The following is a 117,943-nucleotide window of genomic DNA, read 5'->3' as shown; positions in this document are numbered from 1 at the left end:
CGTCTGTATGTAAATATTCATAACTCTTGAACGGATAAACCGATTTTGATCGTTGAGGTGTCATTCGACGCGGCTTGTTAATGTCTTAAAGCCGTAAAAATTTGAACTTAATCGTTCGGGTGCGTTCAGAGATATTTCAAAAATAAAATTTTTTCGAAAATGTTTTATTTAGATAACTTTTAATTTGCTCGATGAATTGATTCCAAAATCTAATCAGCTCTAAAACTCTATAAGCTGCGTCGAATGCCACCTCAACCATCAAAATCGGTTCATTCGTTCAAGAGAAACCGTTGACGAAAGAATTCAAAAAAATTTTTTCCTTGGTTTTTTTTAAATTTCTCAAAAACGGCTAAATAAATCAATTTCAAAATTTGATCAGCTTCAGAACTTGATAAAACGCGTCGATTGCCACCTGAAACATCAAAATCGGTTAATTCGTTCGCGAGATATCGTGGGAGAAGGAAATGCTAAAAAATGGTTGTTTACAAAACAATGGCATATAAAAGTATTTGCGAGCTCGAAGAGCTCGAGAATGTAATCACAATAATGTTTTCGAGCTCAGCGAGCTCGAAAACAGCGGGAAGTTTTGGGGCTGGCCCGCAGGGTCAACTGACAGACCGATTTTTTTTTTTAACTCCGAGTGCTGGGTCTATATTTTCTATGGGATTTCTATGGGATTTCGCTGGAATTTCTAGAGAATTTAACTTGCGATAATTCTATTTTTTTTTTTAAACTCTGAGTGCTGGGTCTATATTTTCTATGGGATTTCTATGGGATTTCTCTGGAATTTCTAGAGAATTTAACTTGCGATAATTCTATTTTTTTTTTTTAAACTCCGAGTGCTGGGTCTATATTTTCTATGGGATGTCTATGGGATTTCTCTGGAATATGTAGAGAGTTTAACTTGCGATAATTCTATTTTTTTTTTCAACTCCGAGTGCTGGGTCTATATTTTCTATGGGATTTCTATGGGATTTCTCTGGAATTTCTAGAGAATTTAACTTGCGATAATTCTATTTTTTTTTTTAAACTCTGAGTGCTGGGTCTATATTTTCTATGGGATTTCTATGGGATTTCTCTGGAATTTCTAGAGAATTTACCTTGCGATAATTCTATTTTTTTTCTTAAACTCCGAGTGCTGAGTCTATATTTTCTATGGGATTTCTATGGGATTTCTCTGGAATATGTAGAGAGTTTAACTTGCGATAATTCTATTTTTTTTTTCAACTCCGAGTGCTGGGTCTATATTTTCTATGGGATTTCTATGGGATTTCTCTGGAATTTCTAGAGAATTTAACTTGCGATGATTCTATTTTTTTTCTTAAACTCCGAGTGCTGGGTCTATATTTTCTATGGGATTTCTATGGGATTTCTCTGGAATTTCTAGAGAATTTAACTTGCGATGATTCTATTTTTTTTCTTAAACTCCGAGTGCTGGGTCTATATTTTCTATCGGATTTCTATGGGATTTCTCTGGAATTTCTAGAGAATTTAACTTGCGATAATTCTATTTTTTTTTTCAACTCCGAGTGCTGGGTCTATATTTTCTATGGGATGTCTATGGGATTTCTCTGGAATTTCTAGAGAATTTAACTTGCGATGATTCTATTTTTTTTCTTAAACTCCGAGTGCTGGGTCTATATTTTCTATGGGATTTCTATGGGATTTCTCTGGAATTTCTAGAGAATTTAACTTGCGATGATTCTATTTTTTTTCTTAAACTCCGAGTGCTGGGTCTATATTTTCTATCGGATTTCTATGGGATTTCTCTGGAATTTCTAGAGAATTTAACTTGCGATAATTCTATTTTTTTTTTCAACTCCGAGTGCTGGGTCTATATTTTCTATGGGATGTCTATGGGATTTCTCTGGAATTTCTAGAGAATTTAACTTGCGATAATTCTTTCTTTTTTTTCAACTCCGAGTGCTGGGTCTATATTTTCTATGGGATGTCTATGGGATTTCTCTGGAATTTCTAGAGAATTTAACTTGCGATAATTCTTTTTTTTTTTTCAACTCCGAGTGCTGGGTCTATATTTTCTATGGGATGTCTATGGGATTTCTCTGGAATTTCCAGAGAATTTAACTTGCGATAATTCCATTTTTTTTTTCAACTCCGAGTGCTAGGTCTATATTTTCTATCGGATTTCTATGGGATTTCTCTGGAATTTCTAGAGAATTTAACTTGCGATAATTCTATTTTTTTTTTTAAACTCCGAGTGCTGGGTCTATATTTTCTATGGGATGTCTATGGGATTTCTCTGGAATTTCTAGAGAATTTAACTTGCGATAATTCTTTTTTTTTTTTCAACTCCGAGTGCTGGGTCTATATTTTCTATGGGATGTCTATGGGATTTCTCTGGAATTTCTAGAGAATTTAACTTGCGATAATTCTTTTTTTTTTTTCAACTCCGAGTGCTGGGTCTATATTTTCTATGGGATTTCTATGGGATTTCTCTGGAATATGTAGAGAATTTAACTTGCGATAATTCTATTTTTTTTTTTAAACTCCGAGTGCTGGGTCTATATTTTCTATGGGATGTCTATGGGATTTCTCTGGAATTTCTAGAGAATTTAACTTGCGATAATTCTTTCTTTTTTTTCAACTCCGAGTGCTGGGTCTATATTTTCTATGGGATTTCTATGGGATTTCTCTGGAATTTCTAGAGAATTTAACTTGCGATAATTCTTTTTTTTTTTTCAACTCCGAGTGCTGGGTCTATATTTTCTATGGGATGTCTATGGGATTTCTCTGGAATTTCCAGAGAATTTAACTTGCGATAATTCCATTTTTTTTTTCAACTCCGAGTGCTGGGTCTATATTTTCTATCGGATTTCTATGGGATTTCTCTGGAATTTCTAGAGAATTTAACTTGCGATAATTCTATTTTTTTTTTTAAACTCCGAGTGCTGGGTCTATATTTTCTATGGGATGTCTATGGGATTTCTCTGGAATTTCTAGAGAATTTAACTTGCGATAATTCTTTTTGTTTTTTCAACTCCGAGTGCTGGGTCTATATTTTCTATGGGATTTCTATGGGATTTCTCTGGAATTTCTAGAGAATTTAACTTGCGATAATTCTTTTTTTTTTTTCAACTCCGAGTGCTGGGTCTATATTTTCTATGGGATGTCTATGGGATTTCTCTGGAATTTCCAGAGAATTTAACTTGCGATAATTCCATTTTTTTTTTCAACTCCGAGTGCTGGGTCTATATTTTCTATCGGATTTCTATGGGATTTCTCTGGAATTTCTAGAGAATTTAACTTGCGATAATTCTATTTTTTTTTTTAAACTCCGAGTGCTGGGTCTATATTTTCTATGGGATGTCTATGGGATTTCTCTGGAATTTCTAGAGAATTTAACTTGCGATAATTCTATTTTTTTTTTTAAACTCTGAGTGCTGGGTCTATATTTTCTATGGGATTTCTATGGGATTTCTCTGGAATTTCTAGAGAATTTAACTTGCGATAATTCTATTTTTTTTTTTTAAACTCCGAGTGCTGGGTCTATATTTTCTATGGGATGTCTATGGGATTTCTCTGGAATATGTAGAGAGTTTAACTTGCGATAATTCTATTTTTTTTTTCAACTCCGAGTGCTGGGTCTATATTTTCTATGGGATTTCTATGGGATTTCTCTGGAATTTCTAGAGAATTTAACTTGCGATAATTCTATTTTTTTTTTTAAACTCTGAGTGCTGGGTCTATATTTTCTATGGGATTTCTATGGGATTTCTCTGGAATTTCTAGAGAATTTACCTTGCGATAATTCTATTTTTTTTCTTAAACTCCGAGTACTGGGTCTATATTTTCTATGGGATGTCTATGGGATTTCTCTGGAATTTCTAGAGAATTTAACTTGCGATAATTCTTTTTGTTTTTTCAACTCCGAGTGCTGGGTCTATATTTTTTATGGGATGTCTATGGGATTTCTCTGGAATTTCTAGAGAATTTAACTTGCGATAATTCTTTCTTTTTTTTCAACTCCGAGTGCTGGGTCTATATTTTCTATGGGATTTCTATGGGATTTCTCTGGAATATGTAGAGAATTTAACTTGCGATAATTCTATTTTTTTTTTCAACTCCGAGTACTGGGTCTATATTTTCTATGGGATGTCTATGGGATTTCTCTGGAATTTCTAGAGAATTTAACTTGCGATAATTCTTTTTGTTTTTTCAACTCCGAGTGCTGGGTCTATATTTTCTATGGGATTTCTATGGGATTTCTCTGGAATTTCTAGAGAATTTAACTTGCGATAATTCTTTTTTTTTTTTCAACTCCGAGTGCTGGGTCTATATTTTCTATGGGATGTCTATGGGATTTCTCTGGAATTTCCAGAGAATTTAACTTGCGATAATTCCATTTTTTTTTTTTCAACTCCGAGTGCTGGGTCTATATTTTCTATCGGATTTCTATGGGATTTCTCTGGAATTTCTAGAGAATTTAACTTGCGATAATTCTATTTTTTTTTTTAAACTCCGAGTGCTGGGTCTATATTTTCTATGGGATGTCTATGGGATTTCTCTGGAATTTCTAGAGAATTTAACTTGCGATAATTCTATTTTTTTTTTAAACTCTGAGTGCTGGGTCTATATTTTCTATGGGATTTCTATGGGATTTCTCTGGAATTTCTAGAGAATTTAACTTGCGATAATTCTATTTTTTTTTTTTAAACTCCGAGTGCTGGGTCTATATTTTCTATGGGATGTCTATGGGATTTCTCTGGAATATGTAGAGAGTTTAACTTGCGATAATTCTATTTTTTTTTTCAACTCCGAGTGCTGGGTCTATATTTTCTATGGGATTTCTATGGGATTTCTCTGGAATTTCTAGAGAATTTAACTTGCGATAATTCTATTTTTTTTTTTAAACTCTGAGTGCTGGGTCTATATTTTCTATGGGATTTCTATGGGATTTCTCTGGAATTTCTAGAGAATTTACCTTGCGATAATTCTATTTTTTTTCTTAAACTCCGAGTGCTGAGTCTATATTTTCTATGGGATTTCTATGGGATTTCTCTGGAATTTCTAGAGAATTTAACTTGCGATAATTCTTTTTGTTTTTTCAACTCCGAGTGCTGGGTCTATATTTTCTATGGGATTTCTATGGGATTTCTCTGGAATTTCTAGAGAATTTAACTTGCGATAATTCTTTTTTTTTTTTCAACTCCGAGTGCTGGGTCTATATTTTCTATGGGATGTCTATGGGATTTCTCTGGAATTTCCAGAGAATTTAACTTGCGATAATTCCATTTTTTTTTTCAACTCCGAGTGCTGGGTCTATATTTTCTATGGGATTTCTATGGGATTTCTCTGGAATTTCTAGAGAATTTACCTTGCGATAATTCTATTTTTTTTCTTAAACTCCGAGTGCTGAGTCTATATTTTCTATGGGATTTCTATGGGATTTCTCTGGAATTTCTAGAGAATTTAACTTGCGATAATTCTTTTTTTTTTTTCAACTCCGAGTGCTGGGTCTATATTTTCTATGGGATGTCTATGGGATTTCTCTGGAATTTCTAGAGAATTTAACTTGCGATAATTCTTTTTTTTTTTTCAACTCCGAGTGCTGGGTCTATATTTTCTATGGGATTTCTATGGAATTTCTAGAGAATTTACCTTGCGATAATTCTATTTTTTTTCTTAAACTTCGAGTGCTGAGTCTATATTTTCTATGGGATTTCTATGGGATTTCTCTGGAATATGTAGAGAATTTAACTTGCGATAATTCTATTTTTTTTTTCAACTCCGAGTGCTGGGTCTACATTTTCTATGGGATTTCTATGGGATTTCTCTGGAATATGTAGAGAATTTAACTTGCGATAATTCTATTTTTTTTTTCAACTCCGAGTGCTGGGTCTATATTTTCTATGGGATTTCTATAGGATTTCTCTGGAATTTCCAGAGAATTTAACTTGCGATAATTCTATTTTTTTTTTCAACTCCGAGTACTGGGTCTATATTTTCTATGGAATTTCTATGGGATTTCTCTGGAATTTCTAGAGAATTTACCTTGCGATAATTCTATTTTTTTTCTTAAACTCCGAGTGCTGAGTCTATATTTTCTATGGGATTTCTATGGGATTTCTCTGGAATATGTAGAGAGTTTAACTTGCGATAATTCTATTTTTTTTTTCAACTCCGAGTGCTGGGTCTATATTTTCTATGGGATTTCTATGGGATTTCTCTGGAATTTCTAGAGAATTTAACTTGCGATGATTCTATTTTTTTTCTTAAACTCCGAGTGCTGGGTCTATATTTTCTATGGGATTTCTATGGGATTTCTCTGGAATTTCTAGAGAATTTAACTTGCGATAATTCTATTTTTTTTTTTTAAACTCCGAGTGCTGGGTCTATATTTTCCATGGGATTTCTCTGGAATTTCCAGAGAATTTAACTTGCGATAATTCTATTTTTTTTTTTAAACTCCGAGTGCTGGGTCTATATTTTCTATGGGATTTCCAGAGAATTTGACTATGGGATTTCTATGGGATTTCCAAGGAACTTAACTGGTGATTTCTGAGACTCTTTCAATCGAAAGTAACAGATAATACCGGAGGAAAAAAAATTTTAGAGTCCTAGATTGAGCAATCTTTATCGAAAAAAAAATTTCTCACCAAATATGAGCTCTTAATTTTAATGCTAAGTACTTGCTATTAGATTTCAAAGATTTCCCATTTAAAATACACGTAAATTAAATTACTTTTTCTTTAACTTTCTAATACTCAGCTGCGTTTCTTGATATCAAGGCGGTTTTGGTCGCAAATTGTAGGGTATTTGGTGTTCTTCAAAAGTGCCCATAGTTACTTAGCTGTAATTCCAGCTGTTTCACTTGTGTCCGTTGCGGAACTTATTTTTCCTATGCAATTGACCTTTATTGGCTTGCAGAACACAAACCAATGAAAGTACATCAAAAATGTTGATAGAATTTTTATAGGAAATTTTATTCCCTTCGAAAAAAGTCCTACAAGTCAAGTCGCTAAAGTCCGAGTTATAATCATTTCAATAATTTGAAAAATATAATATAAAAAAAAAATTATAATTGATATTTTTATTAATTAATTTTTATTTAAAATAACAATTCGAGTATTTTTGATCGTTTAAAAAAAATACTCGTTTAGAAAATAGAAAACTCTACACGAGTATTTTTTCGAAATTTCAAAATTTTTGTTTTCTTTTAAATTACAAGACGTTTTATTCGAAAACGGTTAATTTCCAGATTGAAAAATTGGAAAAGTGAAAAATAAAAAAAATACTCGTCTAGATTTCGAAAAATTATATATAAAAATCAAAAAGTAATAAGGTTTGTAAAAAACCTTTTGAATACAAAATAAGTAATCTTAAAATTTAATTTCAAATTGTACCTCGAGTATTTATTTTTTGATCTTTTTATGAAAATACTCGTCTAGAAAATTGAACATTCTACACGAGCATTTTTTTTAAATTTGAAATTTTTTTTTTTTTTCTAAAGTCATAAGCTTTTTCATTTTTAAAATGGCGGGTGTCGGCTAACTTTACGGTCATGCATATTTTTAGTTTTTTTTTTTTTCGTGATTGATTTGGTGAAAAAAAATCAGGAAATTACTAATTGTCTGCTAACTTCAGGATCAAATCATAATGAAGTAAGTGGAGATTTTTCTGGAAATGGAGATTCTGGGAATTTTTAGCTGCTACTTAATGAAGACCTCTAGTTATTAGTTGTCGCGTATCATCTGCTAAGGTAATTTAATTACTAATTACATTTAATATTGATGTCTGACGTAATATATAGCAAATGTAAATTATTGTTACGAGTAATAAAATTGATGAATAATTTTTTTTTTGTTACAGAAAATATTAATTAAGTGTTCGGAACCCTTTTAAACATTTCTTAGCAGGGGTGAGTCAACAATTGCATGTTTCTATTTTTTAAATTATTAATTTATTTATATCACGTAATATTTTACACAAAAAATAATAAATTTTTACACCAATTTCTTGGCGGCAAGCGCGGCCATTTTGTCTTTGACGCTGCAAGTAAATTCCGTAATGCGACCGAGTAAAATTGTTTGGTCATCGCGACTTATTTTACACATTTTTTTATTTTTAACGACAAACAGTCGTGTCAATAAAAATAAATCTAAGATTTTATCACGTGTTCATATTATACGATACGAATTGTGCAATTTAAAACAAAATCAACACATGATTAGTATTTGTTACAAATAACAATTAACACTGAGAATTTATAATAATGAAGAGAATAAATAATATGGAAATAAATGATTCGTATAATGCACCAAGTAAAGGTATGTATGTAGTGATAATTACTTGTTTAAATTAATTAATATAAATAATATGTATTTTCAAATTTACATAATAATGATTTATAATTTTTAATCACATCAGTGATGCTCGTAGAATCTTCAAATTCAGGAATGAAACTAGTTAATAGATATGCAGCGACTAAGTCATCGACACAGGATTTAATTGCATTAGCAATGGAAATTGAAAAAGTAAAGTTTTTAATAATTAATTATTATTATTAGTAATTACTTGCTTAGGAAATATGATTAAGTAGTAAATTGTGCAATGATCCTGAAATTAGATGATCCTGAAGTTGGCAGACAATTGAAAATTTTTTTATTTTTTTTTGAACAATTAAATTTGAAGAAAAAAAAAAACTAAAAATATGCACATGTAGAAAATTTAAAAGACCACAAGTGCAATTTTTTAAAATATTTTTTTTTTTCATAATTTATCGGCTTAAAAAAAATTCAAAAACTATGAGACGTCGGCTAGTTATGGCACTGAAGTTAGCAGACGTCTAATAATTTTTGGATTTTATTTTAGACAGTAAATTATAAAAAAAAAAATTTTTGACAAAACTGCACCTGTAGTTTTTTAAATTCTCTACATGAGCATATTTTTATTTTTGTTTTTTTTTTCTGATTGATTTGCTGAAAGACATCCAAAAATTTTTTATTATCTGCTAACTTAAGGATCATGGCTAATTTCAGTATCATGAAATTAGCAGACAATTAATAATTTTCGGATTTTTTTGTCAACATATCAATTATAAAAAAAACGTAAACTAAAAATATGCACATGTAGGAAATTAAAAAAGCTATAAGTGCAATTTCCTGAAATATTTTTTTTTTATAATTTATAACTTCTAAAAAAATTATTAGACGTCGACTGCAGGATCATAATTTTAAACCCTTTTTAAATTATTGATTAATAAATTTAGGCAGATAATTTTGTAAAAGCTAATGCGAGAAATAAATTGCATATTATTGCTGAGCAAATGAGATTTCTTAAAGATCAAGCTCAGAAAGTATTAATCGAAGCTAAAGAAAACGATATGTTGCATCACGCCGCCTGTAATTTTGTAAAACACCCAGGGAATGTTTATCACTTGTACGAAAAATCATCTGGGCAATTTTATTTTTCAATGCTGAGTCCTGAGGTACATTAATATATATATATTTTATTTATTTAATATATTTACATTATTACAGTACTGATTTTATTTTAGGAATGGGGCGATAATGCACCACTACAACTCTACAAAGGTTCGTACAGATTAGAACATGACCAATCTTGGACACCAGTATCACAAATAAAGTCCAAAGACGCTGAATTAAATATATTTGATAAATTTTTGTGCAAAAATCAAGCACTGAATCCTCTGGAAGTTATGAGTATCGACTATTAAAATAATTATATTATTAATTAATTACTAATCACTGTAAATATTTCACTTGTATAACATTTTAATATGCTTGGTATAAATTAAAAAAAAAAAACAAACGTTTAATTGTTTACATATACGACAAATATTTATATTTTATATATTTACGCCTATATATTTAATATACACCAATTATTAAAATGAACTATCATTTTATTCAGACATGAAAAATATAACTCGTGTTTTTGACCCTCGTAAGTGCGAGTGAATATTGTAAATTAATTTTTTTACAATTATTTAAACATCATATATTTTTGTGAATCTATATTAATATAAGAGCAATGGAAGTTTAACCGGAACACTTTTAAAAATTGCTACTGCAAATTGTTTATTAGTTTTATTTCTATACAATCTATCAGTACACTAACATTATATATTTTTTTTTCATCACAAAAAAAATACAATGCCTCATATAAATGAAAAACTTGATAAAAATGAATCAATACAAAGAAAAAATTAAGCCCGTAATTTTTAAATTTGACTGAGATAACAAAAAATATAATTATTAACTTTATGGTCATAATCAATATATTGGATTTGGCTGAACACGAACTCGATTATGATTAAAATAAAACAAGGAAATAAATTGAGCATGCAAAATTATCCCGTTTGCTTTACTCTTGAAGTTCGCTTTTTTCGTCAAGTAGTATTCACCCGATGTGCTAAAAATAAATAATAAATTAATTGATAATGTATTTTTATTTATTAATTAATTCATTAATTAATTAATGGGATATTGTGTGACAAGGGATGAAACAAATCGATTTCAGACCAGGCTGACATCACCCGGAGTCTGAAATTGTGTTTCATCTTGAGTTACACAGAATATTTTTCATGATTACCTGCATTGGAATTTAAAATTTCATTGTCAGCAGCCAGTCAGAAACAAGTTAATTTAAGACCAACTATAAGCGTAAGCACAAATTGTCATTTGCAATTTATAATTAAGCATATTCACACTAATTTTTATAAAACGATCACAGTCAGAACTTTCATTTACGTAAATAAAATTAGGGCATACAGAAATACACTCTGGAGATGAAAAATTACTTATCCTGGTGATTAATACCTTTGTAATGCCGAATCGTTAACTCTGGTTTGACCAGAGGATATATTTCTGAACGTAGGAGTTGAATATTTCTCTTCCAGAGTCTATTGACGAACACGCCCTTAATGCTCTGAAATTACTATTAAACAAATGACAAGTATCAGAGTTTAAATTACGAAAGCCTTCAGTCACTGGCAGAAACATTAATTGTTTTTTCCCAAGGGACGAAACGCAAATTTTTCTGCCCGCTAACTGACGGCATTCACAATTTACGCGTTTGCTAATATTCATTAGACTGAAATTATCTAATTTCGACTGGCTGTAGAGACACTGAAACTTTGAGTTTCGATGCTGGTATCAATAATATAATACTTACATTGTAAAGGTATTCTCAGAGGTTCATTGTCTTTGACAAGACACTCGTGAGTTTGTTTATGAAATAAATATTGTAATAGTAATTGTTTATCTTCCCCAAAACATGGATCGTAAAATCCCGGTAGTTCACTCTAAAAATTAATTAATTAATTAAATAAATAAATAAAAAATTTGAGTATCAATTAAAAAGGAAAAAGAAAAAAAACCTTGGAAGCGTCGTGAAGAACCAGGCGGGAATTGACAACTAAACATTGTAAGGGAATAGTAACATCGATTACATCATCCCTCGAGTCATCGGGAATCTCTTGTTGTTGATTCCGTCTATCTGGATAAACAAACCTCCCATAAAGCGCTTTAGTGATGACTAAACCATGCTTAGCTTCCTCTTCGGCTCTGATTCTGCTGAATGTTGCCATCATAAGTTCAACGGCAGCTTTGGCTTCTCTCTGTTTCTGCAGCGTCCAAACGCGATTCAACTCCTTCTGCTTTTCTTTCTCCCGGTCTTTCTGCTCTTTCATCATCGGCTCGACAATTATTTTTTTAACGATCGTCCACGTGATAAGTGGAGCCACAGTGGCATAGAATATCGGCGAGGGTATTACTTCCTCGCACAGATGAATCGGGAATAAATAAGTTTGAGTCGCCCGGATTAATTTTATTCTCAGTGTTACTCCACTGGGCACCCCAACGCGAACTGATGCTGACAGAGCGCTGTGTTTAGATACTTTTTTTTCCGCCCCATATTCAACGTAAGCACCAAGAGTACCAGCTCTAAACAGTAAATCGTAAATAGTGATGATAATTTGTACATAAATATTTATTGATAAAAATAATTAGTCTATAATTACTGTACGTACTTAAGTGTCCCACGTAATTTCATTTTTTTTTCTTCCATTTTGTAAGTGTAACTAAAACTAGCGAAGGTATTTATATACCCAAATTGTAAAGTAAAAGAGGTGAAAGATTCAGGTGTTTCACGGACAATCATTGTAGACATTGAATTTTGAATTCCGCCTTTAAATGTCAAATATCCTACGCTTTGTTTATCTAATTGTAATCCTAAAGCTTTAAATAAAAATAAAAAATTCATTTATTTATTTGTTTATTAATTAAAATTTTAAGGGTATTTTCAGACAGTACCCCCAGTTTTTACAAATATGCAATGACTTTCAACTGCAATAACCGTATTAAAATTTTACTAATTAATTTAAAAAAAACAATGCAGAAGTAATTTTGTTGAGATATAGAATTTAAGAAAAATTACTTACAGTTGTCATCAGTTAGGAGTCAAACGAAATTTTGAAAATAAATTTTAGCCCGCGAAATTTAAAAATTCAAATTATAAAATTGACATGAAAATTTTACTGAAATTTATTTTCCAAATTTCGTTTAACTCCAATTGATATCAACTGTAAGTCATCTTTTTAAAAATATATATCAGCGAAATTTAAACGACGTTATCTTTTTTTCAATTAATGCTTTAATTTTTTTAAATTAATTGATAAAATTTGGATACGCTTGACAATTGAAAATTTTTAAAAAACTAGGAGGCACTGTCTGAGAATGGCCTTAGTGAGTAATTAAATAAAAACATACATCCAACTAATCCTGGCCTGATTTCATGAGCCTTAAATTGCATCATAAGTGCACCGGTGCAAAATAATCTTCGCGCAAGTGAACGATAAACTTTTAGTGTCGTAACAGGGCCGTTGCCAGCTCCAATGTCCAACTCCATCCAGCTCTTAGATGACAAAGTCCTTCTGGCAGACACATTTATCGATCCTACACCGGTGCCATTCTGAGCATCGACTTGCCCATACAGTGTCAATGTGTCTTTTAAAGTCAAGGGGGCTTCGATTGACTGTTGGAATGACATCCCACTGACTTCGATACCTCCCAGTATTCCCTCGCTAAAAAAATATAATTTCAATATTATATATTTATGAATACGGACGATAAACCACTGACATGATACTTACTTGACTTCATAGTCTTCGTCATATTTATTAAAAATGTCTGTCGCGTTTATAAATACAGTGACATTACCCTTTGGATTTGTCCGCTGCTGCAATCGTCTTTCTTCGCGTTCTTTAGCAATACGCTCATACTCTTCTCTTATTTCTTGTGGGGTTTTTGTACGTTGGACTATTTCCCAGCCCTGTGTTTCTAATCCACGTACACCCAGTGAATCATATATTGCTCTCCGATGCGGATCATTTAGAACTAAAATAAAATTCATTGATTAGCAGTAAATTTTTAAATTTTAAACTCAGTGTTCAAAGATATATTACTAGATAAAAATGCGTATTATTGGGCGAAAGAGAAATGAAGTAGCAGCTACACAGCCTACACAGCTACTCAAAACGTCAAGATCTGATGAAAACTCAATTTTTGAAAATCGGACCGAAACCAATAACTTCCTTTTTTTTTTAATTTGAAATTTTCGTAGCGGGAAGTTTAAAATAAAAGTGCAAAGCAGTAAAACTGATAGAGTAGAAATATTATGTTAGAGTATGGAAAATAATCTATGAGAATAATTATTTAGGCAGTGTTACAATTCTACTCACAACATCTCTACTCAAAGGAAGTAGCTACAACTCTACTCATTTACTTTTTTACTCAGCCTCAATTTTACTCACAGATTTTTTTATTCGGGTTTAACTCTACTCAGCTTCAACTAGACTCAGCTACAACTCTACTCACTCACAATTTTACTCAGCTACAAATCTACTCACAAAGAATTGCTATTTTATCGATAGGCTAAAATACGTGAGTAGAGTTGTAGCTTAGTAAAATTTAAGCTGATTCTAATTGAGGCTGAGTAAAGATATTACTGAATAGAGTTAAACCTGAGTAAAAAAAAATGTGAGTAAAGTTGTAGCTGAGTAAAAAAAACTGAGTAGAGTTGAGGCTGAGCAAAGTTCTCACTGAGTCTAGATGAAGCTGAGTAGAGTTAAACCGGAGGAAAAAAACTGTGAATATAGTTGAGGCTGAGTAAAAATATAACAGAGTAGAATTAACCCTTAGTAAAAAAAAACTGAGTAGAGTTAAGGCTGAATAAAAAAAACTGTGAGTAAAGTTGTAGCTGAGTAGAGTTAACTCTTAGTAAAAAAACTGAGTAGAGTTGAGGCTGAGTAAAATTGTGAGTGAATAGATTTGTAGCTACTTCCTCGAGTAGAGATGTTGTGAGTAATTGTAACACTGCCAAATTTAAACTTAAAATTTTTAAAAATTGTGTTTATTATTTAAATATAAATATTTAAACGTAAAAAAAATATTTAGTATTGAATTGTAGAATTACCTTCATATGCTTTATTGGTACGACTAAATAAAATCTCAGCTTTCTTTTTTAAAACTGGATCCACGTGTTTATCTGGATGATAAAGTCTACTCTGACGTCTGTACGCTTGTTGAATTTCTTCAGCTGTTGCCTAACAAACAAAAACAATTATAAATAAAATTAAAACCATAATTATTTTTATATCTGTGTTCAAGGTCAACTATTTGCACATTCTGGCGAAATTATCATGTTCATTATCGCAACATAAATTAATATATAAATTAAATTAAAAAAATCTTAGGCGATAAATGAGTAAAATAAATTATTGATTACGTCAGCTGCAACAAAAAAGTCACGTGGAGTTATAAAATATTTATTATGGGGTTTAGTTATAAATTAATATAATAATTTATGTCAGCTTACGTTTCTAGGTAAATTTAAAAATGTATAATAATCCACTTCATTGACATTTTCTTTTTCGTTGTCATTATCCATTTTGTTTGTTTATTTATTATTTAATTGACAATTATTTATAAGACTAGTTTTTATTTTCTCTATTCTCTACTCTGTTTAAATCAGATACAGACACAGACACTGGGCAACTTAAATTTTTTTACGATGTAGGTTACGGATAATTTATTTTTTTTTTTATTTTCACAAACCGGCATGCGCGTAATTTGTGTATCATTACACTAGATGGAACTATTTGTAATAAACTAATTTTAATTTTTTTACTTTAACGACTATCGATTACTTATCGAGAAAATAGTTTGAGCGCGAAAATAAATAATTTGAAATTTGAAATAGACTTTCATGACCATCTCGTACTCAGTGAAAAAATTTTGACATTTGCATGTAAGGGCATTCTATCAGTGCCCCCGCCCCTTCGCGCCACGACACTTTTTAAAAATATTGGAATTAATTTCCACTGTCATGACCATGTTGAAATTTTAAATTAAAAAAAAAAAAGATTGAAATGATCCTGAAGTTAGCAGACAATTAACAATTTTCGAATTTTTTTTCCAACAATTAAATTACAAAAAAAAAAAAAAACTAAAAAAATGCACAGGTAGAAAATTTGAAAAACCAGGTGCAATTTTTTCAAATATTTTTTTTTTCATAATTTGTCATTTTTATAAAAATCCAAAAATTATTAGACGTCCACTAATTTCAGTATCATAAGATTGAAGTATTAATTGAAAAAAGGACAACGTACTTACAATTTCGCCGATGAAGATTTTTGAATAAAATTGCTTACAATTGTTATCAATTAGGAGTTAAACGAAATTTGGCAAGTAATTTTAGCACACAAAATTTGAAAATTCTAATTATATATGATATTGCCATGAAAATTTTACTAATATTTATTTAACAGATGCGTTCAACTCCTAATTGATATCAACTGTAAGTACTTTTTAGTTTAATTTACATCTCGGCGACAATTGTAACTACCTAAGGCTAAAATTCAACTCAGAGGGCCACTTTTGTGTTGTGAGCTGCTGTGAGATGCTGTAGTGAATCTGAGGCTTCCTAAAAATTTTTTTTCACCGCGAATTGATTATATTTTACTTATTTCCGTGCCCATGGATGATCAAGAATTGATTTCAAGTCAATTGATCCCCGAAAAAAAAATTCGCTGCTAAGTCGACTCCTCAGAGGGCCACTTTTGTGTTGTGAGCTGCTATAAGACATATTGGGTCGCCTTAAAATTATTTTTGACCATTTATTGTGTTTATTTTATTTAGGTCCTCGACCAAAGTCCTAGCAATTATTGAAATAGGTTCAAAAGTAATTAACAAATATATTAATATTTTTAAAAAATTAATACACTGAAATTTATTAAAAATTATTCTATACTCTCAGTTACATCACGTCAGGCTTAAAAATATTAAAGAAAAAAGATCAAATAAAAAAAAGTTTTTTAAAACACCGAATCGTCAAATCGAATTGTGATTGATGATTATTTATAATTACAATTCGTGGTAATTAACAATTTATTTAAGCAATTAAATATACTTTGAATAAATTATTTCCAGAGATTAATTGCACATGCGGTAAATTCTTATAGAAAAACTTTAAGAAAAATTTTACTGTTATAATTTATCAAGTTAATTGTATATCAATATATCGGTATAAGTATATTATAAATAGTATCCAATTAAATTGAGCAGTTATTGAATACTGATAAAATAAAATAATAACTAAAATTCAACTAAATATGATTTTCTCTGCTTCGTATAAATTTCGAAGGAGTCGAGCTAATCATTGACTTTATGTTACCGTGCCAATCAGATAGTCTTATTTCACTGATAGGAGACATTCCTATATGACGTTCGTCCCAATTAAAGCCTTTTTTGACAGGTGTCAAGCTATGATTATTACTTGTAATATTAGTAGTATTGTTCATACTGTAAGTCTGGTAACCAGTGTCTTGAGCAGATGTACAGGCACTGGTGCTCTGGTCGTCAGAGTACCCAGCAGACGTGAAGTTTCTGCGTACTCTGTAGCTGTCATTATTGACACTTTTGTACCAATCCACCGCGGATTTTAATTTATCTAATTTGTTACTATCTTTGTTAAATTCTTTTAGTGGCGTTGTCTCTTGAATCAAAGAAACCATTTCCACTGTATCGTTTTCATTGTACTCGTCATCTTCGTTTACTCCATCTGCCATAGTATCATCTAGAGATTCTGTATCAAGACATAAGATTTAATAATTAATTAATTAATAAATAAATTAAATTTATTCTGCCCTCCGGCCGGAAAGTGGAAACTTTCGGCCGCTGCCTTGAACGAAGTTGCAACTTTCCGGCTCCGTCGAGCAGAAAAATAGTAAACGCACCTTGGCCAGTAAAATACAGCCTCAGACCACATGTTTGTCAGCCTCGGCTAACAATTACATGCGATCTGAGACTTTTATTATTTTACTGGCCTAGATATGTAGTATACTATTTAATTATAAAAGTATAAGTAATAATTGAATAAATTTACTTTGATTATTAATAAATTGAGATTTATCATTCTCTTTATCTTCCAAGTAAGAATTGTCGACACTCATGTGTGCAGAGAAATCAAGTCGCGTCGCTGATTTACGTGATCGTAAACTATTACAAGATATATTATTTGATTGGTCACATATAGGCGACATGTCTGGGGGTATAATTAAATTATCTTTTCTAAATGATGTGTCATAAGTTCTCTGCATATTATTCAAGCCCTCCTGTAATTTATATAAATATTTTAAAATTAATAACAGACCCGCAATTAAATTTTAACATTGAGCCAAAATTGCTCAGTCTTAAATATTCAAATAACCTTTAGATTTTTAAATAATTTTTAATTCAAGTGTAGAAATTAATTAATTTATAGAAAAAAAAATGATTTAAACTGATAATTTACCCCGATCAGTGTTCCATGAGCCAGCATTCCGCTGCGAGGAGGACTGGAAGTTATTTTAGATGGAGACAATATTACTGAACACTCGGAATCGTCTTCAATAGAATCTTCATGATTGAAAAATAATTTTCTCCTCAATGAACTATTATTTGAGCTATTGGCATCGTCATTATCAACTTGTTGTTCTTGTGTGAAAGTGAAATACGGTTTCAAAGCTTCTTCGACATGTTGAGGTAGTTTTGGTGGAAGGGACAATTCTGTTTGCGCCCAACCTACAGAAATACCAGTCATTTTAATAATCGCAGTCTTAAAAATATATTTAAACAGACAAGTGATAATGTCTTACAGTCTCTAGTAGTTTTTTCAGTCTCTTCAGCATTGAATCCTTCCAATGAGCTAGTCGGAGTAACGATCAGCTGTTTTATAGGCTCTCGTCGCTCGTTCCAAGGACTCGGATGTATTTCCTTAGCACTAAAAAATTTGTTAATAGCTTCTTGGGCTCTCATCTCGATTTCCGGATCTGAGCAGTGGGACTGCTGGAGAGAAAATTCTTCAATAGCAACGGGTTTCAGCATTGCCAGCTCATCGATTGTCCATGAAAAAGGAGAATCGTGTGATTTTGTTGTTACCTACATCAAAAAAATTTATTATTTATTTCATAACTTCAGTGATATAATTAATTGACAATAAAAATAATTATTAAATAAAAGAACAAAACTCTAGTCAGGACAAAGACCAGGAAACAAGGGGACAGAAGGGAAAAGAGTAGGGAGATAAACTAGTCAACTTGAGACGCAGATCAAAAGTCAAGAGGAGTAATTTATTAATTATATCTAGTATGAGGTACACGATTTAGTACTCGATCACTCCATGTATTTGTATATTTATATTTGGTAAATATATAAAAAAATACATGAGTAATCGGGTACTGGATCTCTCACTTTATACTTATACCCGAGTAAAATATGATACTGAAATCAGCCGACGTCTAACAATTTTTGGATTTTTTTAAAATGATGAATTATAAAAAAAAAAAAGTTTGAAAAAATTGCACCTATAGCTTTTTTAATTTTCTACATGTGCATATTTTTAGTTTTTTTTTTTCTTCAAATTTTATTGTTTAAAAAAGAACCAAAAAATTTTTAATTGTCTGCTAACTTCAGAATCGTAGTAAAATAGGGAAGAGAATTATTTAAGTCTAGGTGTAATAAATTTACAGTGGAAATGTAAATAAATGTATGAGTGTAAATGTAGCAGACATGAGACGGTTTATAAATTTGAAATAAATAAATTAAAATAATGAAATTTAAAAATATGCGCGTACAGATTTAGCATTTATCTAAACATGCATTTTTTATTTTTACTCCACTTATATTTTGAAGGGAAATATTAATTATAAAATAATAAATATGTTATTTAAATTATATTACCTTACTAAATATAGTGGGACTGATCACTGACATATGAAGTCGACTAGTAAGTTCAGCATCAAAAGGATTTCTAGCAATGAATTTCGTCAAACCTGATGGTGGTGTCCGATGATTAGAAATTGCCGGAAAACCTCTAGCTTTATCATTGCTATTATTATAATTTTTACGTGCTTCAAATTGTTTCAATGGTGTCTTATAAATAACTGGACTCATTGGAGATGATGGTTCACGTTTCAATGAATTTTTAATTGGTGTCAAAACAATTTCTTCCATTATTGTTTATTATTTTTAAAAAAATCGTCTTGTCAACTAACAGCCACTTTAATTAATTTCAAACTTTTTAAATCACAAGTTATTTTAATTTTTATTGTACAGTATTACAGTAATAGCCTGTCTAAAAAGACTTTGTCAGTCTTGTGATTTATTATCATTGATAATTAGTGTCAGAAATAAATAAATAATTAAATTAAAAGACAGTGGACAGGATGCCTCGGTCAGTCTCGTTCCCTTCTGACTGCCAACGACCCAACCGTTTTCTGAATATTTTGAATTGACGGTTGGTTTCACTGTTAATTATTTGTAAGGTTGGTAATTGTGAGGTGCTGCCCTCTTTATGTTTATCTGGGTTACTAAATATATTATAATTTGACTGTGACGTCATTTCCTTTAAATTTTCAGTCATAAAGAATCAAGAGAACCTGAGCCCGAGCGAACAAAACGATGCTCGGCCATTTACTTCTCAGCTTCAACAGTAAACGGACGTCTTTGATTTGCAAAGGAGTTTAATTTTTTTAAAACATGCTTTTGCAAAGAGATATTTATTTTAAAATAACTATTTTCTGGAAACTTGATGATCCTTCCTGACAAAAGTAAGTTATTAATCATTTTTTTGTTTATTTCATTTTATTTTCTATGGATTTTTAAATTTGAAACTGCGCGTTAGTGACCACGTGTTGGAAAATTTTTTCGATTTGCTTGAGTAATTGCTCAGTATTTTTTAATAAATTTCAAAAGTTAATTTAAATATTTTGACGAAAAAGAAGTAGATAATTTTTTAATTTCAAATGAATAATGCACATGATGATACATTTTTTCAGACTAGAGTTTCTGAATCTTCTAAAACTACCATGATTTTAATACAATATCTGATTAATTTAAAATAATTATGCTTATTAAAATTAATTTTATTGAAAATCTTCTAATATTAGTTCGATTTTGTTTCTAGAAACCACGTGGCCCGGATGGACCAGAAAATGGAACCCAAGTTTTAAATGGTAAGTTGATTGTTAAAGTATTTAAAATAAATATGTAAGTTTTATTAAATGATGACAAATTTAGGTATTGAAAAGTCTTAAAGATTAAGAACTTAATGTTGCCCAGCCAAAAGGATACTGATTTTACTATTAATTTAATAAGAAATGAATTTCTCCATGATGCTAAGGGTTAACTAACTGAATTTTATTTTTTTCAGAGCGATGAAGCTCCAAGATGACTATCCTAGAAGCCAATGCTCCAGATATGAAACCCACCATCTGCTTGGTAATTATTTTTTTTTTTATTCGTATTTATCAAAGACTGAAAATGAAATGATGACTCATTTAGTTATTGAAAAGCCTTAAAGATTAAGAGCTTGCTGTTGCTTAGCCAAAAGGATGCTGACATTTGGTTGAACAAATTAGTTCTTTAATAGAAATGTATTTAAATATAAATACTTATGACTAATTTTCATTTACAGATGAATAAAATCTACTGAATGATGGCAAAGCAGTACCTATTTGATGGTTTAACGGTTTAGTTTACGGTGAGTTCATTTTGATGTTGGTTAACTACACAGAATAAAAGGATTTCTTGGTGTAAAAAAGATTTTGAATTGTAAATTAAAGACAAATTTTCTTAGGACTGGAAAAAATTTCTTAGTAAAAGAATTTTTTGTGCACCAAGAAAATGTTTGTTTTTAATTGATGCGAAAAATTTTTTGCACTGAAAAATCTTTTTTTTTGTATGCAAGCACGTTTCTTAGATCCATCTCTGTTGATCTTAAGAGATGCTTGAGTCATTGACGTGCGAGAATACGCAATACCTACTTGTTGGTCGTTTCATTTACTGCCCCTCATTTTTGGTTGAATGATTTGTAAGAAAATGAATTGTATGCATTAAATACACTGACGAGTGGACATTTTTTCAATTATAATCACTCTATATGAATTAAATTTCCTGAGCATTAACTAATTAAATTTAATTTTTTTAATTTGCAGACTGCTGAATTACATCATCACGTCATATATTTTTTAAATATATAATCATCTCATGTAAAATTTTAAAATATATTTTTTATTTATAAATAAATATTGAATTTTATTTTATTTTTCATTCCTAATTCTTTTATATTTATTTATATCATCCATAAACTCCCATAGCGATAATTAAGTGAGTAATTATTAATTATATCATACATTAGATTAATTTGCTAGAAATAAATAATTCGTTCAATGAGAAAATTTGCTTGGGAAAATTAAGATTTGCTTATAATCAAAAACGGAAGTTTTATAACAAGTAGACTACAATAAAATGATGAGGATTTTTTTTGTTTTCCAGAATTGCTCAAAAAAATTAATTTTTGATATATTTATTATTTTTAACAAATTATCAATTTATTGCATTAAAAATACAGATACAGTTATTTTTTACGAGCATGAATATGTAACAGTTCTTATAAATTAAGGGGACTAGTGATAAATAATTATCTCATTAAAAAGTACTCTGTGTAACTGAAGAGTAAATATTTAATGTGCAATCATTTTATTAAACTAAAAAATCGGGAGTGAGTTCGTAATGATTACGGATTTTATTCAAATCTGCATTTACTCCGATTCGAAGTTTAAATATTTAAATAAACCCGCCTTCGGAGTGAATTTTACTCTAAGGGCATTAAATAAATACAGTCATCAGCTCCGCATTCTCTCCGCAAATTTTTTACAATTTATTCATATGAATTTTAAGTTGATGTATAATTGAACTTAAATTTAAATTAATCATAAAAATAAACGAGTGTAAATGTAGCAGACATCAGTCAAATTTAAAATTATAAATAATTAATCAAATTAAATTTTTTAAAAAATGCGCATTTAAAAAATTTTCAAATTAATAAGTGCATTTTTTATTTATAATTTTAAATTTGTCTGATGTCTGGTCCATTCACACTCATCATAATAAATTCAGACGATTAATAAAATAAAATTCTAAGATTCAGATAATAAATTTTTTTTTTATTCTTTCAAAGATAAAATTTTTGAAACATCGTTCTCATTCTTTTGTAATTAACTTATTAATAAAAAAATTTATTTCTACTTTCCAAAGAGAAATAAAAATTATTCCCTGCCCTAGAAAACTGAAAACAATAAAAAATTTTTATTGACAGTAAAGTGGCACTTGTTAAGTTTCATTTAATTTACATACATCTAATAGAGGCTATTATTTAAAAATTCAATAAATAATATAAAACTTTTTTTATTTATTTTCCTGCCGGTAAGTAATGGCGCATGCGCACGTAATACTAAAGATTTAAAATTAAATGGTTCTCATTCATCGGTCAGTTTAAACGGTGGTGGTCGTGATTTGAACAGCTGATATATAACATCATCCAGCGGAAAATGTCTGATGAAAATAAATCTAATCAACAGTCAGCAGATCCCGAGTTGGATGATCTCCTAAACAGTAAGTACTGATTAACTTCAACCATGTCATTGACAATCAACACTTTCATCGCTTAAATTTATTGTTCTCATTTTTAACCTGAAAAGTAATTTTTTTTTTGCATTTATTAGATAACCGAATAATTTTTAACTAATAATAATAAATTATTATGTAATTAACATTTCTCATTGATTGATATAAAAAATGAGACCACAGAATAAGAAAAAGTTTATCAGCAATTCCGTTTTTTTTGCAGGTGCTCTAGAAGACTTTGATCGAGTATCCGTAACAAATTCACAAAAACAAGATGAAACAACGGGTTCGACATCAAAAGAAGTATCAAAAGAACCGGAAAAATCCGCGGAAGCGCTAGCTGATGACACATGGTCACAGGAATTTATAAAACAAACAGCCTCACAGTTTGAAAAAAATTTACAGAAAATTATGCAAAATGGTAATCACTGCTGTTATAAATTAATAATTAATTAATAATTCATCATTATGATGATAATTAATCATAATCCTGAAGTTAACACGAGTGTAAATGTAGCAAACATCAGGCAAATTTTAAATTATAAATAAATAGAGTGAATAATTTAAAAAATAATATTTATAAAAAATGCACTTATAAATTTTTTTATTTTTTAAATGCGCATTTTTTAAAAATTTTATTTTACTAATTATTTACTCTATTTATTAATAATTTTAAATTTGATTTCTGCTACATTCACACTCATGAAGTTAACAGACAATCAGTAATTTTCGGATTTTTTTTCCAACAATTTAATTTACAAAAAAAAAAACAAACTAAAAATATGCACATGTAGAAAATTCAAAAAAATATGGGTGTGGTTTTTTTTTACTATAATTTGTCGTATTTAAAAAAATCTAAAAATTATTAAACGTCGGCTAATTTCAGTATCATTATTCTGTAGTTAGCAGACAATTAACAATTTTTGAATTTTTTTCGAACGATGGAATTAAAAAAAAAAAAAACTAAAAATATGCATATGTAGAAAATTCAAAAAACTAGGGGTGCAATTTTTAAAAATATTTTTTTTTTTGCTACAATCCGTCGTTTTTAACAAAATCTAAAAATTATTAGACCTCGGCTAATTTCAGTATTATGATTATGAAACTGAAGTTAGCCGACATCTAATAATTTTTGGATTTTTTTTAAGCAAGAAATTATAAAAAAATAAATATTTCAAAAAATTGCACTTGTGGGGCATGTTCAGAAACACACTCTGGAAGAGAAATATTCAACTCCTGCGTTCAGAAATATCCTCTAGTCGAACCATAGATGCGATTTAACATTACAAAGGTACTAATCACACCTGGATGGGTAATTTTTCATCTCCAGAGTGTATTTCTGAACACGCCCATGGTCTTTTAAATTTTCTACGTGTGCATATTTTTAGTTTTTTTTTTTCTTGAAATTTAACTGTTAAAAAAAAATCAAAAAATTTTTAATTGTCGGCTAATTTCAGTATCATTATTCTGTAGTTAGCAGACGATTAACAATTTTCGAATTTTTTTCCAACGATTGAATTAAAAAAAAAAAAAAAAACTAAAAATATGCACATGCAGAAAGTTTAAAAAACTATAAGTGCCATTTTTTTGAAATCCAAAAATTATTAGACGTCAGCTAATTTCAGTATCGTTATTTACCTGCTAGGAGGTGATGGAGATTTTAATGATTCACTGGCAAAAATGGCTCAGACAGTGGCTGATTCCTTAGCAACTACTTCAAGAGCCGAAGATGAATCTACTGACGGCGATGACAGTTTAGACTTTCAAGCAGCCATAGCGCAAGCTTTCAAGGACATATCCAACACAACTGAGCAAATGAAGGTTTTAAATGATTTCTGATCAATAAATAAAATAGTATCAGTTAATTCGCAAGTATATTTTTATGTTACAAGGCTTCTGGGTCTGGTTTGAATGAAACAGAGCTGCTGTCAATGTTTGGACAGCCGTCAGACGAATCCGGCGGTGATCTATTTCCATTTATGCAAGGAATGATGCAATCATTGTTATCTAAAGATGTCTTGTATCCTCCTTTAAAGGATTTAGTTGATAAATATCCTGATTGGTTGGATGAAAATAAAAGTAGCCTTGCTTCTGTTGATTTTGAAAGATATACCCGGCAATTTATTCTCATGCAAAAGGTATAAATAATTTATCAGCCAATCTTATTTATTTATTTGTCTATTGATTTGTTCCATTTTTTCTCCAGGTGTGCAAAGAACTGGAGGCTGAAAAAAGTGAAGATTCGGATGACGTAAAAAGGGGACGATTTGATAAAGTCCTGGACCTTATGCATGAAATGCAAACTTGCGGACAGCCACCAGATGATTTGATTGGCGAGCAATCGGGTCTGTTTCAGTTGGATGCTGAGGGTAATCCTGTGTTGCCACCGGGTGTTGATCCCTCGAACTGTAGTATTATGTAATTTTTTAAAACTTTTATACGTAATCATGTGCAAGTGATATTTAATCAGCCATCAACTGTACATAAATTAAAATTCAAATTATTTATGATAAATCTATAACTAGTAATTCGCGTTAAGCAAAAAAACAAACAAAAGTTGATCAGGTTTTACGGTTACAATAATTATTATAAGATAACTAAAATTTTTCATTAATTTTTAAGCCTTCAATAATTAAAATTAAAAAAAAATAAAATTTTTTATATCGATTAGTAATTGTGTAGCTGTGTATTGATGTAAACTTTGTTATTATATAGTCTTTCTCTCCGCGACGTTGGGATAATAGAATAAAACACAATACTTTGTTATTAACTTGTCTTTTTATTCTGACACTGAACATTTTATTTTATTTGTCAATATATTTTATTACTGATACTCTTTATTTAAATCTCATTTATACTTTTAAATACTCAGTACATTTTTAACGACAGTATTTTGCTTTACAATAATTTATTTGGTAATTATTTGTAACTCTATTTATTTTATTTGGTATAAAGTTTAGGCTGGAGAGAGTGCGTCGACTCCCGGAAGAACTTTACCCTCCAACAGTTCCAAGCTCGCACCGCCACCAGTGCTTACGTGACTTACTTTGTCTTCAGTTTTCCATTTAGCAGCACAAGTTGACGTATCACCACCACCGATAATTGTGATCGCTCCGCGAGTTGTTGCCTCAACTACATTGTCCATTAAACTTTTTGTTCCTTTGCTAAAGTTATCGAACTCAAAGACACCAGCTGGCCCGTTCCAAACTATCACTTTAGCTCTTTTTATTGGCTCTATTATTAAACATTAAATAATAATAATTAATAATGAATTGAAACAGCAATTAATTGATAATTACCAGCAAATAATTCACGAGATTTAGGACCAACATCAAGTCCCATCCAACCATCGGGAATTCCTGACTCGACATCAGCAGCTCCTACAGCAGCATCTTCAGCAAATTTTTCTGCAGTAACAAAATCAACGGGAAGATGAACCTGGACATTATTTTTTTTAGCTTTTTCCAGAAGATCATTAACTATTTTTGCACCTTCTTCATCAAACAATGAATTTCCAATCTGAAAATAAAATCCATCATCAAAAGTTAGTCAGTAGATACTTTCTAATTATTACTTATTGAAATAATAATCGCAAAATCATCACTTACTTTCATTCCTTTAGATATTTTGAGGAAAGTGTAAGCCATGCCACCTCCGATAATCATTTCGTTGACCTTATCCAGCAAGTTGTTGATCAACTGTATTTTATCAGCGACCTTAGCACCACCAAGAATTGCCAGGAATGGTTTCTCAGGGTTGTCAAGAGCTTTGGCGAAGTACTCGAGCTCTTTCTTCAACAAAAATCCACTGGCGCGAATGTCAAAACCATCGCCCATCATCGAGCTGTGGGCGCGGTGGGCAGTTCCAAAGGCATCGTTGATGTAAACATCGCCAAGTTTTCTCAACGATGCGCGGAATTCCGTAACTTTAGCTTTGTCAGCTTTGATCTTTTAAAAAAAATAAAAAACAAATCAGTCATCAAGACAACAAGACAATCAAAATAATACATGATCCTGAAGTTAGCAGACAATAAAAAATTTTATGATTTTATTTTGAACAAATAAATTTGAACAAAAAAAGAAAGTGAAAAAATGCACATGTAGAAAATTAAAAAGACTATAAGTGAAATTTTTTTAAATATTTTTTTTTTATAATTTATCGTCTTTTAAAAAATCCAAAAATCATTAAACGTCGGCTAACTTCAGTGTCATAAATGATACTGACTTCAACCGATGCCTAATAATTTTTGGATTTTTATCTAAACGATAAATTATAAGAAAAAAATATTTTTAAAAATTGCACCCATAGTTTTTTAAATTTTCTACATGTGCATTTTTTTCTTTTTTTTTTTCTTTAATTGATTTCTTAAAAAAAAATCCGAAAATTATTAATTGTCTGTTAACTTCAGGATCGTCAATCAAAACGTTTTATGGAAAAAATTTTGAGTAAAATTATTTTACGAGGGCAGTTAGAAGAAGTGTTACCTTGCTGCCATCAGGTCCAACACCTTTTCCTTCTTCTTCAACATGGAATCTCAAGTTTTCCAGCAAAATAATTGTTCCCGGTGCAGGGTCAGCGCACGCTTTCTCAACATCCGGACCAACGCAGTCATCAAGGAACAAGATATCTTTTCCAAGAAGCGTTTTCAATTCATCAGCAATTGGCTTAAGAGTGTACTTGGTATTACGTGAGCCATCAGGACGTCCTAGATGTGACATAAGCACAATAGACTTGGCCTTCTTTTCCAACGCATACTTGACAGTATCCAGAGCAGCAACGATTCGCTGATTGTTGGTGATCTTGCCCTCCTTCAACGGCACATTGAAGTCGACTCTACAATGACAAGTAAAAAAAATCAATTTTAATTATCAGTTTACACAAATCCAATTACAATAAAAATTACTCTAACAGGACAAGTGGTTGTCATTTTGACAGCTGACAGTTATTGAACGTAATTGAAAAATTTAAAAAACTGAGTTACTTGTCTTGAATCTGTACCTTATCAAAACCCTTTTGCCGGTGAGGTCTACTTTGTCGATACTGAGTTTGTTCAACGCCATTACGTTTCTCCCAAGACAATAATTACTCCGGTTAATAAAATAACTCGCTGCTGGATAATCACCTGAAGTTATTAGATATCTCTGTTTCTGGTAATTAAATGGATTTACGTGACGTATAATTGAGTTTACCAGTGATGATGATGACAATTTCGAGGTTTGGTATGAAATTTTATGAATGTCAAATAAAGGGCGTCGGAGGTAGCGCCCTCGCATCAGTTTTTCTAACGCGCGCATATGTCACTCTTTTGATAGATACAATTTAAATATAACTATATATTATATTGTTATCCTAAATCGTAAATTTTTAACGTCAATGCAATAATTTAAATATTCACTCAGTAATTAATTATTTAAATTTTCTAACTAACAATCTCTCGATGTATTATTGTGTTATTTTTAAAGATAAACTTATGGTTATCATGCGGCCTTGTCCAAAGTGCTGTCTGGATAATGGACTCAGAAATTAAATTTGTTTTATTAATGATAATGATTATAAATAAAATGCAAATATTATTTATTAAAATGAAAAAAAAACAGATTTCCCATGAGCTGCATGCATGATAATTAATAAAATAGCGCCTGCGCTTCTGAAAACGCGCTAACAATTTTTAAATTTAATCCACGTGTACGCAATTTAAATTATTTAATTATTAAATAATTGATGTGTAAACTAAATTTACTTTTATTAAAAAAAAATTTTTAAAGAAAAGAAGAAAATTTTTTTTTTAGTTTGAAAATAGAAAAAATTGTGTGAATGTAGCAGACATCAGACAAATTTTAAATTTTAAAAAATTGCACTTATTAATTTTTAAATTTTTTAAATGCGCATTTTTAAAAAATTTAATTTTATTAATTATTTATAATTTTAAATTTGTCTGATGTCTGGTACATTCACACTCGTAATAAATTATAGGCCAGATATGCGAAAAAAAAATTTTCGTAGTTGCATTTAATTTTTATCGAGTTTTTAAATATTTAAGTGGATGCTTAAAGTTGTTAGTTTATGCGATATATAGATATATATTTGCTGAGAGAAAACTATTAGATGTTATTTTGGCACAAAATCAACTAATTGCTGCATGTATGGAAGTAAATTAAGTTTTTAAATATTCAAATATAAGAAATTAAATTTAAATTAACATTTTAATTTTTAAATTTTTGTAGTAAAATTATTTTTTTATTTGAAACTGGAAAAAAAAAATGGTAATTATTTTTTTAATCCAAGAGCTTAATTATTAAAAAAAAATTTTTTTTTTTTTGAGTAATTTTTTCCTCAACGAGGATATTTTGAGAGCTAGTCGAGAGTTTAACTGGGACACAGACAGGTTTAAAATAGGGAAAGTTTAAACTAGGGAAACGTATACTGTGCATGCGGTGTAATTTAAGTTAAAGGTTTATGGTGATTACTCGTTTGTCAGTTGTAATTTGCATTTATTATTATTAGCTGTTTCTTCAGTTATAGAGGAACATATCATAAAGAAATAAAGATAGACCCACGCTTTCAAAATATTAAGTCTACTCTATAATAAACAATAAATATTCTCCGAAAGCATACAAAGAAAAAATTAAAGAAACCAAAAAAATGACATCCGTTGTCGGATTCCCGTGTTCGTTAAATCTAATCTTTGGGCTCTGCTCCAAGCATATTTGACCTCACGTTACCCTACAGAGTTTCTTTATTCCAATCAACAGCAATCCCGCTAACAATTATTTTTATTAACTCCCACAATATATTTATATCTCCGTTCTCTGTTCTCTCCGCAAAAGTTTTCATAAAATAAAAACCTTCCAAGTACAAATTATCGAGCATGTTAAATTAGTGTACAAAGAACGATATATCGATGCTGGTGAAACCTGTTGATCAAATGCCAACGAGTGTCAATGGACTGACTTATAATCCGGTAACTATTTCCGTACAATAATAGTGCTTTTGATAAATGGCCTTTATACAATATTCGATGCCAAACTAAAAACCCGTCCGATGTCAAACTGTCTAATCACTTATCCCATTTCTCTTTGACTCTCTTTATTATATATATACTTATAATACTTGTTAACATAATATAAGATGTTGGGATCATTCAACAATGCTAAAATAGCCCAACGATCGTTTAACGCGGGGGCGGACTACGATACGCCTGGCCACTTTTGAATATCGTTCTACCCGGAAAGTCCACATACTTATATGTATATACATATATATCTTCTTATTCTTCATCCTCGCTTATTCGTCTTCATCTCATCTCGCGTACTCTTGCCGTTAATTTATATCCACTACACGTATGCGTATTTTAAGTAAAATACTTTTGTCTTGTTGGCTAGCGTTTTAAATTTCCCCGAGTATCGCCGGTAATACGTGTACTGTTTGTAAAAATACGTCTGTCTTTGTACTGCTAAAAAATAATAATTATTATAAATTTTACTCATGAGTTTAAATACAAGTGAGAGTTAAATACAACCGGTAGCTCAGATTTTTAAATTTCAAATTATTTTTTAAAAATACATATAAATATAATTACATTTTATATTTATCAGTTAAACGTGCCGAGATTTTTTTAAACGTCGAAATGAAAATTAATCAACACGAAGAAAGCCGTTGGTCAAACACGTGGTTGTGTTGGGTCGCGTGCAAAATTAGAGGCTTAGAATAACTAGCACGACATACAACTATAACATAAATATATATATGTATATATGTATACCTGTATATATTATAATTAAATGTATGAGAATGGCTGGTATGGATAGATGTGGAAATGTATGCGTTCACCGTTTAGTTGGAATTGTATTTATTATTATTTTCAAAAAGTTATTTAAATTTAGGCTGTTTTGTAAAGTGCATTGACCGTAAACATAAAGAACAAGTCATTAACAAATATATTTTTAATTTACGTGTGACAGCAATTAATTTATCGGCTCAAACGTGCCCGCGTATGATAAGCGTAACATTTTTTTTCTTTTATTTTGATAGTATTTAAGTGTCATGTAGATTGACTCGTGTGTAAATTGATTGGTTTTTAAATGACAGTCCTTGAATTGTGTCCGTACAGACCGGATGTAGCTTTCAGTGTGTATTATATACAAGTGAGAAAGATAAAAAAATAATTGTTGTTAGTGATGCGATAGGTGGCCGGCCCAATGCCAGTGAATCTGTGTCTGATGATCATGATCACACATGTACTTTAATCTCGTCGCGGGCGTCTCTGAGCTCTTTGGCTCAACTCGGGACCACCAGCTTCACATTTTGCTCTCAATCGGTCCTTCGACCGGACCAGAGACCAGTTCAGTCTTCAGTTTTTACTCAACCCACTGACTTTAATATTTTATCACTACTCTACCCCATTTATTTATTTTTTTTTCTACTCCCATGTGTAGTATTTAATTTAAATTTTGATAATTACTTTTAAATTAAGTGTTTTCTACTGGATAAAGTTTTTTAAAAGTATTTAAAATGAAGTGGTAGGTGACCTTTGTGCTTGTTCGTGTGACTATTAATTAATTTACAAAACTTTTTTTAAATACAAGAGTAATTATTTTGTTACTAACACGTGTTTTTATGTAATTTTAATGGATTAATAAATAATAACAATAATAGAAATAGTACAGTCTAAATATATTTTAAGATAAAGTACATAAAATTTTATTAATACACGGTGTAGTTAAAAGCCGCCAATTACTTTCATTATAAATTTGTACCCAAGTACTCGTAAAAGTTGAAAAAAAATTAATTAACAATTTTTAAAAAACTCAATTAACTTTTAATCATTGGAGTAAATAAATACGAAGGGAAATTTATGTGTTGACGTTAATAAAAATATTTTTTAATAGTTCCCGAAAGACTGATATCATATTTATCCGGTAAAAAGCTCGTAAACTTTTCCTCCGACAGGCTTCTGGGTATCGATTGAGGGTCAAACTGATCGACACGTGCTTTTAACTCACTGCTACTCTGTTTGCTTATGGACTTTATTTACATTTCTTCTATCCAGAGTTTTATAAATTTTAGGAAATTCATTTCCATTAAAAGTAATTGATAGCACGAGTATGTAATAAAAAAATACATTAAATATTATATGATATAATAATGCACACGTCAATTCAGTAGATATTTCTGTCGGAATTTCGAGAAAAGTATCAGCAGACTTGGCAATCTATTCCCAGAAGTTTTTTTTATTTATTCATTTGTAAACTGAGCCTATGATATTTTTTATTTATTTTTCTTGGTTATTTCCAATTATTTTAGACTTAATAATAATGTCAGATATTTCATACAAATATATACTAGATATAGTCGTTAGATGTCTATTGAGTTGTGATGATGAGTGTACTTATGGTAAATCTATCACTGGTACTTAGGAACTAAAAATAAATCTCAATCGTATTGAAGATCGATACAAATATTGATATAGAAAATTTTAAAGTGGTGCCTCACAACACGAAGAGTTTGACCTTCTTGTGAAGTATATAAACATGTAATATATGTACATTATCTCATGTGAGGCATCAACTCGTACTAGTTGGCAATAAAAAATACATCCTGGCTTTCGTATTGCACTAGTTGGCTATTGTAAAATTGTCTCTTCTTTCATTCCGCTGTGATCTTGTATAGGAATGCATGATTGCACATTATATCTTTATTTATTCTTCGTCATACATTATACTTACCTATAAATACGTATACAAAATTAATTACTACTGATTACAGTACATGAGTATAAATAATCGACATGCAAGTTTTGAATTAACGAACCTCTAATTTATTTTTCGACTGCACGATACTTATATAAATTTAATTAATTACTATTGTTTATGCGCAAGATAAAAATAAACATTTTACGAGAATTTGCTAAAGAAAAGTATTTAAATAATTTGATATTTAAACCAGCGGTTATTGTTTTAAGTTTGGAATTTTTTAAATACTTTAGTTACCTTATTTTTTTTTTATTGAGGAATAAACATTCAGCTCAGAGCGCTTACATTTATTATTGCAATAAAATAATTGCGATATAAAATGAGTTTGTAAGTCACTGAGTAAGTAAAAATTCATTTATGCAAATACCAAAGTGTCTCTGACCTCGGACATTAACAGAGTAATGTTTACGATTTGAGTATTTAACTTGCTCTTGAACCGAAAATATTCGAACTGTTAAAAACATAAACCAAAGAGTTATTCGAGTCGATTTTTACCGTAAATTTAAACACATATTTATATTGGAAAATTTAAATATTACTGTAAAAAATTTTCGGAGTGAACGCGGATTAAATCCGGGGTAAATGCGGAGCAGATGACTGTGTATTTATTTATTTCCCTTGAAGTAAAATTTAACCCGCAAGCGGGTTTATTTAAATATTTAAACTCCGGTTCGGAGTCAAATTAACTCCTAGAGGGAGTTTACTTTGAGATTAAAACTCCGGCTTGGAGTGAACGCGGATTGAATCTGAAGTGAATTTGACATGAATAAGGAGCAGATGGCTGTGTATTTATTTAATTTCTTTGGAGTAAAATTCAACCCGAAGACGGGTTTATTTAAATATTTAAACTCCGGTTCGGAGTAAATACGGATTCAAATAAAATCCAGATCACTCCGAAATCATTCACCTGAAAAAAAACTCCTTTACTCCGAATGTGGAGTCATTTTTTTCTAAAACTCCGGAACTTCGAGAGAGGAAAATCTGATTTAAATAAAATCTGTAATCACTCCGAATTTGCTCCCGATTTTTTTTAGTGTATAAAAAATCAATTGTTTATTATTTAATTTATTAATGACATGTAACATTTAATTAAAATCATCATCATTGTAAAGAACCAATATCTAATTTTACTTCTCTACTCCCAACTCCCAATTAATCAGCTATTATCGAAGAATTAAATTGACCGCGTACTAGACTTAACGTCTCGCTGAATCACTTGCAATCTTCTTCAGTAAAAATTTAAATCTGAATAAAAAAAGAAATTATATAAATATATATATACATATATAAATAATGGATAAATATAAAAATTATGAATATACATTTTTAAAAACCACTCGCAACAGATTTACAATATTCTTAACATCAATATAAATAAAAAAAAATCTAAATTTATAAGCACACACACATATATTTATTTTCCCGCCAGCCAATGCTTAATCATCTACACACCATCACGCGTTAAAATCGATTGCTATAAAAATATAACAAAAAAAAAAAATTTATATATAAAATCGGGTCATTTGTTTATTGATATTTTTTTCGTTTATTTTGTACGCAGGTTCCGCCTTTTTTTATTATAAATGTTATGATGTTAAATAAGCGGGAAATAATCAAGATAATGTCCAACGAAAATAAAGAAAATATATATCTAGTCCAGTAAAAAACCTCCTCTCTATTTGTTAACTTCTACAGAGGTGACACGCAGTTATAAAATTATTTTTATTATCTCTACAAAAATTTAATTTAATAAGAAGCAGCAAAATTTTTTTTTTAATTTTGGCGGTACGAATAAATTTTTTATTTTTCCGAGATTCAAATTTTTAATGATCCTAAAGTTAATAGGCAATTAAAAATTTTCGGATTTTTTTTTCAAAAAGTCATTTACAAAAAAACTAAAGAAATGCATGTGTAGAAAATTTAAAAAACTATAAGTGCATTTTTTTGAAATATTTTTTTTTAAATTTCATTTAAAAAAAAATCAAAAAATTATTAGACGTCAACTAACTTCTGTGACGAGTGTGAATGTAGCAGACATCGGACAAATTTAAAATTATAAATAATTAATAAAATAAAGTTTAAAAAATTTTGAAATTAATAAGTGCATTTTTTATAAATATTTTTTTTTTTAATTATTTATAATTTTAAATTTGTCTGATGTCTGCTACATTCAAACTCATAACTAACTCAGTGTCATAATTTTTAATGATACTGAAGTTAGCAGACGTCTAACAATTTTTGGATTTTTTTTTAGACGATAAACCATAAAAAAAAAATATTTGAAAAAATTGCACATGTAGTTTTTAAAATTTTCTACACGTGCATATTTTTATTTTATTTTTTTGCAATTGATACGAAAAACAAAAATTCAAAAATTTTTAAATCTCTGCTGACTTCAGGATCATTAATTTTTAACCAAAGTTCAAATTTGAATCTTCGATTGCCAAAAAAAGTCAACAATTTTCATAAAAATACAAACTCCAAAGATTTTCAACCGAGTACGTTCTCATATATATACATATATAATAATAATAATCCGCGCGCTTTTGAAAGTTTGTATTTGAACAGTAGCTTTTTTAAAAGAACAAGTAAGAGGAGGGTTAGTCTCAAGGTTTAACACCTTTTTTACGTCGTCATCGTGTCTCTTTGCTGTTTAACTCTGCTCTTGTATGTCGATATATATCTAGCAATAGTGAGTATATATCTCTCATCATATATATCTATATTAATCTACACTAGTAGATATTTATATACATAGACAGGCAAGATTCGTAGTGTTCGTACCTTACAGGAGTAATAGTGAATTTGAATTTCTCAGTTGCATCGATCGCTATCCCGCGTGGGTGCCGCCATCGTACGACGATCCAACCAATCGCGTGTCCTCTTGAAGATGGCTGCCGCATCGGCGTTAGAGTTCGACGACGACGACGACGGGGTTTCGTGCGGTGCTCGCGCGAGCACCAAGTCCAAGTCCTAAACTCGCTTCGGATATATTATAGATCGATTTTTCCACTTAAACATTAAGTATATAACAAATCCACCTTGTCTACTCTAGAGACCTCCTCAGACTTGCCAGTGAGTGGACACTTAAATAATTAAATAAATAAACCAACTATTTAATTACAATAAATAATTATCGATTTGACAGTGATGTGTGCTATTGGTGTTTAGTTCATCTGAAAGTAAGAATTTATTTTTATCTACTTCTTTACTGCCTTTATTTTATTATTTTTATTTAATCGTTTGCGCTAATGAAAAAAATAAATACGTTTGATATTACGATAGCTTAGGAGGGTGGTGGTAAGATCGTCTATATCGTCTAGAAGACGACATTGTTAGTAAAAATAAAATGTCATATATTTGGATCGTGGTGGTATTGGCCAATGCGTGGGGATCCGATGAAAGTAGACACGGAGATATGTCTTCAATGCCGGGATACGATCCGGGAAGAAGTCACTCAACATTTTTAAAATATATGTCCATATCAAGGGTGATATTATTCATGATAAATCTTCATATCACTGACGTTAATTATCTTGTCGTTGAACCTGTTTCCAATCACGATACTAATGGAGCAAAAGAAAATTATCTATTCCTACTTTAGTTACCTCACATGAATGTGCTAAAAAAAAAAGCCATTGGGTAGATATCTATATATATACATACCTAAATATATATATATATATATATATATATATATATATATATATATATATATATATATATATATATATATATATATATATATATATATATATATATATTAATTATCTACAGTGGGACTCGCTGCAGGCAGGCAGGCAGGCGACAAGAAGGGTGTTTTAAGGTGGTGTACTTGGGGGGTGGTGATGGTGGCAGTGTCGGCGGCAGTGGCGACGTTGTGGTGGTGGTCTTTTGCTGGTGGAGCTTTTAGTTCTCTCACAATCAGCAAAACCAACCCCTGTAACTAGCTGCACCCTCTTCTACCCACTTGCCAGCCGTACCAGCAGCAGTAGTTGTAGTAAAAGTGATGGCTGCCTGAAATGGACCGCGTTTATTGACCAATTTTATTGTTAACTTATTAACACTTTATCCTTGTGATAATACACTGATTACAATAATATTTTTCTAGGTTAAAATGATTTCTAGTGATTTTCAGGGCGTGCCGTGTAATTACCATTAAAAATTTATATTAAGAAATTTCATTTGTAGTTACGTTATTCTGTCTGATTGTTAACTGATGGAGCTTTATAGCGCCATTGTATTTTATAATTTATTTTAAATTATTGTGTGATGAAAAAAATAGGCGGGGTAATTAAAAGTTACTTAAATATTTCCAGGCATCCAAATCATCCGGGTAAATTGGTGTTGAGGCATGTAGGCGACGAGAGTACGGATCAGAACAATAACATCACAATGACGAGCGAGGATTTGTTACAGCCAGGCCATGTGGTCAAAGAACGTTGGAAAGTTGTGAGTTAATTAACATTATAATTACTTTTAGTAATAATAAACACCACAGGTCGTATGATTAACATCCCCAGTCTTCCATTGACTAGGCCGTTATTTTATAGATTTTTTTTTAATCATTAATTTAAAAGATCACTCGTGTCACGCATAAATTACTTTACACTATTGAAGCTCTAATTAAATCTGTAACGTAGTATTTATATTTTAACGAGAGTTAATACCTATTAGAGCAATTGATTGGGTAATTTATCGCGTTGGAAAGAGAGTTACACGATCGACAACAGACAAATTTGGAGTAGGAGTCCTTATAAGAACTTTAAACTGTAGATCATCTCTTGGTACAGATTACAAAAACTAAAATGATGCAATTGACCTAATAGTAATTTTTTTTTTCTGATGCACAGATGAGGAAAATTGGCGGCGGTGGCTTTGGTGAAATTTATGAAGGCCTTGATTTACTGACCAAAGAGCAAGTCGCTCTGAAGGTTGAATCTGCGCGGCAACCGAAGCAAGTTCTTAAAATGGAAGTTGCCGTCTTAAAAAAGCTCCAGGGTAAATATTGACACTGGCTGTCATTGTGTAATTTTTTTATTATCATTAATGATAATTAACTTAATTTATTTATTTTTTTAGGCAAAGATCACGTGTGTCGCTTTATAGGCTGCGGTCGTAATGACAGATTCAATTACGTCGTGATGCAGCTGCAAGGTAAAAATTTAGCGGAATTAAGACGTGCGCAGCCTCGTGGTGCCTTTTCTCTGTCAACAACTTTAAGACTCGGATTGCAAATTTTAAAAGCAATTGAAAGTATTCACCAAGTGGGCTTCCTCCACCGGGACATTAAGCCGGTAAGTTTTTTATTTTTTTTCTTCACTTACTTCAGTCATTATCAGTCATTGCCATCGCAGTCATTGTAAATATTATCGCTATAAAAATTGATGTACTCGTCGTGATTTATTGCAAAGATGCAATCGCGACGGTACGACTTGTTATCGAAAATGAATATAGTAGAGGTGGTCGCGAAGCAACTGTGTATAAATCGATTAAATAAAAAAACTTTTATCGAAGGTGAAATGTTAAAACTTAATAATATTTGTTTTAAATTATAGTCAAACTTTTCTATTGGCCGTCATCCGTACAATAGCCGAGTTGTCTATATGTTGGATTTCGGACTTGCTCGGCAGTTCACCACTGGGACTGGTGAAGTTAGACCTGCACGTGCTGCGGCTGGTTTCCGCGGCACAGTAAGATACGCTTCAGTAAATGCTCATCGAAATAAAGAGATGGGAAGACATGATGATTTGTGGTCATTATTTTATATGCTTGTGGAATTTGTCAACGGACAATTGCCTTGGCGAAAGATTAAAGACAAAGAACAGGTGAGGATTATAATATTGTAAATCCTTAATTAATATTTTATTCTGTACAAATAATTATCTAGTTCTCATATTACTAATTATTTATTTACATTTAATTCAGGTGGGGATTTTAAAAGAAAAGTACGACCATCGTTTGTTACTCAAACACCTTCCATCAGATCTCCGGCTCTTCCTGGAACACATTCAGGTATTTAGCAGAATATATATATAAATAAAAAAAAAAAAGCACTTATCCGCCTTCAAACTATTTATGATTGAGGCGCGTGAAGAATATACAGGCATTAGTAAATGCAGGGCTACTTGGCTGATGTTCAAATTGTCATATATAAGTGATAACAATGAGGCCAAGGTCTTCCGTGGACCAAATCTTTGGCGTATAGCGTATAGTTTTTCCGGGTGTACTTTATCGTATACATATATAGTATAATTTAAAATGTATATATATTTGACGTAATTTAATGTAAAATAAATTTGTCCAACAGAGTTTACAGTATGCGGATAAACCTGATTACGCTATGCTGGCTGGTCTGTTTGAAAGATGTATGAAACGTCGAGGTGTAAAACTTAACGATCCTTACGATTGGGAAAGACCATTAATAGCTAATGAAGGTTTGCCAACTACGAGGTCACTGCCTACAGTAACGGCACCGCCTGCCCTTACGACAGCGACGACTATTAACCAGCCACCGACTACTCCTAATGTAGACACAAATAACCAAGAAAATGTTGAGCCAGACAATCGAAAGGAAGTGAGTAATGAATATCCATTGGCTTGTCATTTAATTAATTACTGAAAATATGCGCATACATAATTACAATATTAATAAACTTTTGTTATCAACCAGGCAAAAATGGACATTGAAAGCTTGTGCAGGCTGCTATTGGGCCATGACGGATCACCAGTTCCATTTACATCGGCAATAAGTAATAACCACGGACGGGATAAAAATTGCAATGCAACGATACAGATTACGGACAATACACATCAGCAGGCTGGACAACAAGTTGCCTCTACTCCACCGGTTCAGGGGTCACCCAAGAAACGACGCGCCGTGTCGATGGCTGTCGAGCCGCAGTCACCAGTTCCGCCGGTTGAAAAACCCGTTGATAATGAGGGCGACGCTCTGATGGCATCAGCTCGGTCAGCGTCGGAAGTGCCGCGTTCAAAGCCTGTTGCCAATGCCGCTGCGCCGTTGAGGAAATCCGCGAGCGGCGCAACCTTCGCAAGACTTCGTGTCGTCGCTCTCCCGGAGACCAACGCCACCGGGGAACCACCGAGTCCAAGGATACAAACTGACGTTGACGCTTCCTACTGCTCTTACGATGTTACCAATACCAAGCAAGCAGGAAATCAAAGCCCAGTTACGGAACAGCGTGAGCCATTACGAAGAGAGCCCCGCAGACGCGCGAGAACAGGACGCTCGGCTATGCGAGACTGTTCAATAACACAATTTGCACAAATTGATGATGACAACGTATCTGCATTACAGCAAGTGACACGAGGCGGCGGGGGTCTCACTCTAGCGTCCCAGTGGAAGTCGCAGTTTGACGATTCCGAGGAGACTGACAATGAATGGAAGGGAGAAAATTTACAGAGTCCGGAGCATAAAGGCGTCGCGCCGTCTATTGTTCCTCAGGTAAAAGGAATTTTTTATTCCTTTATTTTATTGTTTACTCCTCACAAAAGGTCAGACGCGAATAGAAATAGTTGTAGTACCAAAAACTTTATCCAAAGTTTATAATTGATCCTTTATTTCTAATAAACCACTTCCTTCTCGCAGTACTTTTATTATTTTTATTTTGCTGTGCTAAGTCTGAGTGTCACAAGTTGTAACGAAATCAGGTATCACGGCAAATAAAAAATTTTATTCATGCATTTTGACATCTTGAATAGGAGATGTAGGCTGCATATAATTTTCTAAGCTTTCAACATTCACATCATCGTTTCATCAAAAATCAACATATTATTAATTCATAGATTTTTTTTATTGACGAAAATTTGTATTTGATATTCTAGCAACGTCTGGCCTGTATCTACACTCCTGCTTGACATTCTTCTCTTCCAACGATGCACTGCGATGCTAAGCTCCACCAACGCTTTTTTTTCTTTTGCTTAATAACTTTTTTATTTTATTTTTTTTTTGTTTTCTATTTAATTCTGTTACCTGCCAAAGCTTCATCAGCTTTTTCTATTAATTATTATCTCAGTTATTTAGTTATTTAGTTTATACCATTATCACTAAGTGATAGTAAAAAAAATTTATTTGGTTAAGTATATTATTATTATTATTGTTACTAAGATTACAATTGCTATTGTAATAACATTTTCTAATTTAAACAGCAGAGCTGTTTAAAAAAAAACCAAGTTTTGGCTTTAATCGATCATGAAATACAATAACTTTTTTTTTCATTGCTGTGCTTTTTTTTTTAACCTTTCATCTCTTTCGTATTAATTGGAGTGCTTTTGCCGTAAAAAAAAAAAGTTAACAGAAATAAAACTTTGAGTATGTAGTCCACAGTTGATAGCGAAGCAGCAGCAACAGCAACTCCGGTAGCTGGGGGATGTCAAGAGCCAAAGAGCCCGCAAGCTCAGGCTTCAACTGTGACACCCAGTGCGTCTCTGCAACAAGCAGCACTTGCTGTCCAGACGGTGCTCTCGCGAATAAGCGAGGACTCCCCTCGGCCTGGACCCCACCACAGATGTCTAAATATCACGGGAATAGAAAATTATCCAGAGCTTCAAGGAGCTTTGCCAAGAGCATGGAGCGTGCCGGCGCTGGCGTCACACGTTCGTGCTCATCTAGAAGCACCTTTGGTTCGTATTTTTTATTGTGAGATAAAAAAATTCAGTTGATTGTCCGATTAGTTGTTAATTGAATGAATATTTAATTGATGAAGGTCCAGCAAGCTGCATTTGATGATTTGTTGTATGAAGTCGACGTAATGTGGAATGTCGCAATGCGATACGATGAACCCAAAGAAAGCCCGACACACAGACGTTCAAGTGTTCCAGCTATTGAATTTGCGTCACCAGTACTTCCAGGTACTCCAGCTGGTGATGAAGAAGAGCAGGCTGTTGCCGGAAGATTAGAGATTAGGGTCGTTGATTCCACTGGAGGAGCCACCGTTGTACAGACAACTGCAGATAAAGAGCCACTACAAAGTAATGTTTAAAAATAATAGGATTACTCTGTTAAAATAAGAGGATTATTAAATAATCTCGCTGTTGTTGTTACTATTGTAGAAAAATTAACGAACGGCACAGCGGGTAGCCCAGCTAGTCCAAACCCCGGGCCCGATGAGCCTTCGATATACTACGACGCTACAGAGAGCCGTGTGAACACAAGTAATACATCGGCAAATAAACCAGTAACAGCACCGACAGGACCCAATTCAAATTCGGTGACACCACGTGAACCCAAAGACAATAAAGACCGCGATACTTCAAGGCCACACAGCGCTTACAGTAAAATACCCGTGCCCGTTAAAAGTCCACGCTGCTCTCTGTCGGAATCGACACCCGATGCAAATACTCCCAATACTAAAACTGGTACGGGCAGTGAACTCGATAAATCACCCACCACATCAACTCAATTGAAGGATAAAGATGTCGGTTAGTTTATTTCATATATTTTTATATTTATAAACCAATACTTTTTTTTTATTTATTTACACGTTAATTTTAAAAAATTCAAGTAGTCTAAGTGTTTTGTCTTCGAGCTAATGTTAGCAGTCAAATTAATGACAGCACACATATTATTATTATATATCAATATTATTATTGCATAATAATGCTTGAAGTTAGAATGTTCTTTTGCAAGAGGCTTTATTTATCATTCATGTACACACTGTCGGTCAGAGCAGATTAAGTTCACTGAACCTGTTTTATTTTATTTATTTATTTCAAATTTATAGTTTTGAAATATAAAAATAGTTAAGTTTATTAGTGTTGTTATTATTACTATTATTATTATTATTATTGTTATTATTATTATTACTATAGTTATTTCGCAATAAATTTTATTTTGAGCTTCTTAGCAGTACTAACACCAATAACTTTTAGCAACCAAAGGCAAACTGATCACAGTACATGCAACGGAGACACCTCAGCTACGAAGATGCGCGACATTACCGGATGCCCGACCAAGTCCAGTTCCACCTTTGACGTCTACCAGCTCAACGGAGGACGAAAATTTAACAGGATGTACGCCGGCGTTGAGACGACGTCGACAAAGTGAAAAATATGTAACCCATGCCAGTCAACTTAATCTGCGATTTCAAAGACCGCAGCGACGGAGACCCAGTTCCGAGGTCTTGTCGAAATTCTATCCCCGGGGTGTACCCTCGTACCTACTCGAAGCAGGTAAAAGAAACGAGGAGAGCAGTGACAATGATTCTGACAGCAGTGGCCCTCCAAATACACAACCACCACCTCCGCCTTCATCGCTGCCGCCTCATGTGGCTGAAAATAATGCTAGGTATGGCCGTTATCATCAAAAAATTTTCAATAGCACGGACTTCTACTATTGGTTAGCCATACAAATTTTATGGACATTTTCTATGACTATCATGGTCCTCCCCCCCCTGCCCTACTCTGACATTTTATTTTCTGTCTTGTATTATTTTGTAACTTCCCAAACGTCACTGCCACGACAGCTTTGCAGACTGACGTTTATTTTATTTATAAATAATGCGTGCTATAGATTTTTTTATTTGAAAGCATAAGCATCCTGCTGTTAGGCGTTGAAAAGAAAAAGTTTGACCACTTTGAGTGTTGTTTCAAATAAAACTCACTCTTAGAACTCAGCTGTTAATTATCCTAATTTAATATTATTTTGTTGGCCATCAAATGCTATATTTTGCATATGTTTATTTTATCTGTTAACGCACCTCATACATTTTTAATACATGCTATGTGCTGGTAGAATTTTTGCTGCATGAGTTTGTTGCTACTTATTATTATTATTTTTTTTTGTTATGTTTAATTTATGTTCATATTCATTTATATATGTAAGGTATAAGGTACATATGAGGGTAAAAAGTAATTTATGATTATAAATTTAATATATTTATGAAATGGTAAATTCGTAGGCAGGTGGATGGTAAACTAAAATTTATAATTTAATTTTGTCCATAAATTAGACGTTTTGTCTCTTTATGCTGTAAATAATTTGCGGAGTTGACGCGGATTAAATCCGGAACGGATGCTGTATTTACTCAATTTTCTTGGAGTAAAATTCACTCCGAAGGATTTTATCTTAAACTGAAACTCCGAATCAGAGTGAATGCGGATTTCAAATAAAATCTAGATCACTCCGTTGGAAAAATAAACTTCTTATTTACTCCGTATGCAGAGTAATTTTTTCTAAAATTCCCGAACTTCGAGTGGTGGAGTGAATTCTGATTTAAATGAAATTTGTAATCACTACAAATTCACTCCCGATTTTTCCCATGTATTGGGACTTCTTCAGTAACTAAAAGTCATCATTATAAACATTTAAAATTTTACAAATTAAATATTTCACATTAGAATCTCATGGTAAAATACAACGAATACATAAAATATAAACTAATACCTTGATCATTTAAATTCTGTCATAAATTTTTATAAGAAGTCCCAATAATGGGACAAAATTTATGGTCAAAATTAAAATAAAAATTTCTTTTCAATTTCCTGCCCACCTCACTACGAATTCATCACTTTTATTAAGTTTTCTGTACATGATTTAAAATAAAATATATTTAATATATTTATGTTCCAGATGTCGAAGATTCAGACCAGTCCCAGACACAGCGGTAGTTAGCAGAGAATCGTGAGGGGTGGCGATCTGAATCTGCATTGGTCTTGATTCACATAAAAAAATATTAATAATAATAATAATATTGAATACAAACACAATAATAACAAAGTTCTACCACAGCCAACTAGGAATGTGATACCTTTTTGGATCAAATAAGTATAATAGAGCTTTTTTTAGTAACTGTTTTACAGTAATAATTAATTCATTACTTTATTTAAATAACTATTAATAACAATAATAAATAAATAAATAAATAATAATAATCTTAATTGGCTGGCGGGAAATCGAAATCTTCCCTGCGGTCACATCAGGAGATTGAATGTGAATGTCACTGTACTTATTAATAATGTATGTGGATTAATGCAGTGTGATTTGTTGTAATTATTATTATTATTATTAATTGTAACAGTTATCGAAACGAGATTGTGACGATTGTTTCCAATGTGGTGATGCGTTTTTGATTATTTATTTAAAGAGAGCAAGAAAGCAAATGTTCTGACGAAGCGCACGATCTCCATTATGATAAATTTCAAATTTAAATCACCAGTAAATATTTCATTAATTTAATTAACGTAAATAATTACTGGATTGTAAAAAATGGAGTTGTCTTTTAGTGTTCTCTTAGTTTATTTGCTGATCGGCCGCCGGTCGTTGTAGCTGATTGATGGATCTCCAAGTGATAAACTAAAAAAAATAATAAATATGTGAAATGTACAAAAAAAAAAAAATACCAGACATCTAGAAAAATTTCACGGATCCTCATTTTTAAATGCTTTAATAGTTGAATGGCTCTTGTGTGAAAAAAAAATTTATGGAACGATGACACGATAAAAAAAAAATCTATATATATAAATATATAAATAAATATATTATTATATCTGGCCTTGTCTATGCACTGAAAGCCAATATAATCTGCGGGAAATTATACTACGGGAGTCTTGTTTTTAAATAAAATTGAAAATTAGTTTTATTTTAAAATTAAATAATTAAAAAAAAAAACAAATAGATAATTTAAAGGAAGAGCAAATGAAAATTATAAGTTTTAAGACTCTTGTCATTTATTTACTGCAGTTCGATATTATATATGAAGTGAAGGGGGCGGTATCTTTTTAGATTAATTAAATAAATAGGTGTAGCCTTGAGATCGGGGCGAGTGTGCTAGTCTTTATAAAGCCACCATAAATATTTCAACAGAATGCAACAATTTTTTATTGATTTAAAAAACAAACAATATTTCAATTGTTATTATTAATATTTTTTAGTTTATTGTAATTTTAATTACACTGAATAATTAATTAAAATCACAAATTATTCCTTGCACTGGAATAAATATTTCTTTTAATTATTGTCTAGATACTTGTGATTTTATTTATAAGTATCGATTATCGAAGGAAAGAGTTGATATTTCATAGGTATTTAAGAGACGTCAATCATTGAACTTTTTTTTCTTTTTTAAATTGTATTTGATATTAACTACGACTAGTAGTGACTAATTACCAATTAAACTAGTCACATAAGAGCAATGCGGTTACGTAAAAAGCGACAAAAAAATAATTACTCCATTTATTTATTAGTAAAAAATTAAATGGAATTAATATATATTATTATAGTGTATGATTTATATATATATAATATACCAAACGCAATTGTCTGTAATTAATGTTGACAAAAAAATGTGTCGCTTTAAAATTATTTAAAAAAAAGGTGGATTATAAAAAAAAATTGTATACCAAAAAGACAAAATGCAATATTAATGTTTATAAAATATAAATGTTTATAATCTATACTGATAATAATAATGAATTAATAGCTCTTTGTTTATTGATGTCTGGTGATGAGTAATAGACGGACTAGTGATAATTTGCGATAAATATTATTTAATTGTCATTATAATAATTAATTAATTTATTAATATCGCAATTTTAGATAATCGAAATCTAGTCACTGAGCTGATTTAACCGCGTAATTAACCAAGCAATCAACTTCTCAATTACTTATTAAGTTAGCTATATATAATACCAATCAAATTTATAAAACAAGGCTTTAAGTGTTAGCCTTATTAATAATTAAATTAAATTAACAGAAAGTAAAATTATAATCAATTGTTTGTGCCATGATTAATTATTTTTTAAATTATATCTTTTAATTGTTTTCATTATTATTATTATTTTTTTTCAAATTGACACGTAAAATAAAATATGTAATAAATTTAGACATGTGAGTCTTTTGAGCGCGAAAATTTTTTTGAAGACTAGATTTTTTAAAATCTAAAATAATTATTGATCAATTAATTCAACTTAACTAATGAACCCTGATTAAAAATTCCGATTTAAATTTTTTAATCAAATTCTATGGGAAAATAATAAATTTTTTGTCTGATTTCCTGTGAACTTTAAATCGGATTTATTCAAATCTCTGGGGAAATCCGATTGTAATTTTTTAATTGGAGTTTTTTAATCAGGGAAATTTGAATAAACTTTCATCAGTATTATGATGATAATTTTATCTTTTTATTTTGTTTTAAACTAGTGCAATATAAATTTATTTATAAATAAAACAAAAATAATAATAATAAATTGGACAGCTATCAGATGCATTGAAGGCCAAATTAATCATATATATTATTTGTATAACAATTATTAATTATTATCAGGGTACGGAAGTTTGTGCTCAACAATAAGAATAAAAGAAAAAAATTTACGCAAATTTCTAAAAGATATAGGGTAGAGGTACCATTTGTGGCCACTGCTCAATTTTTGGAAATTTGGTACTTTATTTTAATTAATGAAAAAGTATCAAATGAAATTTCCAGTTTAATAGCAGGTCAAAAGTATCTGAATACATTTTAAAAATTAATTATGTAATTGCGTCTTTAAAAAATTATTTTATTTAAATTTTTCAAGTGTCCAAAACTGGGTCCCAAAGTGGCCAAAAACGGTACCTATACCCTATTCAAATGTCGAGTGTCATTAAAGCCGTTGAAATTAAGGTTGCAAAAAAAATGTCAATAAGACAATCAGCAAGATAATTAGCAAGACCATCAGCAAGACAATTGTCTTGTTCGTTGTCTTACTGGTGGTCTTGCTGATTGTCTTATTGATAAATTTTTTCACAACCTCCATTTCAAAATTCTTTTATGGCGTTCAATATTTGAATAAATCTTTTAATTTAATTTACGAAATTTGCTCGCGATCGTAATTTTGATATAGAGAAATTTGGGTGAATTCTTTTCTTTTATTCTTATTGTCAAGCACAAATTTCTGTACCCTGATTATTATAAATAATTAGCGACTGAGCAGTATTTATATATAAACAATTAACTAATTTAATAAATTAAATTTATTACTATTAATTTGCTTCCATATTTATATTTAAAACACAATGTGCAATTTAATTCGCAGTTGAATATTATATTATTTATTTGTATGAAACGCTTTTTATTTTAATTTAAAAATAATATTGCACAGAAAATAAAAAAAAATGTCTATTGTTTAATAAAATAAAAATAATAAACTTGTATTCAAAAAATGAATAATTATAAATATTAATTAAATTAATAGATTAAAGTCAAAAAAATGTTGCATTCCGTTGACTAAACCGCCCAGCATCATTTAGGTTCTTGTACATATTATAATAATACTGTACCGTAATTGACTCAATATTTAAATAATTATCACTGAAAAATAAAAATAAATTAAATTAAAATGGAAAATAATTAATTAACTGATTAATTAACTCCGTAACTATTTATTAATAATTGTATCTTTTCTCCGCTTTGTGATCTACACAATTATAAATAAGATTTTAAAAACCAATTATCAGTAAATGTGAATTATAACCGATTTTGAATTCTCTTGATCCGCAAAAAATTTATAAAGGAGAAGGATAAGAAATAAAAACAGATTAATAATTAATATAAATTGTAATTAAGTCGTCCGCAAAAAAAAAAAAAAAAGAAATAGTAAACAGATGTCTATGAATAGCCGTTAGTTTATTATAAAATCATCATTAAATCATTTTAATTAATTGGAGAGTAATGAGAAGATGAAACAGATATAAGTAAAGAAGATAAATAAATAAATAAAATAAAAATGAATAGTGCTTGTAGCTTGATACGTCAATAAATAAAGGAGAGTATGTGGTTATTGTTTTCATAGATTTTGGATAAATAACGAGATTACTTACAGTAGTTTTTATTTTATTGAGCGCAATCTTTGACGGTGTCATTTTTTTTTCTTTTTAATCATCAAGTGTCAAATGATGCTGAAAGTACCCGACATCTGACAGTTTTGTTGGTTTAAATTACCTAGTAAAATTGTCAACAGATAATTTTTTTAAAAAATATCCACAATAAAATTATTGAATATTGCTCTCTAAAAATGAATTAGTGAAATTCACTACTAATTAGTGGATAGTCACTATTTTTCCAGCTGCAAGTATACCACTAATTTAAACAGTGATATATTTGTAGCTGGTTTCCAGTGCATATTTACTAATTGCAGTGGATTTCACTAATACATTTTTAGAAAGTGGCTTCATGATTTCTAGAAGATATCAGTTTTGAAGCCGTTTCTTGACATGTTAATTTGGCACAAAAATGTTGACAGAGATCAGATATTTGTCACCGAAAAAATGTCTAATGACTTTACACAAGTGAGGACAAAAAATTACTAACAACTAAGTCATCTACACCATTTTTTAAATGAAATGACTTTTTTAAGACGGAAAAAAGAATACAAATTTCCCATGACTCCTAGGACTAACATTTGATGTCTTATTTCCATAAAAAAATTTGTCTTGTCCCTTTAAGGGTTGGCCGTACCTAATGAAATCTCGAATTTAAGAATTCTAATTACTTTTTGAATATTTATGGGACTCGGATGATGAAAATCTTCCGAGGAAGTTCGTTTTCTGCTTTTAGTCGGAAGCTAAGAAAATTAATGTTATGATAATTGTTTAATAAATAATTAGAATTCTTAAATTCGAGATTTCGTTAGATTGACATCTTAAGGGTCGGCAGTACTAAACGAATTTTCGAATTTTACTTTTCTAATTACGTTTTGAATAATTACGTCACTCGAATGATGAAAACCTTCCGAAAAAGTTTGTCTTTGACATTTTTTCGGAAACTATAAAAATTTCTGTAATAACAATTGATTAATAAATTAAAAGAAAAGTAAAATTCAAAAATTCCTTTAGTACGGCCCAGCCTTAAATCTGTTCTGCGCTACTCAGGTCAGTTTGCTCATTGAAAAAAAATTTTTTTAACGACTGCTACTTAGTGTCAACCTGTCAGCATTGTCTAAGATTGCCTTCAATAAATATAAAACAATTGTTATGTAACACGTTTGAAAAAAGATAAAAAATAGAAGAAAACTTGTGAGTGCGAATGTAGCAGAAATGAGACAATTTATAAATTTGAAATAAATGAATAAATTAAAATAATGAAATTTAAAAAAATGCGCGTACTGATTTTTCATCGACTTACAGTTTATTTGTTTATTCAAAAATTTAAAAATTGACAATTCTCAGCTACACTCACTCATGAAAACTTGACTCGTGTTTCTCAAAACCTTTTTGAAAATTTTCCCGCCTTGAGACTGATAAAAAGCATGATAAGAAGAGTGACGTAGCATTTGATTTGTTGAGGTTGGTAACATTGGAGTAGAATCTAACCAATCGTGTTATTGTTTATTATATCATTTGTTTACAGGCTGAGTATTACTTTAAAAATAAAACAATTAAAAATAAATACGCATAATTGGTATAATCCATGTAATTAATAAAATTTTAAATTTTGAGCAACGAATAAAATCATTTCAAAGCAATCATTTAATTATCGACAATTTATATATTTATTTGTAAGTATTTAAATTCAATTCCTTTGTTATTTTATTTTATAGACTTACTTTCATATTTTAAACTTCTAACCTCAACTTTTGTATATCAAAATTATTAATCAAAATTATTGAGTAATTTTATGAAATAAAAAATAACAGACGTCTAATAATTTGCGGTTTTTTTTTCAGCATATAAATGACAAAAAAAAAAAAAACTAAAAAGATGCACGTGTAGAAAATTAGAAAAACTGCAGGTGCAATTTTTAAAAATATTTTTTTTTTTCAATTTATCGTTCAAAAAAAAGTCCAAAAATTATTAGACGTCGAATAACTTCAGTATAAAAAGTCAGAAGACAATTAAAAATTTTTGGATTTTTTATTTTCATCATATCACGACAGAAAAAAAAACTAAAAATATGCACGTGTAGAAAATTAGAAAAACTACAGGTGCAATTTTTAAAAATATTTTTTTTTTTTCAATTGATCGTTTAAAAAAAAATCCAAAAATTTTTTGACGTCGAATAACTTCAGTATAAAAAGTCAGAAGACAATTAAAAATTTTTGGATTTTTTTTTTTTCATCATATTAATGACAGAAAAAAAAATAAAAATATGCACGTGTAGAAAATTAGAAAAATTATTGGCGCGATTTTTTAAAATATTTTTTTATTATAATTTGTCATTTCTAAAAAAATTCAAAAATTATCAAACGTCAGCCAACTTCAGCATCAAAAAAAAAAATATTTGAAAAATTGCACCTCGTTTTAAATGTCTACATGTACATAAATTTATGTCCAGTTTTTTTTTCTCCAAATTGAATTGTTGAAAAAAAATCCATCAATTGTCTGCTCACTTCAGCATCAACACGATGAATTTTTAATGATAAATAATTTATTATTTTTCAATCTAGTAAAAAATGTGGGCAGGAGTATTGATGAATGTTTTGAAGAGATATATACCAATAGTGACCCTGCCAATTGCTGGAATAATCGGATTCATTGGCTATAATTTAGAAGGATGTATATCGGATCGTTATACACCAGCCACAGATCCCGTGATAATGCAACGGGAAGACAGACTACTGAAAAGCATCGATTCTATTGGTCAATCATCAATAAAAGTAAAGCACAGTCCACTTGATGTCAATCTCTCCCCATCCTTATCAACATAGTCGTTAACATTTAGCCCTATAGTTGTAATAATAATCAATCAATGATAATTACTAATTATTGTAATTGTAATACTGTACAGATACTGTTGATACGTCAGATTGTAAGTGTGATTCTTATATTATTATTATATTGTAATTATGAAAAGACTATGATTTAAATATTAGACAATTGTTTTTCAAATGAAGACTGATTAGATTTATTATTTATAAGTGAGTCTTAAATAATTAAACAATTAAATGCTATGAAAGTTTATAACTTTATTTTATCAGTAATACTAATAATTGATTTATAAACTCATTTATTTATCAACGGTAAATTTGTAGACGACAACGTGATTGTAGATGTCACCAGGTCTGAGAATACTGTCAGGAAAGTTTTCATGATTGACAGCATCAGGATAATTCTGGGTCTCAAGACAGAAAGCCGCATGTTTGAAGTAACTTTTGCCTTCCTTGCCAACAATACCACTGGTATTTTTATCCGGAATAAAATTACTGGTGTACAGTTGAACCCCGGGTTGATTGGAGTAAGTTTCCAAAATTCTGCCCGACTCTGGATGCACGACTTTGGCAACCAAACGTTCTTTGCTCTTTGAATTTTTATCCTCAGTAAGACAGAAGTTGTAATCGTACCCACCCCCTGGTACTTTATTAATGACATCACCGAGCACTGTAGGTGATCTTAGATCCATTATACTGCTTTCTACGGGTCTTATTTCACCCGTTGGAATGCTGTCGGCGTCTGTTACTGTCCACCGATCTGCATTCATCATTATCGAATGTTTATAAAGTTCTGCTGAGTTTGTATCCTGGGTAAATAAACAAGATAAAAAATTGTATAGAAATTTAAGTGAAAACTCAGCGTAAAAAAAATACTAACATGGCCAGCTAAATTAAAATAACTGTGATTAGTTAAATTAATTGGCGTGGCTTTGGTAGCGCAGGCATTCATTTCGATCCTCAATGAACCGTCATCTGAGAATTTGAATATCGTCGTTGCTATGACGTCTCCCGGAAAACCTTCATCGTTATCTTTGCTCAGTAAACTCATAACCAGTGAGTCATTTCTGATAACCGACTCCCAGATCATGGAATTCCATCCTTTGAATCCACCGTGTAAAGTATTCGCGCCGATATTTTTTGATACGGAAAATTCAACACCGTCTATTTTAAATTTGCCTTTTCCAATGCGATTGGCAACGCGTCCTACCGTGGCTCCAAAGTACGGATTATCTTTTCCGAGATATCCTGTATGGTAGTAAATAAAATAATTAGTAAATATTTAAAAAGATAATACGGGTAATTAAATAAAATAATGTTTTATAATCAGTACCATTAATATCATCGAAACCTAAAACAACGTCACTGATACGCCCACTTTTATCGGGTGTCCTCACAGCTCTTATCGTAGCTCCGTAATTTAAAACATCAACTTCCTGTCCATTATTATTTTTCAATGTGAATAATTTTACTTCTTTTCCAGCAAAATTACCCCAAGGTTTCACTTCTATCGTACCGGCCATTGCGGGTCTGAAAAATAAAATATTTATTTAATAAATAAATATATAATTTAATATCGTAGAGATGTAGGCGTAAACTGTACTCAAAATACGTGTGTAATTTCTGATAACGCGAGTTATTACGTAATATATTTTATTTAACATGGAATTTAATCTTTTTAAATTTCTTATATCGCACGTAAATTTATAAACAATAAACACCTTACAATATATATTTAATATTCAAGAAATATAAAGAAAAAATAAATAAAAATAATTTACTTATTTAGTCATAAATATAAACAATGAAAAATAATATTCTGAAGCGTAAGAAGTTGCGTTACTTGACGCCGGCGAAATACTGAAGGCCTCACCCGGGAAGAAACTCATTGAACTCATTGTCCATATTATGAATATACATTTGGTAATTTAAACCAATAAAACTGTCAGATGGCGGGTACTTTTGGCATCATTTGACACTTGATGATTAAAAAGAAAAAAAAATGACACCGTCAAAGATTGCGCTCAATAAAATAAAAACTACTGTAAGTAATCTCGTTATTTATCAAAAATCTATGAAAACAATAACCACATACTCTCCTTTATTTATTGACGTATCAAGCTACAAGCACTATTCATTTTTATTTTATTTATTTATTTATCTTCTTTACTTATATCTGCTTCATCTTCTCATTACTCTCCAATTAATTAAAATGATTTAATGATGATTTTATAATAAACTAAAGGCTATTCATAGACATCTGTTTACTATTTTTTTTTTTTTTTTTTTTACGAACGACTTAATTACAATTTATATTAATTATTAATCTGTTTTTATTTCTTATCCTTCTCCTTTATAAATTTTTTGCGGATCAAGAGAATTCAAAATCGGTTATAATTCACATTTACTGATAATTGGTTTTTAAAATCTTATTTATAATTGTGTAGATCACAAAGCGGAGAAAAGATACAATTATTAATAAATAGTTACAATTTATGTTAATTATTATAATAATAAAAAACTAATATCAATTTAATCAACAGCTTGTAGGATCGAACTTAAATTTTCTACTCCGATTCTTAATCTCATAATAAAATTTATTGTTATCAATACCTTTGTAATTTTCCATCGTCTTTATCAGCACTGGCATCATTTACTTTCAAATCTACCGGGTCGCTTGCTATTTTTTTTTCTTTCTTACTATCAGTGTATTGATTCCCATAAAATTTACGTTTTTTCATTTTCTGCGTATGTTTTTTTTTAGTTTTATCTTTTTCATTCATTTCTTTGATCTCAATGCAACTAAATTAATTTAAGTCAACAGAATATCAATTGAACAGTTATTAAATCGATGCTGCTCTCCCTGAGAACACAAGCCCATTATTTAATTTAATTTTTAAAAAATCATTCAAACGTCAAAAATCAAATTTTTTGAGTGCAAATGTACCAGACATCAGACATATTAAAAATTATTAATAAACAGAGTAGATAATTAATAAAATGAATTTTTTAAAAAATGCGCATTTAAAAAATTTTGAAATTATTAAGTGGATTTTTTTTTTAATATTTTTTTTTCAATTATTTACTATATTTATTTATAATTTTAAATATGAGTGTAAATGTACCAGTCATCAGCCATATTTAAAATTATTAATAAACGGAGTAAATAATTAATAAAATGAATTTTTTAAAAAATGCGCATTTAAAAAATTTTCAAATTAATAAGTGGATTTTTTTAAAAATATTTTTTTAAAAATTATTTACTATATTTATTTATAACTTTAAATATGAGTGTAAATGTACCAGTCATTAGACAAATTAAAAATTTTCAATAAATAGAGTAAATAATAATAAAATAAAATTTGAAAAAAATGCGCATTCAAAAAATTCAAAAATTAATAAGTGCATTTTTTATAAATATTTTTTAAAAAATTATTTACTATACTTATTTATAATTTTAAATTTGTCTAATGTCTGCTACACACACTCATAATTTTCCAATCAATCTTCAAAGTAAAAACTCTAAGTACTTAATAAAATACAAACAAATATTTTCAACAAAAATATTTAATTATCTAACAATTTATTTACTCAATACTTATGTTTGTCATTGAGAGCAAGTAAATATTATTTAATGTGAATTAACAATTTATTTACTAAAGAATTCAACCAGATACTTGTTATTGCACTTTAAGACTTAATTGTTTATTTCAAATGTTTATAATTATCAATTATTAATCAGAAAAATAATTTTTCATTTTAATATTCAACTACAAATTATTTAATTTTGTCGCAGACTCGTCTATTTGAATCCAAAAAATTTATAGAACTAAATCTATTACTTTCTATTTATAAAATAAATAAAAATGTAAATCTTTTGCAAAAGTACTCGCGATCATGAAACATATTTTCATCGATTTAATATTTTACAACATATATATTTATATATTGATCGAGGTACTGAACAGACAATTTTTATCAAATGTCAGATTATTTAAATAAAATAAAAAAATTATTTTATAGATTGTGACCTTGCCCTCGAAAATATCAATGAAGACTTACGCGCGTGTCAATCAATCAGCTTATCTTTATATTTAAAGTCTAGTTTTTTGAATTTTACTAACCGACTCGACTACTTAATGAAATAAATACATGTACATAATTTAATAAACATTGTAATTATTTGCTATAATTACTTTGACTTTGTTTATTCAAAAATTGTCCGGTTGCCAGGCATTTAAACGCGTGATTAATATCAAGATTGGATTAGATTTACGAAAATTTAAAATGTATATTCAGTAGTTTCCGTGGACTTTGAAACCGCGTTGTGAAATGATAAAACTATAATTATAATAATTAGTAATATTGTACAAACCGAAAGTAAATGTACAGAAGACTGCTTAAGCACAAGAGCTTATTTATTGACCCGTTCATTTTAAAAAGTTTAATATTTAAATATTTATATTTTAAAACTTCGTCTCACGAGTCTTTGAAACTTACTAGTGAAGGGAAACTGATTGAATCACCCAACGGCTCAAGGATTATATTCAAGGATCAGCAAAACAAAACGTAAAAGAAAATCTATAAAAATTCTCGCTCTATAAATTTAACGGCATCGATTTTTTTATCAGCTTTTATATTAATAAAAAAAAAAAAAGTTATTGACAAGAATTTTTTTCAATTCTTCGTATCAAGATTTTAAATCTATTGATAAATAATTTCCTTATTGACATTATCTGATAAATTACAACCGTCCAATAATTGATAATTATTTTATATCTAATTTATTTAATATTATATATACTTTTTTTTTTTGCTCAAGTAATTTTTTATCGACGATATTATTTGAGTTAAAAAAAAAGTATACTCGTTATCAGACGTAATTAAATAATTAAAGTAGAATATTTACATTAATAATCAGGGGTAAATTAAATTTTTTACAGCCAAATAAATACCTGTCGATATAAATTTTTCTCTCCTCAAAAGTAAAATATATGTATATATATTTAAGTTTTTTTTTATGTTAATTTATTTCTTTAGATTTCTATACCTCTAATTATCTATTGATGATTAAAAAATTATACGTGACATGAAATAATAAGAAAACGTTGACCAACTTATACACCAGTCGCCTCAAGATATTTTTTATCTAAAAAAAAATGAAACCAATAAAGTTATTACGAAATAAAAAAAGTTTAACGTGACCAGAAAATAATTTCCGTTGATATTAAAAAATAAATTATTATTTAATTGAATTTAAAAAAATCTAAATGGTCACTTGTTAAAATGAATTTTAATAAAACATCTGAGATAATGTTTTACAACTTAAACTACTCTGATAACAGTTTATTGTACCCTGAGCAAACATTATTATTATATTTATATAACTAAAACATCAAAGAAAATCCGTCTTACGTTTTACAACTTAAATAAATATAAAATACGTCAGACTGACGCATTGCAACAAAGAAAAAAAATTAATGTATTCGTTATAAACAAAATACCTCAGAGTTAAATCACGAGATGTTTTCAAGTCTACAGCATGAGAATACTATTTCAAAATACTTAGCACGGGTCAGCCTTGATCATTTCTCGTAATCACTTATAAGATAATTCCCTCTTATTATAAATCTATTATCTAATTATTCATTCTAATTTTACTTTAATTATTGCACAATTTTTTCCCTTTATTTTACTGCGACTCAAAGTTTTTCCTCATTAATAGGAAAAAAAAAAGAAAGATATGAAATCTTACGTGTCAATGTAGCAGACAGACAAATTTAAAATTATAATAAATAGAATAAATAATTAAAAAAAAAATATTTATAAAAAATGCGCTTATTAATTTTAAAATTTAAAAAACGCGCATTTTTTTTTAATTTAATTTTATTATTATTTACTCCATTTATTAATAATTTGAAATTTCCTGATGTCTGCTACATTTACACTCATATTTAAAATTATAAATAAATAGAGTAAATGATTAAAAAAAAAATATTTTTAAAAAATTCACTTATTAATTTTTAAATTTTTCAAATGCGCATTTTTTAAAAATTCAATTTTATTAATTATTCACTCGATTTATTAATAATTTTAAATTTCCTGATGTCTGCTACATTCACAATCATATTTAAAATTATAAATAAATAGAGTAAATAATTAAAAAAAAAATATTTATAAAAAATTCACTTATTAATTTTTAAATTTTTTAAATGCGCATTTTTTTATATTTTATTTTATTAATTATTTACTTTATTTATTTATAATTTTAAATTTGTCTGTCTGCTACATTCACACCCGTATTTAAAATTATAAATAAATAGAGTAAATAATTAAAAAAAAAATATTTATAAAAAATGCGCTTATTAATTTGAAAATTTAAAAACCGCGCCTTTTTTTAAATTTTATTTTATTAATTATTTACTTTATTTATTTATTAATAATTTTAAATTTCCTGTCGTCTACTAAATTCACACTCATGAAATCTTTTCAAATTTAAATAATTTCTTAGAATGAATATTTATCTTCATACTTCGTAAGTAAAAAAGTTTAATTAATAATTAAAATTTAATTTTTTCATTCTCTAATTTAAATGTAAGGCAAAAGTACTATTTGCTGCCACTGCTCCATTTTTTGACATTGAATTAAAAATCTTGCACTGTAAGTGTGGGAAAATTTTAAAAATTAATTATGACATTTCGTATTTTAAAAAATTTATTTTATTTATATTTTTCGTGTTTAAAACTGGGCCTAAAGTGACCAAAACCGGTACCTCTGTCCTAAGTCGTATGAATAATTTATAATCAAGATTAAAATTGGATAATTGCCAGTACATCCATTAATACATTTAAATATATACATATATATTTATAAATGTACATTTACATATAAGTAAATACACGTACGTATGCCCCCTACTTAGAAAAAAAAAAACATAATAATTTCCCTTTCCCGGTAAAATATACCGAGGAATTCCCACCACCCAGAAATATATGAGCCGGTGCAAACAACTTCAGTTCAAAGCTGCATAACTTGTTTCCTTCATTCACTTTCGACGTATCGTCCGCTCAAGATAAAACTCCTCTCCATAAATTAATTAAATAATTAATTAATTAACTAACAATAAAAATAAAAATTAATTATTAATAACCAACTTTTACCTCAGGTAAAAAGTTTACGTAAATTAAGATTAAAAAAAAAAAAATAATCTATAAATAAAACTGGGTATAAATTGTCGTACTCTAAATAATTTAAAACGAGGCCTTACAGTTTTAAATAATAGTATTAAGAAATCAGTGAACTTTGCCGGCTTTGACTCTGTTTCATTAAATAAATAAACGATTAAAATTATAAATCCGACAATGGGTATGAAAAATAAGGTATGTTTCGTTCGATATATGCATAAATATTTGTAAGTTAAATACATACGTGTGTTTTTTAAGACAGTGCAATGTTCGATAAATAAAAGCAAATACTGCAGGTGACTAAAGTGCGATAAAAGAGGTCGATATTAAGCGCAATATCTACGTCTGTTTGCATTTAATATTATTGCACTTCCAGTAATGTCTGTACGTCGGTCATTACAATAAACCGGAAATGTCATTATAGTATTTTGTAAACGTGGCAGTAAGACCTGGAGCTCTTTTATTCTCGCTGACTATTTTTTTAAATTTTCCTGACACTGTCATTACATTTAAATTTTATTTAAATATGAAATCAGGTATAAATATTTTTTATATTCTATAAATTTATTAATTAGTACGCCTGCGTATTTTTTATTTATTTATTAATTGCCGTAATTTTTTTTTTTGTTACTAATTTATTATTTTTATTAATTATTTGCTGTCATTTTTCGGTATCTAAATTTAGAGTTTGCGTAGCCTAGAACTTTCTCTTTGTTCTCAATAATAAAAATAAAAATAAAAATGGAAATTCCAGTTTTTTTTTTAAGAGTGTGAATGTAGCAGACATCAGACAAATTTGAAATTATAAATAATTAGAGTAAATAATTAATAAAATTAAATTTAAAAAAAATGCGCATTTAAAAAATTTAAAAATTAATAAGTGAATTTTTTATAATTATTTTTTTTTTAATTATTTACTCTATTTATTTATAATTTTAAATATGAGTGTGAATGTAGCAGACATCAGGAAATTTTAAATTATTAATAAATAAAGTGAATAATTATTAAAATAGAATTTTTAAAAAATGCGCATTTGAAAAATTTAAAAATTAATAAGTGAATTTTTTATAATTTTTTTTTTTAATTATTTACTCTATTCATTTATAGTTTTAAATTTGTGTCTGCTACATTGACACTCATTTTTTTTAGTATGATATAAAAATAAAGTAAAATAATTAAGTATTATAAAGTTTTGAAGATTTTATCACAATTTTAATGACAGTGATATTTTACATATGATAACAATAAATTTTTTTTTTCTTTATTAATCATCACGATGACTTTATCTGAATTTATCGATAATTTATTAGCGTCTGAAATAAATTTTTATTCTATGTAATTTTTTTATTTTTTTAAAATTTAATTTATTACATTTTTTTTTTAATATTAATCTTCAATAAGAATAAGAAAAAAATTTGTCGACTAAATACTGATAAAAAAAAAAGTATGTAATTTATTATAAGTCACTTGTTTTTTAAATTTATTACTATTTTTATTTATAAAAACAAATTTATTTATTACGGTAATAAAAATTATAAATAAATAATTCAATAAAAAACTTGAAGAATTGAAATAAAAATAAAAACTTTTATGAGTGTGAATGTAGCAGGCATCAGACAAATTTAAAATTTTAAATAAATACAGTAAATAATTTATCAAAAATTCCCCTCTAATTTCAAAATTTTTTGAATGCGCATTTTTTCAAATTTAATTTTATTAATTATTTACTCTATTAATAATTTCAAATTTCCTGACGTCTGCTACATTCGCACTCATATTTAAAATTATAAATAAATAGAGTAAATAATTAAAAAAAAAATATTTTTAAAAAATGCACTTGTAAGTTTCCAATTTTTGTAAATGCGCATTTTTTAAAAATTTAATTTTACTGATTATTTACTTTATTTATTAATAATTTTAAATTTGTCTGATGTCTGTTACATTCACACTCATAAATTTAAATTATTTAATAGACGATTATCTAATTATCTTATTGTAGATCATCATTAAAAAATATACAAGATTTAGAGATTATAAAATTATTAATGTAATTTAACTTCTCAGTATATTATAAGTACACGTTTATGTAAATATTGATCGCGAATGCGCGCAGACTCAGCAAAGTATATAATATATAAATATACATAGTATTTCTTTAATCATCCTCGAGGTCGTGCTGAAAATTGCATTAGTGTCGTTTTGTTATTTTGTACTGTACCAGTTATAAAATGCACTTGCAACAGCACACAAATCCAAACACTGGTACATCAGCTCGGCAGACAAGTAGATTGCCATCAGGATCGGGTAGCTCTGGTAAACTCAATGAGACTTTTCATTACGTTATGTTTACTCAGGCAAGTCTATTATAATTATGACAAAACGATCTGATACTGCGGCGCTACCGAGCATTAAGTCAATCATCATCAATTAAAAATATAAACATAATTGCTAATAACGACAGCAATAATCCTTCCTTATTATCACCCAGGACTACAGAACGTCCAAGCATTTACATGTGGACCAATCACCTGTCATCTGTTCAATAAAATAATCATTTAAACCTGTAACATTCAAATGTCAATCATTAAATATTTATTTAAAATTTGAGTATCGGTTATTAAATATCGCTTTTTATTATTTAGATGTCTGATAGCAATCCCGAAATGAGGGCAACTGCAGCAAGAATCTGTCGCGATTATCTTCATGGTGTATGGAAGCATGTCAATTCTGATAATATAGTATTAAAACATATAAGGTATGTTATTTTATTATATATATATTTATTTATATATCATTTAATTATTTTATTAAATGATACTAATTATATAAAGTGGCTGTAATGTAAAAGACCTAGTTCTCTGATCGAGTACCCGTTCCCTGTTTTGATACTAGTTCCTAGATTAGGTACTAGTTCTCTCATCGAGTACTAGTTCCCTGATCGAGTACTAGTTCCCCGATCGAGTACCAGCTCCCGGTTTTGATACTAGTTCCTAGATTAGGTACTAGTTCCCTGATCGAGTACTAGTTCCCCGATCGAGTACTAGTTCCCGGATCGAATACTAGTTCCCGGATCGAGTACTAGTTCCCTGATCGGGTACTGGTTCTTTTACCTTCATGCAAAAAATTTCTTGGGGCGAGTAAAATTTTTTATCGCCAAGAAATCCTATTTTTCGGTACATGAAAAAAATTTCATAAAATGTATAGTCTTATTAATCTTGGGTTTAAATATTTTTCAGTGGAGGATTGAGTAACTGGGTGTACAATGTACAGTTACCTGAAGGCACAACGCCTCTGCGTGGCGAACCACGTCAAGTATTACTAAGAATATACGGGCAGACACATGGTGAACGTGCAATGGAAGGTATTATTACGGAGTCTGTTATTTTTACACTATTGTCTGAGCGTAAACTTGGCCCGAAACTCCACGGAGTCTTCCCGGGTGGTAGAATCGAAGAGTATATACCAGCACGTCCCTTGCTGACCAAAGAGCTCGCCGATCCCGAGTTGAGTGCGCTGACTGCTGAAAAAATGGCGCATCTACACATGATGCAAGTGCCCATCAACAAAGAACCCACCTGGTTATGGGACACTATGGCCAAGTGGCGCACTAGTGCCGAAGAGGTGTTGAAAAACGTTGACGAAGTTGACACCCATCTCATGAAACATATTGAGGCAATAAAGTCCATTAACTTCAGCGCAGAGATCGCTTGGTTCAGGTTCATATTTTTGTTTACACATTTTTTTTTTTAATTGACTGGTAAATTAATTAATTAATTTTTTTATTGCAGATCTTTTGTATCACAGCATAAATATCCAATAGTATTTTGTCACAATGACATGCAGGAGGGTAATATATTGCTACGTCAAAACAGCCGCAAACGTGAATTAGTAATTATTGATTTCGAGTATTGCTCGTACAATTACCGTGGATTCGACCTGGCTAATCACTTTGTCGAGTGGCAGTATGATTACACAGCAGAGGAGTATCCATTCTTCCACGAGAGAACTGGATCCGGACCAACGGACGAACAAAAGGTACGTTGTTGATGGCTAGGGAATACTAATATGATGATGTGGGTAAGAACAAAACCTTCATTAAATTTATTTTTCATTTCAATCGTTTTTAATATTCAAATAAATTTTTACATCGTTTACTTATATTACACTTTTTTTCATACAAAATAAACGAGCGTACACGTGATCTACTTAATTCAGTCATTAAATTATTAAATAATTTAAAATCATTTAACACAAAGTGTTAAATTAAATAAACGATCACGTGTATGCTGCAGTAGATTAAAATCATGTGAATTATAATTATTATATTGATATCGTGAAATAAAATCATTGACAAGTTTAAATTATGTGATACGCGGGTTGTTAATATTGAGGGGTAGGGCCACGTTGGCGTGCGTTGCGTGTGTATGTATCAGTTTCACAGGACTCTAGACTGCAATGATCAATGAGACAAGGCTGAGGCCTGGATCCTAATGGAAAACTGGATAATCATGAGCAAATTATGCTGTGGCATTGCAATGGACCAAGAGACAATTTAACTCAGTCTGAGAAATAAATAATGTCAAATACGCAGAAGAGAATACAACGAAGATTCTTGCTGACGATTGTTGCCAGAGCATCAACTCGTGGCACAGCACTGATGGGGACACATCCTCTGGGTCCCTGATGAATATCAACTTCTTCAAAACTCGAGTACCTTCAACACGCACTCTCTCAATAATTATTAAATAATTAAATAATAAATCTCCGTCAATAAAACAATTTGCCGATTGTGGCTCTTTCAATCTTGCCAACTTCTGTCAAAGGATCCTTTGAAGACATGAGATATACTGTACAATGGTATATGATATCTCTTCACTTCCAAGCCATCCTCTTTATAATTATCATTAAATTCTATTTTTTTAATCAATTTTTTGACTAAAAAAAATTTAGTTTTTTTTTTACTTTTCTTTCATTAAATTTTTATAAGTTGTCTAATATTTTGAGTGCTTACTGTAAATTATTCAACGACTTACATTTTTTTTAAATAACTATTTTTTTTTATTTATCATTAAACCGTAAAATTCATTCTTATCATGGGAGTTAATGCATTAAATTATATAAATAATACGTCACTATTATTAAATTGATAACTGATTAAATTAATTATCTATTTAATTAATAACTAAAAAATTTAAATAACGGAGAATAAAAGTAGTTTTTTACTTATTAATTATAAAACTCTAAGCGGTCAGTTAATTTATTAATAATTATTATTTTTAATAGCTCCACTTTATAAGAAGTTACTTGAAGACAACTGGCAAAGAAGGTGTTGCTGAAGAAAACCGTTTGATGGAAGAAGTTAAAGTATTTACACTAGCTAGTCATCTATTCTGGGGATTATGGAGTGTCGTCAATGCTGGTCATTCAAATATTCCCTTTGGTTACTGGGTAATTATTAAAAAAATAAAAAGGGTGATCGGTTCAGTGAATAAATACGAGCAGTAAATGAACCATCATTTAGATTTTGATCATAATTAGATAAATAAAATACTTGGCTGCTGTTTGATTGGCAACTTTTACAAACTCAATTATAATTTTGATGATCCTGAAGTTAACAGACAATTGATAATTTTTGGATTTTTTTTTTCAACGGTTTAATTAAAAAAAAAAAAAAAAAAAAATGCACTTGTAGAAAATTTAAAAAACTATATATGCAATTTTTTCAAATATTTTTTTTTTATTATTTATCGTTTCAAATAAAGTTCAAAAGTTATTAGACGTCGGCTAACTTCAGTATCATATAATTTTGTTGCATTCTTCTAGAGTAGAGGTACTGGTTTTAGGCCACTTCAAAAATTCTATTAAATTAATTTGTAAAAGACGCAATGACAATTAATTTTCAAAATTTTGTTACATTCTGATGAATTTATTTCAATTTTTAAATCCAGGTTCGGTATAATTTCGGTGTCCAGACCTCAGGTGATGCCTGGTCGGAAATTATTAGATTTGAAGGAAAGAAATTACCTGAGACGTTGAATTCAACGTCTTCGGGTGTAAGAACAGGGGTGCGTTATTACGCGCGCACTCCTGCGGTTTTTGATTTCAAATTAATTAAAAATATATATAGATGTATGATATTCTATTGAAAGAGATCAACAATAAGAGCAGAGTACTTAGCTCTAGGTCTCACCCTGAACTGACTTGTCTGAGTACTAATTTTATACAATTACAATAGTAAAGATTTTAAGTATCATTAAGGTCGCAAGAAGAACAAAAAAACATTAGAATCTGAATATTGAATCACTCATTATTATTTAGACGATAGAATTTTAGTGATTGAGTTGCTGATGGTCACAATAAAAGTCACGAAACGTTTAACATTTATCAATATTTAGACTAATGATCTTTTGTCCTTCTTAATTATGAACATTTAAAATCATTGTTCGGACACAATAAGATTTCCATTTATCATAGTAAAGATTGTCACTTGTATCTCAGGTTACCCTAGTGAACGTCACCGAGACACGCGTCTCACTCTCACACTCCATCATCGTAGACTCCAGAGTGTTGACGAATTTTATTCCTCAAAATTTAAAGAAAATACGACCGTTCATTTACTGGCTCAGTCACCCTGAATTTTAATTAAAAATATATTTTTATTCCCCACACTATAATACTATTATTTTATTTTATTCGACAGGACTATGCGACATGCAGACTATCGAGCTACCAGCATTTGAAAGAAAAAATAAGTCAATCACCAATCAATGCAAGTCAACCACAATGTGGAATTAAAAGAAAGGAAGATCACACGGACTGAACGAATGTCTAATCTAAGCGCCACAATGTCTAGGCTCTTAATAATTTTGATAAGAGTCAAAGATCAATTCGATTGCTTTGATCTCCATGCGACAATAAGCAATCGTTTTAAAAATGACACGACGAATGACATCTTTACTGAGCGTAAACCATCGTTTTATATTTTCTAAAGAATATATGTATATTTATATAAACATAAATATATATAACAACGATGTTTAAAGTTTAACATCAAAAATAAAAGGCTTAAGTACAAGTTAATAGTCAACATCTGCATAGACAACGAGTCGGTTGATAGCCTGCGTCGTTGACCAACAGAATAATTATTAATAATAATAATAATTATTCTTATTACGTTTCCTGTTATCTTGAAACCGACAACGGAATTTGAATTAAGTTACGAGTCGATGACTTATTTGAAAAAATAACAAATTTTTTTTTTTTAAGATGGATTTGAGTACGACTGAATAACAAATTATTGTACTTAATAAATCCCGAGTGATTAGTACTTATAAAGTTATGGTTTAGTTTTTTTTTTTTTTTTTTTTTCCTAAGAAAATTAATAAAATAAATTGTGCACCTAAAAATACTGTAGTGAATATAATGATATAAATTTTTAAGCTTTGTATTTTTTATTTTTATTTAATATTTAAGTTTATCGCGAACCGATTTTAAAAAGTCTGATAACAAAAAAAAATTTTAGATGTAATTAGTTATGTTATTTATTATGATTATTATTTATGAAAGTAGCGTTTTGTAATCAACTTATTATTTTTACAGATTAATGGATTGAAGTATCTTTGGATCATTATGTATTTTTCTAATTAAATCTGTAATAAAGAAAGCAAATAAATCTCTTTTGATAAACTACGGTTTTAATAATTTACTTGACTTGGAGTTTTGAAAAGTCTGATAAAAAAATTTTAAAATTTCATTTGGTCTTTTTTATAATTATTTATTACAATTATTAGAAAATTTATTATAACTACTGTTTACTAAACATTCTCATTTGATGCATGATTTAATTTTTGAAAAAATATTGGTACTAAATAATATGATAAACATCATTTTTTTTTAAATATAAATCTTCTTCAAAACCAGAGTTGATTATCGACTTCGATCTGAAAAAAAAAAACAATTTTATAAAATTGCTATTTTTTTTTATTTATTTATAATACCGGTAAAATACTTACATTCTCGGTTCGTACGTAGTCCGACGTCGATCCATAATACGACCCGGTTATCGGCTATGGTTCCATCGTCGTTAGAAATCATAAGATCTGCGACTCTAGCCCAGTTTGGAATCCCATCTTGCTGACGATTAACTACGTCCTGTGGACGACAAATTGTTAACCATTGATCCCAGAAAAATTCTCCAAAGTGGATGCGCGATTCGCCTGTCAAGGTGGTTCGTTGGAACACTCTGAATTCCATAGTGGCAGGTTCTCTTTCAATATTGGCTTCGATAACAGTTGCCATCATGCTCAAGGTCGAATTTCCAGCATTTTTCTGGAACGTGACCTCGCACAAATTCGAATCGATTAAAACTCCTGTCAGGACGTGATTAACTGCGTCTTGGAATTAAAAGCAAGTGGAGATGTCGGCACTGAAGAAAGATGACTTTCAAAATAACGGGCGCGAAAAATTAAATTCAAAGTACTTACGATTCCAGCACTAGGTTTCAGAGTATTTGTATTCCATTTAAAATGAAAATGACTAAATAATAGTTAAAAATTGTTTTTCATAATAGGACAAACGCAATTAATGATCGGATAAACGTTTATAGATAATTATAGACCAAATATAATAGAATAAAATTATAATTTGCATAGGGAGGCTAACTAAAAAGTAAATTTTTATTTAATTTTTTATAAATAAACAAAATTAGAACAAACAATTATTAATGACGAACATTCAAGGACAAACGACGGACAAACGATTTATAATAACCAAATTCCAAAAAAGTGTCAAAAAAAATTTGAAAGGGGCCAACTTCAACGAGCCGTATGAATACACGCCGCTGATTGTAAGTGTAGTTTTCAAATCTATGCCGTTTATTGTAATTATCCCTTGGCTCGATAGGGGCGTTCAGGTAGTTTATTGAAGTTTATTGAAATTGGTGACCAGCAGAGGCGTATGACGTGTGAACCTGAACCGGCGTCTCTCAGCTCTCACTCACAGTCGAGCTGTCATTTTGATACGTGAAAAATATTTAGCTCTATATCTCGTGTTTCTTTAAAAAATATAATTAAGAAAAAAAAATTGTTAAGTATAAAAAGTGTCGAGTTTAAAAATGCCGTTAAAAAAGATAGAACGAAACGTTCATACAGAATATCGTACATGGAAATTAGAAAATATAAGTGAAACATTCGCAAAAGTAGATACGTGCAAGATTGATTCTTCAGTGGGTCCTGTCGAAGAGACTTACTTCTTTTCTACAAATTTTCAAGATCATGAAATTGACTGGTACGTCAAGTTGGATTTTCGTTTTAATGAATTGCATAGTGGATTCCAGATATATTTCGACGCTGTTGAAAAATTAAAACCTAAGAATCATGTCACCTGTAATTTTTACCTGGTCGACGCCGACGAAAATAAGTTTTTCATTGGACGTAAAAACCGGAAATTTGATTCGACTTATTGTTATGGACCTGCAGTTGGTTACAGCATTATTCAGAATCAGGCCAAATTACCAAACACTAAAGATAAATTATTGCCCAATGATACCTTGACATTGTTGATCGAACTCAACATTTACTTGGATGAGAATCCTATATTTCCTTTAGAAGAATTATTTTGTCAAATTGAACAAGTTGTGAATTTAGATGACATCTCGCATTTGTATCCACTTAAAGGTGACGGTGACATTGAGATTTATGTGCAAGGTGTTAAATTTTCAGTCCATAAAACTGTTATAGAAATACGATGTCCGACACTATCTAAAATTATTGGTGATCATCAACAAATGTCTGACAACAATAATAACCAATTGGTTGTTACGGATATCATGCCAGAAATATTTGAAAGAGTTTTAGAATTTATCTACACTGGGAAAGTCAAAGACTTGGATGATCATGCAGAATCTTTGCTAGAAGCTGCTTCGAAATATAAATTATTAGGACTAAAATATATGTGTGAATTATCCCTCACCAACCACTATCTTACTTACGAAAGCGCTGAAGAGGTTAAAAAATTGGCTGTTCGTTGTGTTTCCCTTATGTTAGTTATAAACGCAGATTCAATAATAAGTGAGTCGTGCACTTCACAAATGGATTTTTCTTGTACACGTGATGGTACACTGATTATAACAAAACCCAGTGGTAAAAAAAAGGTGTATAAAGACCGTTTTAAAAAACGTATGTATTTTTAAATTTTAATTATTTAATATTTAATAATTATGAAATATTTAATTTCAATAATTAAATCACTTTTAATTTTTTCTTTAGCTTTCCCGGATGGAATTAAGATTTTACCATACTAGATTGTCTTTGCATCACTAGATGGCAATTCATTTATTCATCTCAGCAAGGTTTTTCTTCATAAAATTTAATGTTTTCTAAACAAATTTTTGTGCTTAACTTGAGTTTGCATTTTTCCATTTTAATTGAAACATTCAATAAGGAGTTACTCTAAGAATTTACTTACTTTCAATTTATAATTTAAATTTCTATTTAATATGTTCAAAAAGTTTTTATGTCGGTCTTTAATCGATGTAAAGTATAAACTCTGTAATTTTTCATTAAACAGGAAGTTGTAAAAATTACATACAATTACAAGCGTACTTTTTATTTCTATACACATGATACTCTACCAACATCCAGCTCTCTTAATTAGATTTTTACGCGAATTTATCAATATTAAATATATTTATGTTATATAGTACGCTATTTAATCATAATCGTTTTTTACAACTTGTAAGTATTTTTTTTTTTTATAATTGTTCCAGTGTATAGCCGCATGTACGACCTTTTACACTTTTTGCCTTTACATCGTAACTGCTTCCTTTCTTTATCTGCTTTTCATTGTGCGGCTGTGGCCCGACTTGTGCTTATACTGTACTGTACCATTACGGTGATACCCTATCCTCCACCTTGGCTGTGGGGGTATAGGGGCAAGGGAAACCACAGAGAAAACCATTGCCAGTACCCTGATAACCAGAGTTTCTCGTACAAAAGTTGGTATTCATTAGTTTGCGACCAACTTGACGACACCCCGTCGACACCTTTAGCATTTGCAACTTTTGGCTACAAGTTACCACCACTTTCTGAGAAAGTTGACGTCAGTATGGAGCCGCAACTGGAATGCAGGTTTCTTGAGAAAATGCGAGGCAATTTACCGGCAACTTATTGAATTTCTAACTTTTGCCACCAACTTTCTCAGAAAGTGTCGATCAACTTTGGAAGTATCAACTTTTACGGGCAACGTGGTGTCCAGATGCGGCTGTAGTTTCACGTCAGTTTCTCTCCAACTTGGCTATCAGGGTACAGTTCGGTTTGGGTGAGGCTCCAGTGATCGGTAAAATTCCCATTTTACCGATCACTGGATCTTCATCCCGAACGCCCAGAGACCTCCGATCGAGCTCAACGCGTGGCTAAGCGGTCACCCAGCCAAGTTGCGACCATGCTCGGTGCTGCTTAACTTCGGTGATCGCCCGAGCCACACGAGAACCGATCGGCTGTCTCTGCCGCTCCAACTTGTAAGTATTTAATTAAACTTTATTATAGTAATTAATTAATTTTCTGGGGATTGATATGAATTAAAAAAAGTTTTTTTTTAATAATAAATTAAAGCAAGTAAGGTAAGTGACCCCTCTATTGGCCACCTTAGTTTTATTTCTTTTGAGATTATCAGCATTTATATGCAAAAAAGTCAATTTAATTTGTTAATGTCAAAATAAATAAACAAATTGATTAAGTTATATTTCAAAATAAATATAAATATTTAGAATAGATGTGAATAAATTATATACATCCGATCAGCTAAAATAGAGGGGTCACTTACCTTAATAGCAATAGAAAAGGGTCCAATATTAACAAAATCTGAAAAATTACAACGTAAACAAAGTCTTGTGTTGGCTTATAATTTAAACGGTTCATTGGGACACTCGTTAGCATCAACGGTATCACCACTTTCAAGTAGTTCATTTTACCCAAATGATACTGTTAAATCAGCAGTAGCTGAGTAATTTTTATATTTATTTATTGATAATACTCAAAACACAAGAATTTGCAATTAACGATTTGTTATTTGTAATTTTGATTTTAGGTAACGCATTGGACGAATTGCATTTAGACGACCCATTAAATCTAGTAGACTCGATGCACTGAGTCACCAACTCTCCAATAAGCAATTTAATATCTGCGGGTCTCGCGAGCTCTGGATTACTCGATAGTTCTGCGCCAATTAATATTCCCGGTACGGCTAAGCGCTCGGTTTTATTGAATTCTTCACCTTCTACGTCTAGTCCACTGCAGCATTTACAATCCGCTGGATTTTTAACTGGATTAAGATTTTCCCATCAAGATCCAATTGAATCTGTAAGTTTTATTTTTTTAATTTACTGAATAATTTTTATGAATTTAAAAATAATTTTTCATTATTTTATTGCAGACGATGCCATTTTTAAGTCATTCAGTATCAGATCCATTTTCTAATCATATATCTCAATTAAGTAGCTCGACATCAAAACTCAGCGGTTTCAATAGTAGTCAATTTGATTTGCAAGTCAAGGATTATCGCCATCGCGTACACAGCCATTAGGAGCACTTCATGAAAAATAACCTGGATATGATGGGTCAGTGCGGGCTACCCAAAAATTATTATTCAAAGTTTTCATTTTTTTAGAGAAGCCCATTTTGCCCAACATTAAAAAAAAAATTTTCATCTTTTTATTGCTGGGTTATGTTAACACCAAATATTTACATGGGGACTGGAAAACAATAATTTTATAATATTATAATTTTTTTTTTAGAAAATCCACTTTGTCTCTCCCTCCTGTTTATTATTACTTGTAAAGGGAAAAGTAAGTTGAACAGTGGTAAATACAAGGCAATAAGTTGCAGGTTCAGAGGTTGAGAGAAGAGTTGACTTCAAGTCGCGCTCAACTGGCTACTTGGGATGAGAAGATAAATCAAGCACGTGCCGCTTGCTCGGCTTGGCAATTGGAGAGTGAACAGGCTAAAAAAAAAGCGTCAGTTGCGGAACTACAGCGAGATGAGGCACTGATGCAAGTAAAAGCACTGAAAAATGAGAATGAAGCAGCTTCCTCAAATGGCAGTTCACATATTCATTCAATGAATTAGTAATGAGCTAAGAAATTAGTCAATAAGCGCATTGAAATCCATTCAGTCACAGCTACATCAATATAAGTTTCAGTAATAAGTAATTACTAGTTTATTATGTGTTTTGCACGCCTCATAAGCGAAGCGTTTTTTTGTATTGTTTTTGTCAAGCAATTTTTTTTTTTATTGTAAGTTTAATTTTTTTTTTTCAAATTATTGATATGAGAGTGTATTAGGTGCTAAAATTATTATTAAATATATTTTATTTAGCACTCTAGAGAAATTAATTAATTAATATTATTTTAATAATGATTGACAGATTATATAAATAAATTTGTAAATAATTTTTTCAAAGATTTATTTATTCTCGATACCTCTTCGGGATACTCTAGATAGTGTTCATTATCCCTCGCTGGAATTATTTTTTTTCTCTTAGATATTTTTTTTTTCCCGATAGTCTCTACTGTAAGTCGTCAGAAAATCCCGTGTTTCGTCTTCTATTTCCAGTAACATTATTTTTTTTTAAATATTATTTCGGCGGCAGTACGTCCAAAAGTGTCTTGATAAACTGATAGAACTCGACGCAAAAATCTTGGCCGCAAGTTCCCGTAAACTAAATTTATCAAAGTCTATGTATATATATATTTTTATCATTAATTATTTAGTATTTCTACCTCTTTTAGCTGTCGAAGGGGCTGCCAAAGTTGTTCCCTCACTCGGTTTTAAATATAAATCATTTAAATATTTTTTATATTCGCTATCGAATTCCCCTGTCCTAGAAGATTTCAAATTTTCTGACTCAGTACCTTCGCTAACTCCTAAATTTATAATTAAAAATAAATATATGTCTTTAGTATTTTATTTTATATTTTTATCAAAACCCGGGTTAAAATATTTGGCCAAAATTTCCAAAAAAGCCGTAGAATTTTATTATTCTTTTGTACCTGGATGTTGGTAAGCAGTTTCGTAAGTAGATTTGAGTCTTTCTAATATAATTTTGTCAATCAACGCTTTCGATTCCTCGTCACTCAGTTTCCATTGAGCAGCCACGTGGGGATCGATTTGGTTCTCATCGTTCGTTACCGCGTAACAATCATAAGGAATAAATCTGAATTTTTAAACCAAAGCAGATTTATTTAAACTATCACTTAAAATTTATTAATCTCCCTTACTTTTGAACTTTTTTCTGTGTCCTCTTAATAAAATTCAATTTATACTCCGACAGAAACGTCGCGTCCCAATCCTCAGACTCATCACTCATATTAACCGCGAATTGATAACTTGGTTAGAAAAATTTAAATGTCAGTCATTTGTTTAAACTTTTTTATTTTCAAAATTTACAATCCAAATAAATATATTTTTTTTTTCAAAGATTCTGATCACCCCACCGACGTCTTGAAGACGGACAGGGCTCGAGGTACTGTTTGTAGTGTTTCAAATTACTCGACCCAAGTTTGCTGATGGTGTCCATGTACTCGGACCGTCCAATGAACAGTTTATAAAAAATAAATACAAAAAAATCAAAACGCATCCTTAGGTAGCTGAGAAGAGCCGTAGGCGTTCATGAAGTTGATGATCGCGCGTTTCAATTCCCACCTGTTTTCTTCCAAAAATTTAAAGGCCCACTCTCTGTTCATTGTCGAGACCTTTACAAGTTTCTCAATCATTTCATTTTTTTCCCGCGGACTCATGCTCGTCAATTCATGAGTGTCTTCAGCCAGTCTTTTTTCAAAATTCGGTGAAATCGGACGTGTGATGTTGGTGTCAACGTGGTACTGATCATTGACAATAACAAATTCATTATCCGGCTGTGCCATTAAAATGAAGGTTCGATTGAATGACAGGATTTGCCCTCCAGAGTTGACTATTTTGAAGTGCCCGTTGACGGTGACAGCAACAGTCACTCGATTGTCAAAACTAACGTCATAGTTAAATGACGTTCTGTCATGAAGACAACGTGGGAGTCTTTTCAGCGCGCCAATTATTTCATCCGGTCCGAGGTACAGCAAATCTCGATTCCTTGTTAAATCTGACTGATTTATCATATTTCTGTTGTCACTCATGTAGGCCCCGAGATTTTTCCTCGAAGTTCCTGGGTTTATATTCAGCGTGAGTGAGAATAAAGCCCGCTTGTGATAGAGGCCCCGCAGGGTTGACTTGTCCATCTGGTCGTGAATTATAAAAAAATGATAGGCGAATTGTTTTGCCAAACTCTCAACATCTCGGTTAGGAAAATAGTTTTCAACAGTGGATGGAATACTTTGATTTTCCACGGGCTTTTCCAGGTGGACTCCGTCGAGTTTTAGTAAATGCGGGCAGTATTTTTTAACCGACTCAATGTACTGGGTGGCACTCGAATAATTTTCGCAGAGCGGATTACCATCGAGCCAGAGCTCTGTTATCTCCAATGACCGTATCGGGGTCAGGGTTTCAATTCCCATTAAACTGTTGTTCCTCAAATCAAGATTTTTTAATGACGACAAGATGGGACTTTCCAAGGCAGCTAGACAGGCTAGGTCGTTATTCTGAAGATTCAAGGACTCAAATGGTGCAAGAGCGGTCTTGGAAAGTCGCAAAACATTACTGAAGGTGCGCGTTTGTGACAGCGGACAGTAGACATGTTTAGCGATGTCTTCATGACGGTGGAAATTTTTTAAATTCAAACTTTTCTTGGCAGCGTCGTATCTCTTGGTCAAGGATGCTATCAGCAGCGGCTGGATCGCGACTTTCAGGTCCTGTATTGATGCGAACGCGAGTGTTATCACGAGAATCAGAGGATCGCAGTTGGGAATCTTGATAATCAAATTACTTTTGCATAATTTTTCGATTGCTGGACCGCAGTTTCGTGCGATGAAACACGTGTCGTCTACGCCGGTTGACTGATAACGGACAGGTATCAGGTCAGCTGGTTCCACTGCGGTGAGAATAGACTTTAGTACAAATTCTTTGTCATATTTACCTCCATGGATAATTTTTATCCGGTGCCAGACGTCATTGCGGGCCATCAGTGCGCGTTCTTTGAACATCCCGTCGTTTTTTATTAATTTCGGTGCCGATGACACGTCCAACTGGACCGACTTCAAAGGTATATTGCTTTGCATTGTGTTTTATTAATTAATTATACTATCTAATTACCATCAATTGAAATTTACAATTTTTTTACTCTTCTTGTAGAATTATATTTTTAGTCTTGTAACTTTTTGGAAAAATTGTCTGGTAAGGTTATTTAAAATCAAAATAACACACTTCATAATAACAATAACAAGTTTATAAAAATACGAATTAGTATAAAATAATATTAATAGATGGCAGTTGTTACAGAAAATTACTTTATCAACATTTAAATTACCGCGCGCTGAACAAAAAGTTATGTGTGCATGATACAATCATGTACTGTAGTATCAACTGTCACTTTGTTCATTTGAAATTTCTGGGATTTTTTTGTAGATATCGCTTCGATGCTCAATTTATTGCGACCTCAGCACCAAAAAAGCAAACAATTTTTCAAAAGCTTGCTTACAATTTTGAAAATAAAAACATGACGTCCGATAACCAGAGTCAGCTCTAAAATTTGATTTAAAATTTTTTCGTATCCGAATATGTAAAGTAGACTTTTAAACTTTTTGGCTCCCCACGGCAGAAAAAAAGATTTTGACTTTTTATGGAACTTAAATTATCAATTGGTAACATGAAAACAAATTTTTGACTTTAATTCAACAATTTATTTGTGCCGCTCGGGTCATCTAGTTGTCAAATGTCAAATTCGACTTGATTTTGAATATAAGCTGTTTTTTATATCACTCAGACATAAAATTTTAGCAACCCTTATTCAGAAATCTAATTTGGAATAATTCAATCCATGCTAAAGTGTATATCTATATATAGTCAATTTTGCCAATTTTGAATTTTGGATCGTGTTTGAATTATTTCAAATTAGATTTTTGAAACAGGGAACAAGTACTGTAGTAAAAGTATACGTAATTAACATGACTAAGAAGTTTACTACAAATTTTCGAATTGAAATTTTGACTATTTAGAGAACTTTCATTGCAGACAATTTTTGAACTCACGCGTCTTGGTATTTATACTCAATTTGGCTGCGGGTTGAGCTCAAATAATTATCCGGGTTAATCATATTTATATAGTGGAAATACACCATTCTTACGGTAATACACCATTTTATATAGTGGAAACCTAAACATGCAAACCTCTCAATAAGACAATTTATAGATAAATTGAGAAAAATATAGATAGCCCGAACTGGGAATCGAACCCAGACCAATTCGGTAACGCGCCGAGTGCTCTACCAGTTGAGCTATCCGGCCCTATACTATAATCACATGCTTTTTTGGCTTCCATTATTATTTTTTGCCTGATACCAAAAAGACATAAGGATAATAGACAGTATTTTTGGTTTTGATTAACTTTGTTTTTTCAAAACATCCATTTGAAGTTATTTTAATGCGATTAGCCTAGAAAATTTTTTTTGGCCCTCTTTTGGGTTCTATAAGGTATGGATCTATACAAAAACTGATGCCTTTTTGGCCTTTAGAGACGTGATATTTATTCATATATAAATTCAAAAATATTTTATTAACGATATTTAAACATTTGGTGACATTTTGTTCTGTTCCATCGTTAGATAAAAGTATGTGTCACAAAATTGAACAAATAACAAATAATTTGATTAAAGAAAACTACCAAAGACCATCATAAAAATGAATATAAATAATGAATTGATAAACATAAATTTTGAATTCACCACTAACTCAATTTTCTTGATACTTTTTTTTTATTTATTCTACATACATGACTATTATAAATAATATAAGTATAAGTATAAGTATAAGTATGTGAATATGGGTATAAGTATTTGGAGATAAGTATCCAATTTTCAGAATACCGCGTTGAAAGAGTACATATATATTTATATATTGGTTTGGTTGTTTGAGACGAAAAAGTATAGAAGAGTATACGATAACTACTATTACGGCGATTCAATAATAAATTGTAGAACGGGGCTGTATACGTGTAGCTGCATTATGCGCGGGTAATCACAGTAATAATCTGTTTTTTTAAAAAGTTACGTATAGTAATATAAGTATGTACGATGGTTGTAGGTTGTAGGTAGTGCAGTAACATAACGAGTGAGCTGTAATCGGTACGCCAACAACGAGGTACACGATGACGATGAGCAACGAGCTTGTATAGGTTTAGATATAGACTGCTATAGAAGAATAGTTAAATTGCTAAACTTTACACTCATGTATATAAACTTTTATGTTAAAGATTTATGTAGATGTAAAAGAGAAGACGAGACGATAATCAAGACCTCAAGGGCTTCTGATGTCTATAGAATAAGTGCTCCGGGCATATGCGAAAATCACTGATCACTGCTATGCATTTATGTGATGATTAGACTAATTCTGAGTTATTCTGCGCTTTGATATTTTACTAAATCACTGTTTTTATTCTTAACAAGATTTAGTATTTTTTTTTCTATTAATAGAATAATGCGAAATTAGGTTTTTTTTTTTAGATTGAAATTATTTTATTCCAAATTGTTATTTTATCAAATTTTGGAATTCTTTTTTTTCGGTAAAAGTGTTGAAGCAGGGCTCCGTTTTTGCCCGGGTCACAATATCTAGCCTCAATCCAGCCTCACTGAGTAAAAAAAGCATTTTGAGCTTCAAATGATGTTCAAAAAGTATCAATGAGCTTCAAATGGTGATCAAAGAGCCTCAAATAATACTAATCGAATTTCAATTACATAGTCGAGTTGTAGGTTCATTTGAGAATCATTTGAGGCTCATTGATGTTTTTTGAACATCATTTGAGTCTCAAAATGCTTTTTTTTACTCAGTGAGGCTGGATTGAAGCTTACTTGGGTTTGATAAGGCTATAGATATTTTGACCCGGGTGGAAGACTTGTATAAATAATTTTTTTTGTAAATGTATGTAACTTTAATTCATTATTTGAGAAGTTTATAGAAATGGTAAATTAGCCATAAGATTTAATAAGTGAAAAAGTATAAAAAATAGCTCCAATCTTAATTTGAAACCTAGGAGAAGAATTTTTGAACCCATATGATTCACTCAAAGATGTTCAAATTTTGAGAAATTATTTTTATTATTCAATTCACTGATTTAATCGAGTTTTAAAAAAAATAATAAACCTCTAGAGTCACATAAAAATTTTCTACAATCCAAAATAGGTGGTCTAATTTTGGACAGTAATTTATCAAATAAATAGGGCAGATAAAGGCACAGCGGGATATATGGACTAATTTGAAACCACTGCGTAAATTATATTTATATTTTTACAATATGTAGGTACAATATAAACACAAGTATTTTAAAAATGAGAAATTTTTCACATATTCTGGTTTAAAAAAAAAAAGCGCGGGTATGTGAGGGGTCAACTTATTTGTTGAAGAAAATTAACAGTTCGTACAAAAAGCCTTTTGATATGATAGTGTTGGCCATAAGAAATAAATGTATATGCTGAGAGTATCCGTTAAGCCAACAACAACTAATTCGATAACTGGTGAAAATAATAACCTGGAGATTCGCCGACGTTGGTGCGGTTGTTTGGTGCGAGAGCGTGCGCCTGGTTGCACTTGTCTACCGGGTGGTCTTTTCAAAACCGGATTTACTGCATCAAGAGCAGATCTTAATAATAAAATAATGAATGAATAAACAAAAAATTAATCAGGAGTAAAACCCATAGGGCCGTAATTATAAACTAACTATTGACATTACTTTTGATTTTAAACGAAATAAAATAAGAGAGCTGATCTTTCGCAAATAAATAAGAGGGTGTTTATTTTCAGTAGCCGCAGAAAACGTGTAATGTATGTTGCTTATAAAGTACTTAATGAGCATTGGCTACTGGCTATACTGGCGTGTAGACTGGGTCTCAAGTACGCGGAATGACACTTATTAAAAAGTTTAAACTGCGCATCGATCTTTTATGTACCCACAGCATGCTAGTGTTTTATATATGTATATATGTATATATACTTGGTAAATACATGTGTCTTATATTATATACTCATGCAGAAATATATATGCAATGGTATCTTCTCGATTATATGCCGGCGACAAAGACACATGGACATTTATCAGACACTTATACAGACTCAGTATTATCTTGGCGTGTTAAGCGTCGACGTGAAATACGAAACAGTTTAATAAGCACAAGCAGTAGTCAACTACCCATACCATTCTCAGAGAGTTTATATTCGAACGATACAAGATACTGTGAGTAGCATCAATCACGGAAGACAGAAGGCATCATTATGAAACGACCGGTAATTTTGAGAGTCCTCTTGCTCATATCGCTGTACTCTCCAAGGATTAATGTAAGATCCTACAAAGAGTTTTACAGGACCCTTATTCACTCGTTTTCTGATATTAATCTTTGGATATATATATATACGCTTCGGAATATCTCAAAATTTAAATGGTTAATTTTACAATCATACCAACAACTAGATGTTCATCTTTGGTCATTAAGAAAAAATAAATTGACAGTTTTGAATCATTCATTAATTATAATTTATAAATTACCCGAGTCAAAAAACAAATTCTAGTTTAGTTCTCAAAAGTCTCAATTCCTTTGATGGATTTGACTCTATTTTAGTACTCAAAATCCTCAATGAGAACTACACTGTGAAAAATTCCCAATAAATTTTACCATGGGTGCATAGTAACACCGGACTATAAGAAAACTTATTCAAAATTTACAAGTGTCCCGTAGTAAACGTATGCGCAGACTACACGATTGTGGCCTATGCGCATACGTTTATTATGGGACACTTGTAAATTTTGAATCAGTTTTCTTATAGTCCGGTGTTAATATGCACCCATAGTAAAATTTGTTGGGAATTTTTCACAGTGTATGAGGTCTAAATGCGAATAATTTATCAATTTTGAATTATAACTAAGGCCTCAAAATCCTCAACGAATGAAAAGTCATACTTCGGACTTTGAAAAATTTTAGATAGAAAAGGGAGGAGAGAGAATACGTCGAATGAGACTTTTGAGGTTCAAATGGGGATAAAATTATTCCTGTATATTTTGAGTATTTTGAGGCTCTAATCCAGATTATGTTATTCCAGTTTAGTCTGCAAAGTGGTAAAATTGGTCCCAACTACTACTTTGAGGACTAAACTAGAATAACTTTCTACACTGTTGTCAATCTTAAAATTCTAAATTGATCCTCATTGAGAACTTTGAGACTCAAATCCAAATTTGTTTTTTGACTCGGGTACATTTGACTAAAAAAGACTCCGAGTGACGGAGTGAATTCGGATTTAAATAAAATCTGGAATCACTCCGAATTCACTCCCTACTTTTAACACTGACTGATTGATTTTCAGTAATTAATTGTGGATATTAAATTATTTAGAGTATAATTTATTTAAAATTTCAACATCAACAATTATAAAGTGTTAAATCATTATAAGTAAAATATATGTACGTATGGGAGTATTATAATTGGCTTTAGTAGCAGCAAAGACTAATCAAACCTTCGTCCGGTAGTTGCGTGCGAAAAATCCGTTAATTCGTTATAAGCTCGCGCGTAAGAGAGCATTGTGTAGAGTATAATGTAATATGTGTTGTTTGTATCGTAGTGGCACACAGGGTAGTTTGCATGACCGTGCAAATAAATAAAACCCAGCATAGTGTACAAGCGTACCCGTAGCCTCGTCTCGTCGTATTTTATATTTTATCCACCGCAAATGATTGATTGCCCTCGCAACACAACACAGAATATATATACTGTTCAACGTAAAAGAAGATATGATCTCGCGAAATGCTGCAGCTCCGCTCTACTTGTCATTTCGCGCATTGTTTATTATTGTCCAGTGTTTTTTATCACGATACATGTTGAAGAATGACGAAACTGAAAACAAAATAAAACTAAATAATTATTAAATAAAATAAAAATATCAGGTATAAAAAACGAGTGATAACTCAATAAATATATCCTTCTCTGGACATCCTGTCTCTCTGTAACTCGGCACTCATCAGCAATTAATTGTAACTCCTCATTACTATGTCTACTATTACAACTAATTATTTTTACTTGTTTATTTAATGTATATTTATATTGACGGTAACATTGTTATCACGCCGGATGACGAGGTTGTGAAGGATCTATCGATCTGGATGTTAACTCGAACTGGAGTACATCGAAGAATGCTCCGAAGATAGTAATTACAGAAGCGGGACTGTAAAAAGAGATAAAAAGTATTAAAAAGAGAGAATCAGAGAGAGAGAGAGAGAGAGTGGAAAAAAGTAAAGAACTAAAGCTCTCTTCGGCAGACCTTCGAGGCACGATCCACGATAAGTATAGTTGTTTCAGGATCGCGTCGATGCCTCTACTCCCGCTATCTCATTTTATTGGTACTGGTTAGTGAAAAAAAAAATAAATAAATAAATAATAAAATAAAATATCCAGTGAGTACATTGTGTACGTATGGAAGGCATTTCAGAGTATCAGCTCGTTTTAAAATATAAAAATAAATAATTATTAAATTATATTATGTGTTAATTTAAAAATTACTTTTTTCTTTTCATCTATATATATATTTATATATAAATATTTCGTGCAGTAGGTGAGTAAAGTACACACATCAATTGAGTACCTCAACAAGTTACGCTCAATTTCCCGTACGAGCTCACAGTTATCCAATTATTGGCTCTACACTATAATAGTAATCACTAAAATTCCGCATTGACTGAGAACTATCATTTTTGTATACAATTTATAATATATGTTGTATTGAACAGTATGTGGTTGCATTCAGAAAAAAATCATTTCTTCAAGAAAATTTTTATTTTCAATTTATGATGCAGAAAATTTTTGCAAGTAAAAATTTTCTTGACGAGTGGAGTTTTTTCGCGCCAAAAATTTTTAAATATTTGAATTTTTTTAAATGGAGTAGTTTTTTCGCGCCAAAAATTTAAAAAAAATTTGAATTTTTTTTAAATGGAGTAGTTTTTTCGCGCCAAAAATTTTTAAATATTAGAATTTTTTTAAATGTAGTAGAGTTTTTTCGCGCCAAAAATTTTAAAAAATTTGAATTTTTTTTAAATGGAGTAGAATAAAATTAAAAAAATTTTTTTTTTTAATTTCAATATTCGGTAGAGAGAAAATTTTTAAAATAAATTTAAATTTATATACAAAGGGAGGAGGATTATAGTATGCACGAGTTCACAAGTATTGACATCTTGATAAAATGTCCGGCCACTTCCTAGCCCGCATGATACTCTGTCCCATCGACTAGTACGAATCAATGACAAATCTAGTAGTATGAGATTCCGCCGCGACTGCTACTAAAAACACACCAGCGACTCGCGGTTTAATTTAATTTTTTCCCTGCAACCAATTACCATTTCCAGCAAGATTATTTATCACTGTTACCTTAATTGATGAAAACAAAAGGTAAAAATAAGTAAGTAAATTAAAATAAAAAAAAATGATTATCGAAAGCGTGAAGAAACAACACGCCTCCCGCCTTCTCTGCAGCTAAAACGCACTCTTATATATTTTAAAACTCTTTATATATCTATACTCTTACTCTTACTCTTATTCTCTTCTTGATCGTAACTCGAGGCGAATTCTAGTTAAGGCGTAGATTTATTGGCAAGCTTCGATAACTGCTCGTGCATTACTCCGCCCACATTGAAGAGCTCGGAATAACGCTGACTGCATACAGCGGGCAAATTTCAATGCTGAATCCGCGAGAGTTAACTGCTTTCAAACTACTTTACTTGGGTCATCATCGGTAATCAAATGACGGCGAGCAATATATATAAGTATAAATATATAAGTAAATTTTTCTCTATCCACTGTGGCCTTACAAATACACATCAGCAACCAGCTAACAGCTACAACCGCTCGGTTGTCCCTCAAGCGGATTTTTGATGATAATCATAATCATAATCACGATCATGATCAAGATCAATTGATCATATTATTATATTAGAAAGATCAAGATATGTCTCCTCCAACTAAGCGTATCATTGATGTCAGACTTCCGTGTTGATCTGAAGCGTGAAGAAAAAAATTACTAAAAAAAAATAATAAAAAATAAACGTTCGCCAGCAGAGAGCAGACAAGAGGCTTTTATTTTTGGTACCTTGTCGGATTTACGGGTTTGATTACCGTCGTGAATGTGCGGGCAATGTATTTTATATGGGTAAGTCGTGATCTTCCACGCCTCTCGTTCTCGCGCCCTAAAACATTTTCCCCCTGCATTCTCTCCCACTCGTCTTCACCTTTTCTCCTCGGCACCTTCTTATTCTTATTCTTTTTATTATTTTTCCTCTTATTGTTATTATTATTATTATTTTTTCCCTCTTCTATTTCTTTCTTATCCTGACTCTGTATAAAGTTATCGCACTCGCCGTTGGTAAGTGTCTATTGTCTGGGTCGCCTGCTCCAATGCCACAAAGAAACCACTGTCAGGAAGTAACTCGGAAAAATATATTATTTATGTGTAAAGACATGCTAATTTTTTTTCATATATTTTACATACACAAAATACTCGGAGGATTTTTATTTACTCGTTTAATCTCATTCATGTTCTGATATAAATATATATATTGTATAATAGGGGAGGAGGGGGAAAAGTGGGCCCCTTAAAATTTTCAAAAATTCAAAAAATATGGGGGCAAAGTGGGTCCCTTAAAATTTTCTGTACGCCAATAAATTCGGACGGATAATAAAATTATCGAAATTTCGTATATAATGAGGGTTAAAATAGACCACCAAACTGGTCATTAAATATAATTTATTAACAGGGGTTCGCACTTCTCTCTCTATTACACTCAAGTCCACGAACGATGCTATCTTTGTTGCGCTTGTGCAGTAAATAGAAACTTTGGCCGAGTTTTTCTCTTGAACAAACGAATATTGTCAAACAATTTAAGCGCACTTCGCTAGATTAGACAGTAGTGCATCAAAGTGCGGACTGTATTTTGTATTTAGAGATTTTGTTTCCGAAAAAAACTCAGCCGAAAATATCTGATAACCCCTGTTAAGAAAGTTAAAGATAATAAAATTACGTTTTGAAGTTATATCGCAGCAGACTATTAAAATGACTTTTTTATTATTAAAATACAATTGTTTCATACACTGTTAAAAATAATTTGAAAATTACAATACAAAAGGAATTGAATTTTCATAACTAGATATTTGAATTGTATTTTCAAAAAAAAAAACTTGAAATTTAATATACGTAATTTAATAATCAAGCTGGTATTCAAAATTAAGAAAAAAAAACATGAATTTTAATAAACGTACTGAAAATTTATACTTGATTTAAAAATTTTCGAAGCAAGTATTGAAAATTCTAAAACATATATTGAATTTTAATAATTCTATTTGAAATTTCATAATACTTATTTGAAAATTAAAAAAAAAGTATTTGAAAATCCAAAGTGTTAATTTGAAAATTCAAACACGTGTATTTTAAATTTTATATGAAATTAGTAATAAAATTTCAAGCACAAATGTATGTGTTTATTGCGTTATATACAATCTTTGAAAATTCAAACAATTTTTTTTACAGTGCGTGTAAAAAAAAAAATATCAAATCCGAAATTTTTTGGAGGGCCCACTTGGCCCCTAATTTTCGATTTTGAAATTTTAATGGACGCAGCGAAGTTAAAATAAGTATCAAAGGTTTAAAAAGAAGTAAACGCGTAAAAAAACTGAATGATATTATAATTATTTTTCTGAAGGGGTCCACTCTGCCCCCCTCTCCCCTAGATATATTAGTTGTTTATCTCATATTGATCATCAATTACACATGTGATAATTATATTAAGGAACAAAAGTAAAAAAATATATTTGTAAGTGTCAAAGAATTTATCAGCAGATGTTGAGATAATTCTCTGTAAGCTAAACGGGCTGAAAAAAAATAATAAACAGTTATCATGAGGATGAATGTAAATATTGTATTTAGTGGATGTGAATAAGAGAGCGCTTGGGAAAGGTTCGTACGGCGATCGATAGGTAATTCGTTTACACTATCACATATTAGCTGTGCGAGCTCAGCACAGGTACGAGATTGAGAATGGTGAGAAGATGAGAAACGTCGCGGGAGGTCGCGTTCTTTCCTCTTCTACCAGATACGATTGATGGACCCTCGTACGTGTATTCGTATTCTGACGTGACGTTTACTCTACGTTGTCGGCATTACCAATAGTTTTAAACGCTGGCTCTCTCTCTTACAACCTCTCCCTTTATAATCACGGCTCGTTAGTGTTTCATTCACTATTTATATATATATATTTATATTTATAATATATTATTAACATCTATCGACATCTTCAATGTCATGCCCTACTTATTTCGTTTGATCTATCCCATGACGTCTGACGCGGCAAATAATTTTGACATTTTTAAATTATTCAATTTTTCACTAATCAAAAAAATCCGAGAGTAAATTGATTGAATAATTTATTTAGTCTCGAAAATATAAATGAATGCAAGTTGAATTAATTCGGCTCCAGACTCCAGGTGATTCGGTCTCTTTCGAAGATGATACTGAAACTCGTTTACTAAAAATAAAAACAAGTCTCAATTAAATAAAACAGTGAATGATAAAAAATAAAAAAGGACATTAAAAAATCGATACGACAAAAAATAAGATAAATTTTTTTTTTGTTTTTTCTATTTAACGACGTACGGAAACGAGAGACAGCTTTGGGCAGAAGCACCCATAGCACGTTGACCATAAACTCAACTCGAATACTTTTCTCAGCATCCGAGGTTGAGTTAACCTGAGTCTGAAGCAGGTAGTCAGGATTTGGTATCAAAAACACATCGTGTCCTACATGGTTCTCGTCTGATAAGATTATTAAACTCGTCTCAACATTCGTAGAATATCTCTACTCGTTTGCGATGAGAGAGTGTGGTTTGAGTAGGTATCGACCAAATTGTCAAGCAAATTTCGTAGAATTCTTTTCCCAATTTAAACTATTATCGTTTAATCTTTTAAATGTCTTTCAGGCACTTCCTCCCTCATCTTTAATCATTTTATACCTCGTTCTTTCTCTCGCCGCTTCTCTCTTTCGCTCTCTTGCTTGCCAACCCGTAGATGTATATCTCTGTCTTACATTTGCCTGGTCTCATTCTCTTGTTCGGTTGTTCCTGCGATTTAGCCAACTGGACAGAGTCCCACCAGACCCACCCTATACACGCTCACGAACGAGACGACCGCACGGTACGGTCGTGTTCTCAGTTCCTGGAATCACTAATTAGTGTCCCTCCTGTTTTATTCCCTGCCGGTCCAGTTTAAAAATCGTGTGCCGTGGCGAGCGAGTCTCCTGGACATAGTGAACGTTGGGGTGGACCCGCAGCTCTCACCATCAGCCAGCAGGTCCTCTCTCGGCATACAAACGTCCTCGTGTAAACAGCCAGTTCTCCAGAGCTTTTTGTTATTCATTTAAAGATTTGCCTCCGCCAAGTCTTCTTCTTTATTCCCAGTCTTTCGTGAGTAGAAACTCAGGAGACAGGTCGACGCCTGCAAGATGACGATCTTACATTTTTTCTGGCATTCGCGCTGGCTCTCATCCTTGCCGAGTCTCGCCATCTCGCAAAAACCAAAATAAAAAAAAAACAATCACGCTGACACCCCAATCGGCGACGATTTACTTCTCAGTAATGACGAATCGTTTCCTGGATCTATAGTTGTCACCTCAGGACTCGTAAAACCCAAAGATGTGACTATAAAATACCTGAACTACTGTCACATTTTTTTATTGCTATCATTATTATTATTATTTTAAGAAATTCTTTATTTTACGAGGTCCTTTTTCTGCATTAAACATTTTTATGGGGCTCGCGTTGGCAGGGTGGAGATAAGACGGCTAGTTTACTGTTGACTTTTCTCGACGACAGGTTCAAGGCATGGATTACTATTACTAGCCGGTCGTATAAGAGCCAAAGACGAGAAGGAAGAGGAAGAGGAAGACGGGGATGAGGACGAGGACGATAAAGCGGTATTGACCTAAGCTAGCAAGAGACCTACAACTGCTTACTGATTATTGGTCACTGGTCACTGGTTACTCTTATTCTCTTATTCTCTGTCTGCCTGTGGATCGGAGCGACGTCTTTTCACAAGAGATCGTCCAAGTGACAGTAGCGGAATGCCGTCGGTCGTTGAATCGTAGCTTTTCAGCGGCACACTGTGTGCTCAACTGAAGAATAAAGTAGAAACGTGACTGCCGCGCGATAGCGGCCCCTCGCAATTTGCGTCAAATGGCGTCGCGGTACACTGCAAGCGGTACTGATGTCAAGAGCACGTACTGAGTCACCTAACTGCTTTGCTCAAGAGTTGGCTCTATAAGCCTAAACCCGTCTAACTGTGCAATATATAAGGAATCATCAATTCCCACATGTCATTGTCGTCAATCCAATTATAGAGATGAGTATACTGTATATTTATTCATCAATATCACAAGTACCATCATCACACTTGATGGATAAATCAATTTATAATAAATATATTTCATCATTTTACATTTTAAATTTATAAATGTATACACGGAAAGAAAATTATGGCAGCGGTTCCCATAATTTTGTGTAATTTTTTCCTATACCATCATAGGAATTACGACCATAAATTATGGGAGCGGTTCCTATAATTATAGGAATGTTTCTCATAATTATAGGAATAGTTCCTATAATTATGGGAATGACACCCATAACACTATAGGAATGATTCCTATAATTATAGGAATGGTTCCTATAATTTATAAGAATACTTCCTATAATATTATGGGAATGGTTTCCATATTATCATGAAAAAATTATTTTAAAGAAGTGTGGTAATCACTTCTACAATACACAGAAATATTATTAAACATAAAAACAAAAATTCAAACATTAAAAAAAAAAATCGTATTTGGCAAAAAAACATTAAAATTTTTAGCAAGAATGTTTTGTCTGCACAAAACATTCAAGAAAATTCAAATTTTGGGAAATTTCTACACTATTGTGCAAAAAAAAAAATTTTATGATATTATAGGGATGGTTCCCATAACATTATGGGAATAGTTCCCATAATATTATAGGAATAGTTCCTATACCAATGTGGGAATGATTCCCATAATGATATGGGAACCATTCCCATAATGGTATGGGAACCATTGCCATATCATTATGGGAACCATTCCCATAATGGAATGGGAACTATTCTCATACTATTATGGGGATGGTTCCCATAATATATAGGAACCATCCCTATAGTAGTATAGGTACTATTCCCATACCATTATGGGAACCATTCCCATAATGCATAGCAAAACTTCCCATAATTTTCTTTCCGTGTATACTGTTGTTATTATCATTATAAATGTTTATACAATGGAGTACATTTGGTGATTGGGGTAAATTACTTGAGACATTGAATGGACAATTTTGTGGCAATCACCCGTGAACGGTGGTCTAACGAGGAGCGAGTGGTCTCTTTCTGGGAGACAACGACCAACATTTATGTACCGAAGAAAGAGGATGATAATAAGAGAGAAGAGAAAAATAGAGGGAGAGATGGATCGACTGCTGTGGTGCTGGGCTTGGGTTGTGTTCACTGCAAATGGAGGAATAAAAAGATGAAAGGCCGAATAAAAAAAGTATCGACGCGAGTGAGCTGAAGCTTGGTCAGCGGTGTGTGTTGTGTTGGCCAAAAGGATCGCACTGCAACACACAATAAGGCTGGAGGATACGTAGGCCCAGGGAGTGGACGACGCTCTTCTGCTGATGCTGCTGCTGCTGCTGGGTTCTGCAGAGCTTGGGGCCAACAGATAGCAGTTTTTTGTCCAATTGAATTGAATGTAAAACACGGCTTTACATCAATCTGAGCCGCGAGGCTGAGTGACCGGAGTGATTTAAGTATCGGTGGTTCTCCAGCGTCGTAGTCTTTAGAGCTTTCGTACAAACACGTGCGTTAAATGCGTATAGATATATTATATAGAGACTGCCTACTCTCTGTGTAGTCTTGTTTTGTTTTTAAAGAGGAGAATAAGCGCGAGAGAGTAAAAGACCAAGTGGATGGCTTCGCTGGGAGTCGACAGTCGCTCCTTTTAGTCTTGGCCAGAGTTTAATTTTTTTTGTTTTTTATTGCAGCAATACAATCTATTATTCGGCTTGACAATTTCAAATACTCATGTGATTTCTTTTGTTCTTAAATCTGCTCCGCGGATTGATTTTTGAGGAATCAACCATCGGGTAAGTTAGTGAGTAGACAACAGTGCAGTTGCGAAGAAGCTCGAGCTCGGGCTCGGGTTTTGCTTTTTAAATGTGGAATTAAATACACAAGCAGTGTTGTTTGATCGAGTTTGTGTATATTTAGCTGGTGGATGTTGGATGCTGGATACTGGGAGATGTTTTTAGTGAGACGGACGAGACACTCGGAGCCGCGAAGGAACAAACTGCGAGTCGAGTGAGGGACCAGACCTCAGGGAGCCAGGGACCGCATCTGGAACGTTTTATAATAATTGGTTATGTATTAGTGTCCAGGGCGGAGTGGCTGTCGGCACCAGATTTGCCGCTATGATGGATTTTTTGTTGGTGTGCCAAAGGCGAAACGTTTTGCTTTAAGGGTACCCACTGATGATACCCGCGGCGGCACGGATGCCAACGCCGGTGGCTTTAACGTCCGCCAATTGATGGACTTAGTCACCGCCTTTTTGTCTACTACTGATCGTCCTCAATACTGCTGTCCGCCGGTGTAGCTAAATTGCCGGACTTGTGAGCCATTACCAACTAGGGAATGCACCTCAGAGAAAACTCGAGCATTTATCTTTGCCTAAATAAATTTCGTTGCCTTTATGTGTATCGACATCCAAATTTACAGCTCCTGTTCCTTATGGCCAATTTTATTCTGCTATCATACTCAGTACGAACTCCCACCTGTGATAAATAACCGCAAAAGCATGCGTTACCGTATACTATAGTGGTATAGCTGGCTGCTCAAATATTTGGATGAGTATTCCGCGGGCTATTGTTTCCCATGCGTTCTTTCCGGGACGCCCTGAACCTGGGACCTATGGGTTTCACGGTCCCAGCGTATGTTCCAACAGTGACAAACTCAACGGTCGAACAACATTCTCTCCTTCGCGCCGTTTCTTTTTTCATCTCGCTCGGCCAAGTGGCTCTTGTTCTCTCGACCGAGTAGTCGCTTGGGAGCATCCTTTTGTCTTGCTGTGGGTCCACCTTCATTTTTTATTTATCCCTTAACTTATTTACTTTTTTTTCATTCACTTCTCTCCTGAGTATTTTTGAGAGCTTGCCAATGGTCCTGAAGTTCGTTCTCTGAAGAGAAGAGAAGAGCTATGGAGAGACAAATCTGACCTGCCTAAACCCTTAGGTCAAGCTGTGGGGATTTTTGTTATCTCGAGCTCTATGTCCTGACACAATTAATTAATCGAGGCCAGTGAGACACGAAAGAAGGTTAATCAAGTCGCCTGCAGTCTCCAGAGTGTCTGGACGCAATCCAGGTGTGGCTGTGTCTCTGTATTTTATATACACGTACGAGTATTACACTTACCGGAGAAGTATCTGGCTGTCCTGGGAATTCTTGAGAGACAGAGACTTATACATGCACAGAAACGAGTAGAGAGATGGGTGTATAGTGCAAAGCAAGTGTTGGTAGACTGGTAAGGTGAAGGTATACACCAAGTTACCCACTGGCCAGGTATCTAACCGTTGTCTTAAGACTGCCATATATTACATCTCATGGCTCCGCAAGTTCCTCTCTTCTCACCCTCTGGTTACTGCTCACGTCGATATGTGTCCTCGTCTTGCTCATCGTCCGAGTTGTGCTGTCCAGTGTTCCTACTCGATACGACTACTCGAAGGCTTCCTTCTGCGAGAGAAGATCCCACAGGCCCCGTGTCGTCGCGGGCATTCCTCGAGCTGATTTTATTTGTAGGATGTCAACCAGTTAGAGCAGTGGCTACAGGAGGCCTCGAGTGAGAGGACTCATGAGTATCTCCAGGCTCTACAAGAGGGACACACTGTTGGTAAATGCCAGAGTTTACTCTCCTCTTATTTCTTTTGCTTTCTCTCTTTCTCTCTCTTATATTTGCTTTGTTTTTATTGTAGAAAGACAGCAAACGCTGTTTGTTGATTCTCGATGTAGTGGAGCAGAAAGAGACAATAAAGAACAAACAAGTAAAAGAGGAACCACCAGCAGAAGCTTGAGAGTGTGGGGATCAGGACCCAAAACCAGCCGAGACCCGGACGCTCGACAGCGTCCAATGGCAATTAATTCCCCTCTAGATTTATCGTGTCTAAACTGCGATGAGGGACCCCCGTCGAATTCTATTACTACCCTGGAATTATTTTTCAAGCCATTTTCACGTGTAAAGACCACCGTGACAATTTGCGGCACTTATTTATTTTAAATCGTTACACAAAATAAAATTTATGGAAATTTTTTTCTGGATATTTTGTCAAGTACTTTCGATCTAAGTATGCATAGTTCGATAAATACGTGTGTACATTCCATAAATCGTAATATTATTATCGTATTTTTTAATCCAATACTTGAATGCACCGGAAATCCATAAAGTATAAATACATATTTTATAAAATCCTTATTATTGTTATAAAAAATAATGTGCCGAAGAAAATTGAAGCGATAGCTCATCTGCCACCTGGTCACGCTCTAAACGAGCAACGACAACAATAAATAGGGATTATTATTGGCCAGTTGATCTCTGGTTAACAGACTAAGGAGTATACCCAATGGCCAATATTATATGATAAAATAAAGTAGGCTTTAGGCACACACATTATAATGGCCGCTGTTTCGTCGTGAGTTTAAACGTCACGATAGGTTTACAGAGCTCTACTCTAGAGTAGTCGGTGGAGATCGGTTAGGTGGATGGGTGTACCATAGTGTGGTAGTAGCCAAGACTACCCGCTGGGTATCCCAACACTATCGCCCCTGGATCAGCCACGGATTTCAGAAGCTACCAACTTATATATCCAAGTGTTTATATGTTTATGCTTATGTGTGCCGAGTCTTTACCGACCCCCTGGTGATATCGCGCGCGCGTACATTATTTGCTTATACAGCGAATGTTAAAAAAATTTTGCTTTTTAAATTAAACCCGAGACTGATTCGCATGCAAGGACTTAAATGTCACTGCTTTCACTGGTTACTCACAATCAGCGTAACAGATATTTAAGTGCATCAGTACTGAAAAAAAAATATATGAGTAAAAGCATTTAGCCGATTGTCTATATTTGATATTACAGTACACGTATTTGGTCTTATCTGTAGGGTAAATATTTATTTATATTTTTGTTCAGTGGGTTTGTGATGCGGCGCGTTTTAAAATATATCGCGAGACGCACTTACACTCTAATATACAATATATAGTGTGTAGTATCGCTCGTGAGAGATGCCGCTGAGCATTTATCATACAGAAAACAATAGCAACTGGCAAAACACGTGCTTCGCGCGGCTACAGAGACACATTTGTGGAGTAAAAGAACGGGGGTGAGGGTGTGGATCCATATACATAATACGTATGCTGGCGGTTGGATGCACACCAAAAAGATTGAGTAAAATAAAAAATAAAATAAAAGTAACTGAGTAGAGCCAGCAGTCGAGAGCAAGAGCAAGAGGGATGTTAAGATGAAGGCGGATGAATGCGCGGCTCCTTCATTTGTTAAAACAATATAACAATTTATTTTTGTCACATTGGAACGTCTCGGAGATCGTGCTGGACATATTTATTTTATTTTTTTTATCTCCTGCATTCAGACTCCATTATATACCGCAATATACTTCGTATTACTGTATAAATTTAAGATGCAACTAATTTTTTTCTCGACTAATAATTTATTTAATTATTTCATTTTTATATTTTATGTATACGGAATAATAAAAAATAGAGGGTGTATTTAAATAGCAAATAATAATCGATAGGGTTTGAAATATTACAGTGAAAATAAAATATATGTAAATATATAGCGTAGAATCGAGTGTCGAGAACGCGAGACAGTCGACACGTGCAAGCGAGAGAGTTTTTGGTATATCGACTTAGGATCGAATATTCTGAAATGCTTGTTGTTATGTCGTTTCTGGCTGCCCGGCTGGTTCGCTCCTCGGATGCTGATAGTAGGAGTGAGTGAGACAGTCAGCAAAAACATAAAAGAATAATATGTAGGTAAAAAAATAAATAAAAGAGTGAATAAGGCGTAGGGGGAGCGCGAGAGTGTGTGTAGTTCGAGGATAGATTCGCGGCTTCGAGAAGAACGACATCTCGGGAAAGAGAAGCCGTTGGTCCGCAGCGTTCTCTCCTCACATGCGGCATGGCATCGAGCCGGTCCTGCCGAAGCCACGACCATAAGTTAGGTGCCACCGTCCTGGTCCCGCGGACCCGATGAAAAATACCCGCGGCCGTGCATTATTTACATATTTATGCATTAAACGCCCGGGCCCGCGCCATTTCGATACGTGGGATATTCTCCGGTTGCCGTTTCGGTTGTTGGTGTGTACAATACACCCATCGCGTTTGTATTGTGCTAAAAATATGTATATATATAATATACAAGTCGTAAGGTAACATATCGTAAAACTTAAACATTCACAAGACACCACAAACTCTACATCAAGTGTATATACTATGTCCTCCACACGTTTCTTCTTATTCGTGCTTCCAACATCGCGATTTCGCGTTATTATTTTGCATACATTTATACGTACTCTCCTGCCAGCATCTATATACTATATACTACTCGTCTCTTCTCTTCTCTTCTCTTCTTTTCTCGCAGTACCGATACTGTTTAATTTTTTGTCTTATTTTTATTATTTACTTATTTATTTATAAGTATACTTATTTTATCTTTTATTACTTTGAAGAATGGATAATCGTTTCACGCATTGTAACACACCACATTTATATGTATCTGTTAAATAAATATTTATGTGCATTAATGAGATATTATCCTGCATATAATACAGGTGGTTAAAAATGTAAATACTTGAATTTAATGTCTACTGGTTACTTAAGAGAAAAATACTTTTTTTTTAATATTACTTAATTAATATTTCACGTCTTAATGTGTTATGTTAATGATACATATACATTTTCGTGATACTGAAGTTAGCCAACCTCTATTGATTTTTGGATTTTTCCAAAAACAACGGGTTATTAAAAAAAACTATTTTTAAAAATTGCACTTATAGATTTTAAAATTTTCTACATGTACATTTTTTTGGTTTTTTTAACTTCCCGCTAAGAAAATTGTAAATTTTCAAAAATTCGGGAAGTTATTGGTTTCGGTCCGATTTACGAAAATCGAATTTTCATCAGATGTCGGCGTTTTCAGGTCCTAGGGAGCTGTTCTGACTAATTTCAAGATGATGTCCGAGTGTATGCATGTACGTACGTATGTAAATACCTGTATCTTTTGAACGGATGAACCGATTTTGAACTTTAAGGTGTCATTCGACGCGGCTTGTCAATATCTTGAAGATGTTAGAAAATTGAGCTTGGTCAGTAGGGCTCGTTCAGAGATATTCCAAAAATAAAATTTTTGGAAAAATGTTTATTTTGAATAACTTTTAATGTGCACGATGGATTGATTCCAAAATCAACTGGGCTCTAAAGCTTTATAAGCCGCGTCGAATGCCACCAAAAAAAACAAAATCAGTTCATTCGTTCAAAAGAAACCGTTGTTGAAAGAAATTAAAAAAATTTTTTTTTTTAGTTTTTTTGAAATATCTCAAAAACTACCAGATAAGTCAATTCCAAAATCTGATCGGCTTTAGAACTCGATAGAATACGTCAATTGCCACCTCAATCGTCTCAGTCGGTTCATTCGTTCGCGAAATATCGTGGAAGAAAGAAGTTCTAAAAAACGGTTTTTTTCGAAAAGAACGGCATACAAAAGTATTTACGAGCTCGAAGAGCTCGAAAATGTATTCACGATCATTTTTTCGAGGTCGAAGAGCTCGAAAACAGCATGAACATTGTTGAACATTGGTCAACATTGGGGAACATTGGTGAACATTGGGGAACATTGGGGAACATTGGGGAACATTGGTGAACATTGGTCAACATTGGGGAACATTGGGGAACATTGGGGAACATTGGGGAACATGGTGAACATTGGGGAACATTGGTGAACATTAGTGAACATTGGTGAACATTGAGGAACATTGGGGAACATTGGTGAACATTGGGGAACATTGGGAAACATTGGGGAACATTGGTGAACATTGGTGAACATTAGTGAACATTGGTGAACATTGAGGAATATTGGGGAACATTGGGGAACATTGGGGAACATTGGGGAACATTGGTGAACATTGGGAAACATTGGGGAACATTGGTGAACATTGGGAAACATTGGGGAACATTGGGGAACATTGGTGAACATTGGGGAACATTGGTGAACATTGGGAAACATTGGGGAACATTGGTGAACATTGGGAAACATTGGGGAACATTGGGAAACATTGGGGAACATTGGTGAACATTGGTGAACATTAGTGAACATTGGTGAACATTGAGGAACATTGGGGAACATTGGTGAACATTGGGGAACATTGGGAAACATTGGGGAACATTGGGGAACATTGGTGAACATTGGTGAACATTAGTGAACATTGGTGAACATTAGTGAACATTGGTGAACATTGAGGAATATTGGGGAACATTGGGGAACATTGGGGAACATTGGTGAACATTGGTGAATGAAGTTCTAAAAAACCGTTTTTTTCCGAAAAGAACTGCATATTAAAGTATTTCCGAGCTCGAAAATGTATTCATGATCATTTTTTCGAGCTCAAGGAGCTCGAAAATAGCGGGAAGTTTTGGGGTTGGCCCGCAGGGTCAACCGATAGACCGATTTTTTTTTGTATCTGACTTGTTTGAAAAAAAAATCTGAAAATTAGAAATTGTCTGTTAACGTCAGGATAATTGTTTTTTACTGAATAGATGATAAAAAATATATAGAAATATATTTGTGTATTAAATTCATTGTCGTTAATTGAGCCCGATGGATTGTGTACACATAATCATGTGTATGTAACAACAAGCAGAAAACCAGAGGATAAGTTTCGACGTTGTAACGCGATAGGTGACCGGACTGCAAGGAGTGTCTTATTAAATTACTGAGAAGATCTGCATGCACACTGAGTACATATAGATGCACAAAGTTACTTGGTAGGTATATGTATGAGGTTTTAAAACACGTGTTGAGAGTCCAAATCAAAGGATGAGATGGTGTATAATTTCATTATATTACTTATGGTGTGGATTAATAAATAAAAGGTCAAAATTAATTATACCTCGAGCTTAAGATAAAAGTTAAGTGTCCTCGTATTTAGTAAACGTATGTAATAGGCAAGATAGTCTTATGCTCGTGGATATTGTATTTCTAATATATACGTGTGTATTTAATTAATTTTGTTTGTGTAGTAAATATTGAATATATTTAATATAAAATTGTTTAATATCTTGTTAAAATTTAATCTATAATCTTGTGTCATAATCGCGATTATTATCATAACTAATTTAGCGTAATATCTAATCGTTTTGAGCGTGAAAATATTTGTAGCTGTCAAAATGTCGCTGATAAGACACATAGTTGAACTTTCATCATCGGTATTTATAATAGTAATTTATAAACAAGTCGTTGTAAGTTTTATCTGGTGATGAATTCAAAATAAAACGGTAATTCGTTGTATTAAATACAGGCAAAGGGGAATGAAACAGAAGCTTGAAAATTTTTAATTAAAATATGTTTTAGGTTTAAAAAAATTTAGGTTTTTATTTATTGAATATTGTGTTGATGTACATGATGTTTGTGAATTATGTAAGTGTACTTCTTCCAACCACAATACTCTAGTAAAATATTCTAGTAGCGGTTACTCCAATATGTAGTAAAAGATTCTAAATAAATAGTAAGTACTGACAACTAGATATTGTGGTAAATATTTATGATTGGAGTGGGCGTTACTACACGTGTGGTTGATCAGGTTATTCCAAGTTGGAGTTGGCATTTCTTTACTCTAACTTGTAGTAACATCAACTACATCTGCTGTTGTAGCAACTACAATTTTTTTCCGTGTCCATTTAGCGAAAATGACAATTTGCCCAAAAACTACCGTAGAAAAGTTGCTTACGTAACAAATGATCCAAAGACATTTGATCCGCGACAATTGATCCTTGCGACGATTGATCCGTCGATAAAATGCGTGTAACATGAAAAATTACGCCCTTTTTTCACTAATTTTGTGTGCGTGTAACATAAAAAATATACTCACACACAAATTAGTGAAAAAAGGGTGTAATTTTTTATGTTACACGCATTTTATCGACGGATCAATCGTCGCAAGGATCAATTGTCGCGGATCAATTGTCCTCGGATCATCGGTCGTGTCACCAGAAAAGTTTGAAGTTACTGGGCTGTGATACTTTCCCGTCATATTTCCACCAATGAAATTTTCCTGGACTCAATTTTACACGTGAATTTTTACTAACTAAATTTTTAAAAGTTTTCCATTCGTTAAATAAAATTTTACTTTATTTTCAATACTTTAAGAAATCCCGTGATACTCCATCTTTTTCTTCATTTAAAATAAAAAAAAGCAATTGGTTCACTTCTATTTTTGGCGATGATTTTTTTTAAGTATTTTCATTTTTAAAAACATCGAGTTAAAATTCAAATTTAACTTCATGACTGTTTCATGAGATGAATGTTTCTACGAGGCCAAGGAATACATCACGATTTTTTTATTTTCTTTAGTGATCGATAAAAAGCTGCTGATCGGTAGCATCTATTATTCCATTCCTCGTTTTACACAAGTCCATTATCACTGCGCAGAAACATAAACCGAGAATTTATGAATAAATTAAAGTAATTTAGGTCTGACCATTTTGCCTCCTATATATTACTATCATTTGTATACCGCGAGGCGAAACAAACTGTAAGATACCACTGGAAGTCAGTAGACCTCGATTATGTATGCGGTCCGCGGTGGTCATCGAAACACGCCGGCAATGTCTCGGGAACTTAACTCGCAATAAAACACTCGTCTGTCCTGTCTACTGACGAATGCATGAGTGATGAATATCCAGTGAAGGTTCAGGAGCATCATCACAAGCATAAGATTCAGCCACAAGGGCCAGGATCATCAGATACAAAATGTCCCAAAGGACCAACTTAATTTGCAACCAGACATTGCAAGCACCTTTGATCAAATTTCCGCCTCAGAGATAATTATAAACAGTACCTACTACCTACTCTGCATCAGTAAAGTCTGAATCAGAGTTAGGGGAGGGAGAGGCAAAAGGGAGTACTTAAGGAAATACCAAGTTTTCGAGGACTCAAATACGCTAAATCTTTTTTTTTTTTAGTGATATTCAAAGTAAATAGAAGAAATTTTCAGTTACCGTAGAAAAAAAAAATTTTTTATTTCTGCGCAAAAAATGTAAAAAAAAAAATTTTGGATTTTAAACGAATTTGATGAAGTTGAATTTTTTTTAAGTAATTTACATGAAGAAAAATTATATTTTACATGTTTATTGGATACAAAAGAAGAAAAAAATTTTTTAATATTTTTTAATTGACAATTGATTTTTGAAAAAGTTTACCAAAAAAAATTCACAGTAACGCTTAATTATATTAACAGAAATGATTTTGGAATGTTTAAAAACCATTTAAAATATAAAATTTTTTTTTATTAAATTTTGGGGGTACCCCGTTTTGCCTACCCTACCCCCTTTTGCCCCCTTTCCCCTAATTGGCTTGAGATAATTTATATTATATTTAATAATAACGATGGGCACGATAAAAAAATAGTATATATGTATAAAATAAAAATATGTTGGTAAAAAAATTTTCAAGAGACTTTTGATTTCGTATGCGGTCCAACGCGGTGGTCGATCGAAACGCGCCCGCTATGTCGCGTGAGTCTTTTAGCTCCTAATAAAACACTCGCTGAAACTCGCTGGACGACGCGACGACTCTCGCATACTCTTTTGTCTCGACAAACTGTACCCTACCCAATGTGAAATATCATGCCGACATATATATATATATATATATATATATATATATATATATATAAAAGGATAGATATATAACGAGTACAGGAATGACTTTTCGCTGGTTAAATTCTTAAGTCTTTTGGGACAAAGGCACCGCTAACTCTTCCAACGACGCTATTTTTCTACTCAGTGATCCGAACATGAGGCTTTTTATTAAGATAATTTATTAAGTAAAAAATGTAAATATAAATGAAACACTTAATAAGAGAGATCGAGTGTGTGTTGATGTAAACACATTAGTTTTAATTAACAAGTGTTATCTTGTATTTAAAAGTATTTATTTTTTAAACTTATTTATTTTGTTGTTATTTTTTGTCGACGAAACGTTAAATATTGAAATTTTTTATGAGATACACTTGTGGATAGTAACCGGCGCGATATCGACATGTGGATCCGGCATAATTATGCAAAAACGGATGATCGTGGATCGAATCGACTGAGAGATGAAAACACGAGTAGAGAGACAGGCATCAGGACAAATTGTTGGATTTATGGATCTCGTTGACGGGGCACAAGTGCCTTTGGACTCGAGCGTTATCGTAAAAATCTCCCGTAACTCACCAAAAAAAGATAAATAAAAAAAAAGGTGAATAAAATAAAGAGGAAGGAGATGAACGTAAGAGCTGAATTTTATGTTGAGGTAAAGAAAAGAATTACTGTACACAAAAAATAAAAATAAATCTTTACGAAAAAAGGAGCACAAGTCAACGAATGAGAGAATAAGAAAGAATATATATAAAATGTCTTTTCTGCGTGATGTCGTCAAGTCTCGTGGTGCCGTTGCTCTTATTCTTGTCCCGGTTATTTTTGTTCTCCAGTAGCTTTAGTCCAGCTCTTTCTTCACTCCAGCTTCTCTTGGTCATACATTTATTTTCGTTTTTTTTTTATTTTACTCAGCAACTCAAGCGCCGCAGGACAGCGGCGCGCACACTTGTCGGGTATCTGGAGTTTTCCACATTCTTGACGTTTACCAGCCGAAAAAGACCGCCGCCGTCTTCCTATTCGCTTCGCGAACCCAGTGCGCATGGAACGCTGGTGAATTTCGTGAGCATCAAGCTGCTACGAAGCAGAATGCGAGCTCCCCATACATTAACGTCCTACGCGGGTGACTCGGGGAACAGAGTAGAGGACACGCGATTTACATGACGTCAAGAGTTTCTGAAAGCTTTTTCTTCTTCTTCTTCTTCTTTGTCTTCTTCGTATTTATCTTTTAATAATACTGCTATTCTCCCTTTTCTTCGGTGTGTCGTCAAGCGTATGCTATAAAAGAACCAGTAACCAGTGGTGTAAAGGAGAAACGCGCCACCGAAAACTGGAACCGATAGCTCGGACGCACTTCTAGATTTCACTGGTGATAGCCGCGTTGGACAGGGTATACCCCAAGTTTAAAGTTTACTGTATATGTGGGTATAAAGAATAAGTGTATAAGAGGATGACGATCAAGAGGAGGTCGTAACGGTGTCTGTCGGAGGAAGCATGTATATGATACGAAGATACTTACTGGTACGTGACGTGAATCTACGATTAATTCGTAGGAGGAGATGCACTCAGAGCTCTCAAGTTTCCGCGTCATTGTTTAGTTTTTTTTAGCGGAAAATATCACTGGCTTCGTACACTCGATTTTCTATCGACTATTAAAAAATCATCTATTTAATCGACGGTAAAAATTGCTTTCACTAAAACCTCATTAATATTCTATTGATTCAACAAACTATTTAATTAAAAATTTTTTTCCCGAGTAAAAAAAAATTTAATCTAAAGGAACTATTGTTGGATTATTTGAAGTATATAAATTATAAATTTAAAAAAAATTGTATGGGCTAGTCTTCTGTGAAGATGGGCCAGTATAAAGAAATTAAGGATCATAACTGTTTGAATGTATCTACGGTGATTTTGTTTGACAGAACATCTATCATACGGCGTATAATATACACGTGAGTTTACTACGTATAGATTAAGTATATTGGCTTTACAGCTAGCCGATGCACCGTCAGGTTAAGATGAGTGTATATATCGTTCGACAGAACGTAATAACACGATGACACGACGTTCGTACATCGGCTGGTACGGAGAAAGCTGAAGAGTCATCCTAATGGACCGATTCATTCCTGGCACCGGTTCGCTATATCCAAGGCGTCGAAATTTCATTACTGAGACCTTTTAAACTCTTTCGCCCTCCTATGAATCTTCATTCCTATCCCACGAATAAAAAATAATGTGTTTGATAAATAAATAAAATTATAGAATTAAAGCTTTTGTTAGTAACCCGAGTCAAAAAACAAATTCTTGTTTAGTCCTCAAAAGCCTCAATTCCTCTGATGTTATTTGGCGCCTTTTTGATTCGGGAAAGCTCACAAATAATTCCAACACAGAAAAAAAAAAATTCTCGACTGAAGGTAAATATTCTTGATTCAAGAAAATTTTTATGATGACCTACACAGAAAAAACAGATGTCTTGAGTCAAGAAAATATTTTTGAAGACAGCCGTTTTCGGGAACCAAGTCAAGATTTTCTTGAGCCAAGAGAATTCGTCTTGGTTGGAGAAGATTTCTACTTTATCTGAGAAAATTTAGGTCTCCAAAAAAATTTTCTTGAATCAAGAATATTTACCTTCAGTCGAGAATTTTTTTTTTGTGTGTAAATTTTCTCCGATCAAGTAGAAATCTTCTCCGACCAAGACGAATTTTTTTTAACCAAGACAAATTCTCTTGGCTCAAGAAAATCTTGACTTGGTTCCCGAAAACGTTTGTCTTCAAAAATATTTTCTTGTCTCAAGATAACTTTTTTTTCTGTGCATTAATAAACTTTTTTTTTGTTTATTTGAACAATCAATGGCATATTTAATTTGATAAATAAAGAAAGCGATGTCTCGAGTGCAATTTTTAAAAGAGCGAGCATACGGATCCACGATTAACGATGGATGAAGATGACGAGTACTCGTGGATGAATCAGCGAATAGTCTGGAGCTGAAGAACGTAAGCCGTCGGCTTGGCTTACGTATCCGTCTTAACTTATCTTATAGTTTCTCTTGCTCTTTTTGTTATTCTCGAGAGCCGTTTCTCGCGCATTGTTTCAGACCCCCGCGGGGCCCTGGCTCGCGAGTCATCCGGGGGAATTAGTTCGGCCACGGGGGGTGCCTCGTTATTGGGGGCGCCCCGCCTTACTCTTTCTCTTCTTTCTTCACTCTCTACCTACCCCGGCTTGACCGACTACAGACATAACAACAGATACTTTCACATACCGCATTACAGCACGTGCACAAAAGTCAATCATACAGATATTTTTTTTTACTTTATTACTCTACAACTGAATCTCTCGGTTACACAAAAAATAAATAGTTCAATAATTTAATTAAAATAATTACTTTGAGTTTTTTTCTGGTTTATTTTTTTTGGCTCTTGGGTAATCTGAAGTTAAAAAAAAGGATGAAATGTAAGAAAGTATTTTAGAGTTTTCAGTTAGGCTGTTCGATATATGTAATTCAACCATTTAGCGGCGGTTAAGACGCAGTATCCCGCCGTGAACCATGAGATTAAACGTATTCAAAGTCACTCTTGTAATAACTTCCATAAATAGCCCTAATGGTATCGTTGCGCAACCATTAACTGAGGGTATAATGAACTTAATGTTCAATAACAATTTCTGCATTTTTTTTTTCAAAGCTCAATAAGTAAAAAAAATTAAAATACGCAGAAAAAAAAAGGATTTCGTGGAGCAAGAAATTTTTCCATAGATCGGCCGATGCCTGGTTTGCAATGATTGGCCAATAAATGGCTAACTATACTGGCCCGTGCATGGTGAATCATTGGCAGCCGTTTTTTTTTGCTTATAGAAACGGCGCACAATTAACTGCCGTTCGTTGGCCAATGGTTTGATCGAGTGCACTTGATACCAAGCTTTGGCCGATGATTGATTGCCACGATTGGCCAATGCTTGGCATACTGTTATCATCCGATATTTAGCCGATCTTCGGCCGATGCTTGAAAATTGGCAGCCATTCACGACCCAGTAATTGACCGATTTTTTTTTTGTATGGAATTACGAAGTGAAAACTAAAATTTTCTTGGGGTGAGACAATTTTTGGTTTCATTTGATAATGCAAATTTTTTTTGCGTCAAGAAATTCTTTTTTTCTGTGTACAAAAAAGGGGTTATATTTATAAATTGATAAAGTTTCAGGCATGAAAATATCTAAGTAAATATTTCGAGCAAGATTTAAGGCAATAAATGTCTACGGTTGAATTGCTGTCTTCGGATGTAATTATTCTGGATAGGCTGATAAAAAAGCGTAGCGGGACTGATGCTGAGAAGTAGAATAAGAGAGTGAGGCGCGAACAAGAACAGGGCGTTGATACGATGACACTCCTACCTCTCATCCTTTATGCTCTGTGGTTCTTGATAATAACAATAATAGTAATAACAATAATAATAATAATAGTAAAAGAATGAAGAGACAAATAAAATAAAAATAAAACAACGGCACAAGGCTACGACGATGATGCATAATGCATGCCGTAGCTCAACAGCACGCGAGAAATCATATGGCCATTGTTTCTTTAACTATGCTTCTAGATATATTTTTCCCCGCTTAACTATCACCTTGTATAAATTCCGCAACCGCAACACGCCTTGGATTTGATCCTAACGAATGGGAACGCCGGAAAATCCCTGGCAATAGTTATTTACTAACTAAGAGTTTTATTATTCCTCATTGTAATTTTCAAAACTTCAGACCATTTTCACTTGAATGGAGACCGATTTCTTTTTAGTTTTATAGAGAGAAGACAAAATGAAATAATTAATGATGCTGATAATTAAATAAAAATTTTATTTTCCACTGCGAAAAATCATTGGACTGAATCGAATTAATAAAAAAATTAGCGTACGATTTTTTTTCCATGCTGTCTCTTCTTCGTTCAAGTAGAAAATTAACATGTGAAACTCACAAACGTGAGAACTCTCTCTGAGTTTATTTCCCCAAGATGTCAGAGCTAAGCCCTAAGATGCAAATTAATCCAATTTATTAGATAAATAAATAAACAGTTTTTTTTTTAATGCAGCGGAGATAAAAAATATTTAACAGGTAGTAAAAAAAATCTCAGGGGATACCGGGAACTAATTCATCACTCAAAGATGTCATCTTATTGCTTGTCCTTTATCGTCTCTCCATCGTTATCTCGGCGTAGACCGATACCTCGCGAAATCAATTTCCACGGCTTATTAATCAATTTATTAACGTAATATCGCAGTCTGAGATACGCAGACTCGAACGTCATGCTTCAGAGTTACAGAGATTGAGACTTTGAGACTTTGGAAGCGATAACGCGAGTGTAGTTTGTTACCGATACGCAAGTCGATCCATCACTTATTGAAACAGTAGTGAGTAAATGTAAAGCAACCGGTTGATAAATTTGAAAAAAAGTAACCAAGTCGCTACTGTTCAGCAGATAAATTTTTTTTAAATTTTTAATTGGAGCAGCAGGAAAAAAAGTTCGATGATTACTTAATCATTGTGAATTTGGATAGTCGGGTCTGATTGGGCAGGAATAAAAGCAGACGGTGATGGTCGAATCGCCATCGAGTTCGAAGCTCAGAATCATCCATCGTTCGGGTGTCCAGTTGGCTCGTTAGCGATTCCACGTGAGTTGTCTCAACTCGTTGTGGTCCTCAGCAGAGTCCCTTGTCTTTTTTAGTGGCAAAGTCCCCTCGGACCAACGCCAACTTGTGTAGTTCCTGTTAGTATAGGGCTTAGAACTAAGACGTACCACAAGACCCAAAGCAGAGACCAACGAGGGATCCCCTGTTGATGCTGGACCACCCCGTGAACTCGACAGGTATCCCCGTTCGTCACGCGACCTGACGCAGTATTCGTAAGTGCCCACAAAAACCATTTTCTAATATTATTTTTCTTATATAAATAAATATATTATATGTATATATAATTGGTGGCGCTAACCGGACATTATTTTCGGTCACCGTGGGAGTGTCATCTCATCTGGCACTTGGCAAATATTAATAAAAAAATTTAATAAAAAGAAACACAGACATTGGATCATAATAAAAACCAGCGGGACACTAATGAATCAGTCATAGGGCGTGGGAAAAAAAATCAGTAAAGACATTTGTCGATTTGCTGATGATGATGGTAACATCAGAAAATAAGAGGAATAAAAATAATAAAAATAAAATAAACTAAAAGAGAATAAGGTTCTGAAACCAGTCGCATAATCGCCAGACTCTTTCTCGATTACTCACTCCACACAAGGAACCTTTAAATATATATAAATACATATATAGACATATACGAAAGACACTAAGAGACTAAACGAGGTAGAATTCGTAGAGCTCGATGTAAATACCACGGAAATAAATTCGATTTGGTTGCCCGAGTGCGGTAGTATCTTACATGTGTTTGGATCCTCACCGATACCATCTTCTCTGGTGTATCGATTTCATGAGAGATCCCATGCAAACTTTGTTCGCTATATATATACATTTACATATATATGTATAGTGTAATACACCTCTACTGAGAAAGCGTCACTTCCTGACAACTACCGAGTTACATTGACAATGACACTGTAACATATACACACTACTGTTAACATACTTGTGGCTGATATTTATTGAAGCCTTCATATGGGATTTTATGATAATGATAACAGAACAATCCAAGAGGCATATGGTTATTATTTAGCTACACGGAAAGAAAATTATGGGAAGTTTTCTATGCATTATGGAAATGGTTCCCATATTGGTATGGGAATAATACCTACACTACTATAGGGATGGTTCCTATATATTATGGGAACCATTCCCATAATATTATGGGAACCATTCCCATATCATTATGGGAACCATTCCCATAATATTATGGGAACCATTCCCATATCATTATGGGAACCATTCCCATAATGGTATAGGAATCATTCCCATACTATTATGGGAATGGTTCCCATATTGGTATAGGAACTATTCCTATAATATTATGGGAACTATTCCCATAATGTTATGGGAACCATCCCTATAATATCATTAAATTATTTTTTTGCACAATAGTGTAGAAATTTCCCAAAATTTGAATTTTCTTGAATGTTTTGTGCTGACAAAAAATTCTTGTTAAAAATTTTAATGTTTTTTTGCCAAATACGATTTTTTTTTTTAATGTTTGAATTTTTGTTTTTATGTTTAATAATATTTCTGTGTATTGTAGAAGTGATTACCGCACTTCTTTAAACTAATTTTTTCATGATAATATGGGAACCATTCCCATAATATTATAGGAATGGTTCCTATAATAGTATGGGAACTATTCCCATAATATTATGGGAATGATTCTCATAATGGTATAGGAACCATTCCAATAGCATTATGGGAATCATTCCCATAATATTATAGGAATAGTTCCCATACTATTATAGGAACCATTCCCATAATATTATGGGAATGGTTCCTATAATATTATAGAAAGTATTCCTATAAATTATAGGAACCATTCCTATAATTATAGGAACCATTCCTATAGTGTTATGGGTATCATTCCCATAATTATAGGAACTATTCCTATAATTATGGGAAACATTCCTATAATTATAGGAACCGCTCCCATAATTTATGGTCGTAATTCCTATGATGGTATAGGAAAAAATTTCACAAAATTATGGGAACCGCTGCCATAATTTTCTTTCCGTGTAATATTACGAGTAAGTGATTTTACGATCGCCAAAGTGCTAGATAGACAAAGACAATGGAAATGACTTTATCTCCCAAGTGAATTATCACGATGACAAGAGTGAACTTGGGGTATCCATGAGAATCAAGATGCCCCTGTCACCGATCGCTGGAGATAATCATTCGAAAAGGACATATAAATATATATATGTAGTACTGGTTGGTATGGGTCCGCGTGGAACTTAAGGAAACGAATTCCTCAGCAGAAACGACGTAATATAACGTACGTGTGTACGTTTTGCAGTACAGAGATTTCAAACGCACTGAGAACAATGCAAGTGTACTTAGTTGATGTTGGTACGTGTGTGTTTTAAAAAGCAAAAAGACAAGGAGGAAGATATGGGAAAGGTGAATGAGTGAGTGACTTACCGACGTGTGTGGATATGTGAGCTTGGAGAGGCTTATCGTCGCGTTCACATCCGCGATGAGGCGGAGAAACGGATGGAGAAAGCACAGCCGGGGTTATTTGTTGAAGATTTAAGTTAAATAAATAAATAAAAATTAGCAATTCCCACAGGATCCTTATGGTGGCTTAAAATAAGAGCCGGAGCTGTGTCTGCTGACGCGGAAGAGATTTCTTTGGCTGTTCTGCTGGCATGGAGGAGACGTTAAGTATAAACGCGTGTAACGGAATATATTTATCTTGTCTAATTTCCCGAGAAATTGTTTTAATTTAACGGCGGACGGCAGCAGTACAGAGGTTTTAAAGACTTTACTTGCATGGGGAGTAGAAAGAGATAAAGAAATAATGGAGAGGCGAATTCTCGTCGCCGAATAGCTAATTAAACAATCCTTCGGCGACGTATTTGGGATGCGGACGGGAACAGGTCGATACATCTCGTACTAACAGGATAAACAGGAGTTTAAGCGACTCGGTTATTTCGGGGTGGGAGTGAGTCCCGCGACACGGAAAAAAACATTCACGATCGGCGAGTAGAGGAGAGATTCCTTGAGTCCGGCTGTTGTTTAAGAAGGAAAGAGACGGGGGATAAATAAAAGGGACGCTCGATACGAAGGACAATCTTTTCTGTCCTCTCCTCCATTCCTATCTGTATGCATTTATATATAGATTGTTGGTGTGTATGCGTTTTAGTAGAATGCACGAGTATACGTATAATCGTGGCCCACCGGCCGCTGGAATCCGAGATCGCGTCTGATCGCAATTAAGGCCCGGCTCGGGCCGCGGCTGTGAATATTTTATTCTCCCGTCTTATGCTCTACTCGTGCGCAAACATTGGGGCGGTGGTACTGCAGTCTGTAGTGTCCTCTGGAAGCGAGGGAGTCCGCTAGTAAGTTAAAGACGATCTGAGGTTTAAATAGGGAGATATATATGTATATAGAGGATAAGAAAACGATTGAATTGAAGCAAGAGGGGGTTGTGTTACCACGCGAACATTTCCTCGATACAATTCCCTCTACTTTCGTTGTGCCCAACATATAACTGTGGTACTGATATGTAGTCTATTCGGTCTTTTAGGGCCTTATTTCCCCTGGGTCTTTTTGTCCGTCTTTTTGTTTGTGGGTTATATTATTATACACACCGTTCGCGATGCAAGATTCCCTCGGCAATTCGAATCCAACGAATTTGAATACGCGCACTCCAGCACCGGCGTTTTACTGGGACCGTGTGGGTCAAAACAATGGGACATCGATGGACCACACGGGATGCGAGCAAATGGTCGAACAACCGGAGGACATGCGTTCCGGCAAGGCCCTCCCTAGCTTGGGAGTCCCATTATTATTTTTTTTATTTTTATATTTATATATATTCTTTTTCATTTGTTTATTTTTTATTTCAAAAGTTTTTATCTCTGTGTGTGATGTTGTTGCTTTTTTTCCACTTGTTTTCTCTCCGGCTTTTGCAGAGAAACTCCGCGACTGTTCTTTATTCATTTATCTTTTTGTCGTTGCCGTTGTTATATTGTCGGAGTTTATTTTAACTTTTTTTTTTTTCCATTAAAGTACGTGATTTGTATTTAGAGATAAGTCGGCGGGCGTTTTTAGCAAATCAAACTTAACTTCTTGTTACTGACCTGCGCGCGACAGAATCGCTCCCACGCTGTCTGACAAGTCTGCTTCGAGTTACTAAAAGGAGCCCCAATGAGATTCAATCCATGGGGTTCACAAAGTGAAGTCATGAAGAAAATTATATCCACAAATGGTCTTGAGAAAAATTCATTCCTTTCTCTATCCTCTTCCTCTTTATTTCTCCAAACAGGAGTTTCTAATATCACATCGCTGCTGTTGTCTATGACACAACATTATTTCTCAATCAAATTCCTACTTACCCTCATAATAAATTATATAATAATATTAAATAAAGTAAAAAAATATTTAAATAATTTATTTTCTGACTTGATCGTCTCGGCGTAATCTTTCCCCGACATTGCTATGCATCTTGGTACCATGAGGTCGACTCATAAAGCATCTCCAAAGCGAGTGGGAATGGAGGAAGAGCCTGACAGAACATATATATAAATATATATACCTAAACGAAAAGTAAACCTCTGGCACGCGGGAGGCTACGAGACTACGTGACGGCATGTTAAAAATTCCCGGCGAAATTGTCATTCCGTACTTGTCGTTGGGCCCTAAAATTCGGGGAACAGCACGCGCAACACCTTTCCGACTCGTGCCCAAGATATCCAGGTTTCGGTCATCTCAACAAAAATAAATTGATCAATTTTACGACCGTACTCATACTACGACAATTGAATTTAAACGAAAACCCCGAGTCGAAATGTTAGACGTAAATTGAATGTTCTTAACGTTTTAAACGTAAATTGAACGTTTTGGACATTAAAAACTCAATTTGACAGCTTTCAACATTCAAAACGTAGATTGAAGTATAATAAATCGAAAACGTAACTAAAACCTATTTAGACTTACAATAAGAAACCGTAAGCATACCGAAAATATTTTTTCTCGATTTTGTACTCCTGGATTATAATCACGTCAATTCCGTAAAATTTTGACGTCCGCCTTTCTGGCTCTTAAATCAAAAATTCGTATTTTAAAAAAAATTTGGAAAATCCAAAAGTGCACACCTCGAACGCTCATGTAATATTATGAATATGTAATCATTTTACTTTTATTAATTTTTTATCCGAATATTTTTTTTAAATAAGTTGAAAAAAAATGTATCTGTTTAATCGACACGAAATATTTTTTAACGGTACGTTACCGGCGATTTGTCTTTACTTACTAAAAAAATAATAGTTAACTTATTTAAAAAAAAACAAAAAAAAAAGAAATAGCGCTTGCGAGGCGTGGAATCCAAATGAATAACTACAAACTCTATATATCTATTTGTGGAGAAAAAATGGCGAATTTGTTATTAGTTAAAACCATCAGTTTTGAGTTTGTATTTAATTGGAGTTAATGGAGTTTCTTTTTGCTATTGGTGCTTTTTTTTTTAATTAAGTCCTATATAAAATAGTGATGATGATTGAAGTTTACCGAAACTCAGTTTTAAAATTTGGTGACAGTAGAGCACTACCTCTCCGAGGTGTGCAAAAAAATTTTTTTAGTTTCATACTTCTATCTTTAACACTATATATTTATACCTGTTCATATATTATGATATCAAGGTTATGGAAATTGTGATTACAAATATTGAAATAAATTAATTAATGTTATCATTAAACTAAAATCATAACTCATGAAATTACCAATTTTTTATGAACCAAAATACAAAACAATCGTTAAATTTACTTTCAAAACGTTAAAAACGTTCAATTTACGTTTGAAACGTTAAAAGTGTTCAACTTACGTCTAATATTTCAACTCGGAACGAACCGACAAAAATATTTTTACGTCTGAGTCCTCAACTTTTGTCTCTAAAAAGTTACAGAGCTAGAGTGCCAAGAAGCTGGACAGAGAAGCGTTGCTAGACACCAGCCTTCAACGATAACAATCAAACTGTGACCAGAATTACATTACCTAGGTTCTGTTAAATAATCACATGAGGTCCTGGGAGAGTGTCATCCGCTTCTTCGCTGGTTAACAACTCATACGTGTTGACTATTTTAACATTCCTGAGTTATTTTCAATACAAGTAACAGTCATTATTGTGTCATTAATGAGACAAAAGATGAGTACATAACATTTAGGTTATTGCATGTAACATGAGTTTGTCATGTTCTAGGCAATAAAAAAAATGATAATCTTCGTACACAATAACGACGATAGATCTCGTTTTAAAATTCTATTCGCGTGACGCTAAAAAATTCCTCCTAACCCGGAAGCATTTAATGCCCGAGTGTTTATGAAAATTACTCTATATGCTGCACTACGAAGTACTCGTAAAACACACATTAGACGAGAGAAACTTCTGTGGATTGATGTACTAAAAAAATAATAAAAATGTTCATTCAGACGTGTAATTATAGAAAATTTTTTACGGAGAAAATGAAAGCCATTGTTCTCATGTTAGTTTTTAATTTATCATTAACATATTTATGATTAAAAATTATCTTAATTAGTATTTGAGACAACAGAATTGCAAGGCATGGTTTAATTTTTTTTTTTTTCGTAATTATATCTGCAATAATGATAATGGTAGCAAGTAAATTACAGTTGATGACTTAATAATATGTAAATAAAATAAAATGTTTGTTGGTTTATTTTAAAACGAGATGGTTTTAACAGAGGAATCGTTGGGATTAAATGCAAAGTAAGAAGTTGTTGTTATAGATAAGTGTAAAAAGGAAACGGACAATTGAGGGCAAGAGATCGCACACGGAATTGGTCATGCGAGATTGGAGGGCGAGTCGTGCGACCGAATCAAACGATAAGATACTCTGCAATAAATTAATTAATTAACTGAATCGAGAATAAATATACTACCGAGTACAAAATGGATGTATTTATATATATGTATATATATATATATATAGAGTATCTAAGTATAATGGGTTTATTTATTCACCCGGGTCTTATCGATGGCCATCACCCCTTCGTGCACCGATTAACGTTACCGTGGAACAACAAGTACCAGATGATATTGTCATCGCGGAAATGTCAGGACAAAAGAATTAAATGTTTAACATATATATAAATATATATAGATGTATTAGTGAACTGTGGGATGGATAAAAAAAAATTCGTGTATTGTCGGATCGCGTTTTAAAGGAATAAAAAAATGTGGATGAAGAGCGAGTCCGGGGGAGGATGTATGCCATTAAAAATCGAAATATTATATCGTGCTTGGACAGAGCTCGCGTGAGACATTTGTTCAATCGATAACACCGAGAGTATACACGGATGAATTTCATGAGAAACACTGGACATGTATTCGTGACGAGTGTAACGAGAGGCCGAGCATTGTAAATTATTTTTATGGAGGTCGTTGAAATTCCACTTATTTATTTTTCTACATCCTCTAATAAATATTTTACTTTTTTAACTATCCGTCAGTGAGCAAAGAGTCTAATAAATTTATATTTACTGACACTGTCGTTGGATTTTAAATTTAACCATATGCTTTTTTTTACAATCTATAAATATTCAAAAATTTTTTTAATTATTATTAATGTATGTGAATATAATTAAGGTAATTATTAAGTAACAACGATTATTTATTGTCTCTGGCTTATCTCTGATGTTGTTTTTTAAAATACGTATAATGTAAAAAAAAAAATTTAATATAATGCATGTAAAATAATAAAAGTCTTATCATTATCATTTTATCACTTTCATCTATCCCCCGTATTATAATGTCTGATGTTAAAATAAAAATACGTCACACGTGATATGACTGTAGATAAAACAATGATATGAAATGGTGAAAAAAATTGAAATAAAAGGAAGAAAAAATAAATAAATAAGATATAAAATATAAAGAACGATAATGGAGGCAGTTAATTTTAATCACTCTGCGTAACGTAAATAAAAATTATGGACTTCATCGACCAGTTTATGACTCGTGAATTTCATACGTTCCCAAGTATACACATATATATTTATATACATATATGACGAAATTTTTTTTCTGCACTAATTATAAGTTAAAAAATAAAATTTCTCATCGAAAAAATTTTAAATGATAATTATATTCATATATATATATATATAAAACTTAAATGGATTTTAAAAATAATATTCATACGTTGAGTTTTTATTTTTACCGATTTATTAAAATAAAACAGAGGGTTCTGGTTAATTAATTGATTAATTAATGTGACATCTGTTTATCCTGTTTTAAATATCTCAGAAAAAAAAATATTTATAAATTTTTGAGTAATAAATTAAATTCTTACTTCACCCGGTCTTGTCTTGTATGTCTGGAGAACGCGATTCAGGACGAGTTTTCTCGTAAATCGTTCCTCAGTAACGTACAGTCTGATGAAGAGTGTGTGAGATTAATCCACGGGGCGATGAGTACCCGCGTTTTGTTTTCATCTTCACCTCGTGGGAGAGACGATTTCCTTGGAATTATGCTAATTGCCATCTTCCCCGAAACATATCTATGTATTTATATACAGACATATATATATATATACATATACACAGATGATTGGGTTGTGTTGACGAGGGAACAGGTAACTATATCTACTCATCTCGAGTTTGCCTTCGCCCCGTAGGAATCGACACCCGCCATACCAGCATCAGCATCCAGCCCGCAGAGTAGTCACATATAATATAACAGCCAATACACATATATTATAATGAGTATCAGCCACACAACTGGAATCTGGAAGCTGACGTTTTTATTTCTCAGTCCTGTCCAACGCTTGGGAAATAATAATAAGTATGAATTAAAAGTATTCAGTAAATTAACAACGACGTCTGGCAAAATGTTAATTAAATACCGTGTGATTGGATTTGATGATGAACAACACAAAGTACATCGGTGTACATTATTAATGAATCATGATGCTCATCAACATCACACGGTGATGCAGCTGAGGACCACCGAGTAAGTTTGAATCAGGGACTTCACATAAAAGATCAGCAGATGCTTTTACGCACGCGCGTCCGCCCGGCGTCGAGTTGCGGCAAAGGCGCGAACAAACTCGTCAATTCAAAATGTTAGGCCATTAACGCACTGCCGGAACTGCCGCCAGTTGAATTAACAATCAAGTATTTACCTACACTGACGTGTCATTCAACTGATTTAAGGCGAATCTTGAGGTGTGATCTATCGCCGTGGCATTTAAAACTAAAAGACCAGAGGAAATAAAATTTTTGTTTAAAAATTCAACTGATGAGACTGATGCGTATGCCGTGATCTACGAGGGCGGATGTCGTCGCGTCGATCCAATGATTTACGACAGCACACATTCCAACATGTTTAAATAAATGTTGTCTCTGGTTTGTGATGACCATCATTGTTATCCTGGTAACCAAAATACCCAGCTACTGGCTCACTAAAAATAAATTTCTATAGATTTTACAATCCGGGTTGCACGCGGGAAAACGAATGATAAAAAAAAGTTGAATAATAAAAATAACAATAAGAATAATAATAAATAAAAATAAAAAAAGGCTGATATGTTGTTGGGAGTTTGACTGTTTTGTTGTTGGGGTTGGGCATCATATAGTGCAGAGTATAACCCGAGAAGGCACGAGAAACAAAAGAGAGCCAAGGTTTTAAAGGCAGAGAAACACGCGACGTCGTGGCGATGCGACGCCAGGAGGAGGTGCTCGTCGACACGCGATCTAGCATGTTAGCGATTCGCGGGCTCCCGATTGGTTGGGTACACCGTGGGGCGTCCGTGGGAGCACGCCTTCCATTGGCCCCGCTAACAAGACAGCTTCACCAGAAACAAAATAATAAACCGCGAGCGCCTACTCGCGTTCTCTTCACCGGCACAACCAAGACCCCGACTATCAGACTACACACAACCCAACACAACAAACGAACGAACGATCAACGCAACGGAGAAGGAGGAGAGTTTAATCGTGCCAACCAACTTGGAGCCGATTATTTTACCGGGCCCGGATTGTTGGATCAACAGCTAAACCAGACAGCTCAAATACTGCAGGACAACGCGACCTTTTATTTTTCATTGTTACTCATTAAATATTGTTCCTATAAAAGCTTTTATATTCTCTCGATAACTGCCTGCTCTATTATTAACATTGTGGTGCCCATCGTCATGTGCCATGTCCTCGATGACAGAAAACTCCGCAGCCTTATGTGTACACATGGACACCGGATACAAGAGGAAACTTTTAATCTCGACCAACTTTTCTCAAATGAATAAATAACCCAATCGGTATTGGTACCCAGTCTTGTCTCTCCTCTTCACTGACGGGTGTATTTTCACCTACTCCAGTTATCAGGACACCTTACACTGGACTCCGAGCATTCAACGACAATCCAATGACATATCGTACCCCATACTTTGCATCATTTACACTTTTGTTTATAAATACGTTTCATAAATATTGGAGTTTGGAGATCATTCTTTGCATGAATAAATGTATGAGTACATCCGTGAATCTGCAGGTCATTTCCTTCATAGTTTTTTTAAACTTTCTGATAAAGTGCACACATAGTCTACGGTTTATTATGTCAAGATAATGATAGAATACTAGACTTATGAAATTCCACTGTAGGAATACTTTGAAGCCCAGTTGTCTTGGTTACAAACTTTGCCGTCGGACCATTCGTTTTAAACAAAACTTTGGTCAACTCAAAGCCATCTACTCGCTTTGTTATGATAATTTTTTGTTCCTCATCTGGGAGTCAAAAGTACACTCAATTAAGACGCGAAAGTAATTTACCGTTTACTCAAGACAGTGAAGGTAAAGAGCGCGAGTGCTAATGAAAAAAAAAAATTATTGTAGCGGATTTAAAAGTTATTAAAACTTTCTATCGTACACGTGTGTTGTACGACATATTCATACACATTACCAGGATTTATTGCGGTATCTATAAATAATACTTTTTAATAAACTGCTAAAAAATGATATTTATTATTGTAATTTTTTTTATTACGAACTAATAAATTCTATTGTATTTTCGTTAGCGCTATAATAACTTTGTTATAAATTTATGGTACGTATTACAACACGTGGTAATTTTAGTATACACCGGCTATAAATAATTACTTGTTAGGGAGATAATAATCAAGTTATAATAATTATTATTGTGGGATAAAAAAATTACCAGAAAAATTTAAACTGAGTTTTAAAGAGTTTATTTTAAAAATGTTTGTTCGAGCGGCTATTAAAGTCAACGGCCACAACAAACTAGTTTGATTACGAATTAGATTGACTATTAATTTAAGAATAAAACTTGTGTACACACATATACTTAGTACATTTATATTTATGTTGTATGCACACTCTGCTATCGCGAGTTGAGGTCATTTTTACACTGAAAATTCAAAATTAAAATTTTCTAGCTCTGTTTTTTGTGGGGAGAGTCCAGCGGTATTTAAACTGTACAAACATGGTCAGTGTGTTGTCTTCCAAGATGCAAATATTTGATAAGCAGCTGAAAAACACAAGACACTTTATCACAAAAAAAATAAAAAAAAAACTTAAATTTAGTTGTATGTAGGAGACGGGGCGAGGACAAAACGGGATACCCCAAAAATAATTTGGTGACTGACCTAATGAACTTTGGCAATTTGAACTTTGGTAAATTTGAACTTTTATGTCCACGCACACAAAACCTCTGAAAAAAAGGCACCGTACTATTTCAAGCGTATAGGTTTACATAGTTTATATTTCCACGCACACAAAACCTGAGAAAAAATGTAAATTCAAATTGCCAAAGTTCAAATTTCCAAATTCAAAGTGTAAAAGTTCAAATTTTCAAAGTTCATTAGATATGGAACCAAAAATGTTATAAAAAAAAAATTATTTTTGGCCCGCAAAAATGAAATTTTTTATGATCCTGAAGTTAGCAGACATTCAACAATTTTTGAATTTTTGTTTTTCAACAAATCAATTGCAAAAAAATAAAATAAAAATATGCACATGTAGAAAATTTAAAAAACTACAGGTGCAATTTTTTCAAATATTTTTTTTTTATGGTTTATCGCCTAAAAAAAAATCCAAAAATTATAAGATGTCTGCTAACTTCAGTATCATAATTTTTTTTTTAACGGCCACTGAAATTTTTTTCTATTCACTTTGAATATCATGAAAAAAAAAATTTAACGTATTTGAGTCCTCGAAAACTGAGTATGTATACCCCCCCCCATATCTATAGCTTTGTATTTAGAAGATATATGAAAAATATGAGTGAGTGAAATAGGCCGAGGACAAATTTTTTACAGAACATAAATCATTATTTATCAGCGAGTGCTTCTACAAAATATGAGAGTTAATTATTGAGTTAATGACGCCGAACAATAATATTGACGGACGTTTTTTACCTGACGAAAATAAAATAAAGTAACAGAGTATATTTCTCACTTGGCTGCTTTCTCTCTCACTCATCGTTTTAAATAAAAACAGGCCTCGTTTACAGCAATTACAGATCGATGCATTGAGAGAAGCCCCGTTGAGCCGCGTAATAATGATCTTTCTTTATTTTTTATTGTTATTATATTATAATATTTTTTTATTTAAAGTTACATTAGCTGGGTTGTAAGAAATAATATTTCTTCACGTTCGCCACACTCAGTTTATATGAAGAAAAAAGGAAAAAGAAATAAAAAAAATTTATTTCTCTCAAGAGTGCTTATATGAAGAGACAAGAGACAAGAGACAGGAGACAAGAGGTCTCTGGAGTAAAGGAGAACTGTATACGAAAAGTTATATGCTCGTTGGTCGTGTTTTAAAGGAGAGTGGACGCCGACTGTTTGTGAAAAAGAACCGCGAGGAAACGTGAGAAAACGTGAAATGGACAAAATGTATAATACTTACGAATAAAGAAGAATAAAAAAAGACAAGTTTATTTTTTTTTTTTTTAGTTAACTCGAATACCTTTTTTTATATTGGCGTCTGCGTCTGTTGTAGATTTGGGTTTCATCTGGTTATTTTTTCCATGAAAAACCTCGGGAATTATTTTTATAGCTACGACTCAAGTTATATGATAATTTTTTAAGTGAATGCCTGCATTAAGCAAAAATTATTTTTTTTTAATAAATATTTTGTCAGCCAATAAAATTCCAGTTCGATATTTGAGAAAAATTTTAAACGCTAACAAAAATTAAGGGATATTAAAAACGTTCTTAATTTTTAAGATGTAACGGAGGAAAATGGTCGTGAAATTTACTCCGATGGGGAGTTGGTTTTAATACTAAAACTCCGAATTGGAGTGCATGAGGATTCAAATAAAATCTAGACCACTCCGAAATTACTTCGCCGAAAAGACAAACTCTCTATTTACTCCGTATGCCGAGTGATTTTTTTTAAGACTCCGAAACTCCGAGTGACAGAGTGAATCTGAATTTAAATAAAATCCCAATTCACTCCCGATTTTTTAGTGTAGTTTCAGTTGTCTAAATTTAAGGTCTGGACAAAAAATTATTATCATGCCCG

The 117,943-nt window shown here is 32.2% G+C and overlaps 10 protein-coding genes, 3 long non-coding RNA genes and 1 other non-coding gene across 34 annotated transcripts; 8 read left to right on the top strand and 6 right to left on the bottom strand.

Moving 5' to 3' along the window:
* The first annotated feature begins 8,079 nt into the window (after positions 1-8,079).
* Positions 8,080-9,697, top strand: LOC130663375 (uncharacterized protein C1orf50 homolog). The gene is made up of 4 exons (XM_057462556.1): positions 8,080-8,288; positions 8,389-8,495; positions 9,230-9,448; positions 9,518-9,697. The coding sequence occupies exons 1-4, from the start codon at positions 8,234-8,236 to the stop codon at positions 9,695-9,697; spliced, it is 561 nt and encodes a 186-aa protein (XP_057318539.1). The 5' UTR covers positions 8,080-8,233.
* On the bottom strand, positions 9,450-15,077 carry LOC130663374 (dnaJ homolog subfamily C member 11). 2 transcript variants are annotated; one of them, XR_008989182.1, is made up of 9 exons: positions 14,860-15,077; positions 14,458-14,587; positions 13,136-13,379; positions 12,753-13,066; positions 12,014-12,221; positions 11,363-11,927; positions 11,158-11,287; positions 10,803-10,920; positions 9,450-10,395 (listed from the first exon to the last, which is right to left on the bottom strand). XR_008989182.1 is itself a non-coding variant. In XM_057462554.1 (8 exons), exons 1-8 carry the CDS (start codon positions 14,929-14,931, stop codon positions 10,373-10,375), a joined length of 1,686 nt encoding a protein of 561 aa, XP_057318537.1. In that variant the 5' UTR covers positions 14,932-15,076; the 3' UTR covers positions 9,450-10,372. The 2 variants fall into 2 exon arrangements, 1 of the variants encoding a protein (XP_057318537.1); XM_057462554.1 differs by lacking the exon at positions 10,803-10,920 and having other exon boundaries at positions 14,860-15,076.
* Positions 15,078-16,358: 1,281 nt separating this feature from the next.
* Positions 16,359-19,800, bottom strand: LOC130663589 (uncharacterized). Its single transcript, XM_057462893.1, has 5 exons — positions 19,263-19,800; positions 18,179-18,461; positions 17,836-18,104; positions 17,428-17,656; positions 16,359-17,127 (listed from the first exon to the last, which is right to left on the bottom strand). The coding sequence occupies exons 1-5, from the start codon at positions 19,533-19,535 to the stop codon at positions 16,649-16,651; spliced, it is 1,533 nt and encodes a 510-aa protein (XP_057318876.1). The 5' UTR covers positions 19,536-19,800; the 3' UTR covers positions 16,359-16,648.
* A 137-nt stretch (positions 19,801-19,937) lies between these two features.
* Positions 19,938-21,607, top strand: LOC130663590 (uncharacterized). Its single transcript, XR_008989223.1, has 5 exons — positions 19,938-20,131; positions 20,488-20,536; positions 20,734-20,801; positions 20,998-21,063; positions 21,518-21,607. It is a non-coding gene; the product is annotated as an uncharacterized LOC130663590 (long non-coding RNA).
* On the top strand, positions 21,269-21,440 carry LOC130664303 (small nucleolar RNA SNORA53). The gene has a single exon (XR_008989344.1). It is a non-coding gene; the product is annotated as a small nucleolar RNA SNORA53 (small nucleolar RNA).
* A 1,211-nt stretch (positions 21,608-22,818) lies between the features above and the next one.
* On the top strand, positions 22,819-25,455 carry LOC130663147 (peroxisomal biogenesis factor 19). Its single transcript, XM_057462247.1, has 5 exons — positions 22,819-22,976; positions 23,212-23,409; positions 24,634-24,809; positions 24,881-25,126; positions 25,195-25,455. The coding sequence occupies exons 1-5, from the start codon at positions 22,913-22,915 to the stop codon at positions 25,408-25,410; spliced, it is 900 nt and encodes a 299-aa protein (XP_057318230.1). The 5' UTR covers positions 22,819-22,912; the 3' UTR covers positions 25,411-25,455.
* A 291-nt stretch (positions 25,456-25,746) lies between these two features.
* On the bottom strand, positions 25,747-28,305 carry LOC130663146 (phosphoglycerate kinase). Its single transcript, XM_057462246.1, has 5 exons — positions 27,987-28,305; positions 27,473-27,821; positions 26,597-26,935; positions 26,288-26,507; positions 25,747-26,222 (listed from the first exon to the last, which is right to left on the bottom strand). The coding sequence occupies exons 1-5, from the start codon at positions 28,280-28,282 to the stop codon at positions 25,945-25,947; spliced, it is 1,482 nt and encodes a 493-aa protein (XP_057318229.1). The 5' UTR covers positions 28,283-28,305; the 3' UTR covers positions 25,747-25,944.
* Positions 28,306-31,232: 2,927 nt separating this feature from the next.
* LOC130663675 (tau-tubulin kinase homolog Asator) lies at positions 31,233-50,230 on the top strand. 7 transcript variants are annotated; one of them, XM_057463044.1, is made up of 16 exons: positions 35,669-35,815; positions 35,889-35,922; positions 36,026-36,382; positions 36,518-36,888; positions 37,060-37,192; positions 37,594-37,741; positions 37,823-38,037; positions 38,299-38,568; positions 38,669-38,755; positions 39,051-39,317; positions 39,414-40,205; positions 41,081-41,383; positions 41,467-41,731; positions 41,813-42,181; positions 42,632-43,046; positions 44,331-50,230. In XM_057463044.1, exons 5-16 carry the CDS (start codon positions 37,136-37,138, stop codon positions 44,383-44,385), a joined length of 3,243 nt encoding a protein of 1,080 aa, XP_057319027.1. In that variant the 5' UTR covers positions 35,669-35,815; positions 35,889-35,922; positions 36,026-36,382; positions 36,518-36,888; positions 37,060-37,135; the 3' UTR covers positions 44,386-50,230. The 7 variants fall into 7 exon arrangements, with proteins under 7 accessions (XP_057319028.1, XP_057319023.1, XP_057319029.1 ...); XM_057463042.1 differs by having other exon boundaries at positions 35,675-35,922; XM_057463045.1 differs by lacking the exons at positions 35,669-35,815; positions 35,889-35,922; positions 36,026-36,382; positions 36,518-36,888 and adding an exon at positions 31,233-31,507 and having other exon boundaries at positions 39,414-39,929; positions 40,059-40,205.
* Positions 35,305-35,923, top strand: LOC130663682 (uncharacterized). The gene is made up of 2 exons (XR_008989232.1): positions 35,305-35,432; positions 35,559-35,923. It is a non-coding gene; the product is annotated as an uncharacterized LOC130663682 (long non-coding RNA).
* A 1,387-nt stretch (positions 50,231-51,617) lies between the features above and the next one.
* Positions 51,618-58,949, bottom strand: LOC130663679 (galactose mutarotase). 7 transcript variants are annotated; one of them, XM_057463061.1, is made up of 5 exons: positions 56,884-56,899; positions 56,430-56,528; positions 52,713-52,909; positions 52,260-52,627; positions 51,618-52,188 (listed from the first exon to the last, which is right to left on the bottom strand). In XM_057463061.1, exons 3-5 carry the CDS (start codon positions 52,900-52,902, stop codon positions 51,679-51,681), a joined length of 1,068 nt encoding a protein of 355 aa, XP_057319044.1. In that variant the 5' UTR covers positions 52,903-52,909; positions 56,430-56,528; positions 56,884-56,899; the 3' UTR covers positions 51,618-51,678. The 7 variants fall into 7 exon arrangements, with proteins under 7 accessions (XP_057319044.1, XP_057319038.1, XP_057319043.1 ...); XM_057463055.1 differs by lacking the exon at positions 56,884-56,899 and adding an exon at positions 53,993-54,242 and having other exon boundaries at positions 56,430-56,499; XM_057463060.1 differs by lacking the exons at positions 56,430-56,528; positions 56,884-56,899 and adding an exon at positions 58,808-58,949.
* On the top strand, positions 55,808-65,556 carry LOC130663678 (choline kinase alpha). Of its 5 annotated transcripts, none has more exons than XM_057463054.1 (6): positions 55,808-55,948; positions 61,206-61,318; positions 61,800-62,279; positions 62,352-62,598; positions 63,847-64,011; positions 65,264-65,556. In XM_057463054.1, the coding sequence occupies exons 2-6, from the start codon at positions 61,206-61,208 to the stop codon at positions 65,381-65,383; spliced, it is 1,125 nt and encodes a 374-aa protein (XP_057319037.1). In that variant the 5' UTR covers positions 55,808-55,948; the 3' UTR covers positions 65,384-65,556. The 5 variants fall into 5 exon arrangements, with proteins under 5 accessions (XP_057319037.1, XP_057319033.1, XP_057319035.1 ...); XM_057463050.1 differs by lacking the exon at positions 55,808-55,948 and adding an exon at positions 58,417-58,758; XM_057463052.1 differs by lacking the exon at positions 55,808-55,948 and adding an exon at positions 58,959-59,099.
* Positions 65,557-65,905: 349 nt separating this feature from the next.
* LOC130663677 (nuclear RNA export factor 1-like) lies at positions 65,906-74,908 on the bottom strand. Of its 2 annotated transcripts, XM_057463048.1 has the most exons (6): positions 72,836-74,908; positions 72,608-72,771; positions 72,338-72,481; positions 67,047-72,276; positions 66,576-66,988; positions 65,906-66,503 (listed from the first exon to the last, which is right to left on the bottom strand). In XM_057463048.1, the coding sequence occupies exon 1, from the start codon at positions 74,762-74,764 to the stop codon at positions 73,184-73,186; it is 1,581 nt and encodes a 526-aa protein (XP_057319031.1). In that variant the 5' UTR covers positions 74,765-74,908; the 3' UTR covers positions 65,906-66,503; positions 66,576-66,988; positions 67,047-72,276; positions 72,338-72,481; positions 72,608-72,771; positions 72,836-73,183. The 2 variants fall into 2 exon arrangements, with proteins under 2 accessions (XP_057319031.1, XP_057319030.1); XM_057463047.1 differs by having other exon boundaries at positions 67,047-72,481.
* LOC130663681 (speckle-type POZ protein-like A) lies at positions 67,500-70,785 on the top strand. Of its 3 annotated transcripts, none has more exons than XM_057463063.1 (3): positions 67,500-68,738; positions 68,829-68,911; positions 70,648-70,785. In XM_057463063.1, exons 1-2 carry the CDS (start codon positions 67,676-67,678, stop codon positions 68,861-68,863), a joined length of 1,098 nt encoding a protein of 365 aa, XP_057319046.1. In that variant the 5' UTR covers positions 67,500-67,675; the 3' UTR covers positions 68,864-68,911; positions 70,648-70,785. The 3 variants fall into 3 exon arrangements, with proteins under 3 accessions (XP_057319046.1, XP_057319047.1, XP_057319045.1); XM_057463064.1 differs by lacking the exon at positions 70,648-70,785 and adding an exon at positions 69,329-69,726; XM_057463062.1 differs by lacking the exon at positions 70,648-70,785 and having other exon boundaries at positions 68,829-69,163.
* Positions 74,909-80,750: 5,842 nt separating the features above from the next.
* Positions 80,751-83,221, bottom strand: LOC130662967 (uncharacterized). Its single transcript, XR_008989130.1, has 3 exons — positions 82,817-83,221; positions 82,256-82,747; positions 80,751-80,902 (listed from the first exon to the last, which is right to left on the bottom strand). It is a non-coding gene; the product is annotated as an uncharacterized LOC130662967 (long non-coding RNA).
* Positions 83,222-117,943: the final 34,722 nt, after the last annotated feature.

This window comes from Microplitis mediator, chromosome 2 (genome assembly GCF_029852145.1).
Source record: "Microplitis mediator isolate UGA2020A chromosome 2, iyMicMedi2.1, whole genome shotgun sequence".
Classification (NCBI taxonomy): domain Eukaryota; kingdom Metazoa; phylum Arthropoda; class Insecta; order Hymenoptera; family Braconidae; genus Microplitis; species Microplitis mediator.
The sequence above is the reverse complement of the archived record's forward strand: the minus strand, read 5'-3'. Positions and strand labels throughout refer to the sequence as shown.

Bases quoted from the DNA above. Each gene is read 5' to 3' on its own strand.
- LOC130663681 (XM_057463063.1), top strand. From the start codon at position 67,676: ATGCCGTTAAAAAAGATAGAACGAAACGTTCATACAGAATATCGTACA. The intron at 68,739-68,828 runs GTATGTATTTTT...TTTTTTCTTTAG, and splicing joins TAAAGACCGTTTTAAAAAAC to CTTTCCCGGATGGAATTAAG.
- LOC130663374 (XM_057462554.1), bottom strand. From the start codon at position 14,931: ATGGATAATGACAACGAAAAAGAAAATGTCAATGAAGTGGATTATTAT. The intron at 12,222-12,752 runs GTATGTTTTTAT...TTTTATTTAAAG, and splicing joins CAGGCCAGGATTAGTTGGAT to CTTTAGGATTACAATTAGAT. The intron at 11,928-12,013 runs GTACGTACAGTA...TTTACTGTTTAG, and splicing joins AAATTACGTGGGACACTTAA to AGCTGGTACTCTTGGTGCTT.
- LOC130663675 (XM_057463040.1), top strand. The intron at 37,193-37,593 runs GTGAGTTAATTA...TCTGATGCACAG, and splicing joins TCAAAGAACGTTGGAAAGTT to ATGAGGAAAATTGGCGGCGG. The intron at 38,756-39,050 runs GTATTTAGCAGA...TTTGTCCAACAG, and splicing joins TCTTCCTGGAACACATTCAG to AGTTTACAGTATGCGGATAA.
- LOC130663375 (XM_057462556.1), top strand. From the start codon at position 8,234: ATGAAGAGAATAAATAATATGGAAATAAATGATTCGTATAATGCACCA. The intron at 8,496-9,229 runs GTAAAGTTTTTA...TAATAAATTTAG, and splicing joins TAGCAATGGAAATTGAAAAA to GCAGATAATTTTGTAAAAGC. The intron at 9,449-9,517 runs GTACATTAATAT...ATTTTATTTTAG, and splicing joins TTTCAATGCTGAGTCCTGAG to GAATGGGGCGATAATGCACC.
- LOC130663678 (XM_057463049.1), top strand. From the start codon at position 60,792: ATGCACTTGCAACAGCACACAAATCCAAACACTGGTACATCAGCTCGG. The intron at 62,599-63,846 runs GTACGTTGTTGA...TATTTTTAATAG, and splicing joins GACCAACGGACGAACAAAAG to CTCCACTTTATAAGAAGTTA. The intron at 64,012-65,263 runs GTAATTATTAAA...TTTATTCGACAG, and splicing joins ATATTCCCTTTGGTTACTGG to GACTATGCGACATGCAGACT.
- LOC130663147 (XM_057462247.1), top strand. From the start codon at position 22,913: ATGTCTGATGAAAATAAATCTAATCAACAGTCAGCAGATCCCGAGTTG. The intron at 23,410-24,633 runs GTAATCACTGCT...TTTACCTGCTAG, and splicing joins ACAGAAAATTATGCAAAATG to GAGGTGATGGAGATTTTAAT. The intron at 25,127-25,194 runs GTATAAATAATT...TTTTTTCTCCAG, and splicing joins AATTTATTCTCATGCAAAAG to GTGTGCAAAGAACTGGAGGC.
- LOC130663146 (XM_057462246.1), bottom strand. From the start codon at position 28,282: ATGCGCGCGTTAGAAAAACTGATGCGAGGGCGCTACCTCCGACGCCCT. The intron at 26,936-27,472 runs GTAACACTTCTT...TTTTTTTAAAAG, and splicing joins TTGGACCTGATGGCAGCAAG to ATCAAAGCTGACAAAGCTAA. The intron at 26,508-26,596 runs GTAAGTGATGAT...TTTTATTTTCAG, and splicing joins AAATATCTAAAGGAATGAAA to ATTGGAAATTCATTGTTTGA.
- LOC130663679 (XM_057463055.1), bottom strand. From the start codon at position 54,162: ATGAATGAAAAAGATAAAACTAAAAAAAAACATACGCAGAAAATGAAA. The intron at 52,910-53,992 runs GTATTGATAACA...TTTATTTTTCAG, and splicing joins GACGATGGAAAATTACAAAG to ACCCGCAATGGCCGGTACGA. The intron at 52,189-52,259 runs GTTAGTATTTTT...TTATTTACCCAG, and splicing joins ATTTTAATTTAGCTGGCCAT to GATACAAACTCAGCAGAACT.
- LOC130663589 (XM_057462893.1), bottom strand. From the start codon at position 19,535: ATGGAAGAAATTGTTTTGACACCAATTAAAAATTCATTGAAACGTGAA. The intron at 18,105-18,178 runs GTAAGACATTAT...GTATTTCTGTAG, and splicing joins TGAAAAAACTACTAGAGACT to GTTGGGCGCAAACAGAATTG. The intron at 17,128-17,427 runs GTAAATTTATTC...GTCTTGATACAG, and splicing joins TCAATTTATTAATAATCAAA to AATCTCTAGATGATACTATG.
- LOC130663677 (XM_057463047.1), bottom strand. From the start codon at position 74,764: ATGCAAAGCAATATACCTTTGAAGTCGGTCCAGTTGGACGTGTCATCG.